General features: G+C 48.7%; 2 protein-coding genes across 15 annotated transcripts; one reads left to right on the top strand and one right to left on the bottom strand.

The window, feature by feature from the left end:
- The first annotated feature begins 19,708 nt into the window (after window positions 1-19,708).
- On the top strand, window positions 19,709-117,157 carry Camk2b (calcium/calmodulin dependent protein kinase II beta). 14 transcript variants are annotated; one of them, XM_047561113.1, is made up of 25 exons: window positions 19,709-20,164; window positions 58,337-58,431; window positions 74,074-74,185; window positions 75,447-75,506; window positions 83,305-83,359; window positions 87,045-87,110; window positions 93,371-93,443; window positions 96,492-96,594; window positions 96,669-96,752; window positions 97,239-97,333; window positions 97,465-97,587; window positions 97,989-98,072; window positions 98,936-98,978; window positions 99,973-100,047; window positions 104,504-104,541; window positions 104,689-104,760; window positions 106,280-106,324; window positions 107,824-107,872; window positions 109,100-109,213; window positions 109,686-109,814; window positions 111,021-111,149; window positions 115,835-115,910; window positions 115,993-116,087; window positions 116,367-116,600; window positions 116,959-117,157. In XM_047561113.1, exons 2-24 carry the CDS (start codon window positions 58,384-58,386, stop codon window positions 116,597-116,599), a joined length of 2,001 nt encoding a protein of 666 aa, XP_047417069.1. In that variant the 5' UTR covers window positions 19,709-20,164; window positions 58,337-58,383; the 3' UTR covers window position 116,600; window positions 116,959-117,157. The 14 variants fall into 14 exon arrangements, with proteins under 14 accessions (XP_047417069.1, XP_047417073.1, XP_047417071.1 ...); XM_047561114.1 differs by lacking the exon at window positions 19,709-20,164 and adding an exon at window positions 20,675-20,804; XM_047561112.1 differs by lacking the exon at window positions 74,074-74,185 and having other exon boundaries at window positions 19,713-20,164.
- A 4,630-nt stretch (window positions 117,158-121,787) lies between these two features.
- On the bottom strand, window positions 121,788-134,769 carry Ykt6 (YKT6 v-SNARE homolog). Its single transcript, XM_047561126.1, has 7 exons — window positions 134,478-134,769; window positions 131,273-131,355; window positions 129,475-129,575; window positions 128,514-128,618; window positions 128,139-128,204; window positions 124,837-124,938; window positions 121,788-123,802 (listed from the first exon to the last, which is right to left on the bottom strand). Exons 1-7 carry the CDS (start codon window positions 134,579-134,581, stop codon window positions 123,767-123,769), a joined length of 597 nt encoding a protein of 198 aa, XP_047417082.1. The 5' UTR covers window positions 134,582-134,769; the 3' UTR covers window positions 121,788-123,766.
- Window positions 134,770-140,868: the final 6,099 nt, after the last annotated feature.

The following is a 140,868-nucleotide window of genomic DNA, read 5'->3' as shown; positions in this document are numbered from 1 at the left end:
GTTTAACCTATAGGTCTGGCCTACTTTTATGGGTTGTAGTTTCAATGACACAGAGTCCCTGCAATAGTATTGTGAGGTGCTATCAGTCAGGGTGGGCTGGGAGGAACTCTTGGTGGAGGCAGGGAACATAGCCTTCACCAGTTCTTCCCTGCAAATAGATCAGCTGTCCCTTCAGTGTCCTGAATGTTAATCAGAGAGCCTTAGTTCTATTGGGCTTCTCCTTTCCTAGTCCTTTGCCAGAAATATCAGTTTTTCCTGGAGTTTATCTGTTTGTTTCTCTGTTCTTTCTGGCAGTTTTGGGTTGCAGGACTCTCTTTGCCTAGTCTGGGCACATAGGAGATAAGTAGATAGCCCAAGGGACTTTCTACTGTAGGATTCTCAAAGCCTGAGGTCCTGGCCAGACTGCTTTCTTCTTTCCAGCTTCTAGGGTCCCTGTATGGATATTTGTTAAATGATGTCCAGGGAGGGAGAATCTGGGGAAAGTGAGTCTACTTAATCTTATTCTGGCACTGAAAGTTTAGTTCTGGGAGATTTTGCCATAATTATATTTCTCTATGAAATCAGGAGCCATCATGGCCCCAAACAGGGCAGTTTTGGTGAATGGCAGTCCACAAAAAAGGCACCAGAGCTTCAGGCTGCTAGAAGATTCTGGTCATATCAGAACCTGGGGAGTAGGTGACAGAGAAGAGACTAGGGGAGTGTGTGGTACAGAACTTTGTGTAGCCATCAGGAACCCTCTGTGTGCCCAGGGGAACGGCAAGCTCCAGCTCCACAAAGTCCCTTGTCTGGTGGGCCACAGAGTGCCAGGGGACATTGGAACAGCATGGAAAGTGCAAAGGTTCTAGGTTGAGGGAGAGATGGATGAGGAAAGGAAGAGGAGGAAAAGCCTACTTGGGCCTTTGAGCCCTAGTCTCTGAGGCCTCTTCATGGATCCAGAGTTGTTACTCCCCTCTAGAGGCTCCCATGTTCACACCACCCAGTGGATCAAAAGACCCTGAAAACAAGAAGGGAAGGCAAAGCTGGATATGAGGCCATGAGGGGCTTAAGAGGGGCAGGGTCCCAGGCAGTATAGAAGGAAACAACACTTGGGGGAGCAGGAGGTGGCCACTCTTCTCAGCCATTCCCATCCCAAGGATAAAAATACCAGCTTGCAAAATCAGCTGCTAATCTTGTTGCTAGGTAGAGTTCAGCCCCTGAATTGCTATTCTGTTCTAAGTTTGGCTGAACAGCTTTTCCTGGGAATCAAAGACTCTCAGCCTTCTGGCTCTGGGTCCCTGGAGGAGGCACAGGGAGGCAGGCATTTTGCTAGTTTTTTTTATGGGGGCATAGCCTGCTTATTCTTCCCCTCCCCTACCAACCAGTCAGACATGAAAAACGGAAAGATATGTGTCCCAACTAAACTGGGGAGGGGCAGAATTCTGGTTCCCAGGCTGGCAGAGTTGCCTTTGACTTTTTGGGGCCATGGAGGCAGTCCTGCTTTACAGAGGGTCTGAGCAGATGCAGTATGTGGGTAACTGGCCAAGGTGGAGTGGGGCAGGATGACATCATGGCAAGTACCACTAGGAGCTGCATGTTCCTGGAAGAGGCCCTTGTTTAGAAGCATAAAGGCATCAGGCAGTTCTGGAGACCATCAAGGGAAACTTCCTGGGGAAAGTGCCCTGCCTCACCATCACCCTGTCACCAAGGCCTCTGCACAATGGTGGTTTTGGACAAGGCCAGGAAAGAGAACACATGACCTTCTGAGCAGCTGTCTGAAAAAAGGGAGAAGAATAGACTGGGAACCTTGGGGTCTGTGTATCATGAGGAGCTGTGTAAGGAGCCCAGGAAGGGACAGAAGGGGCTGCACTGGGGTCAGGTGCTCACAGGGATATCTTAATGACTGTATTAAAATACCAGGGCAGGTCTGCAGCCGACAATGACTGCTGAACCAGGTGAAGAGCTGAAAATGGCAAAATGAGAGACAGGGCCTGGGGCTCATGGTCAGGAGGGCCCAAGTCCTCCTGAGTGGCACCTCATGAGGGCTCTTTATAGTTCTTCATGCCCTCACAAACCACGGTGATACTACACTGACTCCCTCAGGTGGCCCTGAGAGGAGGCAGAGAGTCAGAGAGGGATATGACCTCAGGGTCTTGGTAGAGGCTTCCCAGGTGGAGGTCACACAGATTCACATAACAGTGGCATCAATCAGACTGCCTCCAGCCCATAGCTGCAACCCAGGGCCTCATTACATCCCTGGGTTTCCAGAAGCAGATCTGCCAACCTCAGTTCTGACCATGACCTGCTGTCATGAAGTCACCTCAGTGAAGTCACCGAGGTACCTTCCCTTCTGCCCCTAACTGTGCCCATAGGAAGATTCTGACACTCCTGCCCAAGACCTTCCACCCTTCAAGTGTAGGAACATGGTAATTCATGGTTCCCTGAATTACTTAGTGTCAGGAAGCCATGCTCTACTCCATAGAGAGAGAACATCTGATCTTTCCCCACACTTCCTCTCCTACCACCCATGAAAAAGCCTAAGACAACCAACCAGAGAAATCTGGGCTTCCAGGGAGCTGTCCATGAACTCAAATGTTCAAATCTCATTTGGAACCTGAAGGTGTACTAGTCATGAGTTCCATGCCTAGCCCCATGTTGGCCTGGCCATGGGAGTACAGAGTAGGGTGATACCCCCCCAAACTCTTTGATAGCTGTTCCTGTGCCAGGGATGAGCTGAGTTCTCCCCCTCCCTCAGGGAAGGACACCAGGGAGGAGCTAGGTCTTAGCTTGGTCTGTTGCTAGGGCTTCCAGTGTACCTGCCCTTCTCTTGAAGCTCCCACCCACTCCCAAGAGCAGGGCTGGGCACTTGTACTGCCTCTGTGGCCAGTTCTCTGTTGCAATTGATTTTCCAGGATTGAAGAACCAGCAGCAGCATCTGAGCCTGCAGTTGAAGGGGGGAAAAGTTTATGAAAGAAGATCCTATCCCTAAAATATGACACTGTGGAAGAGAGAAGAACCCAGGTTGCTTGTTTAATCTAGAACATGACCCTGCACTGCGGGGGTTTGGCCCACAGCCATGGGAGGGCTCTAGGGCAGCATGTTTCTTCCCATAGAGGTAGGGCTACCAGACCTGTCCTTCCTTATATGGGCCACCAGCTGTTCTTTGTGTTTGTTCTTTTAAATAACAGTTTTATTGAGGTATAATTCACATAGAATAAAATTCATCCTTTTAAAGTATACAATTCAGTGCTTTTTAGTGTATTCACAGTTATGCAACCATCACCACTATCTAAGTTTAGAATATTTCATTACCTCAAAAAGAACCGTTGTACCCATTGGCAGTCACTTTCCATTCCCATCACCCATCCCAAGCCTAGTCAATCACCAATCCATTCTCCAGTTGTATTCTTTATGTATTTGCCTGTTTCACAGAATGAAATTAGACCCCTACCTCACACCATACAGAAAATTAATTTGAAATGGAACCTAAATATAAGAGCTAAAACCATAAAACTCTTCAAAGGAAACAGAAGTGTAAATCTTCATGACCTTGGATTTGACAATGTTTTAGATATAACACCAAAGCATGAGCAACAAAATAAAAAATAAATGGTCTTTATTAAAATTAAAAAAAAACTTTAGTACATCAAAATACATCATCAAGAAGCTGAAGATACAAATTATGAAGTGGAAGAGAAATATTTTCAAGTCATTTATCTAATAAGAGTTTAGTATCTGGATTGTAGAAAGAATGCCCGCAACTCAACAACAAAAAGAAAAACAATCCAATCACAATATTAGCCAAGAACTTTAATAGACATTTCTCTAAAATAGATCTACAAATGCCCCAAAAAGCACATAAAAATATAATACCACTAGTCAACAGGGAAATGTAAAAAAAACACAATGATATACAGTCCACACATACTCAAATGACTAGCCTTTAAAAAAGAAAGGAATAAGTCAGTGAGGATGTAGAGAAATTGGAACCTTTGTACCTTACTGGTAGAAATGTAAAATGATTCAGCTTCTGTGGAAAAGAGTTGACATTTCCTCAATAAATTAAACATAGTTTGCAATATGACCAGCAATTCCACTCCTAGGTATATACCCCCAAAGAATTGAAAACATGATTCAAACAGAGACTTGTATGCCATTGTTCATTGAACATTAATCACAATGGCCAAAAGTAGGAAACAACCCAAAATATTCATCGACTCATGAATGGATAAACAAAAATGCAATGTGTACATATAATGATATATTATTCTGTCACAAAGATGAATGAAGTCCTCACACATGCTACATCATGAATGAACATTGAAAACAGTATGCTAAGATAAATAAGCCAGACACAAAGGACAAATAAAGTATTATTCTATTTAACTTAGATTAGGCAAATTAATTCATTAAACAAATATTTATTGAAAAAAAGTGGATTACAGAGGAGTTATTACTTACAAGGCTATAGAGTTTCTGAATGGGGAAACGAAAACATTTTGGAAATAAATAATGGTGATGGTTTCAACACAGTGAATGTACTTAATGCCATGAATTATACACTTAAAAAAGATTAAAATGACAAATTTTATATTATATACATATTTAATCACAATTTCTTAAGACTTTAAAAATCTTTTTCTATGCATTTTGGCTCCATGGGATGGACATACTGCCTGGACAAGTTGATTTATCTCTCTAAGTCTCTGTTTCTACACATATAAAATGGGAATAGATGTAATACCTAACCCATGCAATTATTGTAAAAATCAAAATGACATAATACATGTAACCACTTAGAACAAAATTTGGAAGGTGATAAGTGCTCAGTAAGTGGGAACCATCATAATTATATCCATGTGTTCATTCTATTCTGTCTGGAAACTCAATTTGATGCCATCTATAAAATTGCCCTTTTTCCAGTTTCTATTTTCAGCTATAATGGAGTGCTTGGAGCAGATCACCATCCTCATTGAGAACAGCTAGAAAATTCAGGTTTAAAAAAATGAATTGGAAGATCTTGGACAGCTCAGACAACCAGGACTTGAGTAGCCAAGTTTCCAAAGAGAAGAGAATTAGAGAGGTAAACTGGTGTTCTGCATACTGCTTATCTCTCCAGGTATTTACCAATTTTTGACTTAGAGATATAGGCTAGAAATCTGAGCCACCAAGAGTTAAAGAATCCAGCAGAACTTTCAGTAATTTCAGGAAGAAGGGGAGGGGAAAATATTTAATTATATGCTGACAAGCTAATCAGGACTCAAGAGGTCAGGAGCCCTAAACTCAGAGATTTCTTTTGAAGCACTTGTTATTATTATCTGTGATCCTCCTGCCTCAGCTTTCTGAATAGCTTGGATTGCAGGCATGTGCCATCACTCCTGGCTAGTTATTAATATTTTAAAGAAAATGGATAATAATTTAGATATTTCACTAAAGGAAAATAAACATATATATATATAAATTCTAGACTAAAAACACAATAACCAATATTTAGAATAGATGGGTTTAAGAGTGGATGGAACATAAAAGGGTTAGTGGACGTATACTAGTAGGAGTGGTAGAATTAGAAGATAGAACAGTAGAAAATGTCAAGGCTGATGCACGAAGATTTTTTTAAAGATGGAAATACAGAAAGCAATGTAAGAGATATGTGGAACATATTGAAAAGTTCTAAAATAGATACAACTGGAGTCTCAGAAGGAGAAAAGAAAGATGATGGAGCAGAAGTGACATTAGAGTATGATAATTTTAGAAACAAAGGAATGCCATCAATCCACAAGTTGAAGATACTTGATGAATTCCAAGCAGGTTAAATACAAGGACAATCATAAAAGGAGCTGGAAGAAAAGGAATAACCTCTAAGGAATAGCAATCAGATTATAGCAGACTTTTCAACTAAATTATTAAAATTAGAAGGCAAAAAATAACATTATTAAAGTTCTGGGGGAAATTACTGCCAACTTAAAATTCCATAGCAAAAATATTTTTCAAAAGTGAAGGTAAAATAAAGCTATTAAAAAGCATTTAAAAAAATGAATACAGAGTGTTCTTCTGGCATGTTGTCACCAAGAGTAACCACTAAAAAATAGTACAAGTATGTAAATAAATAAAATAGTAGCAAAGGTATGTATAACCAAAAGGCTAATGGAGATGGGGAATGAAATAATAAAAATACTCAATCCAAGGGAAGGCAACAAAGAGAAGCAAAAAGAATAAAAGCACATAGTGGGTGTGAGTAGAAAAAATTCACATGGGGGTATAAACTAAAATATATCAGAGATTACATTATATATAAGTGGACTAAATATTTTAAGCAAAAGACTAAGATAGGTTTACTAAAAACAAAACAATCTATGTGCTGCTACACAAGACATGTCTTAAATACAAGGATACAGGGAGATTGAATATAAAAGGATAGAAAATATATCCCATGTGTTTCATGTATTCCTAAGACCACTCTCAGACTTGATGGTTCATTAGAAGAACACACAGGATTCAGACTACCTGTTATTCTCATGATCACAGTTCATTAAAGGGTAAAATTACAGATTAAAATGAATAAAGGGAAAAAGCACAGGAAGTAAGTCCAGGAGAAACTAGACACAAGCTTCTAGGTTCGTGTCCTTTATCACATGGAACATGCTTAATTCTCCCAGCAATAATGTGTGATGACACATATGAAGTATTGACAACAAAGAAAGCTTACCTGAGCCTTGATGTACATGAAATTTGAGGGGAATTAGTAACATAGGCATGCATTGTGTGCATGACTGACCTTAGTTACTCAGTCTCCAGCCCCCAAGAGGTCAAATTGATTCAGGATATAGCTAAGGTTTGTAGTCATTCACTATAGGTTACATCGTTCCATAAGCTATCTGGTTATATTAGTTTGATAGGTCTGCCAAAACAAAATTGCAAGGACTAGGCATGTTAGAAAACAGATTTATTTTCTCATAGTCCTGGAGTCTAGAAGTCCCAGATCAAGGTATACATGGGGTTGGTTTCTCTGAGGTCTCTCTCCTTGGCTTTTAGACGGTGTCTTCTTCCTGTGTCTTCACATGGCCATCCTTCTGTGCATGTCTGTGTCCAAATATCCTCTTATAAAGACATCAGCCAGATTGTATCAGAACCTACCCTAGTGGCCTCATTTTATTTTAATCACCTCTCTAAAGTCCTTATTTCTAAATACAGTCATATTCTGAGCCAGCAGAGTTTAGGATTTCAAAATAAGAATTTTGGGGGAGGGCTGGTGTTGTAGTTCAGTGGTCAAGGAGTGCTTGCCTAGCATGTATGAGGCATTGGGTTTGATTCTCAGCACCACATAAAAATAAATAAATAATATAAAGGTATTGTGTCCATCTACAACAACAACAAAAAAGAATTTGGGGGGAACAAAATTCAGTCTATAACTGGTTTAACAGAAACAGCATGGCCCAGAGCCTCAGGCATACAAAAATACTCTTTTTAGACAGGATATTCCATGGTCTCAGAGGTTGTCTCCCATGAGCCCATGAGACCATTCGGGGCCATTTTTTTTCTTGGAATATGCAGTGTTTGGACCGAACAATTCTGATGAGTTTACCTTCACTGTACAGCATGCCAGCACTAGCCAAGGAAAGTAATATAGATAAAATAGGCATTAAGAAAATAAGGACGCAGGCTGGGCATAGCTCAGAGGTAGAGTTCTTACCTAGCATGTGCAAGGCCTTGGGTTCCATCCCCAACACTGGGGTAAAAAAAAGAAAAGAAATAAAATGAAAACTAGAGATAAAGAGGGACATATCATTAGTGATAAAAGGATTGACTCACCAGAAATACATAATTTAAAATTTCAACTGAACTTAATAACATGACTTCTTATGGCATACACAATTTGAAATTTCACATGAGCTTAATAACATAACTTCATATTACATAAAGTAAAATTGACAATGCTAAAAGGAGAAATAGAAAATTTGACAACCACAGTGGAAGACTTTAACCCACCTCCCATAAAAAAATGAAAGAACTAACAGACAAAAAGTTCAGTAGGAAGATCTGAGTAACATAATTAACAAACTTGACATATTTGACACATGTAGAATACCATTGCCCAATAATGATAGAATACACAATATTTTCCAATGCATATGGAGCATTACAAGAATTGATCATATGGTTGAGTCATACATTTCAACACATTTTTAAAGATTAGAATTATTCAGATCGTGTCCTAGGAATAGAGGGGAACTTTCTTATTCTGTTACAGAGTAGCTATAAAAAAAAACCCTTAATGATGAAATATTTAAAACTTTCCCCCTGAGATTTGGAATGAGGCGAGGATACCCACAATCACCACTACAACTCATTAATGTACAGTTGTTTCTCCTTATCCAAAGGGGAGATGTTCCAAGACCCCCCGTGGATAGCCGAAGCTGCAGATAATACAGAACCCTATATGATACATTTTCTTCTATATGTCCTGCAGCATTACCATACCATACTCGGGCTAATCTATCTTTTCATAATTTATGCTCTGGTGCCTCCCTTGCTGATATTATTATTATTATTATTGGGTGCTGGGGATTAAACTCAGGGGCACTGGATCACTGAGCCACATCCCCAGCCCTATTTTGTATTTTACTTACAGACAGGGTCTCACTGAGCTGCTTAGCACCTCGCTTTTACTGAGGCTGGCTTTGAACTCACAGTCCTCCTGCCTCAGCCTCCTGAACCGCTGGGAATACAGGTGTGTGCCACCATGCACGGCCTCCCTTGCTATTATTATACTTTAGGGTCATTATTAGGTAAAATGAGGGTCACTTGAATGCAAGCAGTGCACAACCATTAATCTGACAACAGAGTTACTCAATGACTAACAGGTGGGTAGCATGTACAGCAGGAATATGCCAGCCATAGGAATGATTCATGTTCCAGTTGCAACAGAGTGAGCAGGAAAGAGTGAGATTTCATCATACTACTCTGAACAGTAGGACACTGTCCCTGAAAGAGAGTGGAGCAACCATGGGACTTATCTTGTAAGTTTCCCTTCTCTCAGGGATGTTTGCCTTGCATCGTGTGGTGCCTGGAAACAGACACCTGATACATTTCATTCATGTTTATTGTTATTTATGGTTATTTATTGTTATTTATTCTACAATGTCTAGATGTGAAAATCACAAATAATTCCTGTCATAGACAATGATATTCACCTCCATTTCCTGACCCCTTGACCCACTGTGACCTGGCTCCTGACCTTCTACCCAGACATTTCTCTGCCTGGAGACTTCTTAACCAGCTTCTTCAAGGCTCCTGCCTCCTGGTTCTCTCACCCTTGTGCTCTTCACTCTCACCATCTCAAAGCTACACACCTCCAAAATCCATAGTAGACTTTTTAAAAAAATGTCTATTTTTTAGTTGTAGGTGGATACAATACATTTATTTTATTTTTATGTGGTGCTAAGGATGGATCTCAGGGCCTCACGTGTACTAGGCGAGTGCTCTACCACTGAGCCACAACCCCATTAGGACATTTTCATTCCTCTGGTGACATTCCTAGGCTGTAGTTCAATCCTCCTTCTACTGATGATGTTTTGGCCTCCAGACCATATTTTCACCGGATACTGCTGCGAGTATATGTTTAGGAGGCCCTTAAACTCTGCACTTCCTAGGCATAATTTAATATATTTATCCCAAATCTGTTCCTCTGTTTTGTTTTCCCTCCATCTCACCCCCATAAGCCAGGAAGGTGAAGTGGCCCACACTGCCTGGTTCCATCCACTTCTCATGTGTCACTTGCAGTGGGCCACCAATCCCAATTCTAAGACACTCTTCCAATTGGAGCCTTTCCAGCCCCCTGCCAGTAAGTGGCAGTTATTATTAATACAGGTAGTAGCCACAAAGGTGAGGTCACTGTAAATATGGTTTTAAGGATGTGGTAGGGCAATAGTTAGGTCTGGCCCCCAGCAGTTCCTCCTGGAGACTTGGGGTGGGCAAGATTAGGGAGCAAGAAGGTGAGGAGGGTTCAGAAAATTCCTGGGAGGCTATAGGGGGACCTGGACCAACTCTGCAAAGGTGAACCATCTGGACAGAAAGCCCTGGGCAAGAGCCACTGTCATAGAAATCTGATGGGGTTCAAAAGATGGGAACTGCCATTGTCCTCCAGGTCACAGAAGCTTCCAGAAGCATGAGGGGTACACTGACCTGGAAAATGATCCCATTGCTGGGGATATATGAGGGTCTGCCAGAACTGGCTCTGAACTGTCACATGCAGGCTGCTGTGAGGTCTTGGCCCCCTGGCCAGTGTGCTAAGGTCCTGTCTGAAGTTTTGCATTCCAGTTAATGCCCAACCAGGTCAGAGACTGAAGGGCATTTAGAAAGGGGTACAGAAAGAAAGGACCAAGGCTGTAGCCTAGCCTTCTGGGTGCTGGGCATGGTGGTGTGCCAAAATGTCTTATGACTTTTATCTTCATCCCACCCAGGGGGCTCCTGGACCAGAGGTCCTGAGCTCTGGTGGTTACCAGGCTGGAGTGTGGGGATGGGGATGGGGACTAGGGGAAGGAGCAGGAAAGCTGTGTTCCTTGTTCTGAGCTTCTTCTGAGATACCAGGAAAATTCAGGCTGCAGCCCAGCAGAGGCCTGTGTGTTCTTCAGGCTGGGGTTTGGGCAGAGGCCACTCCACTGTGGGGGCCTCAGGACTCATCCTTCACCCCTCCTTTATCCATTGGCCTTGCCAGAGTGACAGGGACTCCCAGTTATAGAATGGGACCCAGAACTAGAGGGAGGCCCAAAGAAGGCCAAGAGGGATGGTGCCTGCCTCAGAGTCAGTGAGAAGAATCCCTGTATGATACCCTCCAAAGGGAGGAAATATGCATTTAAAACACATTCCCTCCCAATCCCCACTCTAGAGCACCCGCCAGTATCATGGTGGGAAGGTGGTGGAGCTCAGAGGGTGGGAGTTACTTCTCTGGGGAAAGGCTCCACGATCTGCAGGTTCTGTGCATATCATTTCCATCATTGTGCAGTTGGGATAGAGTTGCCTCTGCAGGTGATTTTCTTGCTGCTTCATCCTGGCCAGGAAGGACTGGCATCTGGCACAGAGCAGGCATGGGCAGGCCCAGGATTCTAGCAACCTCCCACAGCCTCCCTTACTGCTGTTTGTCTTCAAACAAGTTAACCATTTGGGGCTTCCTCCTTTGCACAGCACTGACCAGGATGACATGTTGGGTATACAGGAAGCACTTAAGAAGTGCTGCTCCAGCTGTAGTCACTCCTGCGACTTCCTAACAGCCATCACCTGACACCATCCATATGTCCATGCGTGCAGCTTCCATAATTATGGTGGCTGTGTACAAACTGCATTATATTTGGCATCCCCCACGCAAGCGGCTCTTGTATCCACGGAGCCCTCACCCTCCCACTTGTCACAAGGCCAGCATTTCCCTCCTCTCTATCAGCTCGGCTGTTTCTGCCAGGCCAGTCCCCTGCGGGGGTCGATTTGGACTGTTTCCAGTTTGGGGGTTATAAATAGCACCACTGTGCATATCTTTATTACAAATCCTGTCTTTCCCCTGAAACCCTGAGTAACCAAGCCCCACAGGCATCTGGTACCCAAGCTTGCTCCTTACAAAACTTCTTGCTCCTGCACTGTTGTGACTGCAACGCATGGGCCTACAGACTGTCTTCTTAGTGGCTCAGAACAGGGACAGCCTCAGTCCTGCTCTTCTTGGACCCCATGAACCAGAACCTGAGTACTCAATGTTTTCCAAGTTCCCAGGCAGAAAACAAAAAGAAGCAAAAACTAAAGAAAAATGTCCACCAGTGTACCCTAATTTTCTATGCCCTGAAATTTGAAAAGGTCTCCTTGCTCACCTATGGCTGAGGGAGGCCAGAGCCCTGGAGGCCAGAGAGGCCCAGCCTCATCTCCTTGTCAGGATTTCCCCCCCCACCCCTTATTTTTTAATGCTTTCACTGATTTTTTTTTAAAATAGTGCAAATATGGTCTTAAGAGAAGTTCACCACAGTTTTTACACTTATTCTGAATTTTTTTTCTTTTTTCTTTTAGAGTCAATATGATTAATTTACACTTCCCCAGAACAAATTCCATTTCAACTACATTTTTCTATTTATTGGGAAAATGTGCATAGTATAGTTATCCCTCAGTATCACTGGGGATTGGTTCCAGGACCCCCAAGGCTACTAAAATCCTCAGAAACTCAAGTTTCTTCTGTAAAATGGCATAGTGTTTGTATAAAACCTACAAACATCATCCTAAAATCACTCCAAATTTACTCATAATACCTAATACAAGGTAAACACTATGTTAATCGTTGTTATACTGTATTGCATGAGAATGATGACAAGAAAAAGTGTCTGTATATGTTGGGCACATATACAATTTTTTCCCAAATATTTTGATATTTGGATTTGAAACCTACAGATACAGAGGGCCAGTTGTATTCTTTCATAATCTTTACCTCTTTATTTCATTATTTTCCTCTTTTGTATCTAGTTTTCAGGCTAAATTTTGCTATTGACAGAATTGTCAAAGATTCATCTATTTTACCTTGTATTAGGTATTATGAGTCTATTTTACCATTATAAATTTGGGGGCTAAGGGTGTACTCAGAGGTGGAGCATTTACCTAGCATGCATGAGGCCCCAGATTCCAACCCTAGCACCACCAAAAAAAAAAGAAAAATAAATAAATAAAAAAATAAAATGTTTTTCAAAGATCTAGAATTTGATGTTACTAATTGGTCATCCTATTGTTTTTATTTCATTTATTTCTGTTCAGTGCTATCAAACTCATCCTTTGAACTTCTTTTGGATTTATCTTGCTAAACTTTTCCAGCTCCTTGAGCTATAAACTTTAGTTTATTTACAATCTTGCCTACTTTCCAATAAGTGCACACTGACCCATGACATCTCTTCTGGGCACAGCTTTTTTAAAATATGTTTTTTAGACGTTGATAGACCTTTATTTTATTCATTTATTTATATGTGGTGCTGAGGATAGAACCCAGTGCCTCACACATGCTAGACAAGTGCTCTACCACTGAGCCACAACCCCAGTCCCTGGACACAGCTTTGACTGTGCCCACAACTTAAAATACAAAGTGGTCTTACTTGTGTTTGTTCACAGGTTTCATTTCTGTAATGCCCATAGTTTGTCTTTAAAACTTCCTGCTGAGTGGATTTGATTTTTCTGTAGTTACTTCTTAATTTTTATACTGTTTTTGGTGATTCCTGCTTTTGTAGAATTTTTTAAAATTTCCTTTGTCTTCTAATACTTGTTCCACTGCTGAGATTGTTTCATGTGGTTGAAAAAAAGTATATTCCCCATATGGGATAGTGATATCAACCTACATTTCAAGTAATTTTTAAGTTGGGATATAATTTACATACATAATTACCAGGAATGCACATGTAAATCACATTTAAAATGCACTGATTTTAAGTGCACAGTTTGCCAAGTTTTGGGCAACGACACACACATGCACACCATATATACATATATATATATCCATATATTTATGTATGTATATATGGATATATATATATCTATATATCTCACTTCTACCATCCCAGAAAATCCCAAGTCAATTCTGGTGCTACTTAACCCTCGCAGTATATATTCTTTGTATTTGGCTTTTTTCATTCAGTTTTAGTTCAGAGATTCTTCTGCATCACGAGTGTATTAGAAGGTATTCTCTTTTATTGATCTATGAACCAATTTATTTACCTGTGTTCCTGTTTAGAGACATTTATACTGCTTTGGAGTTTCAGGTCTATGAATTGAGCTACTACAAATGTGCATGTGCAAATTTCCTTCCCTCCCTCCCTCCTTCCTTCCTTCTTTTGGATATGTTTTTATTTCTTTGGGGTAAATATCTAAGAGAGGAATTTATGGGTCACAGGGAAGGCATCTGTTTAGCTTTATAAAAACTTCCAAAGTGAACAAGGTGGCACATGCCTGTAATTCCAGCAACTTGGAGTTCGAGGCAGGAGGATTCCAAGTTTGAGGCCAGCTTGGGCATCTTAGTGAGACCCTGTCTCAAAATGAAAAACCTGGAGATGTATCTCAGTGGTGAAGCACTCCTGGGTTCAAGTTTAGTACTGCAAAAAACAAAAAACAAAACCAAAAATCCCTGGCAAACACTTCTCCTGATTACCTGTCTTCTACTTATGTACATGATCCTTGTAGTACTTTACATCTGTTAACAGTAGCAAGTACTAACAGTTTTCAAGTATTATCTCCTATCACAAAGCAGCATCCAGAAACAGCTGCCATGTGTTCTGTGGACTTTGATTCCTCAGCAGCAATGGGCAGAGCATGGGGAGGGACACAGACCACTGCTTGTCCTCCAGGATGATTCTCCACTTCCTCAGTGACAGATACCCATAGGTCAATCTCCCCTGTGGCTAAATATAGTCATATGGTCAGGGGTGCACCAATAGGCTTTCAGTGGGACCATGAGGCAAAAATTTGGCCAGGGCTCACCATCATCCTTTCTTCCTCTACCCCTGCTTGGAACATGGATGTGATGGCTGAATCTCCATATAAGAACACCAGGAAAGGGCTAACCCCAGATACTAGAGCAGGATGCGGGAGCACCAGGAGCGGGCTCCAGACACCAGAGTAGGACATGGAGGTAGCCTGGTCCTGGGGACCTCCTGACAACGCCACGGTGAACACAGGCCTCTTTGTCTGCAGTGAACTACAGACTTAGCACCATAACTCTTCTGACAGGAGGGCCTTTGTGCTCATGGGAGGCTGCACAAGACAGCACAGGAAGGATTCAAGTGCAGGTCTCCTGACATCTTGCTCCTGCCCTCGTAGGAGGCAGTTTTCATGACAAGAAGCCTGTGGTTGTATTCACCTAGGGAAGGAGGAGCTAGAGCTGCCCCTGACCTTGCATGGCCATTTGGACCTGTTCCCATCAACCCAACCACTCCTGGTGATGGAGATGCCTGGATTGGACTGGGCTGGGGCAGTGCTGGTTCTTTGGAGGTCTAGGTCTGGGGTCCCTCCAGGAGGATGGCAGTCACACAAACCAGAACAGACAGGATCTACCTCACCTAGGGATCAGAGAGGGCCAGGGTTCTCTGGGGAATTCCAGACAGCCAGAGACCTGGACAAGATGCAGGAAAGGTGGCACCAAGCTCCAGTGGAAGAATGGGCTTAGCAAGGTCGCTCTTACCTCCCTCTCCCAGAGGTCTGGCATTTCCTTGACATGATGGTGCCTACTGAGAAGGATGCAAGGCTGGGTTTCCTGACATGTGTTCTCAGGCCAAGCCTGTGGATGCCCAGTGATAACTGGGGAAGTTCATTACTTTGCTTGTTAATCATTCAGGTGGCCCAAATCCCTTAGAGAACTTAGGTGCCAGACAGATCTGCAGATGAACCATGAATAAAATTTGATAGGGCCTTTGCTGGCTCTCTCTTTTCCATCCTCTTTCTTAAACATACCACCTTGGTCTAGTCACAGGGTTTTTGCATGTTTGCCTCTTCTGTCAAAACCTTTTCTGTTTATTCTTTTGAGGCTAGTTTCTCTCTCTCAGTCAGACCTTATCTTACAGGTCACCAGCTCAGAAAGCCTTCCATGGACACCCACTCTGAAGGTGCCACTCTGTTACTCTTTTGCAGATTGCTCTGCTTTAAATCTATATAGACTTTTTCCTCTTATATGTGAGGGATATGTTTCAAGACACCCAGTGCATGTCTGGAACTGCAGATAGTATTGAACCCTATATAAACTGTTTTTTTCTGTACATACATACATACTGTGGATATGCTGGACAAAGAGATGATTCATGTCCCAGTAGGACAGAGATGGACAGTGTGAGGTTTTATCACACTACTTAGAACTGCATGCAATTTAAAACTTAGGAATTGGGCTGGGATTGTAGCTTAGTGGTAGAGCACTTGCCTAGCACATGGGAGACACTGGGTTCGATCCTCAGCACCACATAAAAATAAATAAATAAAATAAAGGTACTGTGTCCATCTACAACTAAGCATATTTTTTAAAAAACTTAGAAATTGCTTATTCCTGCAATTTTACATTTAACTTTTTTGGACTATGGTTGATAATGGGTCACTGAAACCATGGAAAGTCAAGCTGTGGATGAAGCGGGGACCGTTGTGTAACAAACATCACTACTTGATGTGTTTTTGTAAGTCTTGGGTATTAGTCCTGCTGACACAGCCATCTTGTCCATCTCATTGCCTTGTATGATTTGGTGCCTGGGCAGGGTTGGCACACAGTTGGTGCATAGTAACTGCGTAAAGAAGGCCAGGGGTCACTTGAGCAAAGCACTGTGGTTAAAATAATCAACTGTGAAGGCAGATCTGGATGCTAATTCTGGACTAACTTTGTGATCCAAGCTCAGTCTACTTGTGCCAAAGTTTCCTCATTTGTAAAAGGAAGGTAATGATAGCTCCTATATTGCAGTATCATTGTGAATTTATATGAACTGGTAGATGTCAGGCTTTTTGAATTTTTTTTTTTTGCATGTGGTGAGTGCATTGTAAATTATAGCTAAGGCCTTTACTATCACCATCATTATCACTATCAACATCTTCAAAATCATCATCACCACCACAAATATCATTACCATCATCACCATCAACATTATCATTATCACCAACACCATTTCCACCACTACCTTCACCATCACCACCACCATTATCATTCCCATGACCACCACCACCATCAACACTACCATCACTGTCACTATCACCACCACCATCACCATCACCATCACCATCACCACCACCACCATCACCAATCCCCTCCCCATCTCATGTGCCTGAATGGTTTCCTGAATGGGCTGCCATATCCAGGATCTGATGACTGGGGATTGATGAACTTGGGTCTTCCTGCTTTGGTAATCTGTTCTACTGGGCAGATGGCTGGGCCTGGGAGAGATAGGGGCAGTGACATTCCACAACCACCCCAATCCCCATATACACACATGAAAGCAGTCCCTGAAGATGAGGGGACAGGGAAGACTGCTTTCTTTGGGAGAATGAACCCCATGTGTAGCACTTTTGGCTCTGCAGATGTGATGCTTGTTACCATGGTGACTGTCCTAACAATAACCTCCTAGAACTGATATTCCCCACAAGCGCCCCAGCTGCCACCTGGGAGGGAGAGCCCTCCTTGCTTACAAAAGTGAGCTAGAAAGGACAAGGTGGGAGGCAGAGATGACACGGGGGTGGGGGTGGAAGAGGTCCTTTCCTGAAGATAGGAGGAGGGGTGGGAAGAGAGGAGAGTTTGGGCCTGAATAGAGTCAAAGGGAATGAGAGGGCTTCTAGATTCCAGGTCTAGGAAGAGTCATAGCTAGAAGCATTTCTTCATTCCAATCTTTTTGCCCTGCAAGGGAGAAATCCTCTCTGTCTGGGTGGGAGTGGACTGTTCTGTGTGGGTAGGGGCAGCCTGGTTGCCTCTGGTAGCTGAACCCTTCCCCACTGTTTAGTGCCTACTTACTCTGACTTTCCTGCCCCCATAGGGTAGTTCCACCCCCAGACTTTTAATGTTTCAGCCCAGAGGAAAGCTGCTGGGCATCCCAGATGCTAACAGAAACGGAGTTGGGGGCGAGGCATAGGACACGGTGGGCCTCAAATTATGCATCTTAGTGACTCTAACTTTTTGTGTAACCCTGGTCCTGGATAGCCTCCCCACTTTTGGAAAAGTGATCTCATATGATACCATCCAGAATGCTACTGTGTCTTCATCTGGGGTTTTAGGTGTGTGTGTGTTTGTGTTTGTGTATGGGTGCGCTGTATATTCACATGTGTTTGTGTGCATTGTTGTGTATATGTGTACATTTGTATGTGTGTGTATGCACCTGTGTTTCTGTATACATCAGTAAGTGTGTATAGATGTGCATCTGTATATGTGTGTTTGTGTGAGAAAGTTAAAGGTAAGGGATGCTTCTTGGGCAATGGGGTTTGAGTCCCAGCCACTTCTTGTGGCTATGTGACTGTGGGCAAGTTACCTCACTTCTCTGTCTCTTTGTTGTCCCATATAGTAAAATGGGATAATAATAATACATGCCTCATAGGATCGAGAAATAAATGAGAGAACATGTAAAATGCATATAAGTACAATCAATGTCAGCTGTCATTAGGATTCCAATACCACTTTGTAATCTGGACACATTGGCAGGAGTGTGTGTGATTTGGGGTAGCTTGGAGTCTGACTTACAGAGGGGTGCAATTTTGTTTTGTTTGTTTTGCTAACTGTACTCTATGTGTAGCCCTGCCTCCTCCTTCCGGAACTCAGAAAAGGGCACAATGCAGCTGCTCTCAGCTGGTGCAGGGACAGACTCCTGTGGGGTTAGACACAATCCCAAGAACAAACCTTTAGTCCCCCAACCTCTGACTGTTAGGATGGCCTAGGTTTCTCCATGTCTAAGCCCAATGCTGAGGCACAGAATGTTTTCCCTTCCTGCCTGCTTTCCCTTCCTGCTTAGGTCAAGGCCAGGTCTTCTCTGTCTCAATTGGGGACTTCCACCTGGGACCCACACTTGCTTCTAGTCAGTGCATGTCCCTCATCCTCTAGCTGTCCACTTTCTGGGTGTGAGCTGGGTCTGCAACCAACCAGGACAGGGATTTGCCATGTGACATGCTCATGGTCAGGCAGCCTGGTGCCAAATGCGTCTGGGAGGGGAAGGACCCTGATTGTCCACTGCAGAACCCTTATTTGCTCCTTTATCCAGGAGACACTGTAGCTTCCAGGGCTAGACCTGGGCTGGCCTGGGGGTTGAGGTACCAGCTGGACAGGTCCAGAATCCGCCATTGGGGAGCAGTAAGCAAGTCATGTCAGGGCAACAGTCTGGCCCTTTGAAAAATTGACTGGAAAACTCTCACCTCATACCCTGCTTGGTACAGACCTGGTCCCACCCCATCAGAAAAGTGTGGGTGCTTGCCTGGGGGAAGGCTTTTGTGGGAAACAGAGTGGGCCCTGCCTCCACCTCCCTTCTTCCCTGACTGCGCTCAACTCCTCTTTGGCCTTCAGGGTCATTTTCAAGAGAGGCTTGGAAGGGGGACAGGAAAGGAGTGAACTCTATTCTTCCAGGTCAGAGAAAAGGGCAAGAAGGTAGACCAGGCCTGGTGGCTGCAAGTTTTCAGGACCCCCAGAGTCCCTGACAGAGCGACAACTATTTCTTTGGTTCAAGATCCCTCTGCCTGGACTCCAAATGTCCATTCCTGGGACTTCAGATACCCCAGCCACCCATCCTACAAGGAAAAGAGGGGCAGCTCTCACCCTCCCACGCTGTCATCCTAGCCTGGAAGGCTCCTGGGCAATTCTGCTAGGCCAAGCAGGAAGGGACTGTGCGTGTGAAGTGAGACTGGGCAGGGTGGATCTGGCAGCATCTTTTCATGGGAGTGTTAGGAATGAGCCCTCTCGGGGTGGCACATGAATAACCCTCCATGTGGACACCAGTTCCCTACTGCAGCTCAGGGGAGGGAGGCTTCACGGCAGAGGAGGCTGGGTTCATTGTATGCAGTCCCTTGTGTGTGTGTGTGAGCAGGGGAAGCGCTGGCATTCTGGCATCCCGGGGAAGAGCCAGCTCCGTGGTTGCCTGTGCAGGACGCGGTGGGTGCGGGGTGCAGGTGCAGTGTGCCGGGACCGTGAGGGTGCGGCCCATGTGCGGGGGCGGGGCGCGGGCACAGCTATGAGTGCGATGTGCGGGCGCAGTGCGGGTGCAGGCGCGGGCGCGGAGTGTGTGCGGGGTGCAGGCGCGGTTCGAGTGCAGGGTGAGGCGCGCGTGCGGGCGCAGGCGCGGGCGCGAGTGCAGGTACAGGGTGAGAGTGCGGTGCGTGTGCGGGTGCAGGAGCTGGGTGAGTAGGGTGCTTACAGAAGGCAACCGACCCTGCGGGCGCTGTGGCTGTGACAGCGGCGTCCGCGCCTCCTCGCGCGTAGGTGTGCGGCGCGCTCCTGGCGGGGACCGAGCGAGCAGATCTCGCGTGCGCTCGCCGCGCGGCGCAGCCCAGCCCGGCCCCCGCCCGGCGCCGCGAGCCGAGGTGTCTCCCGCGCCCGCGCCCGTGTCGCCGCCGTGCCCGCGAGCGGGAGACGGAGTCGCCGCCGCCCGAGCGCAGCCGAGCGCACGCCGAGCCCGTCCGCCGCCGCCATGGCCACCACGGTGACCTGCACCCGCTTCACCGACGAGTACCAGCTCTACGAGGATATTGGCAAGTAAGAGCCGCGGCGCGCGCTTGCTGGCCGGGGACCCCAGAGGAGTGGGGCCCCCAGAGGAGTGGGGCCCCGGGGAACTGGGACCCTCCGCGCCGCGGGTTCCGAGCGCACTGCGGCCCCGCGCGCCCCCGGCTCCTCCCGGCTCCGGGCCCTACCACACGGCCCCACGCGGGCCTGACCCCCGAGCTTCGGGTGCTGGGCCCGGGTGCTGAACCGCAGCGTGTACCGCCCTGCCCAGCGCGGTGGCTCGGCCGGGGCCGGGACTGAGGGCTCTGGACTCGGCGCGGCGGGGGCGGCAGCAGGTGTCCCCGGAGCGCCGGACAGACGTGACGCATTTGGCGGCTGGGAGGTCAGAGAGGAGGGGCACGCGGGGGCGGCCGCCGGGCCTGGAGCTCCAGGAGGGGGTCGGCCCTGGCCCCAGGGGTTCATCTCCCGAGCGGGAACGCTGTCCCCACCCCCACCCGAGCGTCAGGCGGCGGGGGTGGCGGACCTGCTCCCGCCTGCTTCTGCGCGTGGCCCCATCTGTGCTGGGGGTGCAAGCGTGGGAGCAGTTCTGCCGGGGGTCCCTTGGGGGAATCTGCGTTCTGAAGGATTTTCCCCCAGATTCTTCTGGAAACGAATTTGGAGAGCCGGGGAAGAGGTCAAAGAGCCTGGATCAGGTCATCCGGGTGGGAAATGAAGGGGTGAGGCGGGGAACCCAGTTGGGCTTCTGACTTCGGGGTCATCAAGGTAGGTGAAGGCTGGATTTTGGAGCGTTATTTTTTGTGGTGTGAGGGGTAGAAAGGAGGGGTTCTGGAAGCTTATTTCAGGTAGGGCCTCCCGGGGAACAGGTGCCCTGGCTCCTGGACTGTGCTCCGCAGCGTGAGCAATGTGGGGGCGGGAGCCCTAGTTTGGAGTATCCAGACCTGGCTTTACCCCTTGGGTCAGAGACTAGGAAGCCCCTCAGGGGCCGCCTCTTTAACCTGGGGTCTCCTCTGTGTGAGTCAGGATGGCTGCACCTGTCATCCGTTGGGGCTGGTTTGAGAACTCCTGAGCCCCATCTCCTCCACCCTCCCCCACCCCTCCTGCGCGGTGGGGGCGCTGGCGAGATTTCCTATTACACATCCAGCAGCAAATCCTTTTTTCCCTTTACTAAAAAAGCGTCTGGTGAAACCTTGTGGTGGGCGAGGGACGCTGATCATTGATAATTGTGGAGTGCCCAGCTGGAGGAGTGTGGGGGTGTGCGCATTCCCCACTTCCCTGCACGTGTAGAGAGGAATCGGGTCAGGTCTGGTGGGTGAGGAGCACAGGGAAGTGACAGAGAGGAAGCCTATGCTGGATAGCAGGGGTGGGGGCTGGGTGGACCTGAAGAGCCACCCAAGGGACAGGCCAAGCATTCCTTTATGCCCACTGTGTTTTCCTCCTTGTGGGCCCCAGGGACACAGGTCTTGAAGAAGCTTCCAGGAGCTGCCTGGGAATGGAAACCTGTGAAGAAGAGGGTAACAGGCTGGGAGTCCTTAGGTGGGGGTCGGGGTGAGGTGACTTCCTACATGGACAGAAGGCCCAGGGCTGGGGGTAGGGGGCTGGCTCTCCAGCTTTCCAGCCCTCAGTTGAGTGGCTCTGTCCCTGTCTATCCTGTCTCCTCCAGAGCTGTGTCTGCACTGTGGGGCAGGTGGCAGCAGTCAGTGTGCCTGGTTCTCTGAGGAAAAGGCAGCAGGGGGTAGTCTCTCCTTCCTGGGGAAGCTTCTTGTCTTCTTTTCTGCTTTTGCCCAGGCCTCACCAGTCTCCTCCAAGAAGCCCCTCCCAGGACCTCCCAACTCACTCTGGTTTCCCAGTCTGCAGCTCACCACTGCTCTTCCCTTCTTCATTTTGGTGTGAACTTCCCTGGGTTGAGCAATGGCATAAGTGACCAGCCCTTCCCTGAGCCTCTGGGTCCAGCAGCTGTTGGTTACTGTCACCCACACTGGAGTGTGGAGGCTGAGAGGGCTGATGGCATTATATAGACAGGTGAGAGCTGGGGCTGCCAGTTCCTCCTCTGGATGGGCAAGACAGTGAGCCCTCATCATAAAGGAGCACATGGAGAGGCCATGCATGTGCTCAGGTGAGGAGTGAAGCCTCTGGTCAAGGGGCCCACTGGGACCTAGGATGAGACTGGGAATCCTAGCCAGAATGAGTTGGTTCAGCCTAGCATACATCTTTGGAGCCTGCTAGGTGCCAGGTCCTGGGGGATGGGGCAGGAAGTGCATCTGGAGGGCACAACACCCTTAGGTCAAGCCGTGGGGAACTCAGACCCACCCTGCAGTGGCCACATCCCAACAATTGTTGATAATGCCTGCTTGGGGCACAGTTGGTGTTGCTTCCCAATCCCAGGTGGACACATCCAAGTTTATTTAAAGCCATAGCCCTGGCACCCAGTCAGGTTGACTCCCTGCTTGGCAGAAGGGCAGGGTCACAGACCCACAGCTGCTTGTGCGTGATGGGGTGTTGGCCTTTCCTTCTCGGCTGTCTCTGCTCCTGATCTTTCCCTGGAGACTTGGGTAGCAAGTCAGCTGGACAAGAGGAGCCCCTTTCTGGGGCCTGCTCCACTCGTCCCCAGTGATGGTGTTGCAGTGTGTGCCCTTCCTTGCCTAACACTGTGGGGCTCGTGAACATTTGCCTGGAGGCCCATATACTGGGATGCAGAGCCACCTCTAGCGTAGGGTCCTGGGAGCAAGCTCAGAGCAAAGCAGGAAAACCCTTAGCCCACATGGACCAACTAACAGTACAGTTTACTTTTTTTATTGGATAGATTTTAAAAATCTAGAAATTCTAGGATAAATAAAACGAACACTCCTGTTTCTTCTACCCAGAATTGAAAACTGTTCATCATTTTGGTTTAAGTCCTGTTTTAAAGTTATGAGAAGTAAAGCATTAACAAATAAATGTTAGGTCACCCGTTTTCCTCCAGCCGCTGTTAGGCATTTGTATTCTTTCTTCCAGGCTCTTTTTGGTATATTTGTACACAGATAGAAGTATCCATACTAATATGTGGAATTCTTTCATGTATTTTCTCAGCATAGTCTTATTGACATCTGTGTGCACTGATAAGTTGTGGTTGCCAACTGCTTTGTGGTGATCCATCGTATGAACACCACATCTCATCTGCTCTCCTCCTGATGGGAATCTAGATTTGCCTCCTGTTTTGCACTCTTACTCACCATGTGACCAGCACTGTGCACGTGTTTGCTGGCGCAGGGATGAGAGTTTCTTTGGGGTTTATCCCCCTGGTAGGGGGGTTGCCAGCAAGGATCTGCCATGCCATGCCCACCCCCACCACTGTGTTGGGGATGCCCCTGCCCTAAGTGCCGCTCTCCCTGGCACAGGCAGGTGGTGAAGGTTAATGGGCAGGAAGTGTTTCACATTCTGAATTCTGGCTGGTAAATCTTTCACTTTTTGGGAGTCGTTGTCGCCTTAAAATATAGATGATCTCCTTAGAGGAAAACAGCTCCCATGAGGTTTTGGGTGTAATTTCAGGAGTTCATGAACCCCCCCAGAGGACTGGGGCCGTGGCTCACGTTGTCTAATGGGTGTGGAACTTTAAAGGTTTGGTTTGATGTAGGCTGTCCGGGAAGGCCTGCCCTCCACCCCTGTTCTACAACTACAGAAATTGCTGGGAAGGTCAGCGACTTGCCCAAACTCAGGTGGAAAGAATGCCCCTGACTTCCAACCCAGGGTATTTCCCATTCCTTCCAGCGATCCCCAGACCTCGGATAGGCCCGGAATTGACCTTCTTGTGACCTTGACTCCTCCAGTGGCCCCCAGAAAGTGGAGAGCAGGCTGCATTCTGCGTGTGTGACCTGCCCACTCATCGGGGGCATTGATGTTTGCTCTTGCTTTCTGCCAGCAGGCCTGCTCTGAACCAGCGGATGGCCTACTAGCTAGTTAATAAATAAACTTGGGAAATTCAAAGTAGATCAATTTTTGAGACTTCCTTGCTCTGAAGCCAGTTGCCAGGGAAGACAGGAATGGGGTGGAGGAGGAATCTTGTATTTGCTGTTGGTTTGCTTTCCTTCTCCCTTCCTCTGGTACATCAGTCCCTTTCTGCCTCAGGAACTTTGCCAATGACAGCCCCATTTCCTTGGGCTGCCCAGCCAGGCTGTCCCAAACACTGTCCTTCCCCCTTTCTGCCTTCCCTCCCCAGCACTCTCCCAACTTTGTCTTCTCCCTTGCACCCTGTGTATTGTATGCGGGGATGCAGGTTGTGCTGGGTCTTGGCCACTTATCTACCCAAAGGCAGGGCTGGGTCCCCAGGGTCTGGCCTGAGGGGTGGCTTCTCCATGGTGAGGAAGGGGTGAGTGGCCTAGGCCTTTGCCTCCTGTCTCCAAGGAGGCCAGATAAATCCTGGTCTTGATTCTTTAATGTAGGGTAGTTTAAAAAGAAGTCGCACATGCTGAGGTTGCTGGGAAGATGCGCATTAAGGTGACGCTAGTTTAGTTACTATTTAATGGTATTTTTATACCATAACCTACTTTGCTGAGAGCTAAGAATATATCTGCATGCTTGCTACCGGACTCTTTCTTTTCTGGTAACAGTTGCTAGCACTTCAGTGGTGCTTATTATATTAACATGCTTGCTCTTTGAAATAGGTGCTGTGATTATTCCCAGTTTACAGAAGAGGTGACTGAGGCCCTGAGAAGCCCCATCCCCTGCTAAAAGTCATACAGGGTCAGAGTTTGATTCTAGGTACTTTGACTCTGAACTCCATAATCTGCTCCTTTTAAAAGCACATGAATATACTCTATTCTGAACTTTAAAATTGCTATTTTTCTATTGACTGACTTGTGGCAAGCTTGTGGTCCACTCAGAGCCCAGGCTCTTGGGGACTGCACCTGTCCTCAGCTAGCAGCTTTCCATGCTCATTGTGCGTTTCCAAACCCAGGGCACTGCCCCCAGTTCTCCTTTGTGAAATTATTTCTTTTCATCATCTCTCCTTGACAACCAACAATCTGACCCCATTTGAGACCAGCAGGACTTGAAACTTTTATTTTATTAGTTAAATTACTAGGGCAACAGAGTCTTCTTGCAAAAAAAAAAAAATCAAGTAATATAGAAGTAAGCACAATGAAATGTGACCTTTTACACTCAAGTTCCCTCATCTGCTGGAGAAACCTGGGCTGTTTATTTTTATGTCATTATCAGGTTGTGTTGTGTATACATATATATACACAGCCACATATATGTTATGTCTGTATGATTTTAAAGCACATATGGAATCACCATGCATGTGACTGGTGACACTTTTCTGTGCTGATCTGCCATGTTAGTATGTCTTTTCTTAGGAGTTTGGACTGCTGGTCCCTTAGCAGAGAGATGGATGAACATGCATTGGCCTTACTTTTATTTTATTTATTTTTTTATTTGTAGATGGACATAATACATTTATTTTATTTATTTATTTTATGTGGTGCTAAGGATAGAACCCAGTGCCTTACACGTGCAAGGCAAGTGTTCCAGCCTTGGAAAGTTTGGGATCATTCTTCTGATGAGTGTGATAGAGGATGGGAGGGCCCTATATTTGAATTCAGGGCCTGGAAGGTTATTAGGAGGGTGTGATTCTTGTGAATGAAGTATTGCTGCAGGTTACAGGTACCTGGAAGTGTGGAGGTCAAGGTTGTTGGTACTAAGAAAGTCCCAGTCTCACCTGAAGAAACTGAAGGGTATATTCTGGACTTTTTCTTTCTTTCTCTCTGGGACTCCACAAGAGTGGAGGGGAAGAACACACAATGCTTGGTTTTCTAATAGGGATGTTTCTCTTATTTTGGCTTTATTGGCCTTTAAAGAGTCTATATTGAATCACCCTGGAATTTACCAGTAATTTGATAGAAAAGACCAAGTAGAGATAAATGTGCAATGTTTGCTCTGAGAAGATGGCTTGACCACATACTCCTTGGTTCAAGTGAGAGATATGGCTGTTCTGAAGATTTCAGATTTTTTTTTAATTGACAGTACTTTATTTTCATCCATATTTTACTTGACTAGAATTACACTATAAATATTTCTTAGCTATTACGTATTTAAATAGAATTTTTATCCCATAAGGTATTAATAATTTGATGTATCTGAATGCAACCATGTTGTGTAATACACAAGTTCATAGTCCTCATCGTGCTTAGTATTAAGTAAATCAGTAGGCTCAAATTTGTAAAGAAAATTTAACCCCTTTTTGTCTCCCCTACCAAAAATGAAATCTGATTTGATTATTTATAAAGCATCCTTTACAACTGCCATTCTCTTTGTTAGTGTAGAAACGTAAAGATGCATTATGTATCAATTTAGTTAGGGCTAGAAAACATTACTGTATAGATATATTATATACAAACATGTATCTTATTCATTACAAATCTGAATTTATTTAAAATAAAAACTTTTGTGTGTGTGTGTGTTAAAGATGGTGTTGTTAGCCTCTGAACTTTGGGTGGCTTTTGTCTCCTGGGTAGGAGTCACAAACTTGATCAGGGCTCAGCTGCTGGTAGACATGGTGCTTTATCTATTGACTTAATGATCCTAAAATAACTAAAGTAACTGTTCTTTATTAAGCCAGATACAAACTTTTGTAGAATCAAGAACAGATTGGCAATAGTCAGGCAACAATGTCAGAATATTTTATAGGAAGGGATATCATTCCCATTGTTCACAGGTTACCACCATCCTTGTCTCCCCATTTTGTGAGCAACATGTGAAACTGGAGGGAAGGAACTGTTCTAGCATTTTGGGGAAACGCCAGGGTAACTGTAATGCACATCCAGTTGGTGCTGGTTTCCAAGCCCCCTGTTTCACCCTATGTGCTTGAGTGCTCAGAACAGTGCCTGGCACACAGCAGGTACTCAGCAGTGGCTCTGCAATAGCCTGGACCACTCAGGCCTTGCAGTCCTGCCTGCTTCCCAGAGCAGTGGCATCCCACTTCACAAATGCAGGTCCCCAAGGTCCCCTGTGCCTTCCTAGTGACCTGCTGGTCTTGCCACCTGGTGAGAGAGCCACAGAGCTGTCACTCTCATATGCCTGCCTGGAGTTGGCCTGCAAGTGGTTTGAAGCCCTTTTCATAATGAAGTTCTTCATGGTACTTCTGTTCTTGCATGTTGAGGTCTAGCACGATTCTCTAAGTCCATGGATTTGATCCAGGCTGTTTGTTGGGGGTTTGTGGGTCTAGTAGGAGTAGAATCTTCTGATGAAGAGGGTAATCAGGGGGATAACAAGCCCTGACTGAAGCTTGGAAGCTTCTGGGGAAATGTTCAGGCACCACCCAAACCCAGCTACTCAGACACTAGGGTTTTGAAAAGCCTCCAAGTGATTCCAGTGGTAATTGCATATGCCATGAAGCCTGAACCTGGCCTATGGCCTATGCCGTATACCCCTCACATTCCTTGGTTCCTTAAGAGCCTTACTAATTGTGTTTGGAGTTTGGCTTTGTTTTCTGTACACTCATAATTAACCCCTACACCATCCAAGTTGTTTAGAGCAGTGTTGTCCAGAAGAAGTGAAATGTGGCCATGAAGGGGAGGCATGTGTGTGATTAAAAAAATTTCTAGTACATAGAAAGCAAGTCAAAAGAAACAGTGAAAATAATTTTAAATATATATATTTAATCCTATATTCACAATATTATTTCAACATGTAATCATTGTAAAATTATTAAGTATTTTGCCTTCCTTTTTATGTTATGTCTTAGAAATCTGCTGTGTGTTTTACATTTAAGGTATGTCTTGGTTTGGAGCAACCACAGTCCAGGGTCTTATTGCATGATGGCAAGTGGCTATTGGGTTGGACAACACAGGACCAGAGCTTGCAGGTTATCCTGTTTACATTTTTTTTTTCTGGTTTCTTTTGAGGATGGTAGTTACAGTCTGGTTTGTGTTTGCCTGTTCTTGATTTCTCTTGCTGTCCTGAAGACTGGTTCATTTGTTGTACAAGTCTGGTTGCACATTCGCCATCTGCCTCACACACTGCACCTCCTGGCTGCTTGGGAAACAGTAGTGAGCAAAGCAGCCAAGGATGCCTATCTTGGGGAGCTTATGTGTTTGTGATGGGTGAGAGGCAGGTAAAAACTAAACAGATTATGATAGGACCCTATGCAGTGGCATGAACCTGTAATCCCAGCTCCTAAGGAGTCTGAGGAAGGAGGGTCACAAGTTTGAGGCCAGTTTTTGCAAAATAAGATAATTATAAAAAAGGGCTGGGTAGAGTACTTGCTTAGCATATGTGAGGCCTTGAGTTCAGTTCCCAGTACTGAAAAAAAAAAAAAATTATATGATAGTGTAGCAGGTGATGAATACCTCTGGAAATGCAGGAATGCCAGTTAATAGGAAGGTTGCAGCTACAAAAAGGGTGGTCAGGGATCCTAATTAGAATAAGATATATTCCAAGCTTGTAAAGATATATGAAAATGGTTTCTAGGGGCTGGGGAGATAGCTCAGTCGGTAGAGTGTTTGCCTTGTAAGCACAAGGCCCTGGGTTTGATCCCAGCACCGCCCCCCCCAAAATGATTTCTACTGTCATCTATAGCTAAAATTAACAGATAAAATTTTTTAAAAAGGGTGGTCAGGCAAAAAAAAAAAAAAAAAAAAAGAGAGAAGACTCAGTTGCTGAGGTCAGGAGTGAAAGGGGACATTTGAGACATTACTACCAAATTGACAGAAATAAAAAGGATTCTAAGTAAATACTGTGAAAAATTATGTGCCAGAAATTAGGTAACCTATGTGAAATGGACAAACAGAAGGATATAAACTACTGAAACTGACCCAAGAAGAAATGGAAAATCTGAATAGACCTATGACAAGTAGAGAATGCATTAGTAATTTTAAATATCCGATACTGCATCACTCAGGCCCAGAGAACTTCACTGATAAATTCTACCAAGCATTTAAAAAGAAATTAATACAGTTCTTCATAAATTCTCCCCAAAATAGAAGAGGAACAAATTCTTTCCAGTTCATTTAGTGAAGCCAGTAACCATAAAGGACAGACCAGTTACCAGACCAGAAAGGACATTACAAGAAAACTACAGACTAGTGTCCTTTATAAATATAGATGCAGCATCCTCAACAAATTAATAATGAAACCAACTAGCATCATATGAAAAGGATAGCACATTATGAAGAAGTAGCATTTCTCCTAGGAATGAAAGGTTGGTTTAACATAAAAAGCAATCTATGTAATATACTGTATTGATAAAATAAACCAAAAAGGAATGATTATCCCAAAAGACACAGAAGAACATTTGACAAAAATCCAGAACTGTTTTTATGATAAAACACTACAAACTAGGGATAGAAGAAAACTTTCTCAACTTGTTTAAAGGCATTTATGAAAAACCCATAGCTAAAATCATATTGGTGAAAGACTAACTGTGTTCGCCCCAAGATCAGAAACAAAACAAGAATGTCTTTTCTTTCTATTTCTATTCAACATGGTACAGAAGGTTCTAGCCATGGCTATTAGGCAAGAAAGTGAAAGAACCAGGAAAAGAACAGAGAAAACTACTTCTGTTTGTGGATGACATGATTTTGTGTATAGAAAATCATAAAGAATTTACTTTAAAAATTGAAACTAAAAAAATGAATTCGACAAAGTTGCACGATGAAAGATCAGTGTACAAATATTCATTGTATTTCATTACACTAGCAATTCTCAATCCCAAAATTAGGAAAAGCAATTCCATTTAAAATATCATTCAAAGGAATACATTTAATAAAAGAAAAGAAATATTTGTGTGTTGAAAACTACAAACCACTCTTGAGAGAAATTAAAGAAGACCTAAATAAATGTAAAGATATCCCATGTTCATGAATTGAATGCAATATTATTACGATGGTTGTTTATTCCAAATTGACTTACAAACTCAGTGTATAATCATTTGTTTAAATATTGAATTTTTTTCTTTTTTGCACAGATTGAAAAGTTTGTCTTAAAATTTACATGTAAATGCAAGGGACCCAGAATAGCCAAAACAATCTGTAAAAGAAAAACAAACTTGGAGGACTTGCACATCCTGATTTCAAAACTATACAGCTATATTAGTTAGGACAGTGTGGTATTTGCAGAAGGATAAACACAGAGATCAATGGAATAAGATTTGAGAGTCTGTGGTCAACTGATTTTTGACAAGGGAGCCCAGATAATCCAATGGGGGAAAAATAAGAGTCTATTCAAGATATATACAGTTGGGTATTCACATGCAAAAGAATGAAGCTGAAACCTTACTTGACACCATATACAAAAATTATCTCCAAAAAATTATCTTGAAGTGGATCATAGACTTAAATGGAAGAGCTAAATACCATTAAACTCTTAGAAGAAAATAAAGGAGTAAATCTTTGTGTTATTGGGTTAGGCAGTGTTTCATAGATATGACAACAAAAATGTGTAGTAAAAGATAGATAAATTGAACTTTATCAACATTCAAGTTTGTACTTCAAAGAATATTGTCAAGAAAGTGTGAAAAGACAACCTGTAAGAAACTAATCCTTATTTGCCAATCATGTATTTGATGAAGAATTAGTATTCAGAATATTTTAAGAACTTTTAATACCTAACAGTAAAATAAATAACCCAATTTTAAAATGGGCAGAGGACCTGAATAGACATTTCTTCAAAGAAGGCATTATAAATGTCCAACAGCACATGAAAAAAATGCTCAACATCATTAGTCATTCTGGAAATGCAAATCACAACCACTGTGAAATACCACCTCACTCTCACTAGGTTGACTATTATCAAAAAAAACAGATGAGTATAGTTTGGTGAGAAAGTGGAGTTTGGAACCTTGTACATTGCTGGGGAGCATGCAAAATGGTGCAGCCACTATGGGAAACACTTTGTCAGCTCCCTAGAATGTTCTGTTCATTAGCTGGGGTTATGTCTAAGAGATACAAAAGCATATATCCACATATGAATGTGTTCATATTATCATTATCCATAATAGCCAAAAGGTAGACACAGCTCAAATGTGTACCATCTGAAGAACAAATAAAGAAATGGAATATGTTTTAGCCATTAAAAAAATGGTAACAATACTGATACATGCTACAACGTGGATATCCTTATAAACATTATGCTCTGTAAAAGAAGCAAGTCACAAAAGGCCACATGTTCTATGATTCACTTATATGAAATGTCCAGAATAGGCAAATCCTGAGGACAGACAGTAGAACTGAGGGTGCAGTGGGAAGAGAGGATCAGAAGTGACTGCTAATGGGTAGGAGTTTGTTTTTGGAGCAATGGAGTACTGTAAATTTAGATTGTCATAATGGATGTACAACTCTGTGAATATATTAAAAACCATTGAATTATAAAGTCTAAATGGATGGATTGATATATGAATTATATCTCAATAAAGTTATTAAAATATGTAAATACTGCTTAGAAAAATAAAAACCCTTCCATCTGGATCTCAACAAATTGCTGAGAAGTGAGCTTTAAAACTAAAGTGACCGCCAACACCTCACTCAAGGCCTTCTTTAATCTGCAGGATCTGCCAGAAGGGTTGCTCTGGCCAGGCCAGCTTTGAGCCATTTCTGCTGCAGAGTCTTCATAAATGAGCCACAGTGAGAAACAGTCTTGCCACCACAATCTCTGACCTGTGCCTGGTGACTGTGTCTCTAAACTTAGCCAGTCCCTGGGTCCCTGCCTGGTGTGAGCTCAGGCCTGAGGCATGGGAGGGTCAGGTTCCCATTTGGCAAGAAGTGTCCAGGACCTGTGGTTCCTCTAGCTCTGCCCTGGACCCAAGACACATGCCACCTCCTGTCCTTCCCAGAGGCAGGTGAGCAATGAGGGCACATCCCTACTGCTTCACTTTTGGGAATATCGTTCTGAGGGTTCCACTTCTGGGACCCAGTAAGTGCCTTAGCTTTCAAAACTTGACACAGTAGCCTCACTCCATGTTCTGGGCTCCATCTTCCTTCTTTTCTGAACTGCTTTCAAGACCATCCCCTCTGACACTCAAGGCCAAGTCTTTACATTGAGGCTGGGGCTGAGGCTTCACTTTATTACCATGTGAGGTGGGTCTTGGCATCCCTGATCCCTGTGGTATCTTCTTTCCTTCCTCAGAGAAGTTTCAAGAGGCTTAGGCACCTCAAATCTGGGTAGGGGTCCTCACAGCAGCTGAACAACTTCTGCTGTGGTGGAACGTCTGGGGCACAGATGTGGCTGCTCTGAAAGGCAGCCCCAAGATCAGGGAGATGGTTAGAGGATGTGAGAACTGGACAGTAGCCTGGGCAGTAGGACAGTAGGAGAGGTCCTTAGGGGCTGTGTGTTTGGCAATCAGTAAAAACTTGGTAGAAACAGGGCTACTGCAGGCTGAAAGGAAGTGAAGACTTGAGGGTCACTCTCTGTCCCCAGTGGCCCAACCTATGTCTGCCCCCTGCAGAGATGAAGCCCCATCCCCATCCTGGGCTCACTGCCTCATCCCCTCATCAAAACAGCCCCGAGACAATGACAGGAAACAAGACTCCCCCATCTGAAATCCCTAACAGAATCCAAGGTTAGGGTTCTTATCACGATTCCTCTGCAGGCTGAGAGGAATGTTATCCTTACACCAATTTTCTGATTTACATTCACAAACCTTGTCTTGATCAATGGCCTGCTTGACGAACAGCCCAGGACAGCCTGTCTTATGGGAGGAGTGTTGCTCTGAATCTCACTGGCAGAATGGCCTTCAGGGGATCTGGGGCTTGGGAGATCTGAGGGGCTGCCAGCTTTAGGGTAGCATGGTGGGGACAGAGCAACCCTCCTGTCACCCACTGCTTTTAGTTTATGATTTACTGTCTGGAATCATTATGGATTTTTTCCTTTGGATTTTTCTTATTTGTAACCAGAGGCTAAGATTTGATTGGACACATGGGAGTTCTTTTTTTAAAACCTTATTTATTTATTTATTTATTTATTTTTTTGGTACTGGGGATTGAACCCAGTGTTGCTCAACCACTGAGCCACATCCCCAGCCCTTTTTAGATTTTATTTAGAGACAAGGTCTTGCTAAGTTGTTTAGGGCTTTGCTAAGTTGCTGAGGCTGTCATTGAACTTGTGATCCTCCTGCCTCAGTCTCCCAAGCTGCTGGGATTACAGGTGTGTGCCATTATGTCCAGCTTAAATGCAGATTTTTAAAGAAAGCATTTCAAGTACTATCTTCCATTATTTTTTTTCTTTCTTTTCTTTTCTTTTTTTCTTCCTTCCTTCCTTCCTTCCTTCCTTTCTTCTTTCTTTCTTTTCTTTCTTTTTGTACCAGGGATTGAACTCAGGAGCACTCAATCACTGAACCACATCCCCAACCCTATTTTGTATTTTCTTTGGAGACAGGGTCTCACTGTGTTGCTTAGCGCCTAGCTTTTGCTGACACTGGCTTTGAACTCAAGATCCTCCTGCCTCAGCCTCCTGAGCCACTGGGATTATAGGCGTATACCACTGCATCCAACTCTTCCATTATTTCTTAAAGTTTTCTCAGAGATATGACCACATGTCCTACTAGGACATTTAAAAAATGTGGTACAATACACATAACACAAATCTTACCATCTTAATCATTTTCAAGTGTACAATTCAGTCACATTAAGTATATCCACATATCTGTGTACTCATCACCTCCATCCATCTCCAGAATTTTTTCATTTTCTCCAATGGAAACTCTGGCCACATTAAACACTAATTTCCTTTTCCCCTTCCTCCAGCCCCTGGTAATACTCATTCTACTTTTTACTTCTGAATTTGATTCCTCTGGGTACCTCATATAAGTGAAATCGTACAGTATTGGTCCTTTTGCAGGTGTCTTATTTCACTCAGCACAGTATCTGCAGGGATCATCTGTGTGGCATATCCCTCCTGTTTACTTTTTTATTTTTTATTTTTTGGCAGTGCTGGGGATGGAACCCAGGGCCTTGTGCATGATAACCAAGAGCTCTCTCACTAAGGTATATATCAGCCCCTCTCCTGAACAATATTACATTGTATATGTAGACCAAGTTTTGTTTATTCATTCATCTATCAATGAATGCTTTCACCTCTTAACCATTGTGAATAATGCTGCTTTGAACATGAGTATACAAAAGACATTTTTAATGGACATGATACCTGATTTCCTTCTGCTGGGCATGGCTTATTGGCCTCTGGGGGTGTAACCTTGGGCTGCCATGTATCTCTGGGTTTGGCCTCACCTATATAAATCAGGGGAGTTGGGATATGTGACTTTCTAGGGTCCTTCTGGCTCCTGTACTGGTTCTGTGGGAATTCATTTCTTTCCTTTGAGACTTGTTGCAAAGCTTATCCTTTGGACATGAAGGTGCCCCCACAGGCCAATCCCAAGGACAGTTCTTATCACATCCTTTTGCATTCCCTAAGAATAAAATCAGAGGGATTAAATTTGTTGATCTGAAATATAACACAAAATCAAAATCCTGAAAACTTTAATTGACATGCACCTTGCAAAGAAAACCAAGGGGACATAAACATCATCAGTTCTGAAGCCCCTCTGGTTCTGGGCCTGTGAGTTGGGAGCCTGCATGTCCCAGGTGTAGCTGCTGCTCCCAGAGACTGTGCCCATGATACAGCACCGTGGAAGTGTCATGTCTCCTCCTGCTTGTACTCCATGAGCCAACATGGCCTTCCATTCCTGTCCTCACATGGTGACTTTCCTGCTGTCTGTTCCCAGGCACAGCAATGGGAAGCCTCTGTCAGGCAGGGAGCTGTGGATTCTGAAGTGTTGCCTTTGAAGGTGGCTGCTGTTGGGCCAGCCTTCTGTAGCAGTCACTACAGCAGCTGTTTTTGAATCCAGGTCCTGTTTGGCCCAGTGTCTTTCAGATTGGTGCAAGCTTGGATGCTTTCTCATCTCAAAAGTTCTGATAACACAGGTTGCTGTTGTGAGGCAAACCCTTCCTGCTGCCATGCTGCAAAGCTACAGAGGGGAGACAGGCTATGTGTGAGGGGGGCTGTGGGCCAATGTGCCTGCACCTTGGGGGCAGATGGCTCTCTGCATACCTGGATGACTTGCCTCCTTTCTAAGACCCTCTCTATGCCCTGTGATGGAGCTAAGGATCAAATGTCCATGGCAGGCTCTGAGTGTGCAGGTAGAGAGAGGAGTCACAGCACAGCCCTTTTTCCTACTGGCTCTGAGCTCAGGTTCCAGCCAACCTGAGAGTATAGTGGCCTTGAAGCCACCATGACTCCCTTCTCCTGCCAGTCCAGGAACACAGCCCTTACCTGAGTATGCTGACCTGGACCCCGGACCTCAGCCCTAGCTGGGGAGCCTACTCAGAGGCATATTAAGCCCCCTCCTCTTTTGGGCCTAGCCTGCTACCTGCCCACTCCTCTGGGACATTTCCTGATGCCAAGGTGGTAATTTGAGGTTATGGTGGGGGCCCACCAGGTAGTGCCAAGCAGGGCTCTGGACTGAGGACACAGGCCACCCCAGGAAGGATACCACCCACAACTCAGTACCCTCATGACTTTGTTGGACCCTCCTGGCTCTTCCTGGCCTGGCAGATGGGGGCAGGCTGCTATGGATAGATGCTCCAGGAGAGCTGGCCACTTGGCCCTGACCTCTTGTGGGAAGCATTAAGTGACTGGCATGCTGCCACATGCAAGACCTGCCAATGGGCAAAGGCCCTTCTTTGGTGCTCAAATGACCAATCTTAGAGTCAGTGGTCACCTGTGTTCCCTAAGCAGTACTGAACCTGGCCTTCAGGAAACAGGAAGAATCTGGGACCCTGTGTTACCCTTTCCCTGTAGTTTCTCTCCTACCTTGGTCCTCCCAAAGCTACATGTGGTGGGGGATGGACCTTTTCCTGACCCTGAGGCATCCCTGTGGACCCAGCCCAGAGAGGGCAGCAGAGGGTTTCAGGAGTTGGGTACTGGGGGGAGATACCTGAGGAAGTGAGGGATGTGGAGAAGTCCCAGGAAGGGGAGAGGGGCAGGTAAGGAGGAGAACAATGAGGCGACTCAGCACACAGGAGTGGGCAAAGCCCAGCCCTCTTCTGGCCTGCCTGACCCTCCCTTTGGGCATTCTGGCTCCCCTTGCCTGGGCTGCACATTTATCCTGGAACCTGGCTTGTCCCTGGCATTTCTCAGATGAAAGTTGGGATGGCAGCTGCCCATGCTAACTGATTGCCAGCATCTCCTGACAAACATAGCTTTCTGTAAGTCTGGACTCTAGGGACACAGAGAAGACATAGGCTCTGTCCTCAAAGTGCCCACCTGTATGTTATGGGGACAGAAGAATGTGCCCTACTCCATATCTCCCAGATGTCAGGGGACCACAGCAGACATGTGTGATACTGGGGCTGAAGGTGCTGAAGGGTGGTTTCCCTCACATATCAAAATCTCCCACAGGTCAATAAGAAAATAGCCAAAATTCCAATTGAGATATAGTTGAAAGGTGGTAAGTAGGCAGCTCACAAAAGAGAAGCTGAAAACTTTTGGCTTGTGTTATGGTTTAGATATGAGATGTCCCCCAAAAGCTCAAATGTGAGACAATGCAAGAAGGTTCAGAGAAGAAATGGTTGGGTTGTAAAGAGTCTTAACCCAATCAGTGATTTAATCCCCTGATAGGGATTAACTGAATGGTAACTGAAGTGGTAAGGTGTGACTGGAGGAGGTGGGAATTGGTGCATGGCTTTGGGTGTGTGTATCTGGCGTGTGGAGTCTCTCTTTGCTTCCTGATCACCTTGATGTGAGCTGCTTCCCTCTGCCACCCTCTCCCACCATGATGTTCAGCCTCACCTAAAGCCCTGAGGAATGGAGCCAGCCTTCTGTGGACTAAGATCTCTGAAACTATGAGCCCTCAAATAAACTCTTGCTCCTCTATAATTGTGCTGGTCAGGTCCTTTAGTCACAGCAGCGAAATAGCTGACTAAATCAGCTTGTGAAAACAAGAACACAAATCAGACAAGAGTTAGCCCCCTCAGAAGAGGAACTCAGGTGGCCTATCTGCTAATGAGGCCACCTTGGCTGTTCTCAGGCTCAGCTACTCTCCTGTGGCCAAGGATGATGGAGGTCCCAGGCTGGAGGCACATGTGGTCTCCTCCCAGAGAATAGTTTAGTCATGGATCCACCTACAGGTCTCTCTGTGTGGGTCGCTGAGGAATTTCAAAGATGTGATTGAGCTAGGGCCCTGTCCCTGGTGCCAAGGGCCAGAGATTGAGAATAGCATGGGAATTTCCAGCTCTGAGTTTCCTGCCACCCCTCCTCCTCCTGCTCACACATTCCCCAACCGCTGGCTACCCCTCACACCATCCCTTCCTGCTCACACCCTCCTCCTCCTCTTAACACCCTTTGTCCTGCTCACATCCTCTCCTTGTGCTCACACTCTCCTCCTTCTGCTCACACCCTCCTCCTTCTGCTCACACTCTCCTCCTTCTGCTCACACTCTCCTCCTTCTGCTCACACTCTCCTGCTCACACTCTCCTCTTGTTCACACCCTCCTCCTCTTGTTCACACCTTCCTCCTCTTGCTCATACCCTCCTGCTCACACCCTCCTCTTGCTCACACCTTCCTCCTGCTCACACCCTCCTTCCCCTACTCACATCCTCCTTACCCTGCTCACACACTCTCCCTCCTATTACACCCTCCTCATTTTCATGCCTGATCACTGTGGGTTTTATGAAGGAAAATTCTTGTGGCTGAAGATTCCTGAATAATACAGTTTACCTGAGAAAAAGAGGCAGACACAGATTGAGAGAGGGAGACAGAGAGAGGGAGCAAAGAGTGGAAAGGGCTTGAGTGAGCTATATATAGGAGCCTGGGAATGGTGAGCTCCCAAGGAGGCTGCACAGGATGGCCTGGATTTGGGGGAGCCCAGCCTGGTCCACTGTGTTCAGAGCCCTCTTACTTCTCCTGTTCCCAAGGGGAACCTGAACTATCATACGGAGGCCTCCAGCCTGGCAGCGTCTCCACCTCCCCTCACCCTATGAGAGGCTTCAGTGAGGGGTTTGGGGGCACACCGAGAGAAGCCACATCATGGCCTCATAATCCCTTCTCCAGTGGTGCCCGGTGAATGTGTGACAAGTGGGGTGGATCCTGATGGGAGCATGTGCCTGTTTCTGTGTTGTAAATATGCCCGCCATGGCCAATAACAAGAGGCTGACATGACATCAACCAGCAAGTAGAATTTGGGAGCCTGTGATTGGTTTTCTGAGATGGTAAGAGCTGTCTCTGAGGCCCTGCTGCCTCTGCCACAGCCCAGCCAAAGTGACCAGTGGAGGATAGAGCCAGCAAAGCACTGAGGGAAGCCACTTGTTTCCTGTGGGCTCTGCTGCCAGGTCCCAGACTCCTTTCTCACATGCTCTGTCTCTGCTGGGTGTAGGTCCTGTAATTCATTCTGTTCTTGCTTCAACTGCTGCTTCCTCTACCCCACAGGAATGCACTCTTGCAATAGACCATTTTTGAGCCTGCAGAGGACATCTGTAGGTAACACATGCAGGAAGAGAGCAGTTCTGGCGTAAGGCCCACCTCCACACCTGTGGCAAGCTCTGTGAGGTCTTCCTGTTTTCCTGCAGTGAAATTGGGAGTGAAACCCCATCCTTCACGGGGACTGCGAGCACAGGTGCGGGGCACTTGTGCACTGGAGGTACAGTCAGAACAGTGATCAGGTGTTGACACAGTCAGGGAGCATCTTGTCACGTGGCTCATGGGCTGTGGTGTTGGAGGCTCTAAAACATGATTTCCAAATGTTGTGCAGGGCCCTCTATCACACTGCAGATTTAAAGTTTCACTGTGTCAATATCAGCACTTTCCTTATGGTGTATGCTTTTCTGTCTTTAGTTTTAAAAATTCTTCCTTATTTTGGTATCATAAAGATATACTTTTATCTCTTTGTATATTTTTTAAAACATCATTGGACTTTTATAGCAGTTTTTTTTTTTGTTGTTGTTGTTTTTTTTTTTTTTTTTTGCGGTGCTGGGGATCGAACCCTGGGCTCTGTGCTTGCAAGGCGAGCACTTTACCAACTGATCTATCTCCCCAGCCCCTTATAGCAGTTTTATGTTTACAGAAAAATTGGTTGGAAATTAGAAAATGCCCACGTACTTATCACCACACCCCAACCCCCATATTCCCCTATTGTTAACATATCTGATTAGTAGACCAAGATTGATATATTATTATTATTATTATTACTATTATTTTATTATTGCTAGGGATACTGCTAAGAATCAAACCCAGGGCTTTGGGAATCCTGGACAATGATAGACTGTTATTATTAACTAAAGTCCCAGTATACATTATCTATTAGGATTCACTCTTGTTGTCCTGTAATTTTTGGACTTGGACAAATGTGTAATGACATGTATCAAACAGAGTAGTGTCACTGCCCTGAAAACCCTGTGCGCTCTGCCTATTCATAAACCCTGCACCCCGCCCCCCACTATACTCTGGAAACCACTGGTCTTTTTAATGTCTTTGTATTATTTTCTAGAATATCATATAATTGTAATCATATAGTATATACCCTTTTCATATTGGCTTCTTTCACTTAGTGATACCCATTTAAGGTTCCTTAAATGACTTGATAGCTCGTTTCTTTTTAGCTGGCTAATATTCCATTGTCTGGATGTACCACTGTTTATTTATCCACATCTGCAGGTCATCTTGTATGCCTCTTAAGTTTTTTTAAATTACAATTTTTTAAAAATATATTTTTTTAGTTGTCAATGGATCCTTTATTTTATTTATTTATTTATATGTAGTGCTGAGGATCAAACCAGGGCCTCACACATGCCAGTCATGTGCTCTATCACTGAGCCACAACTTCACCCCCAATATGCCTCTAAGTTTTGACAACTATGAATAAAGTTGCTGTAAACATTAGTGTGTAGGATTTTGTGTGTACATATCAACTTTTTTGAGTAAATATCAAGGAGTGCTATTGTGGGATCATATAATAAGAGTGGGTTAACTTTTTAAGAAACCAACATTGTCTTCCAAAGTGAATGTGTCATTTTGTATTCTCACCATCAATATGTGACACATCCTCACCAGCATCAGATGTTCTCAGGGTCCTGAATTTTGGCTATTCTGAAAGGTATATACTGGTGTGTCTTTGCTGTTTTAATTTGTAGTTTCCCTAATGACATCAAGTTGAGTATCTTTTTATATGCTTATTTGCCATCTGTGTGTCTTCTTTGGTGAGGTGTCTGTTCAGACCATTTTCCCATTTTAAATAGGATTATTTTTGTGTTGTTGAGTTTTAAATGTTCTTTGTGTATTTTGGAAATCAGTCCCTTATTAGGTATGTATTTTGCAAATACTTTCTTCTGGTTTGTGGTAACTTGTCTTTTCATTCTGTAAACAGTGTTTTTCCCAGAACAGAACTTTATAACTTTAATAAATCCTACTTATCAATTTTGTTTTTTGGTGTTGTACTTGAGTCATAATTTAACCCAGGTTATCTAGATTTTCTTTATGTTGCTTTTTAGGAGTTTTATGGTTTTGCATTTTACATTTAGGTCTATAATCTATTTTGAGTTAATTTTTGTAATGGAGTAAGATCTGTGTCTAAATTCATTTTCTTTCATTTGGATGTCCAGTTGTTCCATTGCCATTGTTGACAAGACTGTCCTTTCTCTGTATGATGTCCAAAGACCTCAGACTTCATTCTTTTCTTTCAATGTTGTGTTGACCATTCTGTATTTATTTTCCCCATATAAATTTTAGAATGAGTTTGTCTATATCCACAAAATAACTTTTTGGAATTTCCCTTAATCTGTAAAGTTGGGGAAAAACTGACATCTTGACAATAGTGAGTCTTCTATCCATGGACATGGAATATCTCATCATTTATTTGATTCTTTAATTTCTTTCATCAGAGTTTTGTAGTTTTCCTTATATATCTTGTACATAATTTGTTGGATTTATATTTAAATATTTCACTTTTGTGCCACTAATGCAATGGTATCATGTTTTTAATTTCAAACTCCAATTGTTATTGCTAGCATATGAGAAAACAGCTGACTTTTGTATATTAACCTACATGCTACAACCATACTATAATCACTTATTAGTTCCAGAGGGATTTTTTTTGTTGATTTTTTGAAGAGTTTCTACATAGACACATCATTTGCAAGCAAAGACAGTTTTATTTTTTCCTTTCCCATCAGTATACTTTTTGTTTCCTTTTCCTTGTCTTATTACACTGGGTGAGGACATCCAGTAAGAAGTTGAGTTGTAGTGGTGAATCGGGACATCCTTTGCTCCTGATCTTGGTGGGAAGTTTCTCACTATTAAGTATGCTATAAAATGTAGGTCTTTGTAAATCTCTTTAAATCAAGTTGAGGAAGTTCTACTCTATTCCTAGTTTGCTGAGAGGGGTTTTAATTTTTTTTTTTTTTTTTTTTTTTTTTTTTTTTTTGCTTTTTAAAAAAAATTCTTAATGGGTGTTGGATTTTGTTGAATGTTTTTTCTGCATCTAGTCGCATGATCAAGTGATTTTTCATCTTTAGGTTGTTGTGAAACAGGACATCCTTTGCTCCTGATCTTGGTGGGAAGTTTCTCACTATTAAGTATGCTATAAACCGTAGGTCTTTGTAAATCTTTTTAAATCAAGTTGAGGAAGTTCTACTTTTTTTTTTTTTTTTTTTGCTTTTTAAAAAAATTCTTAATGGGTGTTGGATTTTGCTGAATGTTTTTTCTGCATCTAGTCGCATGATCAAGTGATTTTTATTCTTTAGGTTGTTGGCGTAACTAGTTATGTTAATTGATTTTTTTTTTTAATGTTGAACTAGTCTTGCATACCTGGGAACATCCCACTTGTTTATAGTATGTATTTTTTAATATACATTGTTGGATTCAATTTGGAAATATTTTGTTGAGGATTTTTGCTTCTGTGTTCATAAGAGATATTCATTCATCTGTAGATTTCTTTCTTTTTTTTTTTTTTTTGGTCATATCTTTATCTGGTTTTGGAATTAGGACGATGCTGGCCTTGTAGAAAGAATTAGGAAGTATTCCATTTGATGATGTTTTCTGGAAGAAATTTTGGAGAATTGATAAAATTTCTCTCTTAAATGTTTGGTATAATTCACCAGTGAACCCCTCTGGGCCTGGTGCTTTGTGTTTTAAAAGGGTTTAAAATATTAATTTAATTCATTGAGGCCTATTCAGAGTATCTATGTCCCCTGGTATGAATTTTGATTGATTATATCTTTCAATAAATTGGTTCATTTCATCTAAGGTTATCAAATTGATGGCCATACAATTTTTCATAATGTTCCTCATTATCCTTTTAATCTCCGTGGGATGAGTAATGATGGCCCCACTTTCATTTCCATTGTTAATAATTTGTGTCTTCTGTTTTTTTCTTGTTATCCTGCTAGCAGTTTTTAAAAATTTTATTGATTTTTTTTTCTAAGAACCAGCTTTTGACTTTGTAAATTTTCTGTATTGATTTCCTGTTTGCAATTTATTGATTTTTGCTCTAGGTATTATTCTTTTCTTCTGCTTACTTTGTATTTAATCTCTTTCTAGTTTCTTAAGGTGGAGGCTTAGATTATTTATTCTAGGTTTTTCTTCTTTTCTATTTTATGCATTTGATACTATAAAATTTCCTCTAAGGACTACTTTCACTGCATTCAATAAATTTTGATAAATATTTTTTCATTTTTTTGTTCAAATTATTATTTTTTTATTGTTTGTTCTGTTTAGTTATACATGACAGCAGAATGCATTTTGATTCATTTTACACAAATAGAGTACAACTTTTCATTTCTCTGGTTGTACACAATGTACAGTCATACCATGTGTGTAATCATATGTATACATAGGGTAATGATGTTTGTCTCATTCCATCTTTCCTTCCTCCGCCCCCTCCTCTCCCCTCATTTCCCTCTACACAATCCAATGTTCCTCCATTCTTCCCTTAACCCCACCTCTGTTATGTATCAGCACCCACTTATCAGAGAAAACATTTGGCCTTTGGTTTTCTGGAATTGACTTATTTCACTTAGCATGATATACTCCAACTTCATCCATTTACCTGCAAATGCCATAATTTTATTCTTCTCTGTGACTAATATTCCATTGTGTACATATACCACAGGTTCTTTATTCATTCATCTGTTGAAGGGCATCTCGGTTGGTTCCACAATCTAGCTATTATGAATTAGGCTGCTACGAACATTGATGTGGCTGCATCACTGTAGTATGCTGATTTTAAGTCCTTTGGGTAGAAACTGAGGAGTGAGGTAGCTGGGTCAAATGGTGGGTTCATTCCAAGTTTTCTGAGCAATCTCCATACTGCTTTCCAGAGTGGCTACACCAATTTGCAGTCCCACCAGCAATGTATGAGTGTACCTTTCTCCCCACATCCTCATCAACATACATTGTTGCTTGTATTCTTTTTTTTTTTTTTTTGTTGCTTGTATTCTTGATAATAGCCATTCTAATTGGAGTGAGATGAAATCTTAGGGTAGTTTTGATTTGCATTTCTGTAATTACTAGAGATGTTGAACATTTTATCATGTTGGTGATCACTTGTATATCTTCTTCTGTGAAGTGTCTGTTCATTTCCTTAGCCCATTTATTGATTGGGTTATTTGTATTTTTGGTGTAAAGTTTTTTGAGTTCTTTATAAATTCTGGAGATTAGTGCTCTATCTGAAGTGTGTGTGGTAAAGATTTTCTCCCACTCTGTAGGCTCTCTTTTCACATTATTGATGGTTGCCTTTGCTAGAAAAAGTTTTTTAGTTTGAATCCATTCCACTTATTGATTCTTGCTTTTAAAATTTCCCTTTGGACTTTTTATTTTTATATACTTTTTTATTTTTACAGACTGCATTTTGATTCATTGTACATGAATGGGGTACAACTTTTCATTTCTGTGGTTGTACACATTAGATTCACACCATTTGTGTAATCATACATGTACATAGGGTAATAATATTTGTCTCCTTCCACTACCTTTCCTTCCCCCGCTCCCTCCCCTCCCCTTATTTCCCTCTACACACTCCATCGTCCAGGTGGCATTTAAAGATTTGATGTTTAATATCCATGTGTTTGGGGCTTTTCCTGCTATCTTTCTGTTATTGATTGCTATTTTGATTCCATTTCAGTCTGAGAGCATACATTATATAATTTCTGTTCTTTTAAGTTTAAATGTGTTTATGGACCAGAAGATGGTCTGTCATGGCGAATGCTCCAGGTGAACTTGAGGAGAGTGTGTGTTGGTTCTGCTACTGCCAGATGCAATAGTCTGGGCCTGGATGTCTTTTATATCCAGCTGATTGATAGTGCTATCCCAATCTTCCTGTTGTTTTTTTTTTTTTTTTTTTTTTTTACCTGTTGGGTCTGTCCCTTTCTGATAGAGGGTGTTGAATTCTCCAACTATGATCGTGGTTTCTTCTAATGCTAATTTCTGTTCCATCAAGATTGTTAGGCCTTCCTGGAAAATTGACTTTATTATTATATAATGCCCCTCTTTATCCCTCACCATTTTCCTTGTTCTGAAATCCGTTTTTGTCAGAAATTAGCTACTTCAGCTTTATTCCAATGAGCATTAGTATGATATATCTTTCTCTGTCGACCTACTTATAAAAAGTTATGTTAAACATACATAACATAAAATTTACAATCTTAACCATTAAGAAGCTAACATTTTAACATTTTAGCTACTGAAAAGCTAACATAGCTAACATTTAAGTGTTTAAGCTGCACCAAACTATGCATTGTTTTTTGACTTTCACAAAAGTTCTAAGAAGTACTAATTTCACCTCCATTTACAGATGAGAATTTTTCTCAGGATCACATAATTAGTAAATGGCAGAGTTCAGAAACAAAGTAATGCCAGTTGTAGGCTGGGGTATACCTCAGTGGTAGAGCACTTGCCTAGAATGTGTAATACCCTGAGTTCTATCCCCTGCATCACTTGGGGACGGTGGAAGAATCATCAGTTAGAAGGTACTGGCTATGTACACTATTGTTTTCTCTAATTTATATAAATAATTCACTTTGAGTAGTACCCATATCTTTACTTTTAATCTGTTTGTGTCTTTATGTTTAAAGTGGGTTTCTTGTAGACAGCATATAGTTGGGTCTTATTTTTTTAATCCAGTCCAGACTCTGTCTTTTAATTGGTATATTAAAACACATTGACATTTAAAGTCATTCTTAATATAGTTGGATTCATAGCATCATATTTTATCGCAGTGAACTTAAGCTAGAAATCAATGAAGAAATAAATGAAAGCTGTGCAAATTATTTCTATGACTAATCAAAATTCTTGTTTATTGTATATCATACACATTAAAATCTACCATTTTAACCATTTTACATGTACAGTTCAGTGGCATTAGGTACATTCACATTGTTTTCTATTGTCAAAACCATTCAAGACAATAATTTTTTTTATCTTCTTCAACATAAACCCTGTACCCACTCAACACTAACTATGCATTCTCTCCTTCTTCCAGGCCCTAGTAACATATCTTCTACTTTCTCTCCATGAATTTGCCTATTCTGGGTATCAGAGGAATCATGCAGTATTTATCCTTTATGACTGGTTTATTCCATTTAGCTTAATATCTTTAAGGTTCGTCCATGTTGTAACATGTATCAGAATTTCCTTCCTTTTTGAGGCTGAATAATATTTCATTGAATGTATATGCCACACTTTGTTTATTCACTGTTTTGTCGATGGACATATGGATTACTTTTACCTTTTAGCAATTGCGGATGCTGCTGCTATGAATATAGATACAACTGTTTTAGTCCCTGCTTTCAGTTCTTTTGGCTCCACCTAGGAGTAGAATTGCTGGATCATATGGTAATTCTATGTTTGACTTTTTGAAGAACTGCCAGACTGTTTTCACAGTGGCTGCACCATTTTACATTCTCACCAGCAATGCACAAGGGTTCCAAGTTCTCTCCTCACCAACACTTGTTTTCAGTTTCTTTTTCTTTTTTTCAGTTTAAGAATTTTTTTTATAGTAGTCATCCTAATGAATGTGAAGTGGTATCTCACTATGGGTTTGATTTGATTTCCCGCATGGCTAGTAATGTTGAGCATCTTTTCATGTGCTTATTGGCCATTTGCATATCTTCTTTGGAGAAATGTATATTCAAATTCTTTACTTATTTTTAGAATTGGCTTTTTTTGGGTTTTGTTGTTGACTTTTAAGAGTTCTCCTCTCTATATATATCCCTTATCAGATACATGAATTGCAAATATCATCTCCCATTCTGTGGATAGCCTTTTCACTCTCTTGATAGTGTTCTTTGGTTGGGCAGTGGTGTATGGCCTCCATCCCAGTGTCTTGAGAGACTGAGGCAGGAGGATGGCAAGTTCAAGGCCAGCCTCAGCAACTTAGCAAGACCCTGTCTTAAAGTAAAACATCAAAAGGACTAGGGATGTTTGACTCAATGGTAAAGTGCCCCTGGGTTCAATCCCCTGTCCCAGTAAATAAGTACAGTAAATTAAAAATAAAGTAAAACGAAAATTTAAAAAGATAGTGCGCTTTGATGCATAAAAATTGTATTTTTGGAGAAGTCCAGTTTATATATATATTTTTTGTTGTCATTTGCTTGCATTTTTGGTGTCATACCTAAGAAATCATTGCCAAATCTAATGTCATGAATATTTCTACCTATGTTTTGTTCTAGGTGTTTTATAATTTTATTGCTTAAATTTAGGTCTTTGATCCATTTTGAGTTAATTTTTAATTATGGTGTAAGATAAGGGTGCAATTCATTCTTTTGTATGTCAATATTGGCACCATTTTCTCTTCTTGAAAATCAATGGACCTTATATTGGAAGGTTTATTTCTTGGCTTTGTATTTTACCTTATTTTTGTTTTTCAGTGCTCGGAATCAAACCCAGAGCCTTGAACATGGTAGGCAAGTGCTCTACTGCTCTACCTCCAGCCTAAGGTTTTCTATTTTATTCTATTGGTCTGTATATCTGTTCTTATGCTAGTACCATGCTGTTTTGATTACTATAGTTTTGTAGTAAGTTCTGAAATCAGGAAATGTGAGACCTTCAACTTTGATCTTCTTTAAGATTGTTTTGACTTTTTAGTTTCCCTTGGGATTCCATATGAATCTGGGGCAGATTTTTCTATTACTGGGTCGGTGGGGAAACTGTTGGGATTTTGACAGAAATGACATTTAATTTGTAGTTCATTTTGGGTAGTACTTGTGTCTTTACTCCTAATCTATTTGTGTATTTATGTTTAAAGCAGGTTTCTTATGAACAGCATGTAGTATTTTTTTTTAATCTAATCCAGTCTCTGTCTTACTTGGTGTATTTCAACTAATTGACATTTAAAGTGATTATTGGTATAACTGGATTAATAGCCACCATATTTGTCATGATTTTCTATTTGTCTCCCCACATTTTTAAGTTTCCCATTATTTTTCTGCCTCCTGTGGCTTAATTGAGCCTTTTATATGATTCCATTTCCTTCCCCCACCTCTCTCTGCTCCTTCTCTGAACATATCAATAATAATAATATTTTTCTTTCTCCTCCACCTTTTTGTGGTTGCCTTAGAGTTTGAAATATACATTTACAACTAATGCATTTACAAATAATCCAAGTCCTCTCTGAACATTACACAACTGAACAGATACTGAAGTAGTGCAATTATCTTCTAGCAGAGCATTGCTAATTCCTCCCTCCCATCCTTTGTAATACTGCTTGCTCTCACTTATCCAGAAGCTACAATCACCAAAAACATTGCTGCTGTTATTATTTTGAATATGCTGTTATCTGTTAAATAATTAAGAATTAAGGAAAAAGATTGTATCCCACCTTTGGTTACTGCTTTTCTCTCTTCCTTTATGTAGATCCAGGTTTCTGACGTGTCATTTTTCATCTTTCTAAAGAATTTCCTTTAACATTTCTTGCAAGGCAAGTTTACTGGTGACCCAGTCATTCAATTTTTGTTTGAGAACATCTTTATTCCTTATTTACTTTTGGAGGATAAGTTCTCTGGAAACTGGATTCTAGGCTGATAGTTCTTTTCTTTTCCCCCAACACATTATATATATTTTATGTTGCTCTCTTCTTGTTTGCTTGGTTTCTGAGAAGGCTGATATAATTCTTATCTTTTCCCATGTATATGTAATTTTAGAAATTTCTGGCTTCTTTCAAGATCTCTTTGTCTTTTACTCTCTGCAGTTTGAATATAATAGGCCTAGGTATAGATTTTTGGGTATTTCTTCTGCTTGGTATTCTCTGAGATTCTTAGATCCCTGGGTTGGTGTCTGTCTTTAATTTTGGAAGCTTTTTAGTCTTAATTCAAATATTTCTTCCCTTGCCCATGTGTGTGATACTGGGAATGAACCCAGAGGCACTTTACTACTAAGCTACATCTCCATCCCCATTTACTTTTTATTTTGAGAAAGGGTTTCACTAAGTTAAAGAGGCTTGCCTCAAACTTGCAATCCTCCTGCTTCAGCCTCCTGAGTAGTAGAGCCCTTAGACTATTAAGTGAAGTTGTTTCAAATTCCCAGTCTGATAGTTCCAACATGCCTGCTCTATCTGAATGTGGTTCTGGTGCTTGTCTTTGTCTTTGAACTGTGTTCTTTGTCTTTGTGTATGCCTTCTAGATTTTTGTTGGAAGCTGGACATGATGTGTACTTGGTAAAAGGAATTTGATAAATAGGACCTTAGAGAAGTGGTGGAAGAGGAAGCATTCTATAGTTCTGTGGTCAGGTCTCAATATTTTAGTGATCCTGTGCTAGTAGGCCATGACCTTCATACCTGCTTCTCAGTCTCTCCCTTCACATCTGTGATGCAGGATGTCAAGAAGAGGTTTGAGGTGGATGTTTCCCTTGACTCTCATTAACCAGTTTCACCTGAGGCTTTCAGCAGAAGAACAGAATGCTCAGTGCACTTTAAAATTATTATTTTTTTCTTTCTTTCTGCCTGAAGTCCTGGGGAGTCCTCTGTTCTTCACTGTGAAAACCTGTAGGGCTCTTGTAGGCAAAACTCAACAAAAACATGGGTGCACCCCTCTAAGGCTGGGCACCTGGGAGTTTAACCCTCAGACTTGTCTATACTGAGGCTGCTCCCTGGTAGGTACCTCATTGATGAAGTGCCAGTTGCCAAAGTCAAGGGCAGATTTCCAGATCACCTGGGTTGTCCGAGAGGAGGGAGGAGCAGAGGGTTAGTAGGTGGGACTTACTTACACAGGTTGTGAGGACTGGAAGACAGTCTATTGACTTGTGAATCTTTCAGGACCAGGAATAGATATTGCATGATTCATAGCCCACAGTGCCCTTCCAGTACTCAGGGCAGACATTGCTAATCAATCATGCACCTGTACCCTAGGATTCTATCTGTTCCTGAGTGGATGTCCTGGGCTTGCCACTGGGACAGAGGAGGGAGCAGTCTGTGACCAGTGATTCATTTCATAGCCCTCTTGCTGTCCATGCATGCCTCTCTCAGCAGTCCATCACATTGGCAGCAGCTGAGGATGCCTGTGTCCTGGTCCCTACCCTTCTCCCTATCCCTCCTGTCGCCACTGTGAGAAGCAAACAGAAGCCTTCTGTATGGGCCCATGGGGTTAAGGGCTTTGTGGGGAGGACTCACAAAGAGAGGCAGAGACTGGGGGTTATATTGCTCAGAGAAGGACCTGGGCATGTGGGGTGCTGGGCAAAAAGATCACAGAGCCCTCAGGAACCCATCAGACCGGCTCAGCCCTGCTCCTGCCCACCTTCTTGTTCCTTTCTCTTTGTTGGGTTGAGTTCTCTAGGATGGCCAGACAGTCCTGTTGTGTCAGGGAGAGGTGGTGATCCAGGCGTTGTGAGGATTGGGACCTGTGAAGTTGAAATCTAACACAGGGTCCTGGAAACAGGTCAACATCATACTCTTCCCATATCTTTTTTTTTTTTTTTTTTTTTTGGGTGCTGGGGATCGAACCCAGGGCCTTGTGCTTACAAGGCAAGCACTCTACCGACTGAGCTATCTCCCCAGCCCCTTCTTCCCATATCTTGTGTAGAATTGTGGGTGTAGGAGAGAAAACCCTGCAGACACCACTACATGGTTGTGTAGAAGAGATGGCCCCTTCACTCAGGGTGAATGTGAAAGGATTCCTGTGTGTGACCATTTACAAATGAGCCTCATCAGGCATACAGGAAACAGCCTTTGCTTCATTCAAAACATTGTCAGAAATGTAAAGAAAATAGTGGTCTCCAAATGCATTTTCTTGGTTCATCCAAATGATGGGCCACTTAGCGTGGGGAGGTAAGAATGTAGAACAGGATGTGAGACCCGGAGGGTCTGGGACACTGAAGTGTGTGGCTTCTGCACCTGTGTGGGAAGGGCTGCATGCACTGGATGGGGGTTCGAGTTTGGTGTGTCCTTAGGTGGACAATGGATGGCATTTCACTGACATGCTCATCCTCAGACGCTTTTGTTGTGGGTTTCTGTGGGTCACACGGGGGCTTCAGAAAGGGGTTGGTGTTCAATATTAAGAATGTTCAGTCCTCTGGAACCTTTTGTAGATAAAGATTTCTGTGGTCAGATAGGTTAGGGAAAAGTTGCATCTCTCATTCCCTCCCTTGAGACTTAGTACCAGTGACCATACTAAAGGTCCTGAGAAGTCCTGCAGTGAAAAAGGAAGGAAGGATACACTACTTCATCTGCTACTTCCCTTTTTTCTTTGCTTACAAAACCCCTTTTGTACCTGACATCTGTTAACATCCAAAGGAGCAAGTATTTGGGGAATATAATTGGGGGAATATTTTCCTACTGCACTCAGTGACAGATTCCACAATGCAGAATTGAGGGTCAGCATGTGTTATGGCTGAATTGTGTCCCTCCTAAACTCATACGTTGAAACCCTAACCCCTAGTACCTCAGAAGGTGATCTTTGGAAATTTGGTAGTTGCAGATGTATATTAGTCAGGTTAGGAAGAGGTTATAGTGGAGATTAGTTTGGTTATAAAAAGGGAAAATTTTTACTCAGAGAGACACAGTGGACACCATGTGATCATGAAGGCAGAGACAGGGTGATGCATCTTGTATGCCAAGAAACAGAGGAACCCTGGCCCAGAGAAGGAGAGAGCTTTGGAGAACCTTTGCAGGGCTATATGAGCTGACCTCTAAAAGGCTAGGGTTGGAGCATGGCGCAGTGGAGAGAATGACTTTCTATTACTGGTGTCGCAAATTGTTGTAAAATCACCCAGCACATGTACCTCTGGAAATGAATTCTACAGAAACTACTGAACTGCTCATGGCAGACGGTTTATGAGACAGCAAATTAGAAGCATGGCAAGTGCCTGGCAGTCTCAGAAGCATTAACTGGAAGGAATGTTCTCCACTACCAAGATGAGGAAGGGGTCTCTATGGAAACATGGGAATTGCATATGTGATGTTGAACATAAAAAGCAAAACCAAAATTGGAATCCATGATAAAGCAGTGGTTGGGTACTGGCTGAGACCACAGGGAGTTCAGGTGCTCACAATGGAATTTAATACTCACTCATCTCCACAAGGGCTACCTCAAGACCAGTTTTCAGAACCCAGGATGTGTGGGCACTGGGCATGCCCTTCACCATCCTGTGGGTGGATGATGGGCAGTGTCTGCCTCCCTGTGGGATATCACTCCTGCCCTGGGAGCCTCCAACTCCTGCCCGGTGTGACACACACTCATGTGAAATGTTTTCATCATGTGCTCAACACCAGGCCAGGGGGCTGTGAGGCATAAATACTGCAGGGCATCCAGAGGAACTCCACAGGGTGGAGCAGTGCACAGAGGTCTGATCATCTGTTAGAGATTTGCTAAAGGCATGGGGAAATAACGAAGGGGGAAAACAGAAAAGTAGAGACAAGCTGCTCCTAAATGTGTAAAGACACCTCCCCATGGTGTAAGAGCTGCAAACCTGCACAAATAATATCAGAGCAGCTCCACCAACAGCGTTTCAGGTTAGTGATTTGACAGTGACTTCAACATATTCTTTAACGATCTTGTGTACTCCATTGTAGATGCTGTAAGTAGAGAAATATATAAAGAAAAGCAACCCCACAGTAATTTCAATACTCTACTTTATATAGAAGTGATTATTTCCACCAAATTGATGAGGTCAATACTAAAATATAAAAGGACCGGCACCACTGTGCACTCCCATCATCCTAGCTATGTGGGAGGTTGAGACAGGGAGATCCTGTTGGCCCAGGAGATCAAAGCCAATATAGGGACTGGGGTTGTTGCTCAGGGGTAGAGCACTCACCTAGCACGTGTGAGGCCCTGGGTTCAATCCTCAGCACCACATAAAAATAAAATAAAGGTACTGTGTCCACCTACAACCAAAACACACACACACACACACACACACACACACACACGCAGAAAGCCAATACACTGAGACCCCATCTCAAATAAAATAAGTAAGATATTACTTCCTTTGCCTCACAGAGCTCATTATAATCAAATAATCAAAGGTAAGAAAATTTTCCTTTAAAACCAGAGCACAATTAAATAGCAACTTGATTTTTTTTTTTTTTTTTTTTTTTTTAAGAAGTGCAGGCCCTCTGTGTGGTCATGGACCTGCACCTGCTGGGCTGGCTCTGGCCCCAGTCCCTGTTGACAGAGCCCATTTGGGGCTGACCAGGCTGGGAGATTGGACCTGGAAGGCCTGAGGCTAGTTTCAAAACAGCTATTTAGTAATTTACAGCAGGAAATAAAACTGTTGTCCGCTCAGCCTATTCCCCCTCCCTCAAAAAATAAATAAAAGATAAAAAAATAAAATAAAATCTGCCATAAAAGATCTGCCACGGTTTAGGGAGAGGTGTGTTTCTTCTTGGGGGAACAGCCCTGACCTCTTGAGTCCTTATAAGAAAATCCAAATGGGAAATGTTCATTTACAAAATAGGTCAACAAGGGTTGGCTCTTTCCTTTTATGCGAGGTTCTTGGCCATCTTTCAGCTCCAAAATGTAAGAACCCCTGGAATCTTCAGTAGCCTTTCTGTAAACAGACAAGGTCCCAGACTTGTCCCTGGGCTGTTGCTGTGGTTGACCTCTGGGATCATGCACCTCACTGCGTTGTCAAGCAACCAAAGGCGTTTGTGGGAGAGGGTCGAAGTCCGGTTGTCAGGTTCAGTTACGCAAATAGTTAGCTGCCCTGGCAGGAAGCTGGTGACAGCCCTGGACAGGCCAGCAGAGGCCTAAATGGAGGCAGGAAAGCCCAGAGTGCACAGGGAGGAAGCCAGGTGGTGTGGACCTGAGGCTGGGGGAAACCCAGAGGGGAGCAGGGAAGAGAAGCGGCTGCCACTCTGAAATTTCCACCAGGGAGATAGAATCCAAGTAGTGAGGGGGCAGCTGAGAGTACCCTTTGATTCAACTTTCCTGAGTACTGCTTTGCAGGAATTCTGAAGCCTGATGTGGGGATCACAGAGCCTGGTCTCCTGTCCGCACCACCGTGCGAGCAGAATTGTGTTGCCATTGCCCTCTGGGTGCCAGGCAGTGCCTGTGGCTTCTCCATGGATCGCCTCATTTTATCCCAACATCGTCTAGGACTGGAAGAAGCGGCATTATCTCCCTCACTGACAGAAAGCTCCCCAGCCCCTGATGCAGCTGGGGAGGGCACCTGAGCAGGGTCCACATGGCCATCAGGGACAGAGGGTGTCATTATGGTGTCTTAACCAGCACTCCAGGAGCTGACAATCAGGGTAACCCTGTCTTCACCAGAAAGTTGGGCATGGGAGGGTCCGTGAGAGGCTGTTTTGCAGCCTCTGCTGTGGTAACAGGTGAGATTCAGAAGCTTCCTGTCTCCTCTACTTCAGCCCAGCAACGGCCATGCTGCTCAAGGACATCCCCCTCCAGTTCACCTTGGGAAGGTGTGGGTATGACAAGGCAGTAGAGCAAGGGGGTGGGGAGCCTGGATGGCAGGACAAGGCTGCAGTGTGGCTAGCAAGGTCTGCTGGAGGGCAGAGAGGGCCACAAAGCCATGTCAGGGAGCTCCGAGGGGGCCCGTGGGAGCCACAGAGAGCAGCAGGTGGCAGATTCTTGGTAGTTTCTGATTTGAGGCAGCTCAGAGTCAGGGCTACTGGAAAACTGGGGACTGTATTCTACCTCTGAGGAGCAGTAGGACTGAGGACAGTAGCTGGGATGAGCTGTCTATCATAAGGTGGGAGGAGCCAATGGGACCCTAGGAGAAGATAGGTGCAGATGGGGTCCTGTGATCGTGTCCATTCCCTGACCCTTCTTCACTATCCACTCATGTAGTCCTGTCCAGAATGGCCAGCTATAAAGACGTAGCACTTCTCCTGACTGAGGGCCTTTTCTTGGGAGAAGAGGTTGCACCCCCAGCAATGAAGCAGGTAGCAAGTGCCCGCAGCCCCCAGGCAGCTCACGGAAATGGGCTGCGCAGTTCCAGGGCTCCATTTCTACGCAGAATTAATTCTTCTCTCCCAGGGCCCGTTTCCCTGGTACTGTTGATCCCACTGCAAATGAGAAAGTGTTTTGAGCCTTCAGCAAGGGAAGGACTCAAAGAGTATTTTCTTGTTTTAATTAGCTTTATTTGATTTTAAAAACCCCATAATGCACTTGGTACTCAGGGGCCTCATGATCTGAACGAGTTATTCAAATCACTTCCTAGTAAGTTCAGTGGCAGGTGTCCTGCACCAGGCATCTCACAAGTGACCTTGATGTTCAGATGCAGTTCACAGACATTCTCTAGCAGGAATATTGACAGGGAGACCCTCTAGCCTACCTGATTTTGGACTTTTTTCCTGCCCTGATGCCACTTCTGCCTCCTCTGCCACAAACAGGCCTTGCCCCAGGATGGGTGTGTGACAGTCTGCATACCTACAGCACTATCCAAGGACAGGTGTGGCCACTACCTGTCCTGCCCACGTGTGGTTCTGGATGAGCAGAGGGGCTTCAAACCTATCCCGGAGCTCTGTTCACTCAGGGTCTGACCCTCGCCCTTGTTGTCTAAGTCCCAAAGATGCTCCTCTACCCAGAGGAGAAGCCTTGGTGGGGGCCCCTCCTGTTGGACCACTATAGGGGTTCCTTTCCTGCTGCACTACTCTAGTGGGGTCCACCTCCTGCTGGGGGGCTGTAGGAGTCTCCCTCCTACTGGCCACTCTGGGGGGCCCCTTCTTCCTGCCCTCTCTCCACAGACTAGCCCAGTCTATTCCCTATCCCTGGCTTTTTAGCGGCCACTGTACCACTGGGCTGGACAAAGCTGAGGCCTAGCAGCTGCACTCTGTGCTCCAGCCTGTGTGTGCATGCTGCTTTTGGTCAGTTCTCATTTCTGTATCAACACGTGACACCATGCCTAAGTCCAGGATCAGGGTGGGCAGGACATAGGCTCTGCCATAGAGCCACAGTGGGGAGGGAGTAGAAATGAATAATTATAATAAAGTGGAGAAACTGACCTGAGACCCATGTGAAAGGTAATAATCAGAGAAGACCACGCTGTCAGAATTGGGTCTTGAAGGATGTAGAGGTGGCAGGGACACTCTGGTGGCAGGGACAGGCTTACAGTACAAACCAAGAGTTTTCACGTTCCCTTTCCATGATATAAATTTTGGTGGACAGTTGCTGTGAGTCCCAAGAAAGGATGGTGATGGCATTGGCCTCCCTGCTGTGGAGATATCTAAGATGTCAGTATTCCCATTTGTGGTCCTACGTGGCACATGCTGAATGTGTTTATGGCTACTTCCAGGAGGATTTATTTATGATAGATGATAGAGAGCCACTGGGAAATGAGAAGTGGGGACAGGAGGATCTACACCTACTGGCCTAGTGCCTGTGGTAGACTGGAGGGGAAGGCAGATGGACACAAAGGGGAGAGGAGAGCCCTTTTCAGAGATGGAAGAGGTGGGGCTGAGGAGCTGGACATAGGGAACAGCAGCCATCCTGGGGGCTGAACCTTCCTGTCCTCACCACCTGGTAGCCACCTTCTCCCTCTGGGGCTGAGTCACTGGAATGGGGACCTGTCCTTCCTTTCTTTGGGCATTCTCCATCACACCCTGTTGACTTGTGGCCAAGAAGAAGGGTTTCTTCTCCTCTGGCCCTTCCTGTTGAGCATCTGCTGAATAGCAGGTGTTCTGCCTGCTGCCTTCCCTGTCACATGGCTGTACAGCTGGTACCCCCACCCTAGATGCCTCCTGGTCCCCAGCATGCCTTTCTCCTTCACTTTGGCAACTGCAACTATCCCTGCTCACCTTCCCTGATAGATGACTGTCCCAGACCCAGGCTAACAGTGCAGGGGCAGCTCCAGAGCCTTCTACAGAGCTGAAAAGGGGGCATCTGACCTCAGTGGGGTACCAGGGGCCACCTGAGCAAGTACCCTAAACCATCTGTCTGCTGCAGATTTTGGTCATTTCATGGGTGTCCACTTTTGTGCTGCAGAAGAGTTGTGACTCGCAGGGATTTTTGCTTATGTTGTTACCCAGGTTTGCACAGCAGCTGGGGGCAGGCTCTACTGAAAGGAAGATGAGTGTGGACCTCCTTCCTGCTCCAGGGACAGGCTTCCCCATTTGGACAGTGTCCAGCATCATCTATCTGTTCCTCAGAGATGAATGTCTAGCTATGCAAACTTCCCACTGAGGGTCAGCCCTCATATGAGGTTGCATCCCTGGCACAGGGAAGCCTGGACTTACTGCTCCCTTTAGGACCTGGTACTGAGCTTTTGTGGGGTGTCCTCAGAGCCAGTACTGCTGGCACCATGCCCTCTTAGGCACTGAGTGGGGCAAAGATCAGGGGGAAGCTCAGGGCCTATAACAGATGCTCTCAGGTCTTGCTGAACAAGAAGGGAATGTGAGGGTGAGCATTGAAGAGGTTGGTGTGGGCAACAGCCACCCAGCAGCCCCAAGAGGCCTTTCTGCTCTATTATACAGATAAGTATACAGATGAAGAAACTGAGACTCTGAGAGCTTCGTCACCCTGTGCAACCAGAAGTGATGGATAAGAATTGAAATCAGACTAGGCATGAAACTCATGGCCTCTCCCATCTCCAGTGCCTCCCAGGACAGTGTCATGGGTCAAAAACAATAATCCTTTCTTTACATTTTTCTTAAGAAGGACTATTTCGAGAATGTAACTGATACACATAAGTGAAAAAATCAAATGGAACAAGAGGCTGTAGAGTGAGCAGCCTCCCCCACCTCCCAACCCTTTCTGAGGTAACCCTTGTCCCCATTTGCAGGTCAACTTTAAAAGGTGAAGATGTAGCTGGGCTGCCTGGGTAGTCACTGATCAGAAGGACCTGAGTGATTATGAATGTATTCGGTGAGACATAGTGTAATTATTTTCATTGTTATAAAGATTGTAGCAAAAAAAAAAAAAAAAAGTGCTGCTTAAGCGACTTCTTTCTTGTCATGGAACCTCAGTTTAGACATTCAGATTTCTCAGGATGCCTAGCCCAAGGAGGGAGCGAGATTGCTTTGAGTGGGGAGGCGGGGCACTTTGGGGGTACAGAGACAGAGGTCAGGGGTCATAGCAGTGGGGCTCAGCCTGGCTCTGAGCTTCCTCCCTTGCTGGGCTCCAGGTCTCTGGAAGTAGAAATTCTTCTGTGGGTCAATTTTGTGGGCAGTGTCAAAGGCTTCTTTTGATATGCTCCATCATTTTAACTCACATTCCCAAGCTCTGATTCTTCAGTGTGACATCTCCAGGCTGTTGGTGTGTGAATGTCCCTGTGGCCCCCACTCTGGGCTTCCACAGCCTGTGCTGTGACACAGGGACCATGGACTATCCCAGGGGACTCTCTCCGCTTGCTTTGCAGTTTAGTGATTTGCTGCTTCTCCCTCTCTCTCAAACCTTACGAGTCTGTGTCTGTACCAAATCCCAGTATATCTGCTCTTGGTAGCTGACATCCTGGTCTTCCTTTGCAAAGAACCACTAGTTCTCGTGGACTTGGTATGGAACACGTGAGGGTATGACATGGAAGGCCCTGGGGGACCATCAGTTCAGCTGATTCATGAGGATGTGGGACCCTGGGATCACACAGGAGTTGAATGGAGCCTGGACAGCCTCCTTCCCAATGTCGTGGTGGACCCTCCTCTTCCCTGCAGCCTTGACGGGGTGTTGTCTGGCAGGAGCTGTCCTGGGGGCTGGACCGTGTTCAGTTGGTACCTAGTGGTCTGGTAAGGGCCCAGGCTTCCTCCCATCACTGGATGTCTGACCAAGGCCCGGCTACTGGCTGGATGCTGAGTGTTTATGGGAGATTAATCAGCTCTCTCTTTCTCCCTGTCTGTCTCTGTCTCTGTCTCTTGCCCTGTATTCTCCTCCTCAGGGGGGCTTTCTCTGTGGTTCGACGCTGTGTCAAGCTCTGCACCGGCCATGAATATGCAGCCAAGATCATCAACACCAAGAAGCTGTCAGCCAGAGGTAGGGTCCAGGGGTGTCAGTGCGGCCATGGTTGGGTTGGGCTGGGGCTTGGAAGGGCTATGAACAAGGCAGTGGGTCCCTCCTAGGTTTGGCCCCTGTTCGGCCTGGCCTGGCCAGCAGCTGCACACATGGATGGAGCAGGCTTCAGAGTTCATGAAGTGGAGGCTCTGTGTCAGGGGAATGGCATGCAGGAATATCAAGGCCTTAAAGTGTCCCTGGCTGAAGGGTGTGGGGGAGTCCTCATCCTCAGATTCAGGATGCACCTTCACTCTTTGGTTTGGGTGGCCCTGGAGCCCCCACATGGCCTCCCCTTCCCAAGTCTATTTGATTTCTGTCCCCAGAGCTGGAGGGATAGATACTTACGGTGGCCAGGCACTATGGTGCTAGGTAGTGTCTTTTTCCCAGGAACTGTGGCTAAGGAGAAGCCAGTGACTCCAGGCCTTGGGTGATGGACAGGGCTGCAGTCAGTGTCCACCCTGTGGTAAAGTCCTGGCACTGTGGCCAACTTGGCAAATGACAGGCAGTTTTTAAACTGAGTCTTCAGAGCAGGGGGAGCAGTGCAGCCACCTGCCCTGGGGAGAGCTCTGAGGACTGCAGGTGTGGGAGGAAGGGTTTTGCTTGGTGCTGGCCTGGGCAACCCTGGTGTATCAAGAGCCTCCCAAGACACACGGGTGATGGAGCAGACAGATCTTTGCCCTCGTGGGGGTGTTTGCAGGCAGGCTGCAGCAAACAAAACCAGAAGTCAGTCTATAGCAAGTTCCGTGGTGATGGGGCACAGATCCGAGTAGGGAGTGTGTGGACTCCAGGTAGGATGCTGAGTAGAGTCCCCAACATGGCAGGGCAGTGGGAATGGGATTGCAATGGGTAGCTACCTTAGTGAGATGGCAACACCATGTTACCCGTTCCCTCTGGGACACTGCCAACAGCCCTGATGAGCATCTGGACATAAATTTTGGTTAGCTGGGACCAGGGGGAGTGCTTTTGGGGTAGGGGCCTGGGTGAACTCTCTCTTGTGATTCTGCATGGGCAAGATGTGGACCACCAGCCATCAGTGGGCTCTCTGCTGGCCTCTCTTGGGCCTGGCTTGAGGTGGGGTGTCTGGGGCTGTGAGCTTGGTTTTTCTTTGTCAAGACAGAGAGCTTGTCAGGAACCTGTGATTCTCAGGGTGATCCCGCGGTCAGTGTGGTGCCAGTTCCTGAGTTACGGGTTTCCAGGCAACATCCCCGAGGCTAGAACACTCTCTGCTTATCAAGGGCACCATGGAGAAGAACTCTGTGATGCAAAGCAGGCTTAGGTGTGTGTGCAGAAGCAAATGTGTGCCTACACATGTGTGTACACATGCCTGTGTGTTCATATGTGCGTTAGTGTGGCTGCATGGAGTGGTATGTACATGTGCATGTGTGTGTAGGACTGTACATGTTTGCCAGCATATCAGAAACTGGGTGTTTTACCCAATGGAGCTTCTAGAATAGGTGTTCTGGGATTTAGGCTGTGAGCAGCCCAGGCACAGCAGGGACTCTGAAGGGTCCTCCCATTTCCCATGCAGGAAGATGCTTCAGATAACCCAGGGACCTGGAGCAGGATAGATGAGAGTGGCCTGGGGGGCAGTGGGGGAGCTGAGGGCCACACACTCTGAAGGTCATCTTTGATGAGATTTGGAGGTTGTCTGAGTGTGTTGTGGGTAGAAACAATGCTGGTTGGGATACTAGGGACAGATGTTGCCAAGAGCAGAGGGCAGGGAACCACTGGCTGTCAAGTGGCCTGGCCAGTGTCCTGGAGCTTGTGAGTACACAGACCTTGGGATGACTGTTGTGTCCAGGATACAAGATGGGGAGCATCTCTCTGCTGTCCACTGACCATCTGTCTCTGGCAGGTATGAATCAGTGTGGATAGACCCACTGCCATCATGGGGATGCTGCTAGACTGAGCCCCAGGCACAGGGATGACAAGTGAGGGGAGCAGGGAGTAGCTCGTGCATCAAGTGGTTGCCGAGTCATGGATGAGGTCCTGTGGGTGGTGGGGTGCTCTCTTCTGTGAGATATAGATGGCAGGGTTGGCCTGGCCTAGGAAGACTGACAGGATGAGGACTGCCCACCTACCCCTACATCCTATGTAAAAGGATGGATGAGCTGCTGGCCACTCTGAGGTCTCTGTCAATCTAAGAGGAGCACCAGCAGTGGGCTTCCTGAACAGGTGTCAGCCAGAGCACACAGCTTGGAGAGGTGATGCCCAGAGTATCTTGACTTTGTCTCAGGCCTGCAACCTGAGCTGGGCAGCACTGAGTCCTGGGACCCTGCTCCCAATTTTAGGACATTTGTGGAAGCCCTGGCTCCTGTAGCCACCAAATGATCATGCAGAGGGGTTAGTCCTTGTGTCCCTTTACCTAGCTGTGTCTTGGGGGCTTCGCTTCCTTCATCAGCATGCCTTCTGTCCTCAAGCTCCTGAGTGTGTGGCTGTGCCTCCACCTCTGTTTCAGAATTAAGGAAGCTTCAGGTGTCCAGGGGCTCACTGAATTTTGGGCCCGGCAGCTACCCAGTGCAGCCCCTGAACAGAAATATAAAGGAACACCAGGCCAAGCTCAGGTCTTCCAAGCCCACTGCAATAATGACAGTAATGTTAAAATGAACATTTACGGAGTGCTTGCTGTATGTGCTATGCCAGAACTCAGGAAGCTTCCATGGTCCTTGATGTTTGGTTGTTGGCACTGGTGGGGACACAGTTTTAAAATGTGCTTGAGGGTTCTTGTGAAAGAAGGAACATGAACCTCATGGACCTTGAAGTTTCCTGGGTGCCTCACCTCCTCCCCCCTCCTGGGTGTTGTGGTCACCGTTCCTCCTTTTCTCAACCATTTGCCACATTGTCATTTCATCCTACCTGCGTCTGAGTCTGACTTGGAGTCGCACTGGTGGTGTGACCAGCCTTGTGCTCAGGGTGTGTCAGTGTGGTGGATTTATTTCCACTGTCATGTGATGTTCTGTTGAGCAAGGGCTGCTATTTTTCCAGCTCTGTTTTGGCTCCTGACCACTTTAGCAGGCTCACCAAAGCCCCACACACAGGTGATGCTCAATAAAACCTGTGAGTGAATTATTTGTCAATAATGTTGGTAGCCAGTCAGTTTAATATTTTAAAAGGCATTCCAAATGTATGAGCCTAGGGAACCAGAATCTATAAATGACTGAGATTTCTTCCTGACTTTTCATCTATCTCTGAGGGACAGCAGCTACCCTCATCCCTTCTGGGTCCTCATAGCGGTCCCCAGAAGCCCTGTCCACTCAGATCTGTGGCCCCAACATGCACATCCCAAGGAGGCACATGTGTGAGCCTGGCACCCTGTTCCTGTGTGGTCCTGGCAGAGCCCCAGCACTGTGCTGCTGGCCTCTTCTGTGGGTCACCTCATCCCTGCCAGCTTCTCAGCCTAACGACCATGTGATATATCAGATACTGGCCTCCTGACCCTTCTGCACTTTCACTCTCACCTGCAGGCTTGCTGAAGGCCATAATGTGCCCAGACAGACCCTTACTTTTCCAGCAGCTTTATACCAAGGACATGGTGATGCCAAATATACTGTGAAATAGGCAGCTGCAGCCCTTCGTACTGGGGGGCCAAGAGGGGTTCCCGGGAGACTGAATAGTCACCTAGAAGTTGCATTGGATGGGACTTGAAGGAGTAGGAGTCTATTAGGTTCAAGCAGGAAACCATCTGGGTATTTTTCCATGGCATTAGGTGGCTCCTCTAAATTGAACCCACACCCCTATATATACCCTCAAAGTGCTCCACAGTTTGGAAGGATTGAGGGAAGTGGAAATCTGAAACCCCAGGCATGTTCTACTCTTTCTTCCTTCCCTGACTCCACCATGCAAGTGGCCAACCCACCTGTGCTTCTTCCTGACCAACAATGCCCAAGACCCCTGCTACCCATGCAGGCTGCTGGGGCGAGCTGCCTGTACGTGGTACAGGAATGTCAGGCCATCCTCTTGCCTATTGCTTCTCTCAAGCCCTGTGCCCAACCACATTTTCATTTGATACAGACTGGGCTGGAAGGTGGGATGAGGGGGCAGGGCTGGAATTCTACATAGCCACAGGCCGTCCTTCCCTACTGTCTTCTTCCTGCTCAGTCACTCTCAGGGCCAGGGAAGCTCCCTCTGTGCTGACCCTCACTGTTTTAACCCCTCCAGACCCTCCACCTTTGCCAGCCCTGCCATTTTCTTGGGCATTTTTTTCCTATACAATTTTTTATCATGGAAAATTTCTAACATTCCCAAAATCAGAGAAAATGACAGAATGAACTAAGAACTTCAATGTTAAGTAGCTCTTAGCCAGTTTTGTCTGTCTGTACCCCAGAACCCAGACCACTTACCATCCTATCCATGTTTCAGCATGTGTTCCTAGCAGAAAAAGGATTCTAAAAATATAGCCACAGTTGCATTATCACACCTAAAACCAGCAGTCATTCCTTATCAAATGCGTATCAAATACGCATCCCTATTTCTTTTTCTAACAGTTCCATGGTTTTGCCAGAATTGCAAGCTGAACCATATAGCTGGATAATAGACTCCTGGAAACATCCCTGAGAGGCTGCCTTATCACAGCCGTTGGTCCCAATGCCACCACCCAGCTGTATTACCATGGCATGACCTTAGAGTCTTGGCTACCAAGGAGCCCAGCAAGACCCCACTGAACCTGGCTCTCAGGGATGCCCTTCCCTTTGGGGCTGAAACTTGTGGCTCCAGGAAATAACCCAGAGCCAGCCTTGCCTCGACTGCGGTGGGCTCTGCCTCACTTTTCCCTTCTGTTCCTCCAGCTTGTCTCACAGGGATTGGTGGTAACAGTGCTGGGGGGTTCAGGGGAGGACATAGTGGAGCTTCCTTCTTGGTCTCCTTCAGAAGACAGAATTCTGCCATCCCCGCTCACTTTGTCTGAGGCTTTTTGTCCTATGACTTCTGTGTCCTGACCACCTCCTATTACAGGGATTTAAGGCTCCTCTTGTCCTCCCCAGACCCTTGGGGCTTCTCTGAGGGGGCAGTGGGAGGGGTAAGAGAGAGGGTCTTGGGGCTGAGTCTCAGAGCTTCACAGTGGGATATCTTACCTCCAGGTGAATTTCTAGTACCATCCCTGGCTGCCCTGCTGTATGATCTTGACAGGTTGTTTAGCCACCCTACCCTCCGTTTCCCCAACATAAAATGGGGATAAAATACTGTCTGCTCAGAGGGAGGAACCAGCTGCCTAAGTGTGGTCATGCTCCACAGGAGCCCTCTTTGCACCTTGCCATCCCTTTTTGTGGAAGACAGCAAGGTACCCTGCTTCTGAGGACTTCACATGGTGTCCCATGGTGGGAGGTGGGTGGAGGGGGGTGAGGTGAGGGAGGGAATGCTACCTCTGTAGCCTGTAGCATTCAGGTGCCATTTGCACCTCCTCCATGATCTGTCCTGGATCCTCCTGCTAAGGAGCTTCCCAGGCTCTAGTAGCCCAGGGCATTTCTCCACTGAGCAAGTACAAATGCAGCTGGTTCACCTTCCCCAGCTTCCAGCTTAGAGCCTAGGAACATGCCACCCTTCTGATATCCACCTGGCCTTAGGCTCTCTACCTGAATGACTCTGCTTCCTTTGGTCTTGGGGTTTTTATGGAATGGCTTTGCACACTTATTCTAGAAGAGAGGAAGGGATGAGGACTGGGGACCCAGAGAACAGGGCTGGAGAGGAAGTTCTAGAAGCCTGCTTATCACCTTTATTTCAGCCTTTTTATGAATCTAGTGCAAATGTGGGGGCCTCACTCTTCCTCGGCATAACTAAGACTGTGGGGAATATGTGTCCCCATATCTGCTATGTTTAAGGATGGCCCTGCAACAGGGAAGAGGAAGCTGGCCTGGACACAGAAAAGCCACAACCACCCAGTAATTGACAGAGTTCAGGATCACACCCACTATGCCAAAGGTGGTAATAGTTGGATTTTTAAAAATTTAATACTTAATTAAATAGAGGATTGTGAGACATTCAGAGTCTGTGAATGTACTGAATAATTAGAGATTATTAAACTACTGTTAACAAAAGCAGCTAGAGGAAAATTAATTGACTGGGGGTAAAGAGATCATTAGGCACATGAGTCTCAGAAACATTTCTTGTTGTTGTTGCCCCCCCCACCCCACGCACACCATTGTCAAACTAAATGGCTGCTCTTTGGGGGGTGGTTTTGTTGTGGTTTTGTGGATGCCTTTGTGGAACTAAGTGGCGTCATGCTCACTGGCACCCTGCTCAGGAAGTGGGTGACCCCTGGTTAGAGTCGGCACACAGTGTGACCATGGGATGGGGACCCTGCCCTGGACAGGACCCTTGGCTCCAGTCAGGATTTGTATGTGCCTTCATCACACAGCTACACTGCTGCTCAGAGACCCCATACCCTCAAGGTCAGTGTGCAGAGGAAGAAGGTGAGTCACACAGAAGCTGAACAACACTCAGGGTCCTAGAGCTGGGAGTTAGCAAAGCCTGTATATGAAGGTCTCTAGGTTTCACCCAACTGGGGCAGACTGAGCTTTGGTCCAAAGTGTGTGTGTGTGGTAGGGGTTGTTCTCAGGTGGGGTGCACAGGTAAGGCCTTCCAGGTGAGGGGCTCACATCACTGGTGCGCCTGACATTATAAGAGGGCTGATCTCACAGTTGGATTTACCTCACAGGTGGGGAGAGTTAGGTTCACCAGGGTGCTGCTTCTCACCCACAGTCCCATGTCCTGCTGCCTTTCAGGGCACTTGGCCTCCCCAAGTCTTATATGGCCCCTACTGCCTTAGGGGACACACCCTGCCCCATAGTTACGGGCAGCAGCTGTCCTAATGTCTCTGGGGCTCAAGGGTTGAGCCCACACTCCAGGATAGAAAAGGCTTGGAGAGGAGGTCTGCACCGCCCCACACGCCCCAAACCTGCCTGGGATCTCTTTGTGAACGCACCGGGCCTCGTAGCCTTGGGGCTCTTGCTGCAGCCGGCAATGCGACTTCCTCTGGCCTCACGACCCGCAGCCAAAAATGACCCCTACCCAGGGGGATAAGAGTACGGTCTCAGAATCCGCGGAACTGGGTTAATAGAGACGCGGCGCCGCAGTGCAGGGCAGCTGAGCATGCGCGGGAGGCGGTGCCCTCCCCTCTCGGGGACCCTCCCCTCCACGCCTCCGCTCCTGTTATCTTCCAGGCCCGCGACCCTCCTCTGTTTTCTCCTCTTCCCTCCCAGACTCGTATTTCCTCCCTCTTCCTCCACCCACCTGCCTCGCTTCAGCCTGAGGGTATTGAGGGAAGCTAAACGTTTTCTAGGGACTTGGAGTGTGTGTAGGGACGGGTGATCCTCCCCCTCGAGTCCGCCCACTTGTCACCCCAAGGGTCAGTCTTTAACTTTGTCATTCTTTGCCAAAACTTGGATTTATGGCGTGTGGCAGGTACAGGGTGCCCTGTGTGCAGGTACAGAGGGAGTTGGAAGGGGAGGTGGGGGCCTGGTAGGGCACCCCATGAACATCCTGGGGTGAACCACCAGGAACAATAAAGAAACCAGCTGGGTTTGCCCGATGTAGCAGTTAAATTTAAATTTCAGATAAACATGAAAAAATTCAGTAGAAGTGTGTTCCATATTGCATGGACATACGTATACTAAAATTTTAATTAAAAATTTTGCCTGAAATTCAAATTTACCTGGGCATCTGGGACCAAGGCTGGGAAGAGGACTGATTTGCATAGTACTCTTAAAATTCAGTTGGCTAAGTCCAAGCCTTCTAAAAACAAGGCCCCATGGAGGATCAGAAGTGGAGAACTGGTCATGGCATGGTGTCCTGGTTCTTGGTGGCGTCACCTGTGAAGTGAGAGAAGGTGGGGAGACTCAGGCCACCTGCCCACTGGTTCTGGAATGAGGCTGCTGGTATAAACAGAGTCCTAAGGACCTGGGGGTGGCTAACCTGTATCCAGCATCAGGTTTCTGAGCCCCCTTGATCACTGGGATGCACAGTGGACTGTCTGCAAGAGCAGTGCCCACCCCATTGGGTTGGGTGGGAGGGGAGAGGGAGGAATCCTGAGTCTGGGGGGGTGGAAGCAGGGTGAGGAGCTTACTGGCCCCAGTTATCAGAGGGTCCATCCATGAACTTGAGGGCCCTCCTAGCATCATTTTGTCAACTGTTCTTGGGATCCCATATGTGCTTCTCACCTTGTTGCTGGACTGGGGGCTGGTGGTTGAGCCACTTCAACTGTAGAGTTCACAAGAAGCCCTCAAAGGCAGCTTGAGTAAGGAACATGCTGGGGACTGAATCTGGTCCCTTCTACATCATTCTTCTCTTCTATAAAATTGGGAGATTGACCTCAATGCTTCCCAGCTGGTTTAAAGCTGACATTCCCCAAATCTGTAGTGATCCTGCCTACCCCAGGAGGTGAGCACAGGGTCACATGGGCTGAATGAGTGAGCCTGTGGGCCCAAGTTGGAGGCCTGGTTCCAAGTTGGAGGCCTGGTTCTACAGTGTGGTAGCAGCTCACCTCTCCTTCCTTTGACTTCAGACCCACCCAGTGAGGGTAGGGGCTGCCCAAGGCTGTACTGTGCACCCAGTAGGTCCTTCCCTACCTATTATGTGGGTAAGGGGATTGAAAGGGCAGGAGAGAGGTTTTGTGAAGATTCAGTTCAAGGACTGAGCTCATGTGGTGAGTGGAAGGGCTGGGGAGCATGCAGGTCCCCAGACCACCTGGGCAAGAGCAGCAGAGTTCCAGGTCTGAGCTTGGGAAAGGACTGGGGTGAGCAGTACTGTTTGGGTTGGTGAATGAGCTGGAGAGCTGGAGACCCAGACTGAGCCCACATGGGGAGCAGCCACAGAGAGACTTGAAGGCACTGAGGAGCCTGGGTGGATGCCCCTTACCCTGCAGGTAGTCCCTGTCCTGGATGAGAGACACACTTGGGTCATGATGCTTCCATGTCTGTGTGTGGACTAGGGGACCCCTGACCCAGCTCTGGTGTTCTCTGATCTTATGCTGAAGACCCTAAAGGCTCAGGCATCTCCCATGAAGAGAGAAGCATCCTTGAGAGAGGGAAGCTGAAACAAAGGCAGGTGCAGGGGGCCAGGGTCGCCTCCCTGCCCCCATGGAAGTTGGGAGTTGTAGGTGCTGGCTGCATGTTGGCCTCAGCTGGCAGGAGCTCAGGCTCCCTGTGCCACTGGGACTCCAACTAACAAGTGCTCAGACATTTCTGGATGGTATAGCAATGTTTACTTAGGAGGAAGTTATAGACCAGAACAGCTGGTAAAGGATGAGGGGATTGTGAAGAAGCTCTCTAACTGGGTAGGTGGTTAGTGTGCTGGACTGTGGCCACATGGCTTCAGTTGCTGGGTCTCCTCTATTGTTTTTTCCCTTCATCCCTTTCACAGTGTAGAAGTGCTCCCTGGCCTCACAAAAGCAGGCTTTCGATTGGGTTGGGTCTCCAGGCATCCAGTCTGGTATGCGTGGGAATATCTGGGCAGTTGTCCTAGTCTCGGAAAAGACAAGAAGAATGTGGATAGTGTGGGGAGCAGAGGCAGAGTTTGGGCATAAGACCTTTGTAGTCAGGAGCTCAGGGCAGGAGTGCTGCCTTGGAGGGAACCCCTGACTACAAAGGTCTTATGCCATGTGTTGAGAGCAAGGTTGTGGCTGGGTGAGTCCCTACCCTTAAAAACTCCTGGTCTGTGCTCCGTGGGCATGGGGTCATGATGCTGAGTCATAAGTACAGAACCACAGCTCCCCTGACATCCCTGAAGGAAACTGAGGTGGCCCATGACTGTGGATAGGTGGGCTGGGCTAGGGCCTGTGTGTGAGGAGACCCCGCCCTAAGTGTCGACTTCTGGCACCAGGACTGGGAGAGGGAAGGGCTGCCAGCTAGCTCTTGCCCCCATATCCTGCTGCACAGAGGTGAGGATGGAAGTCCTGTTCCAGAGTTAATGGGATTGATCCACACAAGAGCTGACACTGGACAGATGAAGTAGACAGTAGGACATAGTCACATGTACTCAGAAAGAGGGACAAGGATGTTGTACCCCAAGGGTCCCTCAGGGCTACTCTTGAGAGTGGAGTGAACCAGCAGGACTGGGAGAGGCCAACATTGTGGTAACCAGAGAGAGAGGTGGCCCTGGGTGCCCATGAGGATGTGATCGACTGGTTTGAATAGTTCCATGGGTTGTAGGGAACTGTAGCCACTGCGCACAGATAAGCAGAATCTATGCCTGGTCCTGTGAGGAGAGTTGCCTGCTAATCCCCCGTAGCAGAATCAGGAGGGGCCATCTGGTTAGGTCATTGGAGGCCTTCCTGGTTTCTCTGGATGTCAAGGCAGCATATAATAGTGGCCTTAAACTTTGGCCTCATACTACAGCCTTGCACCAAGTGTCACAGCTTGGCAATGAGTGAGCAGGAATTCCAAGCCACATCTCTGTTTCAAAGCTGAGCTTCACCCACATGTTAGAAATGGTTCTCATTCTGAAGAGGGCACTGGGCATGAGGCATCAACTGCAAGGACAAATGACCCCATGGAGAGAAGGCACTGGGGACCCCCTGCCATGCAGCCCCAGAGTGGCTGCACTTCAGCCCACGTGCCTGGGCTGCAGAATGCCAGTCACTCCACGTGACTGGCAGATAGTGTAGAGGCCTGTAGCTCCATTGTGGATGATGTTCCTGTGCAGAGGGTACGATGTGCATGGTTATCTGTGTCCCTTGAGAGCCCTACTCCTTTCCTCTGTTCCAGCAGGGTGGCAGGCAGCTGCAGGGCATGCAAGCAGGCACCTCCCGCCTCCTGGTGAAGCTGTTGGCTGAGCTGTCGGGTTAATTGCTGGCTGCCTTGTTGCTTTCTTAAAACACACAGAGAAAGCCACAGTGAGAGCCTCCTCCTTTACCTCATTGGTCTGCCATCCTTCAGCCTCCAGCAGCTACACAGACCCAGCCAGATATGCCAGCTTCTGGTGGACCCTGGTGCTGGAGGCTGAGCAGGAAAGGGGTGTCTACCTCCACTGCCCACCTCCTCAACCTCGCCTCCATCTTTGCCTGCAGACACACCCTGACACCCTGGCACCCTCAGCCCTGTGGGAAGGAAGGTGGGGAGAGGGCCATTGGCTTCCCCCCAGTGTAGGCTCTGTGTGGGGCTGCAGTGAATCATCCTCTCTCCAGCTCCCCCTCCATGTGACCTCCTTGCACCTGTACCCTATCTGAGAGTTGGGGGATGTAATGGCCTTGCCTTGTTGGGTATGGGAAGTCTCTCCCAGGCCTGCCTAAAGCCAGTGCTCAGCAGACAAGCTGTTACTATGAGGGGACTTGTAGGACTCTGTTCACTCCCAGGAGCCATTTTCCTTTCAGGAGGAATTTCCAGGATCTGCCCATGACCTTCTTCCAGCCTCTGCACCAGCTGCACTCCAAGACTGGACAAGCAGGCCCTGATGAATGACTGGAGCGGAACAGGGTCCAGGCTAGCTTAACTTCCTATAAACCACCCCAGGGAGTCTGAGGAGAGGTGCTGCCAGGAGCCCTCACTTGGCTGATATTCTTTCTGAAGAATGAAGCTTCCCGTAGGAAGCTTCCTTACCACCCCCCTCAGTACTGGCCCTTAATATGAACTCACTTCTCTGTCTATCTAGTTTCCCCAATCCTGGGATCTGTAGGTGTTGGACAGGACTTTGCCAGCGGTGCATGGAGGCCAGGTCTGGAGCAAAGGTCCAGGATGTCCTGTGGATTGCATCCCAGCATCCTGTTGCCCGAGAAGACTGGCCATTGGGTTCCTGAGCATGCTGCCCTTTAGGTCTTTGAAAATGTGGAGATTTGACTTCGAGGAGGATTGGGATGCATGAGTTGAAGTATGCTGGTACCAGACAGTGCTTAGGAAGCCCCAAGTTGCTGTGTGATATGATATTCTGAACCTTCTAAGAGTCTGGAAAGCTGAGACAGGTGGAAAGGTGGGCAGGGCCCTGTGACAGGGGCCAACAGTCTTGCCATGTGCTGAAGATATAGGGAGTAGGGTCCTGACCTCATCACCAGTCTGAAGTGTTGGACAGATGCAGGTTCAGCTCCTGGGTGGATTACAGGAAGGAACCTGGGCCTGGGAGGAGTCCCTCTCTGCTGTGACCCTTGTCTTCTTTGGATGGGAACAGCAATGCTGCCCCCACCCTTTTATCAGTGATAAACTGAGGCCCCCAGTGAGATCTGGATGAACTGCAGTTTCTCTCAGCTCAGACCTCAGTGGTGAGCTGTGTCCCACTGCAGTTTACTGGCAAGACCTGAATCCCAGAACATAACCCTGGCTGTCATGGTGCCTCTAGTTAGTGTCCCTACAACCACCAGAGGCTGACACACAGTTGGACTGACATCTCTCCAGCCTTGATGATATTGGCTTTGGGCTCACACTTGTAGGGACTGGTTTAGACACTCCCCAGTGGGGGAGCAGCCACTGAAGGTCCCTCCCTACCCTCCCATGTCCAGGCTAGGGTAGCTGAAACAGGGCCTTATTGCTGTTCCCACCAAGAAGGTCCATGAACCTGGGCCCTCCTCAGTCAGTCTATCATTGAGCATATCATCCAGGGCCTGAGACACCCTGGTGCTGGCAGGGGCTCCCCAGTGAAGGGATCTCTGGGGGTTGCTAGCAGCATCCTGGGGTGAGGCAGGGCTGACTGGGGATGAGTGGGTATGTCCTTGAGCACCTGCTTTGAGTAGGCATGGTGTGTACCCTCCACACACAATTTTATGCTTAGGTCAGCACAACCCTTTGGTAGCAGACATCTTATTGTTCCCAACAGCCAGATGAGGCCTGGATACTGGGTATCACTTGTCCCAGGTTACAAAGCAGGCAGGACTCCCGGCATTTGTGCAGCTCCATGTGGGCTCTGGTCCTAGGCAACCCTGGCTGGGACAGCTCCCACCCCCAGCTGCCCCCAGGCTCTGATCCCCACAATCCTAGAGGCCCAAGTTGTGCACAGTGGGTGTGGGTGTGCAGTAGGCCTCACATCTCCCCATCCTGCCCCTCCTCCCCTACACCCAGTGTCCTCCCATGACAGCCTGCAGCTGGCAGGGCTGGGTGCCACCCACATCCCTCCTGTCCCCTGCTTGCTGGCTCCTCTCATCACCCCACCCCTCACTGCTGTGAGTCACCCCTGCCAGAGAGCAGGTGGGGGCATGAGAGTGAAAATTAGTGCTGGGTGCCTGGCGTGGGACAGGGAACCTCCACTTCTCCACCCCTAACACCTCTTGACTCTGGAGAAAGGAAAAGGAAATGATGGAGAATGACCAACAGAGATTTACTGAAAATGTTACCCCGACTTTTCCTTTGGGCCTGGGACCATGACCTCTGAGTGCCATCCCTGCAGGACATAGGAGTCCCTGGAACCACACGCTGGCCTGTCTTTGGGATGTTGATTGGGGGATGCCCCTCCTGCTCCCAGGCCCTTATCCTGGGCTCTTCAGACCTGCAGACCTTAAACTATTCTTGGTCCTCATCTGTGACTTGTTCTCATGCTGCAGGTGCCACTGGGGCAGCAGGATGTCCTCCCCACTGCCAGCTACTCCTCTCCACTGCCCCACAGGTTTCTCTTTGTGCATAACTCAGGTCAAGAGATCTCACCAGGAGACCCTACATGAGGGGACCCAGACTGAGGGACACCCTCCCCCCCAGGGATCCTCAGGTGACCTGAGGAGATACCACCTGAGGAGATCCCCCCAGGGCACCCATTGTAAGGGATGCTGATGGAGGGAGGTGTGGAAGGTGGGAAGGACTCCATTTAAAGTCTCTCCCTGGCCACTCCTGGCCTCTCAGGGCATTTTTTAATTAAACAGTTTATTGCCTGAAACTTGCACAGAACAGATGGTGCCTGTTGTGTGGCAGGTGCTCTAGAAGGATGGTCACATGCCTTGTGCCTGTGTCCTAGCCTTGGACAACTTGGAGCGGCCCCTGTCCCTGTCATTTTCAGGGTGACAGTGACAGCCCAGAGGAACCTCTGCTCCCCTCCTCTGTCCCTGGGAACTTTGTGCCAAGTCCTCCAGGCCTGTGGGTCGGGAATGGCCATTCTTGGGGGCCTCTGGGCCCTGCTCTTGAAAGGTGACTGGAGCCTTAGTTGATGTAATATCCAGGTGGGCATAGACATGAGTGGTCTTCTCTAGTCTGTCTTCTGTAGTAGGTGGGACCCAGACTGTAAATTGAGGGCCTTGTTCTAGCCCTCCCTGTCCTCCTTTTGCTGGTGATGAATTGTCTCCTCTTCTGCCATCACATTGGCCTATGGCAGCATTTGCAGGAGTGAACAGGAATTCTGCACTGTGTGGCGGCTACAGCCACTGGGCACATACCACCCACCAACCCTCAGAGGAGTGGAGAATGCAAACCAGGCTTTGTTACAGAGCCCATGAGCATTAAGAGAAGGCCTTGACCTCGAGGCCCAGCTCTGCGCCCGCTCTGCCTGGTGCATGGAGGTGTCTTCTGTAGGAGCTACTGATAACGCTGCCATGAGTCACTCAGTGTGGGTGTGCAGGGCTTGGCTGGGGCCACTTCCCTTCCCCTGTCCCTCTGTAGCCTCTGAACCTTGCCCCAGCACTGGGCTCCACGCGTGCTGCTGACCTCAGGGGCACCCAGGATTTAGGTCTGGCAGAGCGGACGCCACAGCAAGCCAGGGTTCCACACTGAGATCATGGTGGAATCACCTAGAAAAACTTCCAGGCCTCGGCATTCCCTGAGGGTGGAATCAGGACGTTGCGCTATCATTAGAATTCAGGCAGGCAGGCGGATAATTGCAGGCTCTCGTTTAGCCTGATCTTTGAGTAAAATTGTTTTTGGCATTTTTTTGTTTTGGGTTTCTTTCTTTTTTTGATAAGTGCTTTTATGGGGGTATAAATGAACACCGTATTATATCTGTGGGATGTTTCTCTAGTAGGAGGAATAAATAGCACTTCTTTTGCCCGAGTTTCTCTGAGCCAGCCCCCTTGGGGAGCAGGTGTGTAATGTGTGTGCATAAGTGTGTGTGTCTGCCTATGTGTTTGTAGGACTGCTGCCAAAGTGAATGAGCCAGTCCATCAGTCACCCTCTGACTTAAATGTAGGCCCATGCACATATGACCTTGTCTGGTTTGGGGTATAATCTCACTGCGTCTGAGCAGTTGGAAGGTGTGGACTCAGTTCCCTTTCCAAGCTTCACACCAGAGAAGGTGCAGACATTTAAGCTGCTTCCAGGGTTGACCATCACCAGATGGATCTTTCAGTCTTGGAGACATTAGATTCCTCTCTGTCCTCATCTGTGACTTGTCCTTATGGCAGGTGTGGTTGGGGCAGCAAGAATGTCCTCCCCACTGCTGGCTGTGCCTCTCCACCACCCCTTAGACTTCTCTTCGTGCGTAACTCAGCTGCGTTTCTGGTTGCCTTAGCTTCCACTTCAGTGGGGACTTGGGTGTTATGTTGGAAAACAAGAACAATATTTGCTGAGGCAGATATACAGATGAGGGAGTAGGGATGTGGGGGCTTCTGGAAGCACACTGGGTGGGGTCTGACTCCACCCACCTAGAGGCTCAGCCAGTCCCTCCATTTGGGATGCCAGATTCCTGGGCAGAAAGCAGATGGGACCCACGTGTACAGGGCAGGGTGGCTCAAGGACCTGTCCTAGGGGAAGGAAAGAAAACCCCCTGGACATGTCCCAGAGACATGCCTGTTTGCAGGCACCGCTGCCCTGGAGAAAGACACATACATATTTGCATGTCTGGCCTCCATCCCTACACTACGTCATGCTCGCTCCAGTGCAACTGACCAGAGATGACTCGGCCAGGTCAGGTGGGTGATTTTCCCCTGTGCACCCTCTGGGGACCAGAGGCCTGCAGACTGGTTTGAATGACTTCTGAGCATCCTTTTTCAATTGGTACCTTCACTCCTCCCCTGCTGATGGGGCTGGGAGGAGCTCCCTTGGTAAAGGAGGACCCCGTGGTCCTGATTGGCATGTTAATTACGTGCTCACCTTTCTGGGAGGGGCTCAGGAGGAGTGGAGGTTCTAGACAGGGTCACCTCCTCCCAGTCTCATCAGAGAGTCAACCTCTGTCCTGAGTGCTGAAAATTCACCTTCCTTTCTTCACAGCTCCCCCACACATGCCTGTGGCTCAGTGGTGTGCCTGATTTTGACCTTGATGTATATTGAAGCACATTTTGGACACTCCTTGGTTGCTGCTTTTTCCCTGAGCACTGTTGGGAGGTTGAGATGTGCTTGTGCGCTGTGGGTATAGCTGGAGAACTCTGTTTCCTTGCTGCACCATATATTCTGTTGTCACTGTAGTCACAGTGGAGCTCTCCCTTCTCCTGTCACATGTGGGTTTTGGTTTTTGCTATTACAATCTCCTTCAGCTTTTTAATCCTCCTGGCACCTCTTCTGAAGTTTCTCGCTAACAAATTGCTCCAATCTTTGAGGATCCTGTGGAGAAACTGCTTGAGGGGAACCAGCCTCTAGGGACTGGGGGTCCAGGTGCCCAGTGACTAGTTGTCTCTGGTCCCCCCTCCCAGAGCCAGTGTAGGCCCTGCACCTTGTGTGGGTGGGAGCAGCAGGTGGGCTCTGGGCTCTGAGGACACATCCCCGCTCCCGACCTGGCAGATGGGTTATTCTGCACATCCCACCACTGCCTTGGAAGAACAAATTTGGCTTCAGCAGAAAGTTCCAAAGAGTATGGAATTAGGACAAATAAGTGAAGGATTAAATCACTGCACTATTAATATATGGCATTTCCTGTTCTTTGAATAATGCCTGGAAACTTTAAGCCCTAACTCAGTCCACCTACTGCCTCCCATGGGTGTCTCTCCCCAGAAGTCTGCCACTTGCCCCTGCCCAGAACTGGGCAGGTGGCCTGGCAGGTGCTCACACCCTGCTTTTCCCTTCAGCAGGTGAAGACAGCTGAACAGGCACCCCAGAGGCCAGGCAGTGGGTGGGCATGTCCCCATCCTCTCTTGGTTGACAACTGCTACATACCCTCATGAGTCTATTCTGACATGGGGGCCATGGGTCCCCAGCTGGTGGGGCACAAGGTGACACCTTGTCCTCTTCTGTCCCCAGATCACCAGAAGCTGGAGAGAGAGGCTCGGATCTGCCGCCTTCTGAAGCATTCCAACATTGGTGAGCAGCCCCCAAGGAGGGTGGGGGCTGATATTTTTGAGAAAGCGCCTGAGGGTATTTGGAGCCCAGAACATGGGTCTGTTGGCCTGTCCAAGCCTCACTGGCTGGGCACATGGGGAGGGTTCCTAGGGGACCTGGGCTGAGCTGGTCCTATCTTCAGCATTGGGACTGCTGGCCCTTCCAGGAAACGGTAGGCAAATGAGCCACCCTGCTTGGCTGCATCTGGGTTACATGGAGGCCAAGACTTTAACAGGGTCCTGGCCCCAGCTGTGTCTTGGCCCTCAAAAAGCCCAGTGGCACTACCTGCCAGTCTCCTTCCTGAAACCCCAGACAAGTCCTGTGTTGGGGTAATAAATAACAATTCTAGGAACTGTTGAGCAGACTCCAGAAACTCAGTCAAGCAGACCCTAGGAAGCTGTGCTCACATCTTCTTGGGTTACTTGGTCCTTTCTGCCCTTCACCTTCCCTGGCTCTGGCATCTGCAGAGTCTGGGAGCTCAGGCCTTGCCCACTCTGGGGAGTAGCTGGAAACACCTTGGGGATGACAGCTGCTCTCTGCCAATGAAGGGTTCAGGCTAGCCTCAGAGGCACCTGGAGTTTGTTAGGTGGATTCCTGGGCCTCTCCCTCTAAAACTTTATTATCTTTTGCCAAGATAGGGCCCAGGAATCTGTGTTTAATAGAAACACCCAAGGACTGTGAGAAGTAGCCAGTTTGGGAGCCTGGGACATCTACATTCCCTCCCAACCCGCTGAGGTGGAGAGGAAAGAGGAGGATCTGCCTCAAGCATGGAGGGGTCCCAGTGGGACCACAGGGGCTCCAGAAGGCCTGGTGGGGAATCTGCTACCCTCTGGGATACTGGGGACCCTCAACTTTCCCTTGTCCCAAAACAAGAACTGGATGGGGAAAGATACATCTCCCATTTGTAGGAATTCTGCAGGTCCCCAGCCTTGGTCCATAATTTCTGAATCCAAGTCTCTCCATCTCAATCACAGAGTCTTATTTCTACTGACAATGCAGATGCTTGGGCTTGCCCCAGAGAGTCCATCTCAGGAGGCTTGGAAAATCTGGATCTTAGTGCAACATTAAAAGGGACCTCAGGCTACTGAGCTCCAGCAGCCTAGCTGAGAGCCTGTCTACCTCACTACTGAGCCCCCTTCCTGAGGCTTCTGGAAGACACTACCTCCCACTCAACTCTACCAATATCCCTTCCTTCACCCCCCTGCTCCTGGCTCTCCCTTTCTCACCACCACTATGTCTGCTGAGCACCAACCAAGGGCAGGTCACCCATTCTGAGTGTATTTGAAGGAATCCCTTTATTTAGAGGAGAGAACCCAAGTGTTCTCTGGATTGGTGTTTTCGGGTAGTTCTTCCACAGAACATCTCCCTGCCCTGGCTGGATGCTGGATGTGGTTTTGGGCTGGATCTGAGCAGTGGCTGGTCCCTGCTTCCAGTCTGTGCCAGGGGAGGAGTGACTACTGGAGATCCTCGCAGCAGCTTGGGTCACTGGGTAGGGACTCAAGATCAGCACATTCCAGAACACAGGGGAGACAGACCTGAGGCTGCAGGGATCACACAGTCTTCTCTGTAGATCCAGGAATTCTCTGAGGAGTGGGAGGGAAAATAAAGGGGAGACAAGAGGACCCTCTCCTTTATGGGGAATCTTTATCCTTCCCTCAAAGCTACTGCCCCACCTCTGAGCAGAAAGCTGCTCATAGGCTGTCCTGGGTCACAAGAGCAGGTGCTGGGGACAGCTCTTAGAGGGGTGGTTCCCCTGCTCACTGGCTAAGTCAGGTAGCAGTTGTGTGCCAGGCTGGGGAGGGGCCTCAGTTTCCTCATTTGAACATGGAGATGCTCCTGCCTCCCTCCCAGGGACCCAATGATTCACATGGGAAGCTGGCATAAACTGTAAAGTCCCCTCTTTTCTGTGGCAGCCTGCTTAGAGTGGAGGGCAGAGGTCCAGCCACAAGCACTGAGGCAAACCCTTCATTAGTGGAAGGGTCGATAAATGCCCCCCACTTCGTGGGGTGGTTTCATGAGCATGTTAGCGAGTTATGCTTCAGAACAAATGACCCCATAGTCTATACCAGCTCATACAGGTTAACTCAGCTTCTGTGCATTCAAGAGAAATTCAGCAGTCTGGCAGGCCTGCCATACAACTTGTGGGATCCAGTACAAAATGTAGGTGTGAGCCCTGTGTTCAAAATGTATTAAGAATTTTAGCCAGGTGTGGTGACATATGCCCTGTAACCTTAGCAACTTGAGAGGCTGAGGCAGGAGGATTGCAAGTTCAAGGCCAGCCTCAGCAACTTAGTGAGGCCCTAAGCAACTTAGTGAAACCCTGTCTCAAAATTTATAAAGGGAACTGGGGATGTGGCTCAGTGTTAAGTGCCTCTGGTAATCCTCAGCACACACACACACACACACACACACACACACACACACACAAAGCAGCAACAGTGAAGAGAGGCCTCTTGGGTGCCCAGGATAGCTGCACAGCTGCAGGCCCTGCCTGGGTTCCCATGGGCTGCAGACATGCCAGGCTGCACTTATCAGGGCTCAACTAGAGCTTCAGGCTGTGCTTCCAAGGTGGCGCCTCACATGCCTATTGGCTGGGGCCTGACCCCCTCTCACAGGCTTCCCCAGAGCCAGCAATGACAGAGGGACAGTGTGTCAGTCAGTGTTTCCTTGCTGTGACAAAAATTGAGCTAATCAACTTATGAGGAAGAAAATTTCGTTTTGGCTCATGGTTTAGGAGATTTCACTGTGCCTAACCTTATTGTTCTGGGCCTGTGGCAAGGTAGAGGATCATGGCAGAGGGAGTCTCTTGACTTTTCAACAGCCAGGAAGCGGAGAGAGAGAGATAGGGAGAGAGAAAAAGGTGGGGGTGGGGAAGGGGTCCCAGTATCCTCTCCAAGGACACACCCCCAATGACCTGACTTCCTCCCACTAGGCCCCACCTCTTAAAGGTTCCACCACCTCCCAATAGCACCACAGGCTGGTGACCCAGCCTTCAACATGTGGGCCTTTGGAGGACATTTCCAAACATATCAGACAGGAAGAGAGAATGACAGAGGGACAGTGAGGGACAGAGACAGACAAACAGTGGGACAACAAGGGACAGAGATGGACTGACAGAGATGGGGCGAAAGTGTGAGACAGAGACAGAGAAGGAGAGATACAAAAAGAACAGAAGTATAATGCCTTTTTTAAAATTATGATCAAATATACATAACATAATGTTAATCGTTTTAACGCTTTGTGAGCATGCAGTTCTGTGGCATTCACATTCACAACGCTGTGTAGCCATCCTCACTGTCCATATCCAAAACTTTTTCATCTTTTGTCAACAGAAACTCTCCCCTTTAAACAACTCCCCCTCCCTGAGCCCCTGGCATCTGCCATTCTACCTTCTGTCTCTGTGAGTCTGACTACTCTAGAGACCTCAGAGGAGTAGAGTCATAGTGTCTTTTTGTGACCAGCTTATTTCACTTGTGATGTCCTCAAGGTTCATCCCTGTTGTACATTTGTCAGAATTTCTTCCTTTTTAAGGCTGAATAATATTCCATTGCATGGAGGTACCACATTTTGTTTATCTATTCATCTGTCGATGGAAACTTGGGCTGCTTCCACCTCTTGGCCGTTGTGAATAGTGCTGCTGTGAACAGGGGTGCACAGGTATGTGAGTCCCTGCTTTCAGTCCTTTGGGTACCAACTTAGGAGCGGGATTGCTGGGTCATATGGGAATTCCATGTAACTTTTTGAGGAACCATGTGCCTTGTTATGACCTAGTCTACAAGCTGTTACTTCTGCCACTTCGTTTGAAGCCCACACACAGGGGTGAGGAATTGAGTTCCCTCTTAGAAAAGATGTATCAAAGACTTTGGGGATGTATTTTATAGCCACCTATTATAAGCATCTTATGTCGCAGCATCTTATGTTTCCACTGAGCTGAGTTGGCCCATTGCAAGTGGGGTTCATGGCCTGGCCCTAACACTAACTACACAGATGAACTCATTGCCCCCAGCTACCAGTTCACAGGGGATCTGAGGCAGGGGTTGGCCAAGTGCTTGCTCCCAGGGAGTTCAGTTTCCCTCTGAGACAGAGGGAGGCTGGGCAGATTGAGCTGGGCTGGATGTGGTCTGGCCTTGCTCAGTAGCACCTCATACAGGGAAGCGGGGCAGGGCCAACTGGTCCTTTCAGATCTAAGAAGACTTTGCTTTTTGGGGCTTGGGCCCCCTCCTGAGAAGCAGCCTAGCCTGCCCAGGCTATCACCCAAGTTTTCACAAGTGTCCTGTGTCAACAGAGAAACACTGGAGTAAAGAGTCAGGCAAGACCAAGAGGGATGGGACCACAAGCCGTAGGAAGGTTTGGCCCAGTGTTGGGGGGCTGCTGTTGTGGTCATCTGGAATAAACCAAAGCACTTAGATGGTCCAAAGCTCTCTGAACCCCGTGCCCTCCGATGCAGATGCCCCCCCAGGTCAGAGCCATAACTACCATGAGGATTTGGTGAAGGGGTTCTTCAGCCTTGTGGTTCTGGCTACTAGGCCGAGTGTGGGGTTGGTTCCCTGATCAGGTGAGGGTGACAGTGACAAGTCTAGCTGATGTCTGTAGAGTACTTATTCCTGAGCATAGGTGATCTGTGCCTGCCTGGGTGTAGCCCCAGGTCAACACCTGTCCCAGGGAAGGTTCCAGAATTCACTATTAAGCCCATATTTACAGATGTCTGCCTTGTGCCAGGTGAGGTCCCAGTGGCATCTGCCTCTGATATGGAAGGTGTCCTGGGGGTAGGGAGCTCATCAAAAGAATAACTCCCAAACCTCCCCCGGTGCCCCTAGGGCCCCAGGGTGACAGAGCCTAGCATGGCCCTGGGGTGCAGTGCCTCGCAGGACAGTCCTCAGCGTTTCCTGTTAATGTGCCCAGCATCTCCTTCAGGAGTTGAGAGCCCTCGGCCCTAAGAGACCTTCAGCCATCCCCCAAACTCCTCTCCCAACACTGATCAGCTCTCATTTGGCCCTGGCCAGGAAGTTTGTAATTTTGACTAATTTTAGGGCTCAAATCAGCCTCCCTCACTGGGTCCCCACTGAGGAGCTGGGCAGGGGGATACACAGAGGATGGGAGCCTGCTAAGGACAAGGAGGCCTGAGGAGGGGGCCAAGGGTGAAAGCTTCCTGGGACTACCATCTAGCAGCTCTTATTTTATGTCACCAGTTAAAGTCACATGACCCTGCAGGCAACAGTTAGTGTCTCCATAAAATGTGAGCACCATGGATGTCCAGGAAAGGATCCCAGAAACTTCTCGGGATGAGCAGAAGGACCCCCCCGGACCTTCTTGCTCTTGAACCCTGCAGCTCCCTTGCCCATGGAAAGTCCAAGCCCCAGCCTCAGCCAGACCCTGAGCTCCTGCCCAGTAGGGGTACAGCCCTGAGGGGAAGAGGAACCCCAACAATGGGGAACCCCAAGGCAAACAGGAAAGGGGACAAGACCACATCCCTAAGTCCCTTCTCCCCTGGGAGATTGAGAGCAGCAGATTAACTCTGGAGGATATTTGCTGATCTGACCCAGGGCTTCCAGACTGGACTCCTAAGACACTGCCAGGGACCTTATTTATTGCCACCTCCGCATGCCACCACAGTGTTGTTTGCTTACTGTTTTTATTTAAATAGATTTAGTGACAATTCACTTTTTTGCTTAGCCCTGTCTGAATTCACGGGTCCTATGTGCTAGTTAGATTTTCTTCTTAACCATTAAAATAAGCACCTAACTATTTTTAAAATGTTAAAAAATGTTTTTTAAAAACATTATTCACATGCACACTGCCTCAATTCCTTACGCATATCCCCATTGACTCCATTTGATCGAGGGACCCACTTCCTGGCAGGAGGCAGGACTCATCCAAGCCTGAGATCTCCTGGGCCCTTGACCTCACCCCATCCTGCACCAGGAGGTGGGTCCCAGCCCCCACCAGCAGGCTGTCCCTGCTGAACCCAGGGAAGGTTCCCCTGGGCCTCCCTTCCTCTCCCAGAGCACTGCCTCAGGGGCTCCAAGGGATGTGTGGGAGAAGCTGCTGCCCTCTGGGCCTAGGCCTTTCTGTTCTGGGCTCAGAAAAGAAGTTCAGGTCCCCAGGCAGCCCCAGATCCTGGTACTGAGACTTACATCCAGATGACAATAGTGACAATGATGATCACAGGATTGTGAGTCCTTAAGTACTCACCATGTCCTGGAAACTTCCCACAGGTTACCTAGTTTATCTTTGCGGTGATCCATAGATGCTGACTTGGCCCATTTCAGAGAGGAGCAGACTGAGGCTTACATGACTGAGTGACCTGTTCAAGGTCATACAGCCAGTTTAGTGGCAGGAGAGAGTAGTCGTGTATTTCCTGGGACCTGGGACCCAGCCTGCCCTCATGGGTTGGGGGACTTTGTACCTGAGGTGTGGTGCTGAGAAAGGCCATTGGTGTGGGGCCATTGGAGCACAGGGGTCTGGGCAAGGCCTGGGCCCCAGAGGCCAGATCAGAATTTCTGGGCACACGGATGCTATCTGGCTGGCCCCTGAAAGGACCAGAGCCAGGAGGGAGGCCCTGACAGCTAGTTAGAAACTAGGACAGCACAGGAGGGCTCCAGGAAGGGGCTGGAGCTGTGCGGGCTGTTCCCGCTTGAGGCCTCAAGTGGGGGAGATGGAGACCGATTTTCACCCTCCAGCTCTTGTGTCCCTTGGATGATGGGAGAAAGCCATACCTCAGAGATCTGTCTGCCTGGACCCAAAAAAGAGAGGGACCAAGGCTGGCATAGTGTAGACCCTGGAGCCAGACCAACCCCTCAGCTCACAGCCCTGCTTTGCCTTTTTTGGGCTGCATGACTTTCAGCTGATTACTCAACCTCTCTGTGCTTCAACTTCCTTATCTGTAGCCTCTTGGAGTGGTTGGAAGGTTAATTGAGTTAATACACGTAGAGCGCTCATAGCCGCCCTGGCACATGGTGAGTGTTCAATGCCTGTCGTCGCTGTTCTAGCAAAGGGCAGAATCTGCACGTGGGAGAGCAGGGCCCAAAGTGAGTCATTCCTAGCAAATACTCACCACTTGGAGCAGGGCATATCTCCAGATGAGGAAGAGCAGGCCTTGGGGGCACTTTGGTGCCCAGATCGCACTGCGCTCCTTCGTCCCTTCATCATGCATTCTCTGTTTCCTCGTCAGTTCTGCCCTGCATCAGGCAGGGTCTAGAGTGAGGGGCAGGAAGCAAACAGACCTTTGCAGGCAGCATGGAGACAAGGGCTTGGGAGGGGAGAATGGCAGTGCTCCACCTTACTGGAACCTGAACTCAGGGTTTGAGCCTTTGAATGCCACATTGGGCGGGTTTTCCTCCCGGCCAGGTCCATGCTTGTTGAGGACTGAGGGCAGCTCTGGGAAGGCCCAGTGTGAATAAAGGGTGTGTTTCATCCTGAATCCTCCCCCTTGTGACACCCTTCAGGGGTTCCTCTCAGGAGCTCAGTTGGGTGAGTCCCTGCTTCTGCCCTCCTCTGTCTCCCTCTGGCAGAAGGAAACAGACTGGGAAGGCAGCTGAGAGTGGAAGAAGGGCAGGGTACTGCCCAGAGGCCCCTGATGTTCACCCAACACCACCTCCCTTCCTCCTGGCCACCCATCTGGCCCTCCCCACAGATCATCCTGTGGGTTCCCCCAGGGTCCTTGGCTGTGGGTCAGGGAGCTCCCTCCCTGAGGACTTGCACAGCTGGCATGTGCCTGGACAGTGTGTAGGTGGTACGTCCTAGCTACCGCCAGCTTCTCATGGCTTCTCTATCCCTGCAGTGCGTCTCCATGACAGCATCTCCGAGGAGGGTTTCCACTACCTGGTCTTCGATCTGTAAGTGCCAGAGCCGAGAACCCTCTCCCACTCCTGGTGCAGGGCTGGGTGGGGTCCACAACCTCCCCAGCCCAGGGAGCAATCCTGTCTCTACTTCTGTCCACTACCTGAGTGCACCTCTGCTGTAGGTCACCTCACTCCCAGCTACACCTTCCTGGCCTCCCTCAACTCTCCTCCTTGCTTTACTCTGGTTTTATTGAATCCTGTGGGGTTGGAACCAATTCTGTGACCCCCTCCTCCACACAGACCAGAGGGGTGGGGGAAGGGAGGGAGAACTATGGAGTGCTAGTGATTCAGTCACCTCCCTTCCCCGTGTGCCCTTATCACACTGGACTGTGGTGGCACCACTGCCTGGTGTGAGCATGTGTGTTTTGAGTGTGGGTAAAAGCATGTAAATGTGTGTACCTAAATTCATGTGTGAATGTGTGCATGTGTGTGGATATCTGAGCATGCGCGAGGGCACATGTGCAGTGTATGCATGTGCTTGTGCCTTGTATGAATGTATGTGTGGGTATGGTTTGTAGGGGTACATGCATATGCTTGTGTGTGCGTGTTTTCACGAGTGTGTGTGCGCACAGGCGTGCACATGCAGTAACTGAGAGAGAAGGCGTCTGGGGCCAGTGCCGCCTCTCACTTCCTGCCAGATTTAGAAGCGATGATCTCATCTCCCTCACTCTTGACAGCTCCCGCTAAGCAGCACTATATTTAGCTGTCCGTGAATCAGGGCTGCAGTGAGACCCTGGGCTGGGTGGGGGCCCCTGAGTCTTGGCCTACCTCTGTGGCCTCGAGGCAGCTGCACAGCCGGGGAAGCCTGGCTGTGGTGCCATTGCCATGGTTACCCCGTGCCCTCGGCAGCAGCTCTTGAGCAGCAGGCCCAGTGGAGACAGGAGGCACTTTTGTATGGACTTGCCCTCTCGGTTTTTCCTTCCTCAAATGACAGATGCCCAGGCTGTGAGGTGTGCAGAGCTGAGAGGAGTCCACTCACATGGGGTCCTCTGGTCAAGAGAGGCTAGGTTATCCTTTCAGGGGTTCTCTGACACCCCATGTGTTCCACAAGACCCTGCCTCATATTGTCAGCCGGGTGACTAGGGCTGACCTAGGCACAGCCACTACTGCCTGCGACATCTGTCCCCTGGCCTGAGGAGAGGGCAGGCTCACCATTGCCCCTGTGTGCACCAGACCCATCTCCACCAGACTTTTTTTTCCCAGGAAAGGGAGAAGCCCCTGGACTGAGGGCGGCCCTGTCCAGAACCCCATGGTGGCCAACAGATGGCTCTTTCCTTCTGAGAAGGAAAGAGAACAGTGTGTGTGTGTGCTGTGTGAGACACTTGTCTCAGGACTGGCTTTGCACAGGGCTGGCTGAGCACTCACCAGGATGTGTAGGGAAAGCCTCTGAGGGTGGTAAGTCCTGAAGGGTCCTGTACATCCTCCTCCCAAACCTTTGTGTCTGATGGGGCAGCAGTTTCTGGAATGGGCTGGCATCACCCTCCAGACAGTGGTTCCTGCCCTGGAGCCCATCTTGACTACATCCTGATGGCCAGTCACGGAGTGGGGACACAGGGCAGGAGGTTGTGCCTGAGGCCCCTTAGCAGTTTAGGGGCTCTGTGGATTCGGGGACATTGAAAGGTATCCACACTCTCCATTCTTAGAAATGTCATAGGACTCAGGGACTAGGCCTGGGAATGGAAGGCCTTGCACACACCTGCGTATCCAGAGGAAGGATGCTCCCCTGTGGGCCATGACTTTCCTTAGTCTTATGCCCCCATGGCCTAAGGAGAGGTGGTTTGGATGCAGGACCTCTCAGACTTACACCATTCTTGGGCCAGCACTGCTCCCACATCCTCCACAGCAACGAACACAGTGGAGACAAACTCCCTGCCCTGAGGCTCTGGATCAGGAGATGGCCCTAGCCAGGGAGTCCTAGGTGCTCATCAGTCCAAACTGCAGCTGGCTTAGCACACAGGCACCCCAGAGGGCCTAGTCTGGCCCCAGGTGGGTACCTGTCAGGAGACTTCTGAAAGCTGTAACCCTGGACCTAGACCTGGTAGCTTTTGGCTACTGTTCTTTGCCTGGACTCAGGATCTTTGGGCCTGATGTGTAAGCTCGCATTCTAAGACCTACACAGTCAATCACATGGCCTGGTCTACACTTGGAATCTGATCCTCCTGTTCCACACACATGTGCACTAGGGACAACCTCACGTGCATTTCATCCTCATGTTGCTATTTTCACTTAATTTAGGGCTGGGTTCCCTGACAGAGGTTGGGTGGCTTGTGGGGCCCAGCCTGAGTCTCCTGAGTTCAGAGCTGCTGCTCCAGTATTGTCACCCCCTCAGGTAGTGCTACTCAGAGCTACGGTTCCTTCAGAGATGAAATGGGACCTTAAAAGTTCCTCACTACAAGCATTGCTGGGGAATCCTGTGGGGTCCTCAGGGCAGGTTTAACCTGGAGCAGGAGAATGCTAACACTCAGCACATCCTCACTGAAAATTTTCTCCAACACTAAGACACAGTACCCACCCATGCCAGGGTCACCGTTCAACAATCCCTACTCCCTGGGTCACCCCTGCCATGAGCTAGGCTAGCGCTGAGTGTTGGACACAAATTTTAGGAGACCCAAACCTCACTTGCCAGAACAAAGGGGAAAAGCTAAAATGAGACAGCCCAACCAGAGCAGGAAGGAACCTGGGGAGAGGACCACAGACTTTTCCCACTCCACAGGGAGGGCCTGACCTCAGGGAGCCATTAGATGGGGGTCTTCTGGCAGACTCAGAACCCTCAGTTGGGGGAGAGACATAGGCAGACCAAGGACCACTGTCCTGCCCACTGATGTGTGTCCACACCTCTCCACCTTACCAAACCCCAGAAGCCCAAACCCATTCTACATTCTCAGAAGTCCTCCAGATAGTGGTTCCTGCCCTAGAGCCCATCTTGACTATATCCTGATGGCCAGTCACTGAGTAGGACACAGGGCAGGAGGTTGTACCAGCTGAAACCACCCCCAGCACCTGTCATCATCATCTCTGTTCTCTTCCTGAAGGTGGGGCTTAGAGCTTAAGACATTGGCTCACCAGGGACACCAGATCCAGGCACCAGATCTTCTGGCCCTTGGGGGAAGGGTACATATCTGGCCCTGGGCCACTCGAGGAGGGGAAATTAGATCTTTTCAGACCTAGAATTAGAGTCACAAGCTCTGGGTATAACAGTCCAAACGCCTGACTCAAATCTCTGTGCTGCCCACTCTAGGGAAATCACTTAGATCTCTGAAACTTAGTTTTCTTGTCCATTAATGGAATATAATAGTGCCAGTGATTTTGAGGACAGAAAGGTTAAATGTCCTTATGTGTTAGTGAGTAATTAATTGGTAATCTGTCAGTTTCAGGTGATGATGGTACTAGTATGGTGATGGTGGTGAATGTTGGGGGTGATAGAGATTGTGATGGTGGTGGTGGTATTGATGGAGATGGTGGTGATGGTGATGTTGGAGGTGGTGATGGTTTTGATCATGGTGGTGGTGATGGTGATGTGTGTGATGGTGATGGTATTGATGAAGGTGATGGTGATAGTGATGGTGGTAGTGAAGCAGTGGTGGCAATGATGATAATGGTGATGGTGGCAGTGGTAGTAGAGGGAGTGATGAAAGTAACAGTGTCTCCAGAATTTGACCCCCATGCGCTTTTCCCACAGGGTCACTGGTGGGGAGCTCTTTGAAGACATTGTGGCGAGAGAGTACTACAGTGAGGCTGATGCCAGGTGGGTGCCGAACCTCATGCCATCTTCCCCCTTTTCTCACCCCCCTTGCCCATCCCTCACTCAGCCCTACTCCTGCCTCTCCGTAACCCTTGTCTATTCCATGCATCAGTGTCCCTTCCATATTCCCAGCACAGGGCAGCTGAGTGGAAGTGTTAGTTGGCCCACTGGCCCTATTGGGAGCTCTCTGAACAAGGAAGGAGAGGACCATCCTGTGTCTGATCAGCACAGAGTGTGGCCTGTGGGGCATGGCTCCAACCTGCTGCATTGTGAGGGGTACTTTTCATAGGGTGACTGGTGGGGGAGGAGGGTGGTCATAGGCATCTTCCTGCCCTTTGGATGTCGAGGGCCATGGCCCATGCAGTAATCTCTTGCCCAACCTTCCTCACAGAGATAAGCAGTTTCCAAACGCTCTTCCCCAGAAGGCAGGCCAGGCATCCCCTAACATGGTATCCTCAAAGGGCATCTCCAGCTCCACCCAGCTTGTACATAAAGCAAAGGAAAGTCAACAGCCTATTCTGGTACAACTGCTGGGACAGGTGCCACCGTCTCTTCTCTTGGGTCCCTGCACTCTTGCTTACCACACCCCAGGACAGTGGGAGGAGGCCAGGGCACACTCAGAATTCTGTACCAGTGTGCCATTCAAAGGGTTACCCCTGGGCCACTGGACGTCTGGTGTGGGGGTGGGATAGAGGGGCATGGATTCTATCCAGGCTGGGCTTCCTTGTGGACCTTAGACAGCCCTTCTCTTGGGGCCAGTCCTCACTGGAGCAATGAAGATGGACGATGATACCCAAAGATGGCCAATTGTGGCCTGGCTGCCGGGGACCAGATTGAGGGATGCATGATATCTGCTGGGGAGATGATGACTCCTACCCCAGGAAGGGTCAGCTACTTGTGGCCTGCTCTGGCCCAGGTCAGGTGACACACTGACCCTTGATAGTGCATCTCAACTCAGGGAGAACTGAGAGTGGTCACTTCCTGCCTTCCAGGTTCTGTCCACCCTGCTTTGCCGTAGATATATATGCATTTTACAAGAAAAAAGACTACAGTGATCCTCTCCAGGCAGTGGAATCATGGATGATTTTAAATTTTTTATCTTGTCTACTTTAAAGCTCTTCTTTATTGAAAATGTATTCTTATATTCTAATCAAGGAAAAAATGAATATTTTTCAAAGTAGCATTTTGTGGCTGTTTCTGCACAGCAGGCAGCCTTCCTCTTCATGACAGGTCCCAAGTCCCTTTGGGAAAGTGTGAACATTCCAGCTTGTCCTGGTCACTTAGGCCTCCCCATGGAGCCAGGCAAGCAGAGGCCACAGGTCAGGTCAGGGAGAGAGGACAAGTTGGGACTAGCAGAGCTGTGACCCCTCCTATTGGTCCCAGATCCCGAGAGGCTAAGTATACTGGCTTCTTTCCAGGACTTCTTCAGGAAGGACTTTATATTTTATAAAACATCCTGGAAGTGGCCTGTCTCTTGAAGTGGAGGGAGATGAGATTTTTCTTTATACTTAGAAGCAGAAAGTAGAACAAAGTCCCCTCCTGCTGCTCTGAAATGCTGAGTGGAAAATGTCACAAAGCTGGGACTGCTTGCTGGTAAACAGACTCAAGTGTCCCCACTGACCCTCTAGTTGCCTGCTGGGGCAGGAGGGGCCCTGGGTGGGTCATATGCTCTGAGGGACCCATAGACACCAGTAAGGCAGGGAGCATCATCTGGCCATGTGGAACCTTCCATTTATTTAAGAGACTCTGCAGCCCTGCTGAGCAGCACCTAGACTGACCATGCCATGGACACTTTCCCAGGGTTTGGTGCCCCTATACCCACCCCATGGCTCCCTCTTACTACTGGGGCAACCCATAGCCTAGCTCACCTCTCACCTCATCTTCACCTGCCCTCACCCCATGTCCTGCCTTCTGTGATGTTCTCTCCTCTGTATCATCATCCTCCAGCCCTGGTCCCCTTCATCCCTACGGACCCCTCCTGTACCCTGTGTAGTGTACTTGTCCCTGTAGGACCTGTCATCTTCCAGCCTGGAGAGCTGTTTGTACCGTTGAGGGCTTCACAGAGCCAACCCCCTTCTAAACATCCCAGCCCTGAGAGTGGAGGCCAGGGGGTGCTTCCCAGGCAGCACCAGCCTCAGGGTAGAGGGGTCATTACATGCTGTCGTCAACACACCAGGCTGGCTGTCCTTCCAGAGCATCAGCCACTCTGCCAGCTGCATGGGGCCCTCAACTTCTGCTCACTGGACCTCTCTATCCTTAGTCTATCTCTTACGGACTCATGGCGCCCCCTGGTGACCCTGGAGGGCCTGACCTGAGACAGAAATTCTACCACCTGAATCTCAGCCTTTCTGACGCAGGCCCAGGGAACTCCTGCCCAGAATAAGCAGCCTCAGATAGGTTTAGGAGGAGGAGAGGCTGGAACTTTCTGGGTATTTGAACTGTTCTGGTCCCAGGAACCTTTTTAACACTTCAGAATTGGAGAAAGAAGAGCCCTGCGTCTCTCACCAGGCCCCTCCCTACTTGCTCTGATGATAGAGGCCCCCACCTCTCCCCAGGCAACCCCTAGTCAAGGATATTCTGGGTGTTTGGCACCCCTGGACTTGGCCCAGAAGAGGTGGGACACTCTGTTCCACCAACACCCCTCTTTCCTCTCATAGACTGCCTCTCTGAGGTTCAGGGCTCTAGTGGAGTGTGATCAGTAGCCAGACTGAGGAGGGGCAGGCAGCCTGAGTCTGTGGAGGGTGTCAGGACCCTGGTGGTTATTTTGGAGGCTGAGCTGTGGGAGAGGGAGAGGTCACAAGGGAGATCCCTGGAGAGTTTCCTCCAGGGCTTGCCCTGCTGGTGTGACCAACTCCTGCACCTGTAGGGCCCCCCTCGGCAACCTCAGCCTCCCTCTTTTTCTTTCCTGAGCATGTGTCCAGCACTGAGAAGGAAGAGACAGCACTGCTGGGAGCTGGCCTCCTGGCCGGATCTGTGTGTTTCCGCCTTTGGCAGTAATGCCTGACGGAAAGTGGACTTGTGGCTCCAGTGAGTCATTATCCCACAGGCTTCACCTCGAACTCACAGGACGGGGAGTTTGACTCACAGGTCAGGCATGGGAACACACTAGTGACCAGGGTCAAAGTGCACTAAGATTAAGGTAAAGAGAACCAGGTGCTAGGACAGAGTGGGTTGAGACCACCCTGCTAGACCCACCTAGTCCACTGGGAGGGATGTTTCTGACACTCATAGCTCTGACCCAGGCAGGTGTACTGCCTGCAGCACTCCTAGGTCTCTGAGAAGAGAAATATCTAATGGATTTCCAGAGGGTTGCTCTCAGGAGGAAGAGGAAACAAAATAGGAATTGCTTTTCTAAGCTCATTTCTAACCAAGAAGACTGGAAATTCCTCTTAGGAAGAAGCAGGGTTTTGGTTTGGAGTTTGTGGGAAAGCTGAGGGATGTCCAGGTCTTTTGCAGAGCAGAAAAAGCAAAATTCAAAACATTTAGAACCCATTTTTTAAAATAAAACATAGAAGCTGGACTTGGTGGTGCACACTGATAGCCCCAGTTTCTTGGGAGGCTGAGGTAGGAGGATAACTTGAACCAAAAAGTTCAAGGCCAGCCTGGGCAACATAGTGAGATCCCCATCTCAAAACAAACAACAACAGATACTCATGAACAATGTTGACTGTCCCCAGGAGGACACAGTAGGGCCCAGTGGGTAAATAATGTCCAGAACCTGACCCACATCCAGAATGCTGCTTGAGAATGATCCGGAAAGTGAATTCCTAAACTGTTCAGGAAATGAAGGGGGAAAAAATAAGTGAAAAAGGTGGAGACCAAGACCAGAACAGCATGAGGAGAGGTCCTGCAGATCAGGGCTGCTGAGGGGAGTAGCTACTCTGGCTGTTGGGGGGCTGGTGAGGGATCCTGCCTGCAGGGGCCCTCCTGCTGCAGACCAGTGTTGTCACTTCTGTCTGGCATAGTCCCAGCACCAGCACCTTGTTCTAAGGAATCAGAGCCTGCTTGACCAACTTGTGCTTGAGCCCTGGTGCCCTCCCTTGGCGGCTGTAAAACACCTGAGGAGCCTCCAGCCTATGTGACAAGTGAACCAGGCATGGGTCGGGGGAGGGAACTTAAGCCCAGCAACATGAGCTACTGCCTGTGGACACAGGGAGAGTCTCTGGGGCCCCAGATCACCAGGAGAAAGGACCAGATGACATGCAGTATTGCAGCATGCTGACCATACAATCAGGCATCATGGAGGATGGCAGGTGGGGTGGACAGAGGTCACGGTGCCTGTCCCAGTGCTACAGTCAGAACTCCAGATGGCCTCTCAAAAGTCTGAGGCTAGAGGAAGCTCCCCAAGGGAAGTGCTGACTCTCACCCTCAGTGTGCACTGTGCTGTGTGCTTGGAGCAGACTCGGCCCCTCCTGCTGGTGTCCAGGGAGGCAGTGCTTCTCAGTGACCCCGGGCTCCACACAAACCACTCATGGGAAGAACATCCCAGGCAGAGGCAAGGCCAGCCTTCAGGGCTGTGCAGGCCACGGTGACAGCTCCAGGAAAAGCTGCGTTGGAGCTAGAGGACTGCAGTCTACATCTCTGCAAGGACAACCAGGGCCACAGGGTATGGTCATCCACTTTGCACAGCAGTGCGTGAAGGGCCAGGCCAGTTGGCTGCTGGGAGGATCAGGAGGAGCCCCCTGCACTCTAAAAAGCAAGGGGCTCCTGCTTCACCAACAGCTACAGCCCCACTGGCCTCAGCATCCATCCTGGACAGCCTGTGGGGAGCGTGAGCTCTGCCCACTCCAGTGAGGCTCTGCCCAGGCCCACAGGCCTCGCCATGGATACCACTGACCTCTAGTCCGAAGGGGCCATCCAGAGTGACGACCTGGGCTCCTTTGGGGACCAGAAATAGGGCAAGGGTGAGGAACAGTGATAGGCAGAAGAGGGTGTCCTGGAAAGCAGAGGTTTCTCACTAGTGGAAGCCCCCCTTGGAACAGGAGTGTGACAGGGACCAGGAGGGCCCTAGGAGGGGGCTGGAAAGAGGGGAGATTCCAGGTCAGGTGGTAGCAGGTAGGACATTGCAGTTCCAGCTGTAGGTGATATTGAGGAGGGGCTGCTAAGAGCTATCTCCCAGTGGGTAGATCTGGCTCCTTCTGAACCCCACAAACCATCACCTGTTAGGATGCTGAGGTTTCTCAGAGAGGAAGTGCAGATTCACTTTTCAGTGAGAGGCTGCTCATGTCCAGATGTGGCCAGGTAGAGTGGTACTGCCTATGGAAGGCAGGACTATCATGCCTCAGGAAAATAAGCCCTCCCCTCTTCTTCTGACCCTTGATCACTTCATTGTGCCCCCAGGATAGAACTGGGATAGGAGGCTCCTGAGAGGTTGTCTTGTCCCTCTGTTGCTTCTTTGCAGGGGGGCTGTGTCCAAGAACTGGGCAGGTGGACTTGAGACAGCCTGTGATGGATGCCTCAGAGCCAACTGTGCTCACCCTGCAGCATGGAGCTGCCCCTGGTGGTCAGGGCCTGTGCCTGTCTCTGGGAGATCCTGGGGGGAAATGGGCTCAGGCAAGGTCTTCATGTACACAGGGCTGGGTTACTGTGGGTCTGATATGTTGCTGGATGATGTCAGGGAGATCTGAGGGCAGCTGGGAAAGCACCTTCCTACCAGGCATGTCCTAGAAGGGCCTGAGATCTGTGCTGGTGGCCCTTCTGAATCAGTAGAGGACTAGGAAGGGGTTCCCTTTTCTCCCGCTGGCCCTGGCTGGGAGGAAGGGCCCTCTGCGCTTCACGTCCTTACACACTGCCCTGTCCCCACCCATTTGTCCCTTCCGTGCCTTGGTTTCCCCTCCCTCTTGCCCACAGACCTCACTGCTACTTGCCATGCGGAGTATAAGTCAACCCAGCTTCTAGGTTCAGGCTTAGGGTCAGCGTGGCCAACATGAGCCCAGCGAAAGGTGCATTGGGAACAGAAATGTTTCCCCTGAAAATCGTTTCTGTGGATCTGGCCCTGCCTCCTAGGCAGACCTGGGCCCAAAGAAGAAGGCAGGGTGAGGGCCAGGGTAGCCAACCCTGGGACTGGGGAAGGAATCTCAGAGGCCCCTCCTGGCTAATATCTCTTCTCTATTTGGTTTCCTACATCTTCCTCACTCCCCCAGGCTGGGAGCTGCACCCCAGTACCACAGAGCACTGCCATCTCCCTGTGCCTCCTCTCCCTGTTTCCCTCCCCAGTCTGCCCCCAGAGCCACTTGCACTAACCCACCTGCTGTTTGCCACAGTCACTGCATCCAGCAGATCCTGGAGGCCGTTCTCCATTGTCACCAAATGGGGGTTGTCCACAGAGACCTCAAGGTGAGTTCCTGTCTCACTGTGTCAGGTGTCTTATGATCCACATCTGCATGCTGTGTAGAAGGTATGAGGGGCTGGGCAGTGTGGAGTGAGGGGGATGTGGGGTATGGCAGGCGTGTGTGTGTACCATGCATTTGCCTGGAGGAATGTGTGTGTGTATGTGTACTTGTTGATGGAGGTGTGTGAACATGCATGTGTGGGTACATGCCTATGTGTAGGAGTATGGACATATGTGTATTCAATTAGGTGTGTGTGCATGTTGTGTACATGTGAGAGTGTGCTTGTGTGCTTGTGCATGGAGGGTTGTGCATGTATATTTGTGTGTGCATACATGTGTCCACTTGGATATGTGTATTGCATGTCTACATGGAGGCGTGTGTATACACCTGTTATTCATGTTTATGTGTGTGCATATAGGCACATGCATGTGCCTATGTGTGCATGCATATAAGTGCATGAGTGTATGTGTGTGCATGTATGAGTGTATTCACGCCCATCATTATGTGTGTGCACATGTGATCATGTATATGCATGTGTGTGTGGATGTGCACTGTATGTACTGTGTGCATGTGTGTACACGTGTGAGATATACCCACACAAATCCTGCCCAGAACCTTCAGGGTTGGAAGGGGTAGCCTTTAGGAATCCATCTGCCAACAAATGTTTACTCTGGGTCTGACTTTCTGGTCCTCTACCAAGATGTGGAAGTGGGGGATACAGGTGACAGAAGGCTGATGCTGCTGGGGGCAGGGTGGTGAAAGCAGGCCTCACCTGGCTCTTCCTCCCTAATTGGTTCTGCCAATTCCTCTCAGCTCTCACTCCAAGTCTCTTCTGCCCAGAGCTGAACTGTGGGCTCCAGGCTGTGTTCAAAAAAAAGTTTATCACCTGCAGGACCCAGGATGGCTGCGGCATCCCAGAAGCCACCCCCATTTTTCTCTATCCTCCCTCTCCTTCCTACCCTCCTTTTCCAAGTACTGGTTCAGCCTGTAGTAACTTTCTGAAGGCAGGATGGACTCCTGGGCCTGACCCCAGTGCATTTAAGACGAGCCTTCCCATGGGTGTTGGTACTGAAGAGGGGCCACGCCTTCCTTAGACTGAATAGGCTGAATGGGAGGTTGCACCTTTCTTAGGCTGTGGATTTGGGAGGCTGGTCTTTTCAGCCACTCTGGGGAGGGGTAACAGGAAGACCAGACCTGGGACTCCCTCCTGTGTCCCTTCACATGTCTTGGCCTCCCCGTGGTCTTATCTGAACTTCTCTCACTCAGGACCCCTACAAGGAGGGGCCCAGATTCCCCCCTCAGGGGGCCATGTGTTGGTGCCAATTACCCGGGGAACATGGCCCTTTGTTCCCAGACCCCATGATTTATCTATTTAACTTTGAGTTCAAGGCATAGAAGTGAAGGTGAGTGCTACCTCACCTCTTCAATTTGGGAGACAAATGGAATTCTTGCTGTGGCCTCCACCTCCTGTCATGGGGGCAGAATATCCCTTCTTTCTTGGGAGAAATCCTACTGTCTTGACAAAGACAGCCCCCAAATGGCACCATGGTGGGTTTGCTCCCACCATGGCAGTGACAGAGAGCAGGAGGCAGTCAGTGCCATCTTGAGCTGTGAAGGAACCAGAGTGGAGCCCAGAGGTGGAAGAATGGCTGTGCAGCCCTGCTGGGACGTCCCTGCCCGCTCTTCTTTCAAATTCTTGATGTGGAAGCATGGCCTGGGGCCCCTGCCCTGCTTAGGTTGGCAAAGTCAAGATGGACATGGGTGTCTGGTACGCAACCAGTGGGTAGGGCCCCATGTGCTCCTTCCAGTTACCAGAGAGACAAGGAGTTCCGCCTGGGGACAGAGTCCCCACAGTGAGCATGAGGCCTCATCCCCAGCTGCTGAGCAAGCCACAGATGAAACCTCAGGAAGCTCTGGTCTGGAGCACAAATCTTTTCACACAGGATTGGTACATTTTGATTGCAAGGGCCACTTTTTCACATTTGAAAATCTCTAAGATTGACAGCCAGCATCAAAAGTAGGCCATGTGGCAGTGTGTTGTCTTTCGGGTGGATCTTTAGCAGCAGTGTGACCCATGAGGCTGTGCAGCTTCAGGATGGAGGGAGACTGCAGGGTTGCCAAGGGGACCTGAGGGCCCAGCAAGCCCCAGTGGTCAAGGATCAGAGTGGATGGGCTTTGAGCACCACCAGAAGCCAGAACCTTGCTAGAATTGGAAGCTGGACAGGAAGGTTAGGGAGTGTAGTAGCCCAGGGACCCCTTAGGCCCTTGGTGCCAGGTGTCCTCAGAATGAAAGCAGCCTCCTTGGCTGCTTCTGCAGGACAAGGAACAGATGTCCTTTCAGCGTGAGCAAGGGTGCTGCTCTCTGAGGGGGTCCGAATAGGCTTTTTCTCACCTGTGGGAGTGGATGGGAAGGTGGCTAGGGAGGGGCCTCTTTTCTGCCCTGTGTGGTAGTGCTGACCAGAGCCAAGTGGGAACTGGTGGTCTGGCTGTGCCTGGCAGGTGAATGTCCTCAGCTTTCCTAGGCACTTTGGCCCGAGTGTTTCTCCTTGCCCTTTGAGGGCCACTGTCCCAAGTAGGAAGAATCTGAGTCTCTCACAAGATCTCCCTCCCACCAGCTGCCAACTTATACTCTGTTTCAGAAATGGGGAGGGGAAGGAGGTCCAATTGAAGCCTCTCAGTCAATGGGAGTCCCAGGGCCATGGGAGACCCCACAGCTCCTGTGTGACCTGCCCCAGAGCTTTGGGGACCATGACGGTTGCTTGTAAGGGCGGGCTGGAGGTTTTGGTCTGAGAGGCCCCTCAGACTCCTGCTCTGGACTGCAGGGGAACTACACCTTGACTGAGAGATAACTTCCCTCTGAAAGGCCGGGGCTGCTGTCCTTGTCCCCAGGGCTGCAGACCCAGCACTCAGCCGTGCCCTGGAAATTCCATGTGTGGGAGGGTCAGACCTGCACCTCCCTCCTGCAATCTGCTGTCATCCCTCTTTTGTTCCACATCCCTCCTATGACTCCTTCGGGTATAAACATGGTGACTTCACGGCCACCTTTCTGTAGCCTGAGAACCTGCTCCTGGCCAGCAAGTGCAAGGGGGCTGCAGTGAAGTTGGCGGACTTCGGCCTGGCCATCGAGGTGCAGGGCGACCAGCAAGCGTGGTTTGGTGAGTGCACAGGGGGAGGGCAGGAGGTGCTGGAGGCCTCTCACAGCCCCTCATGGTTCCTTCCCCTTCAATAGGTTTTGCTGGCACGCCAGGCTACCTATCTCCTGAGGTCCTTCGGAAGGAGGCGTATGGCAAGCCTGTGGACATCTGGGCGTGTGGTGAGACCCGTGTGTGGGGCGGGTGGGTCAGACGGTGTATTGGGATGTTCCAGGGCATTTCTAGGCTCACCACCTCTATTCTGGAACATACAGATGACTGACTTACTTGCCCGGGACCTGCCTTTGGGCTGCTTTGGTAGGAGTCTGATCCCCAGACTAGAATTGCTAACATGACCCAGGGCCCATCATCTGTGTCCACCTGCACCCAGCAGAGGTCTGGACCCTGAGCCATGTGAACAGCCTGAGTGGAGGGCTCAGGGACTATCAGACTACCTGGTGTGGCTGCTTCTTGGGCAGGTGTCTCCTCTTTCAGGTGGTGTTGCAGTAGAGGGGGCTCCCTGGTAAAGTATGGTGGGCATAGAACTGGGAATAGGATCCGTATATGCCATCTTTCCATATGCCTGCTGCCTGTTGGGGGTGGGGTAAAGGAGTGCTGAGGACCCCAGTGCTCTCCCAGGGCTGTGCTGCTCATGTCCCCATCCATAGGAGTGATCCTGTACATACTGCTGGTGGGCTACCCGCCCTTCTGGGATGAGGACCAGCATAAGCTGTACCAGCAGATCAAGGCTGGGGCCTATGACGTGAGTGTGCCCCAGGGGGTGGGGGTGGAGCCTTCTGTGGCCACACCCTCTATCTTGCCCTCCGCTACTCAGTCCCTGCCTGGGAAGGGGATTTCAGCCTCAGCCTATGCATTGTTTCTTTCCTTCTGCAGTTCCCATCCCCCGAGTGGGACACTGTCACTCCTGAAGCCAAAAACCTCATCAACCAGATGTTGACAATTAACCCTGCCAAGCGCATCACAGCCCATGAGGCCCTGAAGCACCCATGGGTCTGCGTAAGTTGCCCTTGGTGCCCACTTGTAGAATGAGATCTCCTGGTGGAGGTCTCCAGGGCCCCAGGAGGGCCCTAGGATTCTGTTCCTGTATCTGATGGTCCCCTGGGTGTTCTTCATGGCCTCTGGCTTGGGACATGCTAATGATTTTTGAGGACAGGGCTTGGGTGGCATTGAGGGTAGAGGAAATCTGTTCCTTTTGACCTCAGTCCTGTCTATGAGAGGCAAGGCTTGAAGTCACAGGTGGGTGAGTACAGCAGGTGGGGACAGTTGTTTTCTTGCTGCAGTGGTGGCTGGTACCTCTCAGCAGATGAGGGTCCTGGGATGCCATAAGCCCTGCTGGCCCTCTGGGGTCTACTTCTCTGGGGCTTCCTGCCACCCTGTGATTGCTCCTCTCCCTGCAGCAACGTTCCACGGTGGCCTCCATGATGCACAGACAGGAGACCGTGGAGTGTCTGAAGAAGTTCAATGCCAGGAGGAAGCTCAAGGTGAGGCACTACCATTCAGCCCACAGCACCATCACATGTCCTTGTGTTCACAAGGGCCCTTGCTGGGGCAGTATCTGCAGATCCAGCCAAATGATGAAGCAGGGTCACAGCTACCCCCAAAGATGTACTTGTTGGCAAATCCCAGACCAAATGTATCTGAGCCCTGAGAACAGCCCAAAGCCCCCTTGGGGCATGGGTGTGGGGTTGGCCCCAGACACAGAGCTGGCCCCTCCTCGTTGATCCTGCTGCCTTGAACATCCCTGAAGGGGCGTCCTGAGGACCTTCTGCAGGTTCCACACCTGGAGCTCCTGTAGGCAGAATGTGCCTTGGCCCAGAGCGAGTTTGGTAAGGAGACCAGAACTGAATGCTGGTCTTGGTGGACAGGGCTGTGAGAGTGAAAGGTGGCTCCTGATAGGTAGCCAGTTGATCCTGATGGTGGCTGTTTGGTCAGGCCAACCATCTCCCCAGGCTCCCCAGTGCCAAGGACAAGGCCAGGCCTAGGCCTGGGGAGTGTGGTTTAACTATAGTTCTCCTGAAAGCCCTAAGGTGGTCACTACCACCCTGGGCCTGTAAGGAAAGAAGGGGTGGAGGGAGACCCAGAAGGGCTGGTGGCAGTGATTCTGGCAACCCCTGAGTAATAGGAAGGTCTTGATGCACTGAGAAGCCTGGTCAGTAGGCAGGATTGGGGTCCCAGGTGTGTTTTGATTTTGGACATAGAAAATCTCTTTCAGAGATAGGTTCTTGAAACTCTTGCCTCTCTGGAAGCCTGAGCATGCAGGCGAATGGGCAGGGCTCTTTTGACCAGAAGCCAGCAGATGACACTAACAGGGTGGCCCTGGCTCTCTCTGTGTGTCTCTCCCTAGGGGGCCATTCTCACCACCATGCTGGCCACAAGGAATTTCTCAGGTGAGACATTCTTCTCCAGGGAGGACATGATGCTGCCCTTGACCTGCAGGTTGTGGCAGGAAGCCCCTCCTTGTTCACCAGCACTTCCACCTGTCTCCACAAAGCTGGTTGGTGCCCAGCCTCTGCCCTCAGTTCCGGAACCCCTACTGCCCAGCTGGCCTCCTGGGCTCGTTCTTTGGGCAGTCACCCAGAGTCTGCCATCCCCTGCCCTGTTTCCTTCGTGTTGGGTCTGTGTCCCTCGCCTGACACCCTAGTGTCTGTACTGCCCACTGCCCAGTCCGCCACGTGTGTCTGTCCAGGCGTCTGTAGGGCAGCTCTGTGGCCTCCTTGTTTTCAGCGTTCTGAGCACCATGTTGTGTGCAGGATGTGGCAGGGGTGGGAGAAGGGGTACGCGTGAGGTCAGGGCACAGGGATCTGCCTTCTGGAAAAACTGGCGCCGCCCTCCCTGGTTGCTCAGGGTGGTGGTGGGGAAATGAAGTCTCACGAGTCTGTTAGAGACCCCCAAGGCCCAGGGTGCCGTAGGCTACCCCAGGGAATGGTGTTGGCCCCAGCGCCCGGACAGCTGTGCCTATGGCTTCTCCGTCGTCTGATATTGAGTGTGCGAGCGCCTGTGGTCGTCTCTCGTTGTCCGTCCGCATCTGGCACCCTCCCCCTTCCTGTTACTTTGCTGTGATGCTGTACTGCCAGGAACGGGCACACACGGTCACACCAACACTAATGGGACTGTCCTGTCTGCTGTGTGCCCGGCACACGCTGCCGGGCACGAGAAGCCCCGCTGGGGCGTTCTAAGGAGAAAGGAGGCAAATGCTTTTCAGTGTCAATCGGCCCAATCTTGTTTTCATTCTCCTGAGAAAGGGATTCTGGAGCCATCTGCCGCCTAAACTTTAACTCTAATCTTCTTCTGCTTCCTTTGTCTCTTCTCTTCCCTCACCTTGCCCCCTACCCCGTTTGTGTTCACCCCTTCCCCCCCTCGTCTCTAACCTGGTGCTAACAGTGGGCAGACAGACCACCGCTCCGGCCACAATGTCCACCGCGGCCTCCGGCACCACCATGGGGCTGGTGGAACAAGGTAGATGTGTCTTGCCCAGCGTCCACCCGCTCCCACCCGTCCTTCCTGTTGGCATGCAGCCCCCCCGCTGCACGCAGCTGCTGACCAGGTCCCCAGAGCCGCCCCAGAGGCTGGCAGGCCCCCCGGGAGCCCATGCTCCCGCTGTGGTCACATCCCAGGTGGGTCCACCCAAGGGCAGTCCTCACTCGTCTCCTCACCTATAAGAGGAGGGACTGACTAGGTGACCCCTGGCCATGCTAAGCCCAGGTACACTTGGCCAAGACCCCTGGTCCGGTGCCTGGGGTCTGGAGACCCCATTTAGAATGACCTTGACCTCATGGGAGCCACTGAGCCTGCTGCTAGAGGTCTGAGTCCTGGAAGGGGAGCCCTGGGAGCAGGGCTGTGGAGGCAGGGATGCTGACTCAAGGGAGCGGTGGGCCCATCGTCAGTCCTTCTCTCAAAGCAGGCGGAGCTGGTGGTCTGTACTGCGGAGTTCCCACATGCATGTCTGCCCCAGAACGGGGGTGGCTGGGGTGGCTTCAGTGCCCTGAAGAGACTCCGAAGGCCTCCTTTTGGGTTCTTTTTAGAGATACTCCTCATCTAGTCCTAAATTTGTGAGGGAGGAGGCAGCTCTGCTGACCTACTTCTTGGGGAGGTACAGGTGGATCCTCCCACCAGGAGCTGGGGCATAGACCCCCTGAGGGTTAGGTGACCCTGGAACTTCCTCAAAGGCTCCATAGCTGCTATCCAAGCTGAGGACTGGCACATGTTTAGGGTGGCTGCCAAGCACACAGGACCAACCTGGGTCCTCCCCAAACCGAGCTGTAGAGTTCTCCCATAAGAACCTCCAGCAACAACTGGGGGTAAGGGCACCACCCAGGGTGTGGGAACCACCTTCCCAAGGCCCAGCTCTTCCTGCACACCCACCTGGCTCTACCCAGTGACCTGCCAGGGCCATGGTGAGGCCTTCATAACCAGAGAGCTCTCCCCATAGGGGAGGCTCAGGCTGTCCTGAAAGGGATCTGTTCTCCCCATGAGGGCCCAGTGAATAGCCCCAAGTCTCCAATTTATGACCTTTTAGAAGAACATGTGGGAGGGAGGGGCTGAGTTTAGGAAAAGATGAAGCTAGTGGCTCCTGGGGAGGCCTGCTGCCAAGGGGACACTGGCATGAGGCAGGCCCCTTGAGTGACACTCTTCCCAGGACTCCTGCTGCAATGCCCGCCTGCCTGCAAGTGAGCAAGGGCAACGGTGCATGAGGCCGCCTGCATGTGCGGCTCCGCCCTGGGCTCCAAGGGCCACTCTGTCCTGGAGGGTGGTCAGTGCATGTTGATGGAGCCCAGCATGGCTATCCAGGGTGCTCAGCTAGGGGACGAGGCAAAGGTGGGGCTGAGGGTCCCACCTGCCTGATGAGGTTGGTCCAACTGTACTCCAGTGATACATATCAGGAGTCTCCCTTCTCTGTGTTTCTGGCACAGCACCTCAGCCAGCAGGGAGACCCCTACTGTAGAGAGTGCTGGCCTCCACAGTCCCTCCCACATTGAGCAGATGTGAGAGAAAGGAGACCATGACTATCAGGCCAGCTGTGGGCTGGCTGCCGTTGCTTGGCTTGACCACTCCTGAGAATAGGCAGTACCCTCCCAGGGGTGGAGGGTTACCAGCTGTGGAGCCCCCAGCCTGGGTATATGGGATCCCATGACTGCTCCATCCACCTTGGGCTTCTGCTGCACCTACAGGATGTAGTTAGTCTAAGGCAGATGTGAATGTTAGAGAAACAAGTGGACCAGGAAATGGGTGGCCAGTAACTGGCCAGGATGTGCCTCATGCTGCACTCAAGACATGCACAGGGGCTGGTGCGAAACAGGGGTTCACAGGGAGGGTGTTGAAATGACATAGGTAGAAGCTCAGGGCTCAAGGCTTTCTGGGACTGGGCCAAAGCCATGGCTTATCCAAGTCCTCAGACTCGGCGCATCCACCCCACAGTCTCAGCTCTGTCCTTTTCCTTCCCATGGGTAACTGTTAACATCTAGTAGCACAGCTTGGAAATATGGGTTTTGATAGACTTGGGGGCTTAAATGGAACCCTCTTATGACCAAGGACAGTCCTGGGGTCTCTACAGGCCTGCAGGTGCTTCCTTTCCTGTGAGAATTATCTAGGGACAAGCCAAGGGGGAAGGTGGGAGAGTCCCACACCTGGCCAACTCTCAGAATCCAGCTGGGAACATGCTGGGTTGGCCACGGCTATGTGGCCTGACAGGAGGTAAAGTTAGGCCTGCCTTGTGCAAAACGCCCCTTGAAAGTGCTACATTTTTAAAAGCTGCATCCCTATAGGGATGGAGGTCCTCCTTTGCTGCTCAGCTTGCCATGACAAGTATCCTTAAGACTCTTGTCTTCTGTAGGCCCCAGGGAGGAGCCTGTTCCCCTGCTGTGTCAGCAGCAGGTCAGCAGCAGGTCGCCAGCAGGGAGAGGGCTCCAAGCCACAGCCTCAGCAGTGCCAGGCCAAGCTCCACGCCAGGAGCAGATGGACATTCCATGCTGCCTGCACTGGGCTGAGCTGTGTGTTGGAGCTAGGGAAGGAGGAGAGAAGGTGGGGTCCACAGACAGGAGCGGGGCAACACTGGACCAGGACTGGCCTATCCCTGTGTAGTAAGTTTTAAGGAGACATATTCTAGCCCCAGTGGGGGGAGGATTTTCACAGTCTGCGCTCTAGGAAAGTGAGAAGTTGGAATTTCTAGTCCTGGGAACCCCTGGCAGGGCTACCCTAGGGTATCAGGGTAGTCCCTGTAGCTCCATGGGGGAAGCGGGAAGGGTACTCAACCTTGGGAGGATGAACAGCAGAGGACCAGCTGCAGGAGTTGAATGTCTGCTTAACTCCAGGGGAGACCTGCTCCCAGGATCCTGGAGTAGCCCCTGGACTTGACAGAACTTTTGAGAGAGTTAACAGATTCACAGGGAGGGAGACTGTGAACCAAAACTGTGCCGCCACAGCAGGCCATGCCTGCCATTCAGGGTCTTGAGGTTGTGTGCAGCTCCTGGGTGGTTGTGACCTTGTGCCCTATGTGCAGAGCCTGGGAGGGACCAGGCATGATTACCTGGCTGGGAAGGGAGGTGGTCAGCAGGCAACACTGGGGCCCAGGCCTGGACTCTGAAATGAAACAGGTCACCCAGAGCAGCAAATGTCAGAACTGCCCTGGGAGATTGTGGGTAGATGCCAAGGTCCCCAGGCTTCTGACTCAAGAGGGCTGGGTAGCCCAAGAATTTGTATTTCTGACCACGCAGGGTGCTGCTGCTGCTGCTTCTTGGGGGACACCCTGTTTGAGAATGCTGCAGCACCAGGTCTCTGTGTGCCTCTCTGTTCCCTTGGACCCAGTCCTGCCCTGGGCAGTGAGGGTCCTCCTCTGGATAGGCAGCAGAGCCCAGCATCAGGCATGGTCAGCAAGTATCCTGGAACCGGATGTGTAAGGAGCTCTGCCTCCTCCTTCCTCACTGGACCTGGACCCCACCCCTCCCATGCCCTTCATGCTGTGCCCAGCCCTGGCTGCTTCTCTAACCCTGCTGTGCCGGCCGCACGGCCACTTGGCTCTCCTTGGGGAATGCTGGGCCAAGACGGGCTGGCTTTGCTGCCCTGTGTGAGTGCCTGCCTGAACCAACACAAATCTTGTTTTCTCTTTCTTCCTCTCTTCCTTTCTCATTCCCTCCCTTCCTCACCTTTCCTTTTCTGTAAGGTAAGCTGACTTCCTCTTTTTTTTTTTTTTTTTTTTTTTTAAGTTCTATAATTAAAAGCCTAACCTCTGCTGTAGAGGGTGTGGATGCTGGGGTTGGGGGAGGATAGGACAGAGCCAGGCCTACCCTCACCTCTGAGGGGAGTGTTGGGGTCAGAGGGCCATTGACTGGGCCTGGGCATCCACTGGGACTTGTGGGCAAAAAGGCTGGTGTTGGTCCCAATGAGTACCACTAAGAAATGGCCCCACAGGCAGGGCTGCTGGGGCAATTCAGGAGGACAGCGAGGCCAAGGCGTTTGGAACTGGTGGAGAGGTCTGAGTTCCGTTGTTAGGAGTGGTGGGGTCTGAGCAGGGCTGTTACCTGGGCTGGAATGAACCTCTGCTGGGAACATGGCAAACTGTGGGGGTCAAGACCTTCCCTCCTTGCTCAGCTGCCCATGACCCCCTTCCTGCTGTCAGCTCCCGAGGGAGGGGGTCAACATTCTGCCCTCCTCTTGAAAGCCAAGGGGCACAGAGCTAGAAGGCTCCTCAGTGCCCTGTGGAAGGGGCCATCTTGGGGTGAGGGTCCCTGGGCAGCGTGGCCCAGTCCCCTCTGGAAGTTTTGCTGCTGCTCAGGGCCTGGCTAGGTGCCAAAACCACAACCGCCTCTAGTCCTGGGCCTCACTCCTGGGGAAAGGGCAGAGGTAGGTGGGAGGGTTGGGGCCACAGGGGGACACAGGTCCACCACTCACAATGCCTCCTTCCCTCCCAATGCAGCAGCCAAGAGTTTACTCAACAAGAAGGCAGATGGAGTCAAGGTGAGGAGCCAGTTTGACCTTGGGGGGCCCAGAGCCTGTAGCTCTGACACTGCCCCTGAAGCCTCAGCTTTAGAGGCCCTGACAAGCATGCGAGGGGAAGTGGGTACCCTTTCTCCCCCTAACAACTGCTCTCCTCTCTCTCCACAGCCCCAGACAAACAGCACCAAAAACAGTTCGGCCATCACCAGCCCCAAAGGGACCCTCCCTCCTGCTGCCCTGGTACTGAACTCCTCAGCCCCTGGACCCTCTCATACCCACTGTCAGATAGATGCCCAACCTGGCCTGTCTCTGAGGGCACACACCTACCCCCACCAATTCCACACTTGCTGGGGGCAGTGATGGGGGATTTGGTCCTTCAAGGGAGAAACCACTGTCAAGGGGCCCCAGGTTCAGGCTGGTGCAGAACCACTCAGGGAACCCCTTTCTGGGATCCAGAGATGGAGGTACGGAGGAGAGAGATGTCCTCCCACCTATGCTGCCTTATGGGTCATCCCCCCAAGAATCTGCAGCAAGAGATGTTCAGGAAGCTGGTGAGGCAGAAGAGAAGGGCCCTGCCTCGGCTCCCCACCCCCCCCAGAGAACTGACCCTCAGCTTCTCTGCCACCCTCAATAGGCCAACCCAGCATAGAGGGGCCAGGCAGGGCTCTGCAGGGGTGCAGCCTGGAGTGACACACCCCAAATCTCATGGGTGGGGAGGGGTCATGGTGGTGTGCTGAGGTGTCCAGCATCAACCAGGGTGGGCTTTCGCCTCCACCTTTTTCCATCTGAACCAGGATACCCTCTGGTCTGTGGATGCCTGAAAAGAAGGTTGGGGGCTCCCCTTGCTGGGGAGGGATGAGGCTGCTGGTGCCCCTACTGTGTATCACCCTGCTCCTTGAGAGGGTGCTGGCCCTCTCTTACCCCTTTGCCTTGGGGGGCTTCTGTCCAGTTGAATCTTACAACTGGCATTCCCAGAGATGTGGAGTTGGCACCAGCCTCCTGCTGGGGCACCATGTGCTTGCATGATCCAGGGAGTCTGGAGTCTGCTAGGCCATAGGCTCCTAAGTTTGCCTAAAGTATGCCCGCCCAAGACTGTCCACAGGAAGGCCACCTTTGCCAAATGGTTCCCCTGAGCTCATGGGAAGTCTCCCAGGAGAGGAGAGCTTTCCTGTATAGGCAGTGGAGAAGCTGCTCATAGCAGCCAGGCTGTGTCAGGAGGATGCCAGGTACCACCAAGGCCTCCCAGTGGCCAGGGTGGCTCACACACTGGCCTCACAGCCAGCCCCCATCTTGGGCCCCGTCCATCCCATGTACCACTCCCACCCCCATAGCGTCTTCAAGCCTGTGCCTCCCCCAAGCTGGGGCATAGGGTCCAGGCAGCAGAGGGTGGGCAGAACTCCCCAAGGCAGAGTCCACACATACCTACAGCTTCTCTCAGCCCCCACGAGCTCCATCATCCCTCGGGAGGGCAGGCGCAGTCTCCAGCCTGGGAAGATCTATTGGTTCCATCGTGTCGGTCGGACCCCAGCCTGCTCCACTGCCCTGAGGGCCATCGCTGACCACCTGCTGCCTCCATCCCTTTTGGGCCATCTCGCTGACCACTTGTCGCCTCCATCCCTGTCCCCTCTGCTCTGCACTCTCTCTGGGTGGACTCTGGCTGCCGCCCACTCCTCCTCTGTCTCCCTGGCTCCCCCTGTCCTCTGCTTCCTTCTTTCTCACTCTCCCTCTCTTTCCTTCCTCTGTCTGCCGCCTTCTATAGGAGCCTCAAACCACCGTTATCCATAACCCAGTGGACGGGATTAAGGTACTGCGGCTGCCTCACTCCTCCTTACCCTTTCCTCGGGCAGGAGGTGCCGGGCCCAGGAGGAGGGTCTGGACAGTGACCTGGGAGAGCATTTGTGCCCAGAGTGGAGGGCAGGTGTACAGTGGCCTGAACTCCCAAGGCAGGGCAGAGCCCATAAGCCCACCTGCTGGGGGACCACAGCAGAAAATCAAGCGCCAAGCGCTTCCCTGGGAAGAAATCTTACAGCTATGCCACGTCACCACATGCCAGCTGTCAGCCAGGCTCCAAGGGGACCACCCGCTACAGGCACTGGGGCAGGTCCACTGCTCAGGAACTTTGTCCTTGCCCCTCTGGCTGACCCCCCCACCCCTCAACCTCTGGCGTAGTCCCAGTGCTTCCTGCTGAGCGGACCCTCCCTCCTCTTTGCTCTGCCATCCGCTCCATCACATTGGCGTCATCACCTGGGGCCGGGGAAGCGGCTGGCTCTCTGGGAGGGATGGGCAGGTAACTGAACCCTTTCCAGTACAGCACCCATGCCAGCGAGCAGGTCAGACTTATGCCGGGGCCTGATCTCTCTAATGAGCTCCCATAATGCCTTCATGGGTCCCCCATTCCCTTCTGAAGGTGTCAGAAGACACCTTCCTATGGCAGGGACCAGAGGCTGTAGGCATCCACAGTGCGAGGCACCAAAGACCTGACTTCCTCCCACTTGGATGCTTAGTGCCCCTTGGGCCCAGTGTGTCTGGGGAAGGATTATGTTTGTGAGGGACCCCTAGAGAACATTTTCTGGGCTGGGGTAAGCCATGACCCTACACTTGAACACCTCCAGTTCTGGCCTAAGGCCCAGAACAAAGTCCAGTTAGTGTCCAGACCAGGGAGTAGTCCCTTAGGGACGTATGAGATGTTCTTTCTGAGGAACAGAGCAGGACCCTGGGGACATGAGGCATCTGGATGCTGTTTTTCTCTGAAGGGCAGCAGACACTTGAGGTGGGAAGGGCTGGGCCTGGCTGATGGTCCAGGATTTGGAGGGGCAGATGACCCAGAAGGGCATCTCACTTTTTTGGGAGGAAGTGTTGGGGGTTGCAGGTATACTCTGTCTGGGGCCTCAAGGGACTTGTATCTGAGAGTTGCTCATTCTGAATGCCAAATGCCCCAGCTTCCATGCATGTCACCAGGAGTCAGACAAATCACCTTGTGTTTTAAGTCTTAAAATTTCAAAACTCTGGTTCCTTTCTCATTAGAGAGTCACCTAAGCATCCCAGGGTATCAGGAAAAGGGAAGTCGAGGCCCTTGCTGTTGGGGATGTGGATGGATGCAGCCTATGGTGGGGCAGGATGAGCCCTGGAGATGGCTCCTGCACAGAGCAGGGAGCTTTCTTCTCCAGTCACCGCTCCTATCCCCTGACCTCTGTGAAGCAGCCAGGCTGAGGTCTGAGTCAGAGCCCTGGGCTAGTCCCACTGCTGGTTGTATCCCTCCTGTCCTCAATCACATCCTGACCTGCACCTCCCCTGTTTCCTCAGGAATCTTCTGACAGCACCAACACAACCATAGAGGATGAAGATGCTAAAGGTACCTGCCAGAGACCTAGCCCATCCATGCTGGATTGCTCTTTGTGGGGGGTAGGCCTTCAGAGGGTCCAGTGTCCTGCAACACAGCAGCTCAGGACCTGGTGTCAGAGGCTCCCCAGTGTGGACAGCAGCAACTTTGAGGCTACTGCCAGGCTTCTCAAGCATCCTGTCCAAATGAGGAAGCCATGGTCATGCATTGGGGCCTGTTCTGTTCTGGGAGCCAGGATCTCAGTTCCCATGGGGAACCAAGCATGAGGGTAGAATTTGCTCAAGATGTTGTTCTTCTCTTAAAGTTCCTTAAGCTTGTGATTCCATCCATCTTGCACTGGTGAGTGGCTGGGTGACTGAACCATGTTTCCGTTTCCTTTGCTGACCTAGGAGCACCCCCCTGCAGTGGGCTTTGGTGCTATACTCGGATCCCAAAGCTCTTCCTGCAGAGCACAGCCTTGTGTGTTCCCCCAAAGACCTCAAGGCACCTGGCACCATCAAGTGGTCCCCCAGCCTCTCTTCTTCCCCAGAATGGGTCTGATTCCTCCAGGCTACCTGTTACATAGTCCATCTGCTGCCCTTAGGATGGCCCCAGGGGTCATATGGGGGTTGCCACTCTGCTCCTGCCCACCCTTCCCAGCTGTGATGTTATCCCTGAGTGTCCCTCATACTTCAGAGTGAGGTAAGCATAGGGCTTTGAGCTCTGGACACAGGCCAGTGGACATCTATGTCATTCCCCCACAGACTGAAACAGGCCCCAAAGTCAACAGTGTGAAGGCCATCCATACTTCCCTGTGCAAGGTTCTGCCCTCGGTGTGGGGCTGTAAGTCAGGCGATTGAGCCTCAACTCTGCAGGGAGACGGGAGAGGACAACGGGACAGGATAAGGCTCAGAGCCAAGCAGGAAGCCAAGATGGGGCAGGTCCTGGGGCTGTAGAACAGGGCTCCTCGGCCTCTCTCACCTCAGCCAAGACAGGCCCAGTGGCCATAATGCCTTGTGGTGATTGTCACTCCCACTTCCTGGCCTCTGCAGGTCCTGACCAGGGACCACCAAATAAGTCTTTCTGATCCCAGTGTGTGACCCCAAAGGATGACCCTCTTCACCTCTGTTTACCCTCCAGCTCCCAGCACTGGTCTGGGGTTCAGTGATGACTCCCTCCCCTTTCTGGCCCCTTCTGGGTCCTCTGTTGCCGTCTTGCCTAAGTGCCCATGGTCCACCCACCTGCCTCTGTTCACCCCAGCTCCCAGGGTCTCTGATGTCCTGAGTTCGGTGAGGAGAGGCTCGGGAGCCCCAGAAGCTGAGGGGCCCCTGCTCTGCCCATCTTCAACTCCCATTAGCCCCCTGCCAGCCCCATGTAAGTAGCCTGGGCTCTGCTGCTGCGGGGGTCACTTTGAATGGCCTGGCAATCCTCTCTGAGGGGCTACGCAAGAACCAAGGGAGTACTGAGCTTGAACTGATGGTTCTAGCCTGATTCACCCCTTGGCCTCTACATTGGGGATCCCAGGGCTGCCTCTGCTCAGTGAGTGCCACCTCCATATAAGCCATGGCCAGATGCCTCTGTCCTGTGGGGAAACTGTCCCAGCCCACCTTCCTGCTCAGTCTGCTGCTGGGCAGTCTGGGAGGCCTTGAAGGGTCAGGTCTTGATACCATGGTCTCCAAGAGCAGCCCAAGTATCTCTCTGCCCCACTCTGGGAACTTCTTCTACTGAGATAGTCCCCAGATGGGAAGTCTGACCCCAGGGCCCCACTTCCCTCCCTCCTCTCGGCTGTGTCATCTTCTCATATGTCTGTCTGCCTCGTGTTCATGTCTTGTCTGTTCCATCCCAGCCCCCAGGATCTCTGACATCCTGAACTCGGTGAGAAGGGGCTCAGGAACCCCAGAAGCCGAGGGGCCCCTATCAGCAGGGCCTTCACCCTGCTTGTCTCCAGGTCTTCTAGGCCCACTGCCCGCCCCGTGTAAGTAGTGGCCTCCAGGCCTGCTGCCTCTGCTGCTGAGGGCTCACTGCGAATGGCCAGCGTTCACAGCTTCCTGCACCTGCTGTGCACGGCCCAGCTCTCCCCAGGCCAGGACGCCCAATGGGTATCCAGCCTAGCTGGGCTTCCTGGGGGCACGTGCACTAACTCAGCAAGTCAGCTACCTGGCTTTTGCCTTCAGGGGCCCAGCCTTCTTTGTGGCTCATCTCCTACCCCCTACTCCCCACCCGCACGCCGCCCACCTCGCTCTCAGCTCTAGAGCTCTCCCTCAGAAGGGCCATCCTACACTTGGGCAGTTAGCCTGGCCCTTCCTTGCCCCCTCAGGTAATCTCTGCTGAGAATTTTCCAGCCTTACCGACTTCACATCTGGTTTACCCTGCCCTGGCCACAGTGTCCAGGAGCCCACTCCCAGGGATGTCTCTGGTTTCCAGTGTACCCTCAAGCCCAGAGCACAATTTCCTCAGCAGGGGATGAGGGTGTTGAGGAACGTGCTGAAATGGGAACCCCAGCCAGGGTCCCCACAGTTTCTGGACAGAGATATGACAGAGAGGCTTGGTCTGCCCTGACCTTGGCTGACCACATGGGCCAGGACCATACTTCCTCTTAGATTTCCCTTCCCTAGCCAGGCCTAGTGGTGCATGCCTGTAAGCCCAGAGGCTTGGGAGGCTGAGGTAGGAGGATCATGAGTTCAAACCCTGCAACTCAGCAAGGCACTAAGCAACTTAGTGAGACCTTGTCTCTAAATAAGATATAAAAAATGGCTGGGGATGTGGCTCCATGGTTAAGCACCCTTGGGTTCAATCCCTGCCTGGTACCAAAAAAACCCCCAAATCCCCCTTTTCTCCCTCATCCATTTTTTCCCCACCTATCAAGCCCTTCCCAAGGGGCAGTTACATGCAGCAATATCCTTTGGCTTCCTTGGGGCCAGGTTGCTTCTCCTTGGAGGGCATCCTCTGCCCATAGCAGCTTCAGCTCATTCCACCTGGATGGACAAAAGCATCCTGGTTCATTTGGTGCCAGATCCCCATATTCCTTCTGTCCTCCCATGTCCCCATACATCCCCCTATGTCTCCCTTCCATTCCCTACATCTCCCTCTGTCCTCCACTCTGGCTTGGCTCTCAGCCCATAGGTTTCCTTCTTGCACGTCCCCTCACCCCACTGTGTTTACGTCTGTCTGTTCCACTCAGCCCCCAGGATCTCTGACATCCTCAACTCGGTGAGGAGGGGCTCAGGGACCCCAGAAGCTGAGGGCTCCCCGTCAGTGGGCCCCCCACCTTGCCCATCTCCGACTCTCCCTGGCCCCCTGCCCACCCCATGTAAGTAGCACATTGAGTGGCTCTGGAAGCTGCTTGGAGGGCTCAAAGGGGGCAAGCCCCTGCTGTGGTGTGTCACCAACCTGGCTCTGGGAGGGCCAAACTTGTGGAAACATGGGGGACACAGGGTCCCTCTGCTAGGTCATGGAGATTTGTATCAAAGCACGTAAAGAAGTCATTGGGGGTCTCAGATAATTCAGATTATGGTCATGAAGTGTGTGTGTGTGTGTGTGTGTGTGTGTGTGTGTGTATGCCTGCATATAGGAAGAGCATCCCAAACGATGGGTTTGTTGCTGACCTGGAGCACTCGCTACCCTGTGGACCATAGCTTTCTTCTGATGGAAAAGTGGAATGGGCAGCTGCCCCTACAATGCAGGAGGCAGAGGGTCCACTCTTCAGTCAGGGCCCTACACATTGCACAGTTTGCACTCTGGTGAGGGTGGACTTGCTTGGACAGTAAGGCAAGGAAAAGAAGCATAGTTCTGTGCCCTGAAAAGTTCTGGCACTCCAGCTGCCCAGCTGGACATCAGGGAGCAGACTTGGGGGGTAGCCAGGGGCAAGAGAGGGCGGGAGAGACGGGCGCAGACTGGGCGGCCTCCCCAGTCTGTCTGCTGACTGCCGGCCAGTGGCCAGTATCACTTACAGGGATGGATGACATCCCAGGGCTGCAGCCGCCACCACCCCCGCCTCCAGGGAGACACGGGACTGGGGGTGGTGCTGAGATGCTGTCAGAGAAGAGGCTGCCGGGCCAGGGGCTCGGCATGGCAGGGCAGTGGCTGGGTGAGTACCTGTGATAGGTGGGCCCTGGGGCCACCCACTCCCTTGCCCTCTGCAGGGCAGACTTGGGGGACTGCTGCAGGTGGCCAGGGCATAGGGGAGGAGACAGTGACCTACAGGAGCAGTGACCCAAGAGAGTGGGGGTATGCAGCCTGCAGTCTCAAAGGGGCTCCAGGTCAGCTGAGGGGATTGGAGATGAGGTGCTGAGACAAGAGACCAGGATCTTGCTGGTGAGGAAGTCGGGGGGCAAGTGTGGGGTGGACAGTAGGCAGAGCTCATGGGGGAGACACAGGGAGAGGATAGCACTGCTGATGAGCACAAAGTGGGGCTTCTGGGAGCGTTGGCACTCCTTTTGCCATTTCTGCAGCTTCTCATCTGATTTCAAGGCGCCCTGCTGCCCTTATGGAGGGCGAGCTGGAAAGGGGAACTTCCCTGGGGGTCTGTGCAGTAGGTGGGCGGGTGGGTATCCTAAGTAAGGGCCTGTGGGGAAACCAGGTGGCTGGGTCACCCTGGGGGCCATGGCATAGACGTGTTCCTTTAGGGTCTGTTCTGAGCTTGGCTAGAGGAGATGGGGCTGCAAGAAAGGGTCTGTGAACGGGACTGGATGGAGAGGTTTGTTTGGCCACCCTGGAAGGGGCTGAGCAGGGCTGGACGGAGTGGGGTGAAAGAAGTCTGTGGAACTTAGGAAAGAAGGAAGGCACCAGTTGCCAACTCCAGGCCATTCTGCAGGCAGATTTTGAATCCCTCCCTTTCTTGAGAAGGTGCCCACAGCTGTTTTGGTGTGTGAATAGGCAGGTGCCACTGGCCCACCTCAGGCCAGACCGTCCCACCCTGATATTCCCTGCTCCCTAGGCCTGGCCCCCTAATCAGGGATTATGCCTGAGCTAGGCTGATCCAGGCTGATCCAGGCTGATCCTGGGGCAGCTGCCCTGCCTCCCACCGCTGCTGGTTCTGAAGGACAGGGCTTTGAGCCAGCTGGGGTCAGATCCTAAACCAACCCCACTTGGACCCTGGGGGGTTCCCTAGGCTGGTTGGCTTCCTGCAAGAGAGCTGCAGGTAGTGTGGGACCCTGGCTCACCCTGGGCTAGGGAAAACACTCTCAGGCCACACCTTGCCCACCACTTCAGCTAATTCCCTGGAGTTGCTGGGGACAGGGCAGCTTGTCCTTAGCTACAGGCATCATGCCTGGGGTGTCCCTTCATGCTGGGCACCTTGTTCCCTCCCTCATGAGTGGTTTCCTTCTCCAGAGACCTGGATATCAAGAATACAAAAGTGCCCACATGCTATTTTGGAAGACAGAGTTGGGACTGGGTTGCATGGGGATCTGAGCAGCAGCCATTCCTCAGGGCAAAAGTTGTCCGGCCCCAGTTCACAGGTCTAAGCTCCCTACCTGTAGCATGGGCAGGAGGCTCTCACAGCAGAACTTGTTCCCAGGTCTCAGCATAGTTACCACCTCTGACTGGTGCTGTAACCGTGGACCTCCTCTTCCGCTTACTAAACAGTTTCTCTTCACATTGACTCCCATTTTTAATTATAGTTTGTTTTAAACTCAATATTCATCAAATGAAAGATTGGTTCCACTTACCACAGTATAAGGTGACAGTAGAATCAAAGCCTGTTGGAAACAGAACAATGTCCTCAATTCCAGTCAGGTTCTGCTCTGTGCTGAGGGCCTGCTGTGGAGGCGGGCAGCTCACTCTGTTAAAAGCTCTGTTCAAAAGGGGATTATCAAGTGTCAGGAGGTGCTGGACAGTGGAAGGCAATGAGGACAGCCCAGGGGATCTGGCTCTGAGACTGAGGAAGGAGTTGGTTGCAGGTCCAGAGAGCTCAGACCTGAAGTGCTGAGCCACCTCCAGAAAGAACAGGTGAAATGGGGCATGATGGACACTTAGAATTTTGCAAACCAGGTGGGGGTGGGCACTGCTTTGGGACCTGAAACATCAGATGTTGCCCTGGGGTCCAGATGTTAAGAACCAGAATAGCTGTTGCATGTTTGGGACAGAGTCCTGGTACTCCCCCAGAGCTGGGCAGGTAGGTGTGGGACTGGGCACAGGAACTGGAGGAGAAGGGGTTTCTAGGAGGAGCCTACTCCTCCTAGAGGCCAGTTTTCTAGTTGATCATGTGAGTAGTGGGATTAGGCATCTGCTGTGGGATTCCCCTGAACACAACAGTGATGTGATCTAGACACAAAGTCAGGCAAGAAATGGAACCAGAACGATGGCTCAGTAAAGCTGGGTTAGGAGAGAGGGCTTTGCCAAGATAGGGGCAGACAAAAAGTTGCATTCATGTGCACACATACAAACATGTACCCACAGACACAGCATATGGTCACTCATATGCCCTGTGTGCACAAATATACACACATGCATGTGTACACATGTACACACACTCTCATGTCCACACTTGTGTGTTCCCATGTGTGCATTTGTACCATGTGTGCACATGCAAACATTGCATGAATGCTACATGCATACACAAGCATGTGTGCACACATGCACATGCTCACACATGAATGCACCCAACTCCTCAAAGATGCCATTGAGCAACTTCTGCCATCACTGGCCAGGTGCTCAAACAGGGATAGCTCATATGTTCCCAGACAGACACACATGCCTTATGCCAGTACATGTGGTCACACGTGGGCTACTGTGTAGCAGGCAGCATCTCTTCAGTGGTGGATTCAGCTCTCCTCCCTGCCTCCCAGGAAGGCACCTGGGCAGGTGTGAGTTCCGCTATGGCCAAGAGGTGCTGCAAGGATTTCAATAGGCAGCCCTGCCACAGGGTATTATTCTGTTTCTTCCATCTCTAAAAACTTTATAACCGGGTGTGGTGGTGCACACCTGTAATCCCAGGGACTGGGGAGACTAAGGCAGGAGGAGTTCAAAGCCAGCTTTAGTAAAAGCGAGGTGCTAAGCAAGTCAGTGAGACCCTGTCTCTAAATGAAATACAAAATAGGGCTGAGGATGTGGCTCGGTGGTCAAGTGCCCCCGAGTTCAGTCTCCGGTAACTCCTCCCCGCATAAAAAGGGCAACTTTACAATAAATTGTAATTAAAGCAGCAGAGGGGCTTCCAGTTGAGTGCTCTAAAGGTTAGGGAGCTTCTTCAGAGACCTAGGGCCAGCACCCAGGAGAAGTATCTGCCAGGAAAAGTATCACACCTGAGGACAGTTGGGATGGAATGGTCTGCAGGGACACCAGCCCAGGACTAGGACAATAAAGAGGCAGAGCCACAGGCTGTGGCTTCCAGAGAGAAGCAGGATATGGGGTAGCCAGAGACTACATATCTTTCCCTCTAGATTCCTGGACCATCTTGCCCCTCAGCCTTTGCTCAGAAGCCTCTCACCCTCCAGGGACCCTAGAGTCATTTCCTGAGCCTGCTGATGGCTGTTCCTGCCTGGTGCTGCGAACTCTTAGTAACTTATCACCCTCACCCTCTGCCAAAAAATTGTTGGAGGAAGGAAGTACTAAGATGACAAGGCACAGGTGGAAGATGGAGCAGGCAGACAGGAAAGCCCAGGGGTAGGACCCACGGAGACAGGAGGGCCGTGGTGGGATGAGTTTTGAGCAAGTTTGCTTTCTCCTTTTCTGTATTTTCCAGACATTTGTAATATGGATGAAGTATTTCTGTCATTTAAAAACATTTTATTTAAAGAAAAACAAGATTGAGCTGTTGTAAATGAGGAAGCCATTGATGACTGTGGAGGGAGTGGTGTGATCAGGACAGTTGGGGCACAGGTGGCAGGGCCTGGGAGTCCTTTCTAGGATGGAGAGGCAGGAGCCAGGGTGGGAGCTGCCACATGGATGCAGCCTGCAGCTCCAGCTCCACCCAGGTCCCTCGCCTTGCTCTGTTGGGATGGTATCCAAGGTTGGGACAGACCAGTGCCCAGTGGTCATCCCAGTGTTTCCCTGCAGCCCGGAAGCAGGAGATTATCAAGACCACAGAGCAGCTCATTGAGGCCGTCAACAACGGTGACTTTGAAGCCTATGCGTGAGTCTCTGGGGGGCTAGGGTGGGGGGCTGTTGAGGAGGATGGAAGACTGGGCCCCTCCTCACTTGGGTTTGCCCCCCAGGAAAATCTGTGACCCAGGCCTGACCTCATTTGAGCCTGAAGCTCTGGGCAACCTGGTCGAAGGGATGGACTTCCACAGATTCTACTTTGAGAACCGTGAGTGTGGGAACTGGGGTGAGCATGGGGGTGTGGCACCTGCAGGGAAGTGCCTCACTCAGGTGCAGGGCTGTGGCCAACTATGGAATCATCCCTTGAAGGGGAGCCAAGGTGGTGGGGGTAGAGAGCCAGGTGTGCAGGGCAGGTGCAGGAGTGTAGGAGGATGGTGGGACATGCAGGGTAGGGGAACTGCAGGAGGGGCTATCGTTGGAGGAACCCATGGGTGGGCAGCATGAGGATACTGGGAATCCTCAGTGCCAAGTCCCCACCTGCCTGCAGTGCTGGCCAAGAACAGCAAGCCGATTCACACGACCATCCTGAACCCACACGTGCACGTCATTGGAGAGGACGCAGCCTGCATCGCCTACATTCGCCTCACGCAGTACATCGATGGGCAGGGCCGGCCCCGTACCAGCCAGTCCGAAGAGACACGTGTGTGGCACCGCCGTGATGGCAAGTGGCAGAATGTGCACTTCCACTGCTCGGGCGCGCCTGTGGCCCCACTGCAGTGAGGTGAGTGGCCCTTGGGGACAATGGCCAGCAGTGTGGCAGGGCACACCCTCAAGGCTGGGAACTGATAAGGCCTGAGAAACTTTGCAGGCCAGAGCTTGGTGGGTCATGGGTGGAGGGGCTCCCTAGCTCCACCCATCAGGACTGTTAGCGCCTCAGGCGGGGGTCACCTAGGTGGTGGACACTGAGCCCAAAATCCAGGTAGCAATTGGGTCTGGAGCCTGGAGCCCTCTCCTGGCCAGGTCCCTTTCTGAACATTAACTTGCCCACTCCCTGTGGGGGCCTTCTTTGCAGACAGCAAAGCTTGGGGGCCTGGGGTAGGGCCGGGGTTCTGAGGAAGGTGACCCACCCCTTGTTTCAGAGCTGTGCCTGTTTCACCGGACAGAGTTGGTGTTTGGAGCCCGGCCGCCCTCGGGCGCACGGCCTGCCTGTCGCATGTTTGTGTCTGCCTCGCCCCCTCCCCTGGTGCCTGTGTCTGCAGAAAACAAGACCAGACGTGATTTGTTTTTAAAAATAAGATGACGACAACGACAACCACACACACAAAAATTGACATCGGATGAAATGGGAAAAGAAAAAAAATTACTAAACTAAAGAAAGGAAAAGCTGTAAAAATCTGGCATTTGTGGGGCCGCCCCCCACCCAAGCTCCACGTGTGTCCGTTTTGCTCCTGGCCTTGGGGAGCCCTTGGGGCATGAACATACCCACGAGGCCCCCGCGCGTGCTGAACGGTGTTAGTCTGTAGGTATCGCACTCACCCACACCTCAGGCGTCTGCATCCTCCGCCAACGCATGGGCTCTGTGTGCTGCCTGGCTGTTGTGGTGTCAGGTGTCTTGGGGAGGGCTGTGGGGCCACTGGGCTGCCTCCTTTCCCGCTAGTCGTGCCTGAGAGTTGCTGCTGTTCCTGCTTTCCCTTCCCTTCCCTCATCCCTGTGAAGGGCTGGGTGTGGGCTTCCTCAAGTCACTATCCAGCATGGATGGCCCCTCGCCCCTTGAGCGTGCAGGAGACCACCGTCCCCAAGGCCACCAGAAAAGCCTCAAGGGCCCTGGGATCCAGCTCGGGTCCTCTGGGGAGTGAGGTGTGGAGGGGTAAAATTTGCCTCCAGGCTTTGTGCCTGAAGAGGATACTTTGACTGCAGCTCTGATCTGCCCAGCTGTGGAGAGGGGACTCAGTCAGAGGCTGGCCTCCCTGTTGTTCAGGGCACTTGTCCCTTCCCTGCCAGCCAGCAGCAGAGCAACAATGGCTCTCCCTCAGCCTGGGCAGCTCCTCCCTGTGCAGCTGGGAGCAGACCTTATCAAGGACTGTGGGTCTGGAGTTCCTGATGGACCATAGATGCTGGGAGCAGGCCAGGCTGCATCTGGGGTGTTTGCCTGCTGAGATGGGGAGCTGGGGATTCAGGGCTGGGTTGAGTGACACAGCAAGTTTTAAAGAGAGGTCAGAAGGTGGGGGCTGCTGAGCTTCTGCCTGGGCAGGGGTCTGAGTAGTTGTTTGCTGAAGTAGGAGTACTTTCATAACCTGGGCCTGAAGCAGAAGCCACTGCGGGAGCCATCCAGGAGCATGTGGAAAGCTAAGGGTGGTTGGGGCTGTGGTTTGTGAGGTTCTTCCAGGTGCATCCTTCCAGGGATGCAGCCTAGAGAGGTTAGGCTGGGGGCAGAGACATATGGGTGTGGGGCTAGACATTGATGGGTGGAGGGGAGGGTCCCTAGGGACAATATGCTGCCTCCAGGGGCCGGTGGTGCTCCCAGGTGTGGTTGCCTGGGCTCACTGTGAGGTGGTCCCGGCCCCTCGTGATGGTGGGCGCCACAGCAAGGCTGAAGACAGAGTCCCAGGGCAGTTGGGCCAGGGAAGGTGGGTCTGAAGCCAGGTTGGGTAGGAGTGGGTAGGAGCCTTGAGTGCAGAAGTACAAGGGCCTCCACCCCAATGCTACCCACCTTCAATTCACATCATTTTTCAATAAGGATTTTCTTTATCCCCCACAAATCAAGTCAAGGGAGGGGCGCAGAATGGGGGACAGGACACAGGATCCTAAACTCCAAGGGGACTGTCCACCCATGGACACTCAGTGGACACCATCTTTCGTCCATGCTGTGCCCAGGACAGCTGTCCCCATCCATGGACACAGGGTAAACATCTGCCAGGCTCCGCGCGAGTGGCTCAGGCCACAGGACAGCGGCAGGGCTTGCCATGGACAGCGTGCAGCCCCGCGGCCGACCACCCTGGCGTCCTGGGGCCTCCTCCCCTCCTCTCCTACTCACCTTGTTATCTCCACGGAGCTGCCTGTCTGGGATAATTTGGGGATCTTTTTTTTTCTGGGGGATAATTCTTTTGCATGACCCTCTCTAAAGAGCGGGGCACACCTGCTCTGCTAGCTAGGTGTTTGCGGGTGGTGGCTTTGGCCGCTGGCCAGTGCTGCAGGGAGTCACTGCCCACAGTGCTGGCAGCCCCTTCCTCTTCTCTCTTTTTGCTGAGTTTCATTGTCTTTTCTTTCTGAGCCTTGTAGGTGTAAAAAAATTATTATTTTGTTCTGTCTCGGGAAACTGCAAATAAAAGAAAAACAGGACAAACTGCTTCAACTGCAGCTGGGTGCTTTATGCTGGGACCCTGCCCTACTCCTGGCCCCACAGTATAGACCCACACCCAGTCCTTGGCCCTGACCTGGCTCAGGCCCCTCCCCTGATGTTGCAGGGGGATGGGGGCCTGAGTCCCTCTAGGGTGGCTAGTGGGTCATAGCAACAGCTGTCTTCACCCCTGCATATGGTTCTCTCAAGTCCTCTGGGCTCCAGGCTGTCCAACCTGGACAAAAGGCCTCCATCCCCAATGCCCTGACCTCTCTCCTTACCACAGTGGCCTATAAAGATGAGGCAGGAAGGGCAGCTTCTAGGCAGGAAGAAGCCCCATGACCAGGATCCTAGTGTCCCATTGGGTTTTTCCTTATACCTTCACGCCATTTGACACACATTGGCTATTCTGGATGTGAGGACATGTGCCCACCACAGCCATGCCCTGTTCCCATGGATTATGCAAACAGATGACACTCAGATCAGCATGGACATCAGGCAGATACTAAGAAGGCTTCATACAGAGGCTACAACCTGGAGTCCAGTCCAGAGATCTAGGGCTGTCAGGAGACAACCCAGGAGCAGCCAAGGGTCCAGGCCAACATAGCCAGGTGCTAAGGAGTCTGTGGGTTGACCTGGGTGCAAAAGGGAAATGTTCCCTTCCCACGCCTTAGCCCTACATCTCCAGTCAAAGTACAGAGCAAACCCCTTTCTGTGAAAACTCTGCCAGGACTTTCCTGTCCCCAAGCTCTATCCAAATGTCCCTCAGCTTCCCACTATTCCCCATGACTCAGGTGCAAAGCCTGCCAGGGCCTGCCTCAGGAATACTAGCCTCAGCCTATGCCTCCAGAGCTCTGTGGATCTTTCTCCTGCTTTGACACCCTTTTGTTTCCCAGACACACCCTGGACAGTCCTTACAGGTCCACCACACACATCTTCGTGTTTCCATGGCCACCTGCTCAGTGCAGCCTAACCCCACTCCCCTCTATTTCTGCATCCCAGGACCTGTCCGTGATGCCCTGTTCCTTATACCTTGTGCATTCTAGGACAGAAGCATTGGCTTCAAAACAATCCCAGACACCAAACACACCTATCCTTGGGTCCAGATAATTGTGTGTGTGTGGTACTGGGGATTGAACCCAGGACCCTGTGCATGCTAGAAAAGTGCTCTACCACTCAGCTACATCCCCAGCCCTTTTTAAACATTTAATTTTCAGACAGGGTTTCATTTAGTTGCCCAGGCTGGCCTTGGAACATGTGGTCCTCCGGCCTCAGTCTCCTGAAAAACTAGGATTACAGGTGTGTGCCACCATTCCTGGCACCAAGTAACTTCTGATGAGACCAGTGGCCCTACACCATCAGTCTTGTCCAGTAGGAGCAGGGGGGCCTAAGGGGTCCCCAGAACTGGCCAAACTTCCAGTTATTTCCTAGATCCTGAGCATTTGGTTACAGACCCTGTTGCTCAGTGAGGAGGCCCTAGATGTCAACTTTTTGGTCCCTGTGGGCTACACCTGGTCAGACGTTCTTGGGTACATGAGCAGCAGGAGGCAGATGATAACAGCAAGTGCAAAAAAAACTAGGCCAGTGCCTACAGGTGCTACGGTGATGGCACAGTATCTAGGGCTTTGCTCACTTATCAGCTGTAATCAGAGGAACATTTCCAGGCCAGGTCTTCCTCAGGAAGGCTGCATGCTATAGATCCTGGGCCTCCAACATGCATTATTCCTGAGGCCTTTTTGCAAGATGCCAGCAGGGCAGCTCTGATAGGGTTTTAGGGACAGCACCCAGGGCTAACTATGTTGGGTAGGGCTGAGTACTACAGGCAGGGACACCTGAGTGAGAGGCATTTCATTCATCACTTTTTTAAAATTTTTCCTGGTACTGGGGTTTGAACCCAGGGGCACCTTACTACTGAGCTGCATCCACAGTGCTCCCTCCCATCCAAGCTCAGGTTACCCCAAGCTATGACAGTTCCTCTGATCAGGTATACTGGGTCCAGGGCTGCTTCCAGGCCAGGCAGAGGTGGTCTCTGTTCACAAGTAGCACAAGTACATGCTGAAAGCAAAGCTTGGCCTGCCTGCTCAGAGACCTAATCAGACTGCAGAGGCTTCAGAACTCCAATGACCAGTAGCTGAGATGACTCCAAACGCAAGATCAGATTCAAGACTTGAATCTTCACATCCCAACCTGCCGAGGTCAACTTTGCTCCTCTTGGAGGATTCCCCATGTCCTGGAGAAGTTTCCACATGTGCTGGGTGGGAAACAGAGTGGTCTCAGATACTCTGGAAGGGATGAAAGGCCTGTGTGAGTTAGAGCCTCCTCCCCAGGATTTTGTAGCTAAGAAGTAGCTTTCCCCATCTGGGAATCCTGGTCAGTTAAGACCAGAGAACAGGATTCAGAGGCAACAGACTTCTACTCCAGGGTTCCCTCACCTGGTTAATGGCAAAACAAAAAACAAAACAAAGCAGTATGGTCCCTCCTAGAAAGGTGTGGAGAATGGTTAAGGCACTGGGCCTGGACCTGCCTCTTCTGGACACAATCCTAGCACCCCCAGGTACACAGCTCCTGGCTTCTCCCCCCAGGGGCTAAAATAAGGGTACCCTTTGAAGCTCAAACAAAGCACAGGACCACTTTGGAATTTCAAAAGACAACTTTATCTAGACAGGAACCTCTCAAACAGAACACAGAGAAGTTAGGCAGTAGTTATTAAAATACACTCTTGCCGAATGATTTAACATTAGAACACAACAGAGAGCAGGGAGATGTGGGGTAAGCCATCCATCCATCTAAGAGTCTGAGTCACTCACCCACTGTTATCCTGCTGAAAGGTAGCCAGATGTGGGTGACAGTCTCCCCTCCTTTCCCCAATCTCACACCTCTGTCGCCTACCCACACTCCTTCCTAGCATCCTTCAGAGCAGGAAGGGGAAAGGAGGCACCATCCTATTTCTTCTCTTTTGGGGTCCAGGCCCACTTCACTCCACTTCAGGTACCAGGAAGCAGGCTAGGTCTGTGTCTTCCAGGGGGCACTGGACTGAGGATGTCTATGGCAGTAGGAAAAGGATACAGGCAGGCTACTCCGGGAGAGACCAAAGCCCTTTGGCCAACAGTGCCCAGAGAAAAAGGGCTGTAGCTGGTAAACCAAACAGGGGATAGGGATCTCAAAACACAGCAGACCCCACCCTGCTACCCAACCTCCACCCACATGCAGGCTCCCAGAGCAGCAGGGCACTCATAATAAGGCTCCTGAGGATGAGATGACACTGGTTCAATACTTGTAGATGATATCATCCCAGCAAGGGCTTCTGTCAGGACAGGAACCCATAGTGTTCTTTGAGCAGGCATCTTGAGCATGGTGGGGCATGAAGAGGCAGTTTGGTACCTAGTACATCCTAGGACCACCCCTGGACTATTCCAGCCTGGTTCCAGGGCTGGGCCTCAAGGCCAAGGTGGCTACTGCTAAAGGCAGACACCAGTTCAGACCAATTCTGTAGTTGCCTGTGACCAGGAGGGGGCTCACAGGTCAGTATAATTCCCACCACAGGAAGTTCAGGTGGGTGCTGGGAGGCATCAGGCTGTTGGCACCTCCTCCTGGTATCCACAGGAAAGACTTGTTTAGGCGTGCAGGCCCCAGGCAGTTGCCAAGACAGTCTTGTAGTGAAGAGGCAAATAAAAACCAGTTTTGAAAGCACCCACTGCTTTGATCCTAATGTTCAAAGTCAAATTCCAAGTCAAGGCAGGTATGCCTCCATGTTGAGCAGCTGAGGGCACCAGTGTCTGGATCTTCGCCAAAATGGGTTCTACCAGCTGACCATGCTAACACCAGCAGAAGAGTCCCCTTTCCTAGCCTAATCTTCAGCCTGCTAGATGGTAGAACCACACTCTTCATATACTGCCTATCTCAGGCCCTTCCAGACATCTCCCAAAAGTTACCTTTAGTGTACTGGGTAAAAGACGTTTAGATGGGTCCTGCCCTTGGTGGAAGCCAATCCTCGCAGAAAGACAAGCTGAACAACGGGCTCATAAATTTGTGAGACTTAGCAACCACTGCCCCCTCACAGGCTTTAGGCCTGAACTGCTGGCCTACTACCTGGTGCTGGCCACTGTGGTAGGCAGATTCACCCCAATCCCCATGGTGCCCAAGGAGAGGATTTCCCCAAGTGTTCAAATTCTGCCCACCCCAGCCCTATCACCAGGGACCCCTCCCCCACCCCACTTATTGAAGTTAATATCATTAATGCAAAAATGAAATCCAGAGGCATACTGAGGATCAATAAAGAGCTGGCTTTGAATTCCCTCCCACAGAGCCTTCTGGGGTTAGCTGAAAATGAGCCCTTCAGCATCTATGGGAGACACTCAGAGTTTATGGTTTCATTTTCCCAAAAATACACCTTTGGGGGCCTCAAACTCTTTCTAAAAATCACAACCAGACATACGAACTTGAATGTTCCCCACCCTTCCACCATCCCTTGTTTCTTCTGGGAAACTCCAAAATAAAAATGGCCAGTCTGGACAGCTCCAGGTCCTCTTCTTGGACGTCTCTTCTTCCTCGGGACTGCAGTTCTGATGTGAGTGACGGTGACGATCCAGCGCCGGCCTCCATGGGCTGCATCACATGATTGCACAGCATGAATTTTGTTTCCGGGCCTTGAAAGAAACAAAGAGGAACTGAAGGGGCTGAGGAGGGTAGGAGTCCCAATCTCAGCAGGTGTCAGATGGCAGATGAGACTCTGAGGCAGTCCAACAAAGAAATATGAGATGGGAGGGAGGGAAAGACACCAGGACTCTGCTCAAGGCCTCAAGGGAAGCTGCTACCAGTAGTCCACAATCAGTTTCCAGTGCTAGTCTGGGATCCTTACCTCTCTCTTTTTTTTTTTTTTCCATATCCTACTAATGATACCAAAAAGTAGACAAAATTCCTATTAGGCCAGGTATAAGCAAAAAACCAACAATGCAAATTAGATTGGCTGAAAATCTCAATTTCCCCTACTCTTGTCTTCCAACAATGCTATCTGACCATACTGGTAGCATTCCTTCCCAAAGAATGACCTTCCAGAGAACAGATATAGTCCTCACTCATGTTTGTAAATGACTGTTACCCTTTCTCTCCTGCTTTCTGGTCATAAATTGTCCTTCCAACCCCACTGGTCACCTCCCTCCAGTGTGCACACAAAAAGAAATGTGTGTGCAAAGACTAGGAAGACTCATCTCTACTACTATTCAACAAAGGGCCAAAAGTTCTATATCCACTCAGGGAGACATGAGCACTGTTCTGAAAGAAAAGAAGCAGTCATCAGGGGCCATCCTGCCAATGAAACAGCTCTGCCAAAGGGAAAAGCACCTCGGAAGGGGGAGATGCTGGCAGCTCTATTTTGCCCAATTGCTTAGCCACAGAAGAAGGAGGGCAAACTCCTGATCATAAGAACTGGAACCAATGTGGGTTCAGAAAGCAGCCACACGCAGTCTCAGAAGCAGAGCAAAGAGACTGCCTAAGTGCCTAAGTGAACCTGCTGCTATTATGGGGGCCTGGGAAGCTGTAGATAAGTCCCAAGGACTGAAACCCATATCCACCCTGATTAAAAGACCTAAGAAGGGTCTGACCATAGTGGAGAATGCCAGAAGAAACAAGCTGCAACAGCACTGTAGGAGAAGCCCAGGAGAGCCACGCAGTAGCTACTCACAGTTTTATAGAAGGCTTTGGACTGTGTTCCCAGTACTTCTGATTTGGACACCAAGTCATCAAGCTTCTCGCCTCGTTCTAACAAAGACTCCATGGTATTATGCTGGACAAAAGAGAGAAGAGAACTCTTTGCTCTGTTTGGTAAGCAACTATTGACAAGGACTTTGTGGAAGTACTATGGCTGGGGAAGCACCACCTCTTCAACACAACACCATCTCTAAGTGTTATGACTAGGTCTCAGAATAGTTACCACCCCAGTGGATGAAACAGGACCTGGTGGCATTCCCACAGAATCTAGTTCTCCCAGAGACAAAAACACCCCCCAAAACTGTTCCCAGCACAGTAAGCACTGATTTAGGAAAGCTCACTCATATGCTTATTTATATTTATACATTACTGTATGGGCACACATGGTTGTATGGGGCTGGGGGATATTCTATGGGAAGAGAAAACCACAGCTAGGCAATACGTGCCTGTACTGAATTGGATAGTGGCCCCCCAAAATTTATGTCTACCCAGAACCTCTGAATGTGACCTTATTTGGAAAGAGTCTTTGCGAATGTCATCAGTTAGGATAAGGGCATGATAGATTAGGGTGGGTCCTTAATTTAATGACTGGTATTCTTATTAAGAGGGGGGAAAAAAAAAAGGCAGACACAGGGAAGGCCATGTAACAACAGCAACAAAGACTGGAGCAATGAAAGTACCAATAATCTAAGGAACATTGAGAATTGCCAGCAGCCACAAGATCCAGGAGGAACAAGACCTAGAACAGACCCTTCAGAGTCTCCAGAAGAAAACAGCAGCCTACACCTGGATTCCAGAACTGTGAGAAAATACATTTCTGTTGCTCTGAGTTATCCAGTTTGTTGGTATTTATTAACAGCAGCTGTAAGAAACTAGCAAGGTAGTAAAACTGTGCTGCCTTGATCCAGGAGCCACAAAGAGCTCCCATGCACAAGAGATGAAGCAAGTCCAAACTGAGATGTCCTTCAAGTACAAACACACAAGGTTGTAGAGACAGGCTCAGGATACATCACACCCCCTCAGGGACTTTTTATACTCACTACACATTTAAAAGATAATATCTGGATATACTGGGTTAAATAGAAAATATTAATAAAATAAATTTCAATGACTCTCCTTGTCATTTTAAAACATGGCTCCTATAAAACTCTGAATTACACATGACTTATGTATATAGAGTGTCTACTGTATAGTATCATGACAGAACATATCCTGCTTTTCTAAATATTATCACTCTGCACTTAGGAAAAAAGAACACTGGCCCCTTTTTGAAGGGGTATAGGAATGAATGCCCTCACAACGGCTAGCAAAGAAGGAGAGCTCAACTTCCTCCCCAGACAGCCACTGTTAAGGCAGCTGTATGCACACATGTGAAATGGTATGATGAAGAATCAGGAAGTGTTCTGTATCCCTATACAAAGCTAAGCAACTCAGATTATTTTTTAAAAAATATATATTTGGATTATATTTTAGGTATTCCTAAGAGTATTCACTTGTTTTCCACACTAAATGCCAATGCAGATAATACCCAACCTTCTTTTTTAACAAACATCGAGTAAGAATATTTTAAAAATTTATTCTGCACATTGAGAATTCAGTCGCTAGAGAATAGTAAATGCTTTAATTTTATTATCTATACCCTCACACTAAAATTGAGCTATAGTATAAATAAGTTACATGTAGGGATAAGTTCAAATTTTGCAAAATGTTATAATTAATATGAATGGTGTTAATACAAATAAAATTAGCATTTATTAGGATCTTCTGGTATGTTAGGCATTAGCAACTCAGATTTTTAACGTAAAGTTAGCTGAATTAAAATATGGACACCAAGTTGGGCATGGTGGCACATGCCTATAATCCCATCAACCTGGGAAGCTGAGGTAGGAAAATCTCAAGTTCAAGGCTAGCTTCAGCAACTTAGTGAGACCCTGTCTCAAAAATTAAAAAGGCTGGGGATGGAGTTCAGAGGTAGAGTATCCTTGGGTTCAATCCCCAATACTATTAAAAAAAAAAAAAAAAAAGATATGGACACCAATAATCCAGATTATTGAAACTGCAGTTAGAATAGGGCTAGGTGAGGTTGTCTGCTCCCAAGTGGAGAGAAGGGAGAGTGGATATCCCAGTCTCTGTGTTTCTCACAGACTCAGACTCAAGCAGTACAAGGAAGAGACAGGGCTTGGGTAGAAAATGTGGAGAAACATTATTTCAGTGATCAGAAAGTCCAACAGGCTATGAAAGATAGATGCCTCAAGACTTTCACATCTAACTTTCATTTCAAAGCCAAGTTATTCAGAATATGGTCCAAAGACCTATGTAGAAGCCCTGGGCTGGTTTTAAAGAATGTAACCCTCAAGCAGCAAGTCTGAGCCCAGGAGAAAGTGCCTGCAGAAGCCATGTGGGTGTGAACAGGAGCACCTCACATCAGTGGTGGATTTTTTTCTGGGCTTCATATCCACACATTTATTCATCAACTGATAAGCACCAGTGTAAGCTAAACACTGCATAGTGAGCAGATATGGGAAGATGCCCCAGGTGCTCTCCTGCTGTCAGGGAGATACTTTAACAAGCTGAAGCAAGAGAGTGCCCTTCAGAAAGATCACAGCATGGGGTACTTGTGTACCAGCTGGGCAGACAATGGTGTAAAAGAGGATAAGGCATAGTTGTATAGACTTTATCCTGGAGTGGATTTGACAGTTGTTGAAGGATTTTAAGCAGAAGAATGACAGACCAATGGCTACTGACTGGTAGATGACAGGAGGTGAGGGAACCAGTGAGAGGTATTTAGGAAAAAAAAAAAAAAGAATCAACCATTTCAAATCAGATTTCAGATAAACATGCAAGTTCCAGCTCATCTACAACAGGCTTGTGTTGCAGAATATGGTCAGTGGAGTGTGCTTCAGTCTACCCCTTTTGACACTGACATTGCCAGGGGAGGACCCTGTCAGAAGTGGAGAACCAACTGGTAGCACTGGTGGTAGGAATAAAGTACTACAGAGGGCAACCCTTAGAACTCCGTAACTGCAGACAAGGAGTGGCCATGGGAAGGAAGATCAAGGGCTGCACTGGTTCTTAGCCTGATTCATGTCAAACAATGGGCACTGTGAACCAAGGGGCACAAGAGGGACATTCTGATGCAGGTAGCAGAATGAGAGTCACTGCTTCCTTGAGAGCATCACATCACTACCTAAACAAGGGCTGGCTTTGTGCATGCTCAGCTGGCAGCATGCCCCTGTGCCCTCAGGTCTCAGAATTGCTCTCTGCCTTCCTGCTTACCAGAATGATTTTGGTCTCATCTAGTTCGGCCTGTACTTTACACATGGGATCAGCTTCTCGGGGGTTCTAGGAAAAAGTCAAAATAAGAACAGTCAGTACTGGAGTGGTTACCTGGAAACAAACCCAAACCAAGGAAAATGGACTAACCTTTATAGTAAAAGATACACAGCTGTCTAAACACACAGCAGAGAAATGAAGTCTGCCTACAGCTTGGGTTCCCAAGTCTGAAGGCAGATGTTCTGTTTCTCAAACAGAAGGTTTGACAGAACACTGACAAAATAAAAGAAGTCACCCGAATTGTCATGATGGCTGTACTTTTTAGGATCGAGTGATTCTGGGTCACACCACCTCTACAGGATATTTCTTTAAACCTACCTGGTATCTACTAAGGTGACCATCCAGGGCTGTGTACTGGATTGTAGCAGGGGATCCTACTGGCCAAGTTATACTGTCAACCTGCTTGGAGAATTCATCTAGTACCTGGAAGACAAAGGAGCCTCAACAAGTTTCCCACTGTGCTTACCAGCACCCTTAGCGACAGGGCTCCCCCCTGAGCACCTTGCCCTCAGTAAGACTCTCAGGCTCCTGAGAGCTCAGGGAGGGAAGAAGAGGACATCTTACAGCAAGGGGACAGTTTAGGTTAAAGTTTCTCTTTCCAAATGTTTCTTAGTATTAAAACGTATTGTTAGTCTAGAATCAAAAATGAAGAATGCTCAGCTTGGGATGAACCTCATCTGGGAAATGATAAAGATGTTCACATTTAAAATGACAGATTTCCAGGGAAAAGGGCATTGACCCTCTAATTTTCCAAAGTAATTCTTCAAAAAAGAGAACTATGTCCTTTGGGTTTAAGCAACCACTGGATTTCATGTACTTGGAAGTATTTTAGCACTGTGAGGGACAGGATAAGTCCTTTCTTCAAGTTTATAATTAGCAACACACCAAGAAACTATACAATGATCAGGTGCTAAGCTCCATGGAGCACCTGACCTACATCAGGAGAGAGAGCTGCAATGACTGCAGGAGCAACATGCAAAGAGCAAAGAATCCTCAGTAGAGGCATAGTGGGCAGGACTACAGCTGTGAAAACCCAAGGCACAGCTGGTTTTGTTCCAGAGGAAATGTACTACCAATCAGTGGACATGGGTCAGATAAGGTTCAGAGTAAGTAGCAGTGAGGGAACATGAACAGAACTGTCAAATTGTTTCTTGGTTTGGGCAAGGGAGACAACTAAAAATGTGTGGACTTTGAACCAATCATCCTGTGTGCTTTAAGCACAGTCTATGACATTCCACGTTCATCATCCTAGATCAATCCAGCCAAACCACACACTTACCTTCTCCAGCAAGGTAAAGGCCACCCGGGATGGGTATTCACTGTCAGCAATAACGACGCCTGCAAGATTGTCATTCCGGACATAGACATGGCACAGATATTCTAAGGAGAAAGAGATCAGACACGTGGACAGTGACATGAGGGTTTTGGACTACTTTTCATCCCCCAAATCAAAGCATCACAATGCTGGTTCCTGCTTTCTGGGTCAAACAAAGCCAATCTAAAGCTAATATGAAGCTCAACTATGCTAGGTAAAGTCTGTGGAGGCTCTGTAGCACAGCAACATGGACCACACCCAGAGTTCAGCCCAACACCTGCTTAGGACCAGTCAGTGCCTTGTGTATAAAGCCAAGGTTGAAATGAACCACCAGGGGTGAGAAAACACACACTAATCAACATGTCCCCAGGAGCATTCCAAGTTATTTCCCTGAGCTCAGGTCAGGCCTGGCTGCGTCTTGGCAATTTATAGCCTCTGAGGCTCTGTGCTGTTCCCAAATTGAAGGAGGACCAGATAAGACAAGCATCTTCTACTTTCTTAAAACAAAACAAAACCTTTTGAAGTGGGCCAAAAACCAGGAATTCTCTTCCAGACCACAGTTTGCCAAATTATGGGAGCACTGCTCCACATGCTCCAGCCTACAGTGGGTGACTAGGAGGAGCTATCTAGAAAAAAATTAGCCACTGCTGGCCGAGGTGTATAGCAGTATTGCACTGAAGTTGTCATATGACCAAAAAGTATGGTTTGAAAAAGGGCTTCTGCAAAATAATCACAATCCATAGGACTATTAATTTCCATTACTTTGAAAGGACTCAGAAATGACACAGTGAACCGCCTCCCCAAAGAAGGAGAAAAAAAGATAACAGTTTACAAATAAGAACCTTCTTGTCCTTAAGGATCTAATCCAAAAGACTCCAATGCTAAACAAGAGAAAAACAAATAAATAAGGAGAGAAAGAATATGAGCCCCTGAAATCAGAAAAGGAATGGGGAATTATGAAATGCTCTCCATATTTTGTATACACTCCAAAATAAGCAAGATTTAAACGTGGGGCTGAAGTGTACATACTCCACAGAAACCAAGAATCTGATCAGTCTCTGAGGAATTATCTTTAAATAATAAAGTTGGGATGGCAGATGGTCTGAAGGAGAACTGAGAGAGAATGCTAAACGTCTGCAATTCAATTTTACTTTTGTGATGCTCTTTATACAGAGATTTCAAGTGCAATATACATATGTTGAAGACTGCCTGTGATGTAAATGATGTAAATTGATATCATCAATTCAGTAATTCTACAATCAAGTGACTCAAGTCAGTGCACATGTGATATGGTCTTTGTTTCTGCCTAATGAAATTACCGTAACTCTTTTCTAATCTCTATGTGTAACTTACAAGTCTAAAACAAGTGCCTAAAAACTTATATAAAAAGAAAAAAGAAAACCCTATGGAGCACAGAATGAAGCATTACCTCAACAGTGTTAGCTAGAAATCCATTTTTTTTTTTTTTTTTTTTTTTTGGTGGGAGTCTGCAACTATGGAGGGGAAAGGAAAGACTATGAAGGCTGTTTATTATTCCAGGAGAGTCAGATCCAAGCTTTGGACTCTGGAATTTTATCCAGGAAGCTTAGACTTCAACAGTGAACACAGAATTCTGTATAAATAGGAAAAGGAAGAGGAGAGAAGAGAGAACAAGCTAGCACAGAAGTGAGGTCCTAGTAGTTCCCTCCATGTGAGAGAACTGAGTACTGCCTGAAGTGTGGCAGCCAGGCCCCTACCCACAGAAGTTGAAGAGTCCTCTTACCTTGTTCTTTGACAGAAGCTCTGCTGCCTTTCGCTGAGCGCTCCACAATTAGTTGACTTGTGAAGGTCATGAATTCCTGAACACTAAGAAACACATACATATTTATTACCTTCTTCCTGTCACCTGTCTCCAGTACAATAGAAAGTGACCTCTGAGCTTAAAAGTTAAGGAGACATTGCTTCTTGGTTTCATTTCTTTCCCTTCTTAGTAACAACACAGACACATTTAAAAACAAAACAAAACAAACACTACAAATGAACACAAATACAGACAATTATGAATCATCACCACCACTCAAGTCATATCTGTCTGTCCACAAGAGTTCACCAAAACAACTCACTACCAGATTTTGGGAGAATTTTCTTTGAGCTACCTTCAATTTAACAGTTTGGTCAGAGCATGGTTTGGGACACAGTGAAAAAACAGGAGGCAGCTTCTACTGACAAAGCCCCCACTAACTTCCAAGAAGCAGAACAAATAAACACTGCATGAGAAAAACTTTCACTAGTGGCAAAAACTGTCAGGAAAATACAAAATCAGTCATTGCTGTGGTCACACAAAAGACCCTGGCAATGCCACACACCTCTGCAGTGAGTGCTGGCTCAGGTCTGCTGGGGCTCAACCATGAGACAAACCCCAAGCACTCTGAAAGGAATGGAAGGAAACAGCTAAGATGAGGAAGTGGGAAACAGCTTATACAAAGGCTGAGAGGAAAGAGAGAGAAGGTTCACAACAGGCCCATATCTGGCCAGAATGGAACAGTCATAAGAGATGTTCCAGCTAGAGGAACAGGTACTAAGAAGGAGTCTCTGCCGGGGAAGCAATGTAAAGGACAATCATAACCATCAGAACAGAATTCCTTAAACGAAAGTTCAAACAAGGCTCCAAGAGAGGAGACCCATAATAATCTGAAGACCCACCTCCAGGATCCCGGTTCAAGTGTCAGGCAAGTTACTGTGCTGTGACTCATCTGTAAAATCAAAATCTGTGTGATGGTTAAATGAGTTAACCAGGTAAAGAACTTGACACAACGCATGGCACACAGTTTTACTACGTATTATCATCACGAGGGAACAATATGATCAAAATAATGACAGAAAAGAAGAAAACAATCTTTAACAAATGTTCAAAGAAGGAAGATTTTGCAGTAAAAAGTCTTAGTGCTAAGAGTAGAACTATAATTAGACAAAGGAAGACTTGCATTAATTGCAAAAGGCTGTATGTAGGGTCAAAAGAGCTGGGAAACTTTCAAAAGTTTGAGCTTGGAGATTGATAATCATGGGGCATGAATGATGGATGGTGGTCTCACAAAAAAATAAGCTCAGGTGAAACACAATTGTTTTAAAAGACACAATGAAAGATGTCCCTTTACTGTTGTAGTTGTTAGTTATCTGAGAATAGTATGGGTATGCCAAGAAGCTGGGTAAGTCCTACAGTCAAATCTATGAGACTCTTCAGTATAAACAGAAAAAACAAAAAAGAGAGCCAAGTGGGCAACAAAAGTTCCATCCAAGAAATGCAATAACACAAAGCAGAGAATAGAGATCAATGGTAAAATGAAGTGAAATATCAAGAACTTCAAGGAGCCAACAGATGATGCAGCAATTCCACCTTTGGATATATGCTGAAGAAAATTATAAGCAGTGTATTAAGGAAATATTTATATACTATACTCATAGCAGCATTTTCTATAATAGTTAAAATGTGGAAACAACCCAAGTGTCCACTGGCAGATGAATGGGAAAGCAAACTGTAATAAATACATACAATGAAAAATTATTCAGTCTCAAAAAGGAAGGAAATTCTGATATGTGCAATAAATGGATGAACTTTGGAGACATTACAGTAAGTGAAATAAGCCAGACACAAAAAGACAAATACCTTATGATTCCACTTATACGAGTCCCTAGAATAGTCAAAAATCATAAAGACACAAAATAGAATGACTGTTGCCAAGGAATAGGGGAGGAAGGGATGGGAAATTAGCATTAAATGGGCAGTTTCAGTTTCACAAGATAAAAAGAGTTATGCAGATGGATGATGCTGATGGTTGCACATTATGAATACATTTAATACCACTGAGCTGTGTACCTAAAAATGGTTAAGATGGTAAATTTTTTGATATCTGTATTTTACCACAATAAAAAAATAATTTTTAAAAGAACCCAAAAGGAACAGAAAGTTCCAAAAAATAACAATAACTGTTTTAGATCCATCCAGCAAGTCATTGGCCACTCTCATCAAGAACAAACAGTTGGGCTACGGTTGTGGCTCAGGGATAGAGCACCTGCCTAGCATGTGTGAGGCCCTGGGTTTGATCCTCAGTACCACATAAAAACAAAATAAATATATTGTGTACACCTACAACTAAAACAAAATATTAAAAAAAAAAGAACAAACATTGTACTGAAGCAATGAAAACAATTTGAATGGCAGATTCCTTCAGACTCTGAAAGATGATCTTACAGGGTCCTTCTTTTTTTTTTTTTTACCTAAGTCACTCTAACCCTCCCAAGAATGGCACTTCTAATATATACCTTCCTGCAATTAAAGAGCTCAAGAAACATTCTAAAGCCTGCAGCCCTACACAGTCCATGCTTCTTCCCAGATCTTCAATGTAGAACCCTTTTGTACCACCAGCGCCCAATCACTAAAAAGCATACAATTTGGGTTTGACTCCTAGCTCGTTGTGGTGTAACGTTTGGGGCTTCAGTGACTGACTTCACCCATAAAAAGGATACACTAGACTCTCTCATAGTGAATTCTTGGGAAGGCCCAAAAGAAATTACAAAGGTGGATCTCTAGACACAGTACCCAAGATCCCTGATCAGAATTACTGATTGGGTGCCAGGCGCTGATTTAAAACATACACTTCTGGGACTCAAGCTATTAGTTCAGAACAATGGGCCGTGAACTTTAGGAATCTGCCTATTTCAAAGTCCCATTCTAATTTTTATGCGGCAGAAATCTGAAAAACCCTGAGTACAGGACAATATTATAAAATGATATAAGGACTTTCACGAGCGAGTGTTAGACGATTCCTCAGAGATACAGTTCGCTAACCAAAGAAGAGGCCATGACCGGGTTCCACAGAGGGAGGCCAAACCGGCCTCTGGCTCTCCCACGGTTGTCCCTAACCCCGGCCCTCCTCGAGGACTCACCCGACCTCCGGCCTCAGCTCGGCCACCACCACCCACCCGCTCACCTGGACCTCTGGAAGAAACTGAAAGAAGATACGTCGTAAGCGGCTTTGAGCAGTATTGCTTTGGGCTCACTTTTGTAGAGGACACTGAGGCTGTACAGCTTCATGGCGGCAGGACCTCGGGCGGCCTACCGGCCTGGCCACGGGACCCACTTGCAGACAGCAGCGCGGCCGCCGCCCGTTGGCACCGCCGCCGCCGCCGCCGCCTCACGGCGTCCCAGCAGCAGGCTGCTGACGGGGCCGCGCCGGCTTCCTCCTCCGAGTTCGGGGTTCACTTCCGCTTCCGGTCTGGGCGGGCTCCCGAGGCTGCAGAGGTAAGGGAATGTTTGTGTCATGCTCCGGATGCAGAAGCGAGAGCCGGAAGTATGATGCTGCGAGGGGCGGAACGCATACGTGTGAGCCGGGTCCCGGCCGCGGGGCGTGGACTGTGCTGAGCTGTTGGGGTTTGTGCGGTCGGGTGATCCCTCCTGGGCCTTGCAGGACAATGTTGAACCGTCCAGGTCGTTTTTATTACCTCTTCTAGGCCTTGAGAGTAGCCATACCTGTCTTTTGGGTAGGGAGATACCGAGCAGTTCTCTGTAAATCCTGCACCACCGCCAACTCCTCCGGAGTTTCGTAAATCAAATATTCCAGAGTCCCCCGCACGATGTGAAGGTGCCTCCCGGTTTCATCTCAGTAACGCGCCTGCTGCGTGTGGGTGTAAATCCTCTGTCTCAACCCGCATCACACGGCCTGGAAACTTGGCAGCCTATGTCTCAGCACCGACGGGAATTCAGGAGTAGCAGGTCCCTGTATTTCAAAAAGGGGCAGAAATGCGGCTTCCCACTGCAAGTAGCAGTTTGGTGTACAGGGACATGGAAAATCTAATTTTATTAAGCCGATGAACTAATGTGAGTCCATGGAAGGACATGAGTGAGGCACAGTTCCCTGAAGGTGGCGCCTCTTGTCCATTTCCTGTGTATTAAATGGCATCATGTAATCGAAAAGGACCTTGGTGGCCAGTGTGGTGGTGCACACCTCTAGTCCTAGCTACCCTGGAAGCTGAATGTTGAGCCCAGGAGCTCAGGTAGAGACTGGACAACTTGGTGCTTAAACAAACAAAAACCACCAGAAACCTTGGTCTTTGAAACTTGGCAGTATGGTCACACAATCATCATGCTACAAGCAGCCAGAACTAAAATTATGGGAAAGAGATGATGCATTGGAAAAACAAAATCATCAGTTTCTCAACCTCCAACCGTATTGCCATTTTGGTTTGGGTAACTGGGAAAGGCTGTTCTGTGCATTGTAGGCAACATCTCAAGCCTGTATCCACTAGGTGTCAGTAGTGGACCCCCCCGCACACCTTGTGACAACCAAAAATGTGTCCCAGACATTGCCAGATGTGCCCTAGAGCAGTGGTTTAGGAAAACAGTGCTCTAAATATTTCTTGTGACTAAGGATGTTCCCACTGCCTGCTCACTTCCTCAGCAACCCCCTCACCAACACTCTTCCCTGGACATTCCCAAGTTCAGAGGTAAAAAAGGCTTTTCCTCATCCCCTGTATTTGGTGCTAAACATCAGGAATGGCCATTATCAGTGGCCATGCCCAGCCACCCCAGATGTGGATACTCTGGTCTGATAATCTTGGTGACTGGATGCCATCAATACAACCCCATGCACCTGTACCAAAACAGTTGCCTTACAAGAGGCATGTTAGAGCTGTTTTTGAGGAAAATCCCTAGAGCCCCTTGTCCTCTGCCACCCAAAGTTGTATAAAAGGAGCAGGAGACCAGTGCTTGGATGGAATAGATTTAAATGTAACAGTAGTTGTTCTGAGGTTTCTCTTACACCAGGCACTTTACATGTGCTACCTCATTTAGTCCTTGCAAAAACAGGCAGATGTTATTACCACCTTCCACAGAAAAAGATTGAGGTTAAGAAAGTTGTTAGTTGGGCCGGGGTTGTGGCTCAGTGGTGGAGTGCTCCCCTAGCACTCATGAGGCCCCAGGTTTGATCCTCAGCACCACATAAAAATAAAGGTACCATGTCCACCTACAAAATATATATATATATATATATATATACATATATATTTATATATATATATATATATATATATATTAGTAAGAGGAAGAGTTGGGATTCAAGTGTGTACAAAATGCTTAACAAACTCTTAGCCCAATTTCACTCCTGGCAACTCTCCCCTCTTGTCTCTGGCTTTGCCCAGTTTCCATTACCTCCAGGAAGACTCACTCACAGGAAAACTTCCTGAGCTCCTTACTGCAAAGCAAGACCTGTCTTCTACTCCATTGCCCCATCTGTCATTCAACTTGGATTCAGCCCCAGCATTGCCACACCACAAAACTAAGAGTGAGCAAGTCATTATCCTCAGAATCTCATCCCCTTCTAGTCTGTTAAACTGGTAAAATACCCTTTCCATAGAATAAAACATTAGATTCCAACATCTAGTCATTGTAGACATTTAACAAGTAATAACAATCATAATTATTTGTATAGTTATTAGTGACCAAGAGGAGAAGAAGTCATGGCAAGTTGAAGGTATCCTACAGACTGTGGGAGGCAGAGATTTGAAGGGAGGATGAGATCTGAGTAAGGTCTATAGATTAGATAATAGTATTACATCTATTTTTATTTTCTTATTTCAATCACTGTGCTGTGATTATGTAAGAAAAGTCTTTGTTTTTAGAAAACACAAGGTATTTGGCTGGTAAAAGAACACCATATATGCAACTTACTCTTAAAGCATCAGTGTGTGTGTGTGTTCATGTGTGTATACACCTACATACTACGTATACGAAAGATAAATACAGTAAAGCAAATCTGGTACCAGATGAAAGATGTCCAGGAATTCTTATACTATTCTTGCAACAGTTTTGTAAATCAAGAATTACAGGGTTAGAAAAGATTGTAGAGACAGAGCACTGAGGCGATGAATGTGGCATGTTCAGCCAAGGGTGTGGCACAGCTGTCAAGCCCAGGCTCCCACTTGGGTACCTGGACCCTAGAATAAAATTCCCTCTACAGATAGAACTTGGGTAACAGCTTCCATGATCAAAGGCTCAGGCCCTATGAATTTGTTCCACTGGAGAAAGCAGACATCCACCCACCTTTGCAGCTTTCCCCAGCTCACAGGAGGTGCCTGCCCCCAGTACAGAGCAGAACCCCAGAGGGGGGCACATGAAAGTAAATCATGGGACATATCCCCAGGAAACCCAATTCAGGTGGGGAACCACACCATGCTGAGGCTCCTACTCCACACCCCCTCATCAGTTAACTAATGCCCTGATCAGGCTGTTTCACTCAGAACATAATGTGAGCCTTCAAAACTTACGTGGGAAAGGGGAATTGAAACGGGCCACCCACATGGTTAGGCTTCCATGACTGGTTAGTCCAGCCATGAAGACTCAGGTACACATATTTCATAGATTTTTCTGTTTTCTTTCTTTCCCCCTTTTCTCTTCTCTTCCCTCTCCCTCTCCCTTTCCCTCTCTATTCTTTTATCTGCCTTGCTGGGGATGGAACCCAAGTCTCATACATGCTAGGCAAGCACGCTAGCACTGTGCTACTGAGCTAGCCTAGATTTTGATCAATCCAAGTCCTCAGAAGATTCAACTCCTAGGAACACTGTTCATTACTTTCACCCTTCAGTGACACTGGTTTCTTTAAACCACAGGGAAGACAGACATGGTCTGTCACCAAAGGTTTGAGTTCTGCCACTGGTTACATCAGAGCACAGGGACAGGAGTATACTTGGGCAGTAAGGGATCATAGATAAGACAGGCAGATGAGCCAGGTAGGAGCTTTTGGAATTAGTGAGACAGGTGTTCTCATTTTGAGACTGCTTTCCCAGCCGGGGCTTCCCAGAACCTGTATTTGTTCTGGAGACACTCCTCCCCAGGTGGGAAGCTAGCCACATTGAACAAAGGCCAGGAATTCAGAATTGGGATTTGTGGTCATTTAGGCCAGTAGCTTGTCCTGTTGATGATACCTGATGACTGTGGGGCTTCTCAACACTGAAAGTGGAAAAGTCTCTAGAGAAGAAAAAGAGGGGCAGGCAAAAGGGCCTGCTGGGGTGGCTCCTGCTCCACAACCTGCATGCACCTCTGTTAGTCAGTCTTTCATCACTGTGACCAAAGTACCTGATGAGAACTACTCAGAGGAGGAAAAGTTTATTTGGAGCTCATCATTTCAGAGGTTCCATCCATGGTCAACTGGCTCCATTGCTCTGGGAAGTGAGGTGAGGCAGAATATCATGTCAGAATGGCATGGTGAAGGAAAGCTGTCAGCTTATGGCAGCCAGGAGGTAGAGAGAGAGCAAGCACCAAAGCGCCAGCTACAAAATATAAACCCCGAAGCCACTTTCCCAGTGGCCTACTTCCTCTAGCCACACTCTACTGCCTACAGTTACCACCAAGTTAGTCCATTCAGATTATTAATTACAGCTCTTATAATCTAATCATTTTACATCTGAACGTTGTCTGCATTAACACAAGAGCTTTTGGGGGGCACCTCTTATCCAAATCATAAAACCTCCACCTGACAACAGAAAGGAGAATGCTGAGAAAGGTCAAGAAAATGAAATTTACGTTTTGAAAAGCTAAGAGCACCAAACACAACTTAACAAATGATGGCAGAGAAACGGTCCTCAAAAGGAAACTATAGTGCAGGTCATGATACTACTGGTCCAGGCTGAACCCACATTACCCTAGTGCCATGTGGTGTTCCAGATCTAAGCAATCGAGGAACATCCCTGCTAATGCAGTCACTGGTTAACATATGGGCACCTGACTCAGGCCTCCACCAATCAACACTGACCATCCAGTAGGCTCCTACCTCACACCAAATAAAAAAACCTACTCCAGAGCTTGTTAAAGAAGATGACTTTGGAAAAAGGCAAGAACTAAAGGTATAATCTCAGAATGGCTGGGTGTGCACTCAATACAAACAAACATTGTTAATCAAGTTGTAAGTTAGGCAATATACTGAGAAGATAGAGCATATTTCACAAACAAAATTTATAGATATTGTAGGTGGATTCTAAAAAATCACAAATGAATTAGTAGAAAATACTTCAGTAGCAACATAGTTATAATACAAACAAATTATCCCTAAAAGAAGAAATGTAATAATGAATAACATATGAAAAGTTATCCAACATTTTGCAATTCAGAAAACAGTGGGAGCAGTACAGAACATAGACCATAGATAAACATAGTTTATCACCTCAAACATAGACCAGGATGTAGCCAAATTCCTAATGTTGGCAAAGTATTAACTGGTGAAGCCATTTGAGGAAGCAATATTGTCCTATCAGTTAAAACATAAAATGTGTACATTTCAACTAGTAATTCAGCCTCTATGAACCCTCTAGAAGAAACATTTGCACATTTACTCAGCTGAAATACTAAGATTTCTATCTCAGCCTTGTTGATAATATTAAAAACTGAAATTGCCTCCATGACTATAAACAGCAGGTTGATTTTATAACCTAATACATTCATCTGGCGAGATCTTACTGCTGCTCCTTCTTGCTCCCTTTGCTAGAGCTCCCTCTGCTTGGTCCTGAGCTCTCTTTACTCTTTACCGGACACCATCCAATTCGTAAACCACAACCCACATTGAGTGCTTGAAAAACAGCCAATCCTAATTCAGAAGTGCTTAAGTGTGAAATACACACCAGATCTGTGTCCTAGGCCAGAAACGCCACATTTTGTTCCAGAACATTGAATGAAACCTCAAGCCAGCACCTGAGTTTGCTCCAGCACCCTGGCCTTCTGCTTCTCCACCAGGTCTTCCCACTGCACTGCTGACGTCTCGAGAGGCATTTGGGCTGTAAGGGTGAGACTGGGTGTGCATCCTGGGCTGCAGCTTCTGAGCGGACCAGGAGAAGCATATTGGCTTCAGCTGGACTCATGTGGGCCAGGCCAAAAGTTCCCTCATGGTCCCCAACGCACATGGCAGTGATAGCAGCCTAGATGCCTGCTCCTTTCCTCTGGTTTCCAGACATGGAGACCTCTGCTTATTACGATGTGAGTGTGGGAGACCTTGAGACACTGGCCTGGGAACTGAGCAGGTGGCAACGTCTTACCAGGTTGGCAGTCACTGTGGTGACAAGGTGACGGAGTGGTCACCATGGTGATGGGGATGGAGGCCTTTGGCCACCAGTCCCAGTTTTCTGCATGGAAGCTCTAATGACAGAAAGGTCACCATGGCAACCATGGCCCTCTCAGGAGCACAGAGGCCCTGCAGGAGAGTCCCGTACTCCACACCTGCCCAAAGCAGGAAGTACTGAGTGCAACTGAGCCCAGAGAAGCCGCCCGGAATGTGAGGGACACAGTCACTTGTGGCCTCATTACTCAAAAGCTGTGCCCAAGCCACTAGAGGAGAGAGA

Source organism: Sciurus carolinensis, chromosome 8 (assembly GCF_902686445.1).
Source record: "Sciurus carolinensis chromosome 8, mSciCar1.2, whole genome shotgun sequence".
NCBI classification, from domain to species: Eukaryota; Metazoa; Chordata; class Mammalia; order Rodentia; family Sciuridae; genus Sciurus; species Sciurus carolinensis.
This window is presented reverse-complemented; position numbering and strand designations above follow the sequence as displayed.

Excerpts from the sequence above, each read along its gene's own strand:
- Ykt6 (XM_047561126.1), bottom strand. The coding sequence starts at position 134,581 with ATGAAGCTGTACAGCCTCAGTGTCCTCTACAAAAGTGAGCCCAAAGCA. Across the intron at positions 129,576-131,272 it reads AGCTTCTGTCAAAGAACAAG|AATATCTGTGCCATGTCTAT; the intron begins GTAAGAGGACTC and ends CTTTCTCCTTAG. Across the intron at positions 128,205-128,513 it reads GTCACCTTAGTAGATACCAG|AACCCCCGAGAAGCTGATCC; the intron begins GTAGGTTTAAAG and ends ACTTTTTCCTAG.
- Camk2b (XM_047561113.1), top strand. The coding sequence starts at position 58,384 with ATGAATATGCAGCCAAGATCATCAACACCAAGAAGCTGTCAGCCAGAG. Across the intron at positions 96,753-97,238 it reads TGTGGACATCTGGGCGTGTG|GAGTGATCCTGTACATACTG; the intron begins GTGAGACCCGTG and ends CCCCATCCATAG. Across the intron at positions 104,542-104,688 it reads AGAAGGCAGATGGAGTCAAG|CCCCAGACAAACAGCACCAA; the intron begins GTGAGGAGCCAG and ends CTCTCTCCACAG.